The sequence below is a fragment of the Phyllobates terribilis genome, unplaced genomic scaffold (assembly GCF_046119375.1).
Source record: "Phyllobates terribilis strain yellow unplaced genomic scaffold, ASM4611937v1 Scaffold_26__1_contigs__length_17865784, whole genome shotgun sequence".
In the NCBI taxonomy this organism is placed as follows: domain Eukaryota; kingdom Metazoa; phylum Chordata; class Amphibia; order Anura; family Dendrobatidae; genus Phyllobates; species Phyllobates terribilis.
In genome coordinates, this window is record NW_027362786.1 from 11,697,790 (window position 1) to 11,841,968 (window position 144,179).

Consider the following 144,179-nt stretch of genomic DNA (forward strand, 5'->3'; position numbering starts at 1 on the left):
TGTCAGTCACATATATATGAAGTACAGTGACAGTGTTGATTACTGTACTTGTCATTTACTGTTAAAATAAAGGATTTATTTAAAAAAAAATTGGCGTGGGGTTCCCCTTAATTTTAGGCTCTAGCGGAGGTTAAGCAGACAGCTGGGGCAGATGTTTGAAGCCTGGGAAGGGGGTAATACCCACGGAGCTTCCCAGGCTACTAATATCAGCCCCCAGCTGAATACCTAGCCTTTACTAGCTATTAAAATGGAGGACCCCCCCCAAAAAATGACGTGGGGTCCCCCCTAATTTAATAGCTAGCAAAGGCTAGGCAGACAGCTGGGGGCTGATATTAATAGCCCAGGAAGGGAGCCATGAATATTGGCCCCCTCCCAGGCTAGAAACACCAGCCGTCAGCCGCCCCAGAAATGGCGCATCCGTAGGATGCGCCAATTCTGGCACTTAGCCTCGCTCTTCCCACTGCCCTGTAGCGGTGGCAGTGAGGTAATAGGGCTGGGGTTGATGTCAGCTTATAATGCCAGCTGACATCAAGCCCAGGTTAGTAATGGAGAGGCGTCTATAAGACACCCCCATTACTAACCCCATAGTCAAAGTTAAAAGAAAACACAAACACCCAGAAAAAAGTCCTTTAATTGAAATAAAGACACATTCCTTTATTGTTCTAAATTAAACCATACTTACCATCACGCCCATTCCAGCTGAAGCCAACGATCTCCTGCAATAAAAGAAAAATAATAAAGCAACCTCATCCTTACCTTTCCATGGTTCCCACGACAGCTTCAGCTCTGCTACATCGAGATAACAGGCTGGACCGCAGCAGAACGCTGCCATCCAGCCTGTCATCCCGCAGACACTGAGAAGCGCAGGCATGCTTGTGCTCCTCAGTGTCTCTCTGTGACGTCATCCAGATGAGCCGAGTTCATGTCCAATGAACTCAGCTCACCTCATGCACGTCACTGACAGCGTGGGAAAATTCTCACGCTGAAGCGCTGAGTGCAGGAGAATTTTCCCACGCTGTCAGTGACGTACATGAGGTGAGCTCATGTCCAATGAACTCGGCGCACCTCATGCACGTCACTGACAGCGTGGGAAAATTCTCACGCTGAAGTGCTGAGTGCAGGAGAATTTTCCCACGCTGTCAGTGACGTGCATGAGGTGAGCTGAGTTCATTGGACATGACCTCGGCTCATCTTTATGCCGTCACAGCCAGACACTGAGGAGTGCAAGCATGCCTGCGCTTCTCAGTGTCTGCGGGATGACAGGCTGGATGGCAGCGTTCTGCTGCGGTCCAGCCTGTCATCTCGATGTAGCAGAGCTGAAGCTGTCGTGGGAGCCATGGAAAGGTAAGGATGAGGTTGCTTTATTATTTTACTTTTATTGCAGGAGATCGTTGGCTTCAGCTGGAATGGGCGTGATGGTAAGTATGGTTTAATTTAGAACAATAAAGAATTGTGTCTTTATTTCAATTAAAGGACTTTATTCTGGGTGTTGTGTTTTTTTAAATACTTTACTAGAAATTCATGGCGGTCATGTCTAATATTGGCGTGACCCCATGAATTTTGGGCTTAGGGCCAGCTGATAATGCCAAGCTGGCCTTAACCCCTTTATTACCCAGTGAGCCACCGCACCAGGGCCCTGGATGAGTTGGGTACAGCGCCAGAAGATGGCGCTTCTATGAACGCGCCATTTTCCGGGGCGGCTGCGGACTGCAATTTGCAGCGGGTGGGGCCCAGAAAGCTTGGGCCTCCCTGCGCTGCAGATTCCAGCCCCCAGCTGCCTAGTTGTACCTGGCTGGGCACAAAAATAGGGCGAAGCCCCACGCATTTTTTTTTTAAATTATTTCATGAAATTCATGGAATAATTAAGAAAAAAAGGGCTTCCCTATATTGTTGTGTCCAACCAGGTACAAATAGGCAGCTGGTGGTTGGGGGCAGCCCGTTCCTGCCTGCTGTACCTGGCTGGACACAAAAATAGTGCGAAGCCCCACGTCAATTTTTTTTTAATTATTTCATGAAATAATTTTTTTAAAAAAGGGCTTCCCTATATTGTTGTGTCCGGCCAGGTACAAATAGGCAGCTGGTGGTTGGGGGCAGCCTGTTCCTGCCTGCTGTACCTGGCTGGACACAAATATAGGGCGAAGCCCCACATCAATTTTTTTTAAAATAAATCCTTTATTTTAACACTAAATGACATTTGAGGAGTTAATAAAGATGCAGTCCCTAAATTATTATTTATTTTTTAATTAATTTTTCCCAAAACTTTTGACGTGGGCTTCGCCATATTTTTGTATGCCAGCCAGGTACAGCATCCAGCTTCTATGAACGCGTCATTTTCCGGGGTGGCTGCGGACTGCAATTTTCAGCGGGGGGGGGGGGGGGGGGGGGGGGCAGAAAGCTTGGGTCTCCCTGCGCTGCAGATTCCATCCCCCAGCTGCCTAGTTGTACCTGGCTGGACACAAAAATAGGGAGAAGCTTCACGTATTTTTTTTTTTTAATTATTTCATGAAATTCATGAAATAATTAAGAAAAAAAGGGCTTCCCAATATTGTTGTGTCCAACCAGGTACAAATAGGCAGCTGGTGGTTGGGGGCAGCCTGTTCCTGCCTGCTGTACCTGGCTGGACACAAATATAGAGCGAAGCCCCACGTCAATTTTTTTTAAATCATTTCAGGAAATTCATGAAATAATTAAAAAAAATTGACGTGGGGCTTTGCACTATATTTGTGTCCAGCCAGGTACAGCAGGCAGGAACGGGCTGCCCCCAACCACCAGCTGCCTATTTGTACCTAGCCGGACACAACAATATAGGGAAGCCCTTTTTTTCTTAATTATTCCATGAATTTCTTGAATTAAAAAAAAAAATACGTGGAGCTTCGCCCTATTTTTGTGTCCAGCCAGGTACAACTAGGCAGCTGGGGGCTGGAATCTGCAGCGCAGGGAGGCCCAAGCTTTCTGGGCCCCACCCGCTGCAAATTGCAGTCCGCAGCCGCCCCGGAAAATGGCGCGTTCATAGAAGCTGGATGCTGTACCTGGCTGGCATACAAAAATATGGCGAAGCCCACGTCAAAAGTTTTGGGAAAAATTAATTAAAAAATAAATAATAATTTAGGGACTGCATCTTTATTAACTCCTTAAATGTCATTTAGTGTTAAAATAAAGGATTTATTTAAAAAAAAAATGGCGTGGGATCCCCCATAATTTTAGTCTCTAGCGGAGGTTAAGCAGACGGCTGGGGCAGATGTTTGAAGCCTGGGAAGGGGGTAAAACCCACGGAGCTTCCCAGGCTACTAATATCAGCCCCCAGCTGAATACCTAGCCTTTACTAGCTATTAAAATGGAGGACCCCCCCAAAAAAATGACGTGGGGTCCCCCCTAATTTAATAGCTAGCAAAGGCTAGGCAGACAGCTGGGGGCTGATATTAATAGCCCAGGAAGGGAGCCATGAATATTGGCCCCCTCCCAGGCTAGAAACACCAGCCGTCAGCCGCCCCAGAAATGGCGCATCCATAGGATGCGCCAATTCTGGCACTTAGCCTCGCTCTTCCACGCTGCCCTGGTGCGGTGGCAGGGGGTAATAGTGGTGGGGTTCATGTCAGCGCCAGCTGCCATGAAGCCCAGGTTAGTAATGATGGGCGTCTATAAGACACCCCCATTACTAACCTACAAAGTGTTAAAAAGAAAAAACACACTACACCCAGAAAAAAATAATTTATTTGAAATAAAACACACCATTTTATTTAATTCTTAGTTTACTAAAAATAATAGTTACCTGTCCACGTTCCTGCGCTGATCTCCCATGCACAGCTGTCACATCTGGAGATGGTGACAGCTGTGCATGGCTGCTGTAAGCTCACGCTGCCGGGAACACGTCCGCTCCCGGCAGCGGGAGCCACTGACTGAGGTCACCGGAGTGCATTCAGGCAGCGCAGCTCCGGAGACCTCCTTTACGGCAGTGCTGTACCGTGGGAATTTCTCACGATACAGCAGGGCCGTAAAGCAGCTAACCGGAGCAGCGCTGCCTGAACTCCGGTGAACCATTACGGCCCCGTCATTCTAGCGGCGGCAGCGGTTCAGAGCGGTCACATTCTATGTGGCTGCTCTGAACTGGAGATCTTCGTGGGACACTCGTGGACTACTACGGAGGGGTAAGGATAAGGTTGTGGTTTATTATTTTATATTTTATTACAGGAGATCGATGGCTTCGGGGAATTAGGTGTCTAGGTGAGTATAGGTGTAGTTTTTTATTTTTTACTTTATTTTAGGTGGCGATCGGCGGGGACAGGTAATGTATGAACTAATTTATTTTAGGTAACCACTGGCCACCAATGACATGTATTTAAAATTTATTGGGGACACAGTAGGGCAATTTAAATAGCAGGATCAGGCTGATGGGAACTACTGCTCCCATCGAGCTGATCCTGCTGGCACGAGTGGACGGGGGACAGACATAGGCCGATGGGAGTAGTAGTGTCACATCGGCCTATGTCTGCCTGCACGCACAGACACCCGCACAAACATCGCACAGACACCGCACACAGACACCCCGCACACAGACACCCCGCACACAGACACCCCGCACACAGACACCCCGCACACAGACACCCCGCACACAGACACCCCGCACACAGACACACCGCACACAGACACACCGCACACAGACACCCCGCACACAGACACCCCGCACACAGACACCCCGCACACAGACACCCCGCACACAGACACCCCGCACACACACCCCGCACACACACACCCCGCACACACACACACCCGCACACACACACCCGCACACACACTAATCATGACGGGCTGATCGTCTAGGAGGTGAGGCTGACCTGTGCGGCCGTGGGAAAGTTCATGTGAGTTCATGCAGTCAAGCATGAACTCACATGAACCCTCTGAGGGCACCGCTGCGACTTCAGATGAACAGCTGATCGGCATCACCTGATACCTCAGCTGTTCATTTGAAATAACCGGCGGGAAAGCGCAGCACAGAACGGGAAAGCCGGCGGTGAAGTCTTTTCACTGCCGGCTTCCCCGCCCGGGTCCTTCGCTCCTTGGAGCTGCGCTCCCCGCCCGGTCCTAATTTACGATCGGGATGGGAGGTGGCGAGGGGAGCGGAGGATCGGGGTGGGAGGCTGCGGGGAAGCAGTATGGGGCTGTGTGATTGTTTAAAAGCCGGCGGCTTTTTACCGCCCGCCGGCTTTTAAACAATCAGGAGAATTCTCCCCCGCTGGGATGGCATTCTGATGACAGGCTGGATCGCGCTGCCATCCAACTTGTCATCCTTCACAGACACTGCAGAGCGCAGGCATTATGGGAACTTCCGATTCCGGTATTCGATATTGTAAAAGTATCGGAATTAAGTATCGGAATTCCGATACCGCGAATATCGGCCGATACCCGATATTACAGTATCGGAATGCTCAACACTAGTTCTGACCATAATGTAGACCCTCATTCCCAAACTCTAACTCTTGTTGGTGGAGACAATGAGGAAGACGATGATGAGACTCAAATACCTGATTGGAGCGACAACTTTAGTTTTTTGTCAGGGCAGGAACAGGTTGGCTCTGAGGACGACGGGTGTGATAACGCACAGGGTGATGATGATGAGGTTGGAGATCCCACTTACTGTCAACCCACAGTCAGCCAAGAGATGAGGTCAGCAGAGGAGGTGGAGGAAGATGCTAGTGACGACGAGGTCAGGTTGCGCCTTCCTGGACAGAGACGTAGTACTGGAAGCACGTCAACAACTGCATCCTCAAACACAACTCTGCCTCTCACCACAAGTCGTGGTGGCTCTTCAGGTCGCATGGGTGCTAAGCCTTGCATAGCCTGGGCATTTTTTCAGATCGATAATGATGACCCAACTCGTGTTATCTGTAACATTTGTCAGCAAAAGCTAAGTAGAGGCCAAAAAATACATAGTTTGAGTACTTCATGCATGAACCGGCACATGGACATGAAGCATAAGTTGCAGTGGGAAGCTCAGTGTGCTACAATGCGGCCTAGCCGGCCGGGCCAACCACCGTCTGCCATATCTTGTGCATCCGCGGCCTCTTCATCCTCTGTGACTGGGGGGACAGCAGTCACACCTGCTTTGGGGCGGAGACCTGCCACCTCTTTACCCGCAACAGCCAGCGTGATTGGCAGGTCATCAATTTCTTTGGAGGTGGTAACACCAGCTGGTGTTGAGCGCTGTCTGACATCGATAGCACCACCTTTGGATCAAGGCAACCTAACATGTCCGCCTGCATCTTCCTCACAGACCGGCAGTTTGCCGGGGACACCCTTATCAACCCCGTCTAAGCACAATAGCCAGCCCTCGGTCCCTCAGATGTGGACAAGTAAAAGACCATTTCCTCCTAGCCTTGAGAAAGCTAAGAGGTTGAATTTCACCATCTGCAAGCTCTTGGCTACAGAAATGCTGCCTTTCCGCCTGGTGGACACAGAGGATTTTCGAGACCTTATGTCTGTCGCAGTGCCCCAGTACCAGATGCCCAGTCGTCACTACTTCTCAAAGAAAGGTGTGCCTGCGCTCCACCAGCATGTCGCACACAACATCACCGCTTCTTTGAGAAACTCTGTGTGTGACAGGGTGCATTTCACCACAGACACTTGGACGAGTAGGCATGGATAGGGGCATTACATGTCGCTGACTGGGCACTGGGTAACTATGGTGACAGCAGGACAAGGGGCTGCTGTCCAAGTCTTGCCGTCCCCACGAGTTGTGCGTCAGTCCTCTTTATGTCAAAGTTCCTCCACTGCTTCTGCCTCCTCAACCTCCTCTCGGTCTTCCACCTGCACGCAAAGCCTGTCTGGTCATGCCACAAGCTTTCTAACTGGGCAGAAGGGATCCTGCACACCTCCTTACTATGCTGGCAGTAGGGCTCAACGTCATCAGGCGGTTTTTACTTTGAAATGTCTGGGAAATGTGAGTCACACAGCTGAGGTGTTGTGGTCAGCTCTGGAGAACCAATTTCATGAATGGTTGTCTCCACTGGACCTGAAACCAGGGAAGGCCGTGTGCGACAATGCTGCAAACCTGGGTGCGGCCCTTCGCCGGGGCAATGTCACACACGTGCCTTGTATGGCTCACGTGTTGAACCTGGTTGTCCAGCAATTTTTAGCCCACTATCCCAGACTAGATGGCCTTCTGCAGAGGGCACGGTCGCTGTGTGCTCACTTCCGCCGTTCGCATCCCGCAGCTCAGCGACTTACATCTCTACAGAAGTCGTTGGGCCTGCCACTTCACCGGCTAAAATGCGATGTGCCTACCCAGTGGAATTCAACTCTGCACATGTTGCAGCGACTGTGGCAGCACCGACAAGCCCTGGTGCAATACGTTCTGACGTATAGCCTGGGCCAACGAGATCCAGAGGTGGGGCAAATCACGCTGGAGGAGTGGTCTCAGATCAGGGACCTATGCACCCTTCTGCACAGTTTTGAAATGGCGACGAAGATGTTTAGTGCTGACGATGCCATTATCAGCATGACTATTCCGGTGATTTACATGCTGGAGCACATGTTAAACAGAATTCGGAGTCAGGTGGTGGCACAAGAGGAGGTGGAGGAAGTAGAGGAGGAGGAGTTGTATGCGGAAGGGCTAACATCTGCAAGGTCCAGACGGTCGGCAGCACCAAGGCGGCAGGCATGTGAGGGTGGGGGAGATGGTTTTACCAGGGCGCATGGTAGCAGCCAAACTAGTGAGGAAGGTGCAGGAGCCCAGGAAGAAGTGGAGGACGAACTGATGGAAGACTCATCAGATGAGGGAGACCTTGATCACATTTCTGTTGTGCGAGGTTGGGGGGAGAGGACAGAGGAAGGAAGCATGATTGTTACCTCGCCACCAACACAACAGGGACTTGGTGCTCCTGGATGCGCAACACACATGAGTGCCTTCTTGCTGCACTACCTGCAACATGACCCTCGAATTGGGAGAATTAGAAATAATCCTGACTACTGGGTTGCCACACTGTTAGATCCCCGGTACAAAAGTTAATTTGCAGAAATTATTCCTGCCATAGAAAGGGATGCACGCATGCAGGAGTATCAGCAGAGACTGTTGCAGAATCTTACATGTGCTTTTCCACAAAACACCAGTGGTGCACGTAGTGAATCTCACAGTTCCAACTTGCCAACCGTGGGATCGTCAAGTGATCAGCACTCAAACCGTAACAGAACCACAGTATCTGCTGGTAACATCAATTTTGCGGAATCATTTCACCACTTTTTTAGCCCATCCTTTGCAAGGCCACAGGAGACAAGAAGTCTGACACATAGTCAACGCCTAGAGACGATGGTACAGGAGTATCTCCAAGTAAACATTGAAGCCATGACTGTGTCACTGGACCCTTGCTCTTTTTGGGCTTCCAATCTGTATAAATGGCCGGAGCTAGCCACTTACGCCTTGGAGATCTTGTCATGCCCCGCAGCCAGCGTTCTGTCTGAACGTGTGTTCAGCGCTGCTGGTGGTGTGCTGACAGATAAGCGCACGCGGCGCTCCACTGATAATGTAGACAGACTCACGTTCATAAAGATGAACAAATCATGGATCCGAAACGACTTTTCTACCCCTGTGTCATCCTGGGGAGAGTAAAAGCTTGATGATTGGTTAAAATCACCCTACCAACCGTTTTAAGCTTTCAAATTACTAATCATGTTTATCTGTATCTTGGCTGGAAAATAATTTGGGTTTGTAGCAGTGTGCAGTACTGATTCTATTAGGCCATCTATAATAAGCTCCACCAGATTTAAAATTACTAATCAAGTTTATCTGTATCTTGACTGGAAAATAATTTGGGCTTTGTAGCAGTGTGCAGCACTGATCCTATTAGGCCATCTATACTAAGCTCCACCAGATTTAAAATTAATAATAATTTTTAGCTGCATCTAGCCCGGAAAATAATTTTGGGGCTCCGAGATGCGCAAGACACATAAGTGCCTTCTTGCTGCACTACCTGCAACATGACCCTCATATTGTCAGAATTCGAAGTAATCATGACTACTGGGTTGCCACACTCTTAGATCCCCCAAACTTTTCGATCAACCTTTTCATTTTAATAAAGACCAAAAAAATGGTCATTTTTGAAATTATAAGCATTAGCAGGTTATTAGAAACTGAAATCAAACAGTTTTCAACTCAAAACTTTATTCTAGGTGATGTTACATTTTCACATAGGACCCCTTGTTCGAAAGGAGCTTCTGAACTCTCTCGTCCATTGAATTTGTCAGGTTTTGGATGGTTTCTGCTTCAATTGTTTTGCATGAGGACAGAATACCCTCCCAGAGCTGTTGCTTAGATGTGAACTGCCTCCCGCCATCATAGACACTCCTTTTGATGATGCTCCAGAGGTTCTGAATGGGGTAGAGGTCAGGGGAGCATGGGGATCACACCATATGTTTGTCCCCTTTTATGCCCATATCAGCCAGAGATGCAGATGTTTTATGTGCAGCATGAGATGGTGCATTATCATGCAAAAAAATGATCTTGCTGTGAAATACATGGTTCTTCTTCTTGAACCATGGCAGGAAGTGCTGTTTGAGAAAATCCACATACATTATGGAGTTCATCTTTAGCGCCTTCAGGGATCCTAAAGGGGCCGACAATCTCTCTCCCCATGATTCCAGCCCAAAACATTACTCCACCTCCTCCTTGTTGGCGCTGTAGCCGTGTTTGCGTGGGGTGTCCATCAACCAGCCATCCTCCACTCCATCCATCTGGACCATCGAGCACATCACGGCACTCATCCGTGAACAAAACAGTTTTGAAATCAGTCTTCATGTAATGTTTGGCCCACTGGAGCCGTTTCTGCTTGTGTGAAGTGGATAGAGGAGGTCGACAGGATGGCGTATGCACAGCTGCAAACCTCTGAAGGACCCTGCATCTTGTTGTTCGGGGGACGTTGGAGGCACCAGCAGCTTCAAAAACTTGTCTGCTGCTATGACAAGGCTTTTTTGCCACTGCTCTTTTAACCTGACGTAATTGCCTGTAGGAAAGAGTCCTCAATTTGCCCTTATCAGCACGCACACGTGTGTACTGTGAATCAGCTACATACTTCTTGATTGCCAAGACACTTCATCCTGATCATCGCACAATGTTGATTGTAGTCATGCCTTGACTAGAGATGAGCGTTGTTCTACTCGAACTGTTCGCCAATCTCAAATTCGAGCTGTTTTGGGCGGTGTTCGAGCCGTTCGGCGAACACGAACAATTTGAGAAAAATTCGGCTGTTCGAGGTTATGTTCGATAACTGTTCGTGCACCAAAATCATAACTGGATTTTTTCTCAGTAATGATGAAAATTAATGTTAATACACAGTTTGAGTGTACAGCGGGGTGGGGGGAGGGGCAGGGGATGGATCTCTGCAGGAACAATGAAGATTTCCATTTTTTTTTTCTCTTTCCCGCATTTACAGTGGGGAGGTGCAATCTGTCAGCCTATCAGCAGCGCACACACGGAGCGAAGTGCTTTTTTTCACACAAGCAAGGGCATGTGTCATTGGCAGTGTATGTCACATGTCCTTGCCCTATAAGACCAAGCCATTTTCCCCATCGCCACCATTTTCTCACTGCTGCAGCTGCGTGTTAGACGGCACCGCTGTTGCTGTGTGCGCTATACCTTGTTCATTTCAAGCCAATTTTCGCACAAATCTACAGATAGCTTGGGAGTAGGGAATAGTTGTGATTGCAGTCCTTTTAAGGACTAGGTTACAGCATTTCCTACGACTTTTATCAGGCAGGTCTGTGCTCTTAAATAGATAGATTGTGGGAGTAAAGACTAATTGTAATTGGAGTCCTTTTCAGGACTAGGTTACATCAGTTTCTATCAGTTTTTGCCAGGCAGGTCTGTGCCAGTGCTGTGCAAGTTTTTTTCACAGTATTTGGCTGAATCTAGCAAAGCTAATCCTTTTTGGCCTATTGCAGAGTGTGTTAGTCAGTGGAGTAGCCTATCTGTGTTGCAAGATATACCACCTGTGTATAGAATACCAATTTTTTTACTGCACCTAGTGAAGTAAAATCTTTTGGGCATAGCATCATTCTATTAGTCCATCTATACTGACCTCCATCAGGTTGCAAATTGAATATAATTTTTTTCTGCATCTAGCTCTGAAAAAATATTGGGCTTCTAGCTGTGTGTGGGACTTGTTGTATTAGTCCATCTATACTGACCTCCATCAGGTTGCAAACTGAATATATTTTTTTCTGCATCTACCTCTGAAAAAATATTGGGCTTCTAGCTGTGTGTGGGACTTGTTGTATTAGTCCATCTATACTGACCTCCATCAGGTTGCAAACTGAATATATTTTTTTCTGCATCTACCTCTGAAAAAATATTGGGCTTCTAGCTGTGTGTGGGACTTGTTCTATTAATCCATCTATACAGACCTCCATCAGGTTGCAAACTGAATATATTTTTTTCTGCATCTACCTCTGAAAAAATATGTGGCCTTCTAGCAGTGTGTGGGACTTTCTCTAGTAGTCCATCTATACTGACCTCCATCAGGTTGCAAACTGAATATAATTTTTTTCTGCATCTAGCTCTGAAAAAATATTTGGCCTTCTAGCAGTGTGTGGGACTTTCTCTATTAGTCCATCTATACTGACCTCCATCAGGTTGCAAATTAAAAATAATTTTTATCTGCATCTAGCTCTGAAAAAATATTTGGCCTTCTAGCAGTGTGTGGGACTTTCTCTATTAGTCCATCTATACTGACCTCCATCAGGTTGCAAACTGAATATATTTTTTTTCTGCATCTACCTCTGAAAAAATATTGGGCTTCTAGCTGTGTGTGGGACTTGTTCTATTAATCCATCTATACAGACCTCCATCAGGTTGCAAACTGAATATAATTTTTTTCTGCATCTACCTCTGAAAAAATATTTGGGCTTCTACCACAGTTTGGCCACTCAGCTCTGCTCGGTTCCCATCCATTGTTTTTTTGTGCAAACAACTCCAGAGTTGTGAATTAGTTAACCACCAAAATGAGTGGAAAAAGGCCTGCTGCTGGTGGAAAGGTGGAAAGGGGAATAGGCGTGTTGGGAAGGGGAAAAAAGGTTGTGTCCGTGGGGTAGGTGTTAAAGCAACAGTAACATCTGCAGAAGAAAGACCATCTTCCAGCCAAACTAAAATATCTACTTCTTTTAGCGGACAATGTGATAAGATCCCTTTCTTACGGCTACGCCAATCGCTACAAATTCCAGATGAGGCACAAAAACAGCAGGTGCTTCAACGGATATCAAGTGCTCCTTTAAGTGGGCTCTCCTCCACATCAACTTCAACATCACAAATACTCCAGTCCTCAAAGGTGTCACCCCAATCGCACTTGCTTCCTCACAGCTCCCAAATCTCCAGCTGCCCTTCTGAGTATGAGGTAGAACAGATGGTTGAGTCTGCAGAGCTGTTTACTCATACTATAACCTGGGAATCAGAGGTCGACTCCAGCGCTTCTGTGAATCCAGACGAGGAAATGATCTGCACTGATGCCAAGAATCTTTATGAGTCGGATCCAGGACCAGACGCAGAAGGTTCTGACCATAATGTAGACCCTCATTCCTAAACTGTAACTCCTGTTGGTGGAGACAATGAGGAAGACGATGATGAGACTCAAATACCTGATTGGAGCGACAACTTTAGTTTTTTGTCAGGGCAGGAACAGGTTGGCTCTGAGGACGACGGGTGTGATAACGCACAGGGTGATGATGATGAGGTTGGAGATCCCACTTACTGTCAACCCACAGTCAGCCAAGAGATGAGGTCAGCAGAGGAGGTGGAGGAAGATGCTAGTGACGACGAGGTCAGGTTGCGCCTTCCTGGACAGAGACGTAGTACTGGAAGCACGTCAACAACTGCATCCTCAAACACAACTCTGCCTCTCACCACAAGTCGTGGTGGCTCTTCAGGTCGCATGGGTGCTAAGCCTTGCATAGCCTGGGCATTTTTTCAGATCGATAAAGATGACCCAACTCGTGTTATCTGTAACATTTGTCAGCAAAAGCTAAGTAGAGGCCAAAAAATACATAGTTTGAGTACTTCATGCATGAACCGGCACATGGACATGAAGCATAAGTTGCAGTGGGAAGCTCAGTGTGCTACAATGCGGCCTAGCCAGCCGGGCCAACCACCGTCTGCCATATCTTGTGCATCCGCGGCCTCTTCATCCTCTGTGACTGGGGGGACAGCAGTCACACCTGTTTTGGGGCGCAGACCTGCCACCTCTTTACCCGCAACAGCCAGCATGATTGGCAGGTCATCACTTTCTTTGGAGGTGGTAACACCAGCTGGTGTTGAGCGCTGTCCGACATCGATAGCACCACCTTTGGATCAAGGCAACCTAACATGTCCGCCTGCATCTTCCTCACAGACCGGCAGATTGCCGGGGACACCCTTATCAACCCCGTCTAAGCACAATAGCCAGCCCTCGGTCCCTCAGATGTGGACAAGTAAAAGACCATTTCCTCCTAGCCATGAGAAAGCTAAGAGGTTGAATTTCACCATCTGCAAGCTCTTGGCTACAGAAATACTGCCTTTCCGCCTGGTGGACACAGAGGATTTTCGAGACCTTATGTCCGTCGCAGTGCCCCAGTACCAGATGCCCAGTCGGCACTACTTCTCAAAGAAAGGTGTGCCTGCGCTCCACCAGCATGTCGCACACAACATCACCGCTTCTTTGAGAAACTCTGTGTGTGACAGGGTGCATTTCACCACAGACACTTGGATGAATAGGCATGGACAGGGGCGTTAGATGTCGCTGACTGGGCACTGGGTAACTATGGTGACAGCAGGACAAGGGGCTGCTGTCCAAGTCTTGCCGTCCCCACGAGTTGTGCGTCAATCCTCTTTATGTCAAAGTTCCTCCACTGCTTCTGCCTCCTCAACCTCCTCTCGGTCTTCCACCTGCACCCAAAGCCTGTCTGGTCATGCCACAAGCTTTCTAACTGCGCAGAAGGGATCCTGCACACCTCCTTACTATGCTGGCAGTAGGGCTCAACGTCATCAGGCGGTTTTTACATTGAAATGTCTGGGAAATGTGAGTCACACAGCTGAGGAGTTGTGGTCAGCTCTGGAGAACCAATTTCATGAATGGTTGTCTCCACTGGACCTGAAACCAGGGAAGGCCGTGTGCGACAATGCTGCAAACCTGGGTGCGGCCCTTCGCCGGGGCAATGTCACACACGTGCCTTGTATGGCTCACGTGTTGAACCTGGTTGTCCAGCAATTTTTAGCCCACTATCCCAGACTAGATGGCCTTCTGCAGAGGGCACGGTCGCTGTGTGCTCACTTCCGCCGTTCGCATCCCGCAGCTCAGCGACTTACATCTCTACAGAAGTCGTTGGGCCTGCCACTTCACCGGCTAAAATGCGATGTGCCTACCCGGTGGAATTCAACTCTGCACATGTTGCAGCAACTGTGGCAGCACCGACAAGCCCTGGTGCAATACGTTCTGACGTATAGCCTGGGCCAACGAGATCCAGAGGTGGGGCAAATCTCGCTGGAGGAGTGGTCTCAGATAAGGGACCTATGCACCCTTCTGCACAGTTTTGAAATGGCGACGAAGATGTTTAGTGCTGACGATGCCATTATCAGCATGACTATTCCGGTGATTTACATGCTGGAGCACATGTTAAACAGAATTCGGAGTCAGGTGGTGGCACAAGAGGAGGTGGAGGAAGTAGAGGAGGAGGAGTTGTATGCGGAAGGGCTAACATCTGCAAGGTCCAGACGGTCGGCAGCACCAAGGCGGCAGGCATGTGAGGGTGGGGGAGATGGTTTTACCAGGGCGCATGGTAGCAGCCAAACTAGTGAGGAAGGTGCAGGAGCCCAGGAAGAAGTGGAGGACGAACTGATGGAAGACTCATCAGATGAGGGAGACCTTGATCACATTTCTGTTGTGCGAGGTTGGGGGGAGAGGACAGAGGAAGGAAGCATGATTGTTACCTCGCCACCAACACAACAGGGACTTGGTGCTCCTGGATGCGCAACACACATGAGTGCCTTCTTGCTGCACTACCTGCAACATGACCCTCGAATTGTGAGAATTAGAAATAATCCTGACTACTGGGTTGCCACACTGTTAGATCCCTGGTACAAAAGTAAATTTGCAGAAATTATTCCTGCCATAGAAAGGGATGCACGCATGCAGGAGTATCAGCAGAGACTGTTGCAGAATCTTACATGTGCTTTTCCACAAAATACCAGTGGTGCTCGTAGTGAATCTCACAGTTCCAACTTGCCAACCGTGGGACCGTCAAGTGTTCAGCACTCAAACCGTAACAGAACCACAGTATCTGCTGGTAACATCAATTTTGCGGAAACATTTCACCACTTTTTTAGCCCATCCTTTGCAAGGTCACAGGAGACAAGAAGTCTGACACATAGTCAACGCCTAGAGACGATGGTACAGGAGTATCTCCAAGTAAACATTGAAGCCATGACTGTGTCACTGGACCCTTGCTTTTTTTGGGCTTCCAATCTGGATAAATGGCCGGAGCTAGCCACTTATGCCTTGGAGATCTTGTCATGCCCCGCAGCCAGCGTTCCGTCTGAACGTGTGTTCAGCGCTGCTGGTGGTGTGCTGACAGATAAGCGCACGCGGCGCTCCACTGATAATGTAGACAGACTCACGTTCATAAAGATGAACAAATCATGGATCCGAAACGACTTTTCTACCCCTGTGTCATCCTGGGGAGAGTAAAAGTTTAATGATTGGTTAAAATCACCCTACCAACCGTTTTAAGCTTTCAAATTACTAATCATGTTTATCTGTATATTGGCTGGAAAATAATTTGGGCTTTGTAGCAGTGTGCAGCACTGATTCTATTAGGCCATCTATAATAAGCTCCACCAGATTTAAAATTACTAATCATGTTTATCTGTATCTTGACTGGAAAATAATTTGGGCTTTGTATCAGTGTGCAGCACTGATCCTATTAGGCCATCTATACTAAAGCTTCACCAGATTTAAAATTAATAATAATTTTTAGCTGCATCTAGCCCGGAAAATAATTTTGGGGCTCCGAGATGCGCAAGACACATAAGTGCCTTCTTGCTGCACTACCTGCAGCATGACCCTCATATTGTCAGAATTCGAAGTAATCATGACTACTGGGTTGCCACACTCTTAGATCCCCCAAACTTTTCGATCAACCTTTTCATTTTAATAAAGACCAAAAAAATGGTCATTTTTGAAATTATAAGCATTAGCAGGTTGTTAGAAACTGAAATCAAACAGTTTTCAACTCAAAACTTTATTCTAGGTGATGTTACATTTTCACATAGGACCCCTTGTTCGAAAGGAGCTTCTGAACTCTCTCGTCCATTGAATTTGGCAGGTTTTGGATGGTTTCTGCTTCAATTGTTTTGCATGAGGACAGAATACCCTCCCAGAGCTGTTGCTTAGATGTGAACTGCCTCCCGCCATCATAGACACTCCTTTTAATGATGCTCCAAAGGTTCTGAATGGGGTAGAGGTCAGGGGAGCATGGGGGTAACACCATAAGTTTGTCCCCTTTTATGCCCATATCAGCCAGAGATGCAGATGTTTTATGTCCAGCATGAGATGGTGCATTATCATGCAAAAAAATGATCTTGCTGTGAAATACACGGCTCTTCTTCTTGAACCATGGCAGGAAGTGCTGTTTGAGAAAATCCACATACATTATGGAGTTCATCTTTAGCGCCTTCAGGGATCCTAAAGGGGCCGACAATCTCTCTCCCCATGATTCCAGCCCAAAACATTACTCCACCTCCTCCTTGTTGGCGCTGTAGCCGTGTTTGCGTGGGGTGTCCATCAACCAGCCATCCTCCACTCCATCCATCTGGACCATCGAGCGCTGCACGGCACTCATCCGTGAACAAAACAGTTTTGAAATCAGTCTTCATGTAATGTTTGGCCCACTGGAGCCGTTTCTGCTTGTGTGAAGTGGATAGAGGAGGTCGACAGGATGGCGTATGCACAGCTGCAAACCTCTGAAGGACCCTGCATCTTGTTGTTCGGGGGACGTTGGAGGCACCAGCAGCTTCAAAATCTTGTCTGCTGCTATGACAAGGCTTTTTTGCCGCTGCTCTTTCAACCTGACGTAATTGCCTGTAGGAAAGAGTCCTCAATTTGCCCTTATCAGCACGCACACGTGTGTACTGTGAATCAGCTACATACTTCTTGATTGCCAAGACACTTCATCCTGATCATCGCACAATGTTGATTGTAGTCATGCCTTGACCTAAACACTCCACAATTTGTTGCTTCTCAGCAGCCGACACATCCTTTTTCTTTCCCATTTTGGCAGAAAATGAAGGCTGCTTAATAATGTGAGACAGCCTTCTTAAGTAGTCTTGCCTTTCATTGGACACACCTGCCAAACTAATTAGCACAGGTGTCTGCAATTGCTTACAGTGATATAAAGAGCCCTGACACACATCACCATCAATGAGTTTAACTGACAAACAAACAAATTCTTCCCTTATCACTCCTAAACACTTTTTGCATAATAATTTGGAACACAGTGTACATGTGCTTTTCCACAAAACACCAGTGGTTCACGTAGTGAATCTTACAGTTCTAACTTGCCAACCGTGGTCTGTATGGAGTTGTTCAATAAAGGGCCCAAAATTAAGATAACATAGATGGGAGAGGTCTCTATGAATAGGAATTCCTAAGTATTTGATACCCTGTGAGGGCCAGGCAAAGGGAAAGTTGGACTGGATGGAATCCTATATGGATTTGGGGAGGGAGACATCGAGGGCCTCAGACTTCGCTGCATTGATTTTAAAATTTGACCATGTAACAAAGTGATCTATTTCAGCCATAACAGCATGGATGGATATATGTGATTGAGTGATATATACTAGGACATCATCAGCAAATAGAGAGCACTTGTACTCGGTGCCTCCCACCTCAATCCACCTAATATTGCGGTTATGGCGAATTGATGAGAGCAGGTGCTCCGTCACTAGGATGTATAAGAGAGGGGACAGAGAACATCCCTGCCTTGTCCCATTGGTGATTGTGAAAGGTGATGAAAATGTTCTGACGCGCCCCCTGGGCCTTGGGACACCCGGAGCCGGACCCTTTTTGGTGGATGCTGGTGGTTGTAGTCTCCGTGGCGGCGACCCAGTTCCGTGGCTCAGGGCGGTCAAACCAGTGGCGGAACTATTTATGTGGTTTTGATGTTTAAATGTCCGACTACGCCACCCGTGGATTGCGGTCAGAGTGAACCGCCGCTCCAGGGCAGACCGCTGAGGCTGGTGTTGTGGGTGCAGCAGAGCGTAGCATAACTCCCCACGGGAGGAGTATAGCCTCAGGGCAGTGTATGCGGAGGATGGGGGTGATGGTGCAGGGCAGCAGCAGTAACGACACGGAGTCAGTGATGCAGTCCAGGGCCTTTACTCACAGTTCTTATTATCCAGACCACGTCTGCAGGTAACGGCTGCCCACGTCGTACTGTGCTCACCAGGTGAGGGGCTCAGACAACTCCCAGATAACTTTGTTGCGCTTCACAGGACCCCCTTTGTGTGTCCTTTGTCTGGCCTTTCTTACCAACCCTTCTGTCCGGCTGCCTCGGGCCTCCTCTTGGTAAACTTGGCGCCAGTTTCCCTGACCCTATGTGGTGCCTTCCTAGCGGGTGTAGCGAGGGGCTGCGCCACATAAAATGTCACAGCCTTCTGTTTCCAGCTGAGGGTCGTTTCCTGCCTCCACTAGTTTCGGGGACCGGTCTCCCCCTTTGGCCTGACCCCTCCACGCAGGTGGATTCGGGCGTGCGGTGGCGACTCGCCCGTCCGCACCCCTGGGATCCCTTCGTTCCTCGTTCCTGGAGCCTTCTCCGCTCCTCTTCCTTCCTTCTCCCTCTTCCAGGCCTGGGCCTCTGTTAGTAGGCCCGCCTCCGGAGCAGAGCTCATGCAGAGCCCCTGCTCCCTGCCACTTCTGCTCAGACTTCTCTGCACTGAACTAAGATGGTGCCCACCTTTTATACTCCCTTCTCCCATCTCAGGGGCATATTGGTCGCCCTGCCCCACGGCAATATGGTGTAATGCATGCAGGTGTCGGGTCCTGATCCACACTCCATCCTTACCTAAGAGTGAGATATCACACCTCTGGGTGAGGTGCAATACCTCTGTAGCAACCGAGCCCTCAGGGTGCTACAGTTCCATTTATCTTCAGCCTAGGTGACGTATTGTGATACAGGGCCGTGATTTTGGCTATAAAAGGGTCCCCTAGACCCCTACCCCAAGCTTTTTAAGAGAATCATATATGGCGTGCCAGGAGACTCTATGGAATTCTTTCTCAGCATCCAACGAGAGTATCTAATTACAAATTTTTAACTGCATCTAGCCCAGGAAATACTTTGTGCCTAGTAGCAGTGTCTGCTAGTCAGCGGATTATCCCGGCTGTTAAGCAAGCTACACCACCTGTAGTTTGGACACTTAATTTTTTCAAAGGAAATGCTTCGGGACCACGGGATACTCAGTGAAGAGCATCAGGAGGCACCCCAAGGCATAGGGGCTGGGACTGGCAGTAGGATGCCTTGCGGTGGACAGCCGAGCTCGATCCTTATAAAAGCTTTTTAACTGCAGCAGCTTTAGTGGACGCTACTGGAGCTGGAATTACGCGACTGCTGGCATGAGACTTGCCCTCCAATAGATCCTTGTAAATGGATTTAAAGTGTATTCATTCAAATTAGAGAGACAATTGAAATTAAAAAGCGTAGAGCTACCTCCACCACAGGGGGGCTCGCTCGACCCACCAGCGGACAGGCACCAGTATTGGGAGAGGGGGGCTGGCCGTCAGGGTTCACCGCGGCTCTGGCACAAACCCGGCGACACGGAGGTGGCACGGGCAGGAGCGGACTGAACGTGTCGGCTTCTCACTTTTTGGATTTTAGAAGGGCATGACATGCCTATATCTGTGTCTCTCCCTCCTTTTACTCCTCCACCTCTTTTCTTTTCGCATGACTATATGTACTTGTCACTTTTCCATGTGTTAGTTGTGTCTTCTGAGCAGTTTGTCAGCTTTTGGACACCTTTGAAGGTGTTTTCTATGTGTTTCTATGTGTTTTTGTTTGCCTGCCATTGGTTTTAACGGTGTTCGAAGGTGTTCGACGAACAGTTCGACGAACAGTTCGGCGAACACACGGGTGTTCGACGAACCGAACCGAACTCGAACACTACGGGGGTGGCTCAACACTACTATTTAATCCACTGCGACCTCCACCACTCTTCCAAGGGGCTTTAAAATAGTCTTGTTAAGCTACTGTGACCTCCACTTCTCTTACAAGGGGTATTAAAACTGTCTGGTTAAACCACTCTGAACTCCACAGCTCTTCCAAGGGGCATTGACATTGTCTTTTTATTCCACTACGACCTTCACCACTCTGCCAAGGGGCATTAAAACCGTCTTGTTAAGCTACTGTGATGTCCACGTCTCTTACACGGGGCATTGATATTGTCTTTATAATCCAATGTAACCTCCACCACTCTTCCAAGAGGCATTGATATTGTCTTTTAATTCCACTGTAACCTCCAACACTCTTCCAAGGGGCATTGATATTGTCTTTTTATTCCACTGCGACCTCCACCACTCTTCCAAGGTTCATTTATATTGTCTTTTTATTCAACTGTAACCTCCACCACTCTTCCAAGAAGCATTTATTCCGTCTTGTTAAGCTACTGTGACCTCCACGTGTATTCCACGATGCATTAAAACTTTCTGGTTAAACCACTGTGAACTCCTCAGCTCTTCCAAGGGGTATTGATATTGTCTTTTTATTCCACTCCAATCTCCACCACTCTTCCAAGGGGCATTGATATTGTCCTTTTATTTTACTGCGACCTCCACCACTCTTCCAAGGGGCATTAAAACCATCTTGTTAAGCTACTGTGACCTCCAAGTCTCTTCCAAGGGGCATTAAAACCGTCTGGTTAAACCGCTCTGAGCACCATAGCTCTTCCAAGGGGCATTGACAATGTCTATTTATTCCATTGTAACCTTCTGCACTCTTCCAAGTGCATTGATATTGTCTTTTTATTCGTCTGCGACGTCCACGACTTTTCCAAGGGGCATTAAAACCGTCCTGTTAAACTACTGTGACCTCTAAGTTTCTTACACAGGGCATTGATCTTGTCTTTTTATTCCACTGTAACCTCCACCACTCTTCCAAGGGGCATTGATATTGTCTTTTTAATCCACTGCAACCTCCACCACTCTTCCAAGGGGCATTAAAGCCGTCTTGTTAAGCTACTGTCACGTCCAAGTCTACTCCACGGGGCATTGATATTGTCTTTTTATTCCACTGCGACTTCCACCTCTCTTTTAAGGGGCATTGATATTGTCTTTTTAATCCACTGCGACCTCCACCACTCTTCCAAGGGGCATTAAAACCGTCTCTTTAAACCACTCTGAACTCCACAGCTCTTTAAGGGGCATTGATATTTTCTTTTTATTCCACTGTAACCTCCACCACTCTTCCAAGGGGCATTGATGTTGTCTTTTTATTCCACTGCGACCTCCACCACTCTTCCAATGGGCATTGTTATTGTCTTTTTAATCCCCTGCAAGTTCCACCACTCTTCCAAGGGGCATTAAAACCGTCTTGTTTAGCTACTGTGACCTCCACGTCCCTTCCTCGGGGCATTGATATTGTCTTTTTATTCCACTGCGACCTCCACCACTCTTCCAAGGGGCATTGATATTGTCTTTTTAGTCCCATACGAACTCCACCATTCTCCAAGGGGCATTAAAACCGTCTTGTTATGCTACTGTGACGTCGACTTCTCTTCCAATGGGCATTAAAACCATCTGGTTAAACCACTCTGAACTCCACAGCTCTTCCAAGGGGCATTTGCATTGTCTTTTTATTCCACTCTAACCTCCACAACTCTTCCAAGTGGCATGGACATTGTCTTTTTATTCCACTGCGACCTCCACCACTCTTCCAAGGGGCATTAAAACCATATTGTTAAGCAAGAGTGACGTCCACATCCCTTCCACGGGGCATTGATAGTGTCTTTTTATTCCACTGCGACCTCCACCACTCTTCCAAGGGGCATTAAAACCGTCTTGTTAAGTTACTGTGACCTCCACGTCTCTTCCAAGGAGTGTTAAAACTGTTTGGTTATACCACAATGAACTCCACAGCTCTTCCAAGGGGCATTATTATTGTCTTTTTATTCCACTGCGACCTCCACCAGTTCTCCAAGAGGCATTAAAAGCGTCTTGTTAAGCTACTGTGACCTCCATGTCTCTTCCACGGGGCATTGAAATTGTCTTTTTATTCCAATGTAAACTCCACCACTCGTCCAAGGGGCATTGATAATGTCTTTTTATTCCACTGCTACCTCAACCAATCTTCCAAGGAGCATTGAAAATGTCTTTTTAGTCCACTGCGACCTCCACCACTCTTCCAAGGCTCATTGATATTGTCTTTTTAATCCACTGCGACCTCCACCACTCTTCCAAGGGGCATTAAAACCGTCTTGTTAAGCTATTGTGACCTCCACAACTCTTCCACGGGGCATTGATATTGTCTTTTCATTTAACTGTAACCTCCACCACTGTTCCAAGGGGCATTGATATTGTCTTTTTATTCCACTGTAACCTCCATCACTCTTCCAAGGGGCATTGATATTGTCTTTTTATTCAACTGTAATCTCCACCACTCTTCCAAGGGGCATTGATATTGTCTTTTTATTCCACTGCGACCTCAAACACTCTTCCAAGGGGAATTCATATTGTCTTTTTAATCCACAGCGACCTCCACCACTCTTCCAAGGGGCATTAAAACCGTCCTGTTAAGCTACTGTCACCTCCACGTCCCTTCCAATGGGCATTAAAACAGTCAATTTAAACTACTCTGAACTCCACAGCTCTTGCAAGGGGCATTGATATTGTCTTTTTATTCCAATGTAACCTCCAACACTCTTCCAAGGGGCAGTAAAATCATCTTGTTAAGCTACTGTGACCTCCACGTCTCTTTCACGCGGCATTGATATTGTCTTTTTTTTCCACTCTAACCTCCACCACTCTTCCAAGGGGCATTGATATTGTCTTTTTATTCCACTGGGACCTTCACCACTCTTCCAAGTGGCATTGATATTGTCTTTTTAAACCACTTCGACCTCCACCAATCTTCCAAGGGGCATTAAAAACGTATTGTTAAGCTACTGTGACTTCCACGTCTCTTCCAAGGTGCATTAAAACAGTCAATTTAAACCACTCTGAACTCCACAGCTCTTGCAATAGGCATTGATATTGTCTTTTTACTCCACTGTAACCTACAGCACTCTTTCAAGGCTCATTGATATTGTCTTTTTATTGCACTATGACTTCCACCACTCTTCCAAGGGGTATTGATATTGTCTTTTTATTCCACTGTGACTTCCACCTCTCTTCGAAGGGTCATTGATATTGTCTTTTTAATCCACTGCGACTTCCACCACTCTTCCAAGATGCATTAAAACAGTCTTGTTAAGCTACTGTTACCTCCACATCTCTTCCAAGGGGCATTAAAACCGTCTGGTTAAACCAATCTGAACTCCACAGCTCTTCCAAGGGGCATTGATATGATCTTTTTATTCCAGTGTAACCTCCACCATTCTTCCAAGGGGTATTGATATTGTCTTTTTAATGCACTGCGACCTCCACCACTCTTACAAGGGGCATTGATATTGTCTTTTTAATCAACTGCGACCTCCACCTCTCTTCCAACGGGCATTAAAACAGTCTTGTTAAGCTACTGTGACCTCCTCGTCTCTTCTAAGAGGCATGAAAACCGTCTGGTTAAACACTCTGAATTCCACAGCTCTTCCAAGGGGCATTGATATTGTCTTTTTATTCGACTGTAACTTCCACCACTCTTCCAAGCGGCATTGATATTGTCATTTTATTCCACTGCGACCTCCACCACTCTTCCAAGGGGCATTGATATTGTCTTTTTAATCAACTGCGACCTCCACCTCTCTTCCAAGGCGCATTAAAACCGTCTTGTGAAGCTACTGTGAACTCCACGTCCCTTCCACGGGGCATTGATGTTGTCTTTTTATTCCACTACGACCTCCACCACCCTTCCAAGGTGCATTGATATTGTCTTTTTAATCCAATGCGACCTCCACCACTCTTCCAAGGGGCATTGATATTGTCTTTTTAATCCACTGTGACCTCCACGTCTCATCCAAGGGGCATTAAAACCGTCAATTTAAACCACTCTGAACTCCACAGCTCTCCCAAGGAGCACTGGTATTGTCTTTTTATTCCACTGTAACCTCCACCACTCTTCCAAGGGGCATCGATTTTGTCTTTTTATTCCACTGCGACCTCTACCACCCTTCCAATGGGCATTGATATTGTCTTTTTAATCCACTGCAACCTCCACCACTCTTCCAAGGGGCATTAAAGCAGTCTTGTTAAGCTACTGTCACGACCATGTCTATTCCACGGGGCATTGATATTGTCTTTTTATTCCACTGTAACCTCCACCACTCTTCCAAGTGGCACTGACATTGTCTTTTAATTCCACTGCGACTTCCACCTCTCTTCTAAGTGGCATTGATATTGTATTTTTAATCCACTTCGACCTCCACCACTCTTCCAAGCGCATTAAAACAGTCTTGTTAAGCTACTGTGACCTCCACGTCTCTTCCAAGGGGCATTAAAACTGTCTGGTAATACCACTCTGAACTCCACAGCTCTTCCAAGGGATATTGATATTGTCTTTTTATTCCACTGTAACCTCCACCACTCTTCCAAGTGGCATTGATTTTGTCTTTTTATTCCACTGCGACCTCCACCACTCTTCCAATGGGCACTGTTATTGTCTTTTTAATCCCCTGCAACCTCCACCACTCTTCCAAGGGGCATTAAAACCATCTTGTTAATCTACGGTGACCTCCACGTCCCTTCCACGGGTCATTGATATTATCTTTTTATTCCACTGCGACCTCCTCCACTCTTCCAAGGGGCATTGATATTGTCTTTTTAATCCACTGCGAACTGAACCACTCTTCCAAGGGGCATTAAAACCGTCTTGTTATGCTACTGTGACGTCGACTTCTCTTCCAGTGGGCATTAAAACCATCTGGTTAAACCACTCTGAACTCCACAGCTCTTCCAAGGGGCATTTGTTTTGTGTTTTTATTCCACTCTAACCTCCACCACTCTTCCAAGGGTCATTGACATTGTCTTTTTATTCCACTGCGACCTCCAGCACTCTTCCAAGGGGCATTAAAACCATATTTTGTAAGCTACAGTGACCTCCACATCTCTTCCACGGGGCATTGATATTGTCTTTTTATTCCACTGTAATCTCCACCACTCTTCCAAGGGGCATTGATATTGTCTTTTTATTCTACTACGAACTCCACCACTCTTCCAAGGGGCATTATTATTGTCTTTTTATTCCAATGTAACCTCCACCACTCTACCAAGGGGCATTGATATTTTCTTTTTATTCCACTGCGACCTCCACCAGTCCTCCAAGAGGCATTAAAACTGCCTTGATAAGCTACTGTGACCTCCATGTCTCTTCCACGGGGCATTGAAATTGCCTTTTTATTCCACTGTAACCTCCACCACTCGTCCAAGGGGCATTGATATTGTCTTTTTATTCCACTGCGACGTCCACCACTCTTTCAAGGGGCATTAATAATGTCTTTTTATTCCACTGCGACGTCCACCACTCTTCCAAGGGGCATTGATAATATATTTTTAATCCACTGCGACCTCCACCACTCTTCCAAGGGGCATTAAAACCGTCTTGTTAAGCTATTGTGACCTCCACATCTCTTCCACGGGGTATTGATATTGTCTTTTTATTTAACTGTAACCTCCACCACTGTTCCAAGAGGCATTGATATTGTCTTTTTATTCCACTGTGACCTCCACCACTCTTCCAAGGGGCATTGATATTGTCTTTTTATTCCACAGCGACCTCCACCACTTTTACAAGGGGCATTCATATTGTCTTTTTAATCCACTGCTACCTCCACCACTCTTCCAAGGGGCATTGATATTGTCTTTTTATTCCACTGGGACCTTCACCACTCTTCCAAGGGGCATTGATATTGTCTTTTTAATCCACTGCGACCTCCACCACTCTTTCAAGGGGCATTAAAAATGTCTTTTTAAGCTACTGTGACCTCCACGTCACTTGCAATTGGCATTAAAACCATCTGTTTAAACCACTCTGAACTCCACAGCTCTTCCAAGGGGCATTGGTATTGTCTTTTTATTCCACTCTCACCTCCACCACTCTTCCAAGGGGCATTGACATTGTCTTTTTATTCCATTGCGAACTCCACCATTCTTCCAGGGGGCATTAAAACTGTCTTGTTAAGCTACAGTGACCTCCAAATCTCTTCCACGGGGCATTGATATTGTCTTTAAATTCCACTGTAACCTCCACCATTCTACCAAGGGGCATTGACATTGTATTTTTATTCCACTGCGACCTCCACCACTCTTCCAAAGGGCATTGATATTGTCTTTTTAATCCACTGCGACCTCCACCACTCTTCCAAAGGGCATTAAAACCATCTTGTTAAGCTACTGTGACCTCCACGTCTCTTCCACGGGGCATTGATATTGTCTTTTTATTCCACTGCAACCTCCACCACTCTTCCTCGGGGCATTGATATTGTCTTTTTAATCCACTGTAACATGCATCACTCTTGCATGTGGCATTAAAACCGTCTTGTTAAGCTATTGTGACCTCCACGCCTCTTCCAAGGGGCATTAAAACCGTATGGTTAAACCAATCTGAACTCCACAGATCCTCCAAGGGGCATTGATATTGTCTTTTTATTCCACTGCGACCTCCACCACTCTTCCAAGGGGCATTAAAACCGTCTTGTTAAGCTACTGTGACCTCCATGTCTCTTCCACATGGCATTGATATTGTCTTTTTATTCCACTGGAACCTCCAACACTCTTCCAAGGTGCATTGATATTGTCTTTTTAATCCACTGCGAACTCCACCACTCTTCCAAGTGGCATTGATATTGTCCTTTTAATCCACTGCGAACTCCACCACTTTTCTAAGGGGCATTAAAAACGTCTTTTTAAGCTACTGTGACCTCCACGTCACTTCCAATGGGCATTAAAACCATCTGGTTTAACTACTCTGAACTCCATTGCTCTTCCAAGGGGCATTGATATTGTCTTTTTAATCCACTGTTACCTACACCACTCTTCCAAGGGGCATTGATATTGTTTTTTTTATTCCACTGCGACCTCCACTACTCTTTCAAGGGGCATTGATATTGTCTTTTTATTCCACTGCGACCTCCACCACTCTTCTAAGGGGCATTTATATTGTCTTTTTAATCAACTGCGACCTCCACCACTCTTCCAAGGGCCATTGAAACCGTGTTGTTAAGCTACTTTGACCTCCACGTCAATTCCACGGGGCATTAAAACCGTCAATTTAAACTACTCTGAACTCCACAGCTCTTGTAAGGGGCATTGATATTGTCTTTTTATTCCAATTTAACCACCAGCACTCTTCCAAGGGGCATTGATATTGTCTTTTTATTCCACTGCAACTTCCTCCTCTCTTCCAAGGGGCATTAAAAACGTCTTGTTAAGCTACTGTGACCTCCAAGTCTCTTTCACGGGGCATTGATATTGTCTTTTTATTCCACTGTAACCTCCACCACTCTTCCAAGGGGCATTGATATTGTCTTTTTATACCACTGGGACCTTCACCACTGTTCCAAGTGGCATTGATATTGTCTTTTTAATCCACTGCGACCTCCACCACTCTTCCAAGGGGCATTAAAACTGTATTGTTAAGCTACTGTGACCTCCACGTCTCTTCCAAAGTGCATTAAAACGGTCAATTTAAGCCACTCTGAACTCCACAGCTCTTGCAAGAGGCATTGATATTGTCTTTTTATTCCACTGTAACCTACAGCACTCTTTCAATGGGCATTGATATTGTCTTTTTATTTCACTATGACTTCCACCACTCTCCCAAGGTGCATTAAAAACATCTTGTTTAGCCACTGTAATGTCCATGTCTATTCCACTGGGCATTGATATTGTCATTTTATTCCACTGTATCCTCCACCACTCTTCCAAGGGGTATTGATATTGTCTTTTTATTCCACTGCTACTTCCACCTCTCTTCTAACGGGCATTGATATTGTCTTTTTATTCCACTATAACCTCCACCATTCTTCCAAGGGGTATTGATATTGTCTTTTTAATGCACTTCGACCTCCACCACTCTTCCAATGGGCATTAAAACCATCTGGTTAAACCACACTTAACTCCATAGCTCTTTCAAGAGGCATTGATATTGTCTTTTTATTTCACCATAAACTCCACCACTCTTTCAAGGGGCATTGATATTGTCTTTTTATTCCACTTCGACCTCCACCACTCTTCTAAGGGGCATTAAAACTGTCTTGTTAAGCTACTGTGACCTCCACGTGTCTTCCTCGGGGCATTGATATTGTCTTTTTAATCCACTGTGACCTCCACCACTTTTCCAAGGGGCATTAAAACCGTCTTGTTAATCTACTGTGATCTCCACGTCTCTTCCAAGGGGCAATAAAACCATCTGGTTAAACCACTCTGAACTCCACAGCTCTTCCAAGGGGCATTGGTATTGTCTTTTTATTCCACTCTAACCTCCACCACTCTTCCAAGGGGCATTGACATTGTCTTTTTATTCCACTGCGACCTCCATCATTTTTCCAAGGGGCATTGATATTGTCTTTTTATTCCACTGCCACCTCCACCACTCTTCCAAGTGGCATTGACATTGTCTTTTTATTCCACTGCGACTACCACCTCTCTTCTAAGGGGCATTGATATTGTCTTTTTAATCCACTGTAACCTCCACCACTTTTCCTATGGGAATTGATATTGTCTTTTTATTATTATTATTATTTATTATTATAGCGCCATTTATTCTATGGCGCTTTACATGTGATAGGGATATACCTAATAAAAGCATTTACATAATCGTAACAAAACGAGTCAGCGACTGGTACAGGAGGAGCAAGGACCCTGCCAGCGAGGGCTCACATTCTAGAAGGGATGGGTGAGGATACATTAGGTGAGGGTAGAGTGGTTCATGCAGCGGTGGTTACTGCAGGTTGTAGGCTTGTCGGAAGAGGTGGGTCTTCAGGTTTGTTTTGAAGGTTTCCACGGTCGGCGAGAGTCTGATGTGTTGGGGTAGAGAGTTCCAGAGTAGGGGGGATGCACGGGAGAAATCTTGTATACGATTGTGGGAGGAGGAGATAAGAGGGGAGTAGAGAAGGAGATCTTGTGAGGATCGGAGGTTGCATGCAGGTAAGTACCAGGAGACTAGGTCACAGATGTATGGGGGAGACAAGTTGTGGATGGCTTTGTATGCCATGGTTAGAGTTTTGAACTGGATTCTCTGGGCAATGGGGAGCCAGTGAAGAGATTGACAGAGATTAGAGGAATAGCGGGGGAACAGGTGAATTAGTCGAGTAGCAGAGTTTAGGATAGATTGGAGAGGCGCTAGAGTGTTCTAAGGGAGGCCACGGTGCAGGAGGTTGCAGTAGTCGAGGCGGGATATGATGAGGGCATGCACTAGTGTTTTGGCAGAGTCTTTGCTGAGGAATGCACGGATCCGGGAGATGTTTTTGAGTTGGAGTTGGCAGGAAGTGGAAAGGGCTTGGATATGTGGCTTGAAGGAGAGATCAGAGTCCAGGGTTACTCCAAGGCAGCGAGCTTGTGGGACTGGGGAGAGTGAACAGCCATTGACGTTGAAGGCTAGGTCAGATGGGGGATGTGAATGAGAGGGTGGAAAGATGATGAACTCTGTTTTATTCATGTTGAGTTTTAGAAATCTGTCAGAGAAGAAGAATGACATGGCGGACAGACATTGTGGGATTTTGGTTAGTAGGGAGGAGATATCGGGTCCAGAGAGGTAGATCTGTGTGTCGTCAGCATAGTGGTGATACTGAAAACCGTGAGACTCTATGAGCTGTCCCAGGCCAAAGGTGTAGATGGAGAAGAGCAGAGGTCCTAGATTTGAAAGTTTGGGGACACCGACAGTTAGGGGGCGAGATGAGGAGGTGGTGCGTGAGTGGGAGACGCTGAATGTCCTGTCTGTTAAGTATGAGGAGATCCAAGATAGAGCCAAGTCCGTGATGCCAAGAGATGAGAGAATCTGGAGTAAGAGGGAATGGTCCACTGTGTCAAAGGCAGATGACAGGTCCAGAAGGAGGAGGATGGAGTAGTGTCGCTTGGATTTGGCATTTAGTAGGTCGTTGGTGACTTTGGTCAGGGCAGTTTCAGTCGAGTGATGCTGTCGGAAGCCAGATTGCAGGCGGTCGAAGAGGGAGCAGGAGGAGAGGTGGGAGGACAGTTCAAGGTGGACATGTTGTTCTAGTAGTTTTGAGGCAAAGGGGAGGAGTGATATGGGGCGGTAGCAAGTCAGAGAGGAAGGGTCAAGGGAGGGCTTTTTTAGGATGGGTGTGATTGCGGCATGTTTGAAATATGAGGGGAAGACACCGGTTGTTAGTGACAGATTGAAGAGGTGGGTTAGGGTTGGGATGAAGACTGTGGTAAGGTTAGTGATGAGGTGGGATGGGATTGGGTCAAGTTCGCAGGTGGTGAGGTGTGATTTGGAGAGTAAAGAGGAGACTTGACCTTCTGTAATGGTGGAGAAGTGGGGTTTGGAGGAGGAGGGTTGAATAGATATGAGGAGGGGTTGTGTGGACTTTAGGCAAAAGTTTTGTCTGATGGTGTCAATCTTCTGTTTGAAGAATGAGGCACAGTCGTCGGCTGAGATGAGAGAAGGGGGAGGAGGTGCTGGGGGACGAAGGAGAAAGTTGAAAGTGTTAAATAGCTGTTTAGGGTTGTAAGATAGGGAGGATATGAGACATGAGAAGTAGGTTTGTTTTGCTGTAGTGAGTGCGAACTTGAAATTAGTGAGGGATTGCTTGAATGCGATGGAGTGCTCGATGGAGTGAGACCTTTTCCATCTCTGCTCCGCAACCCTGGAGGCCTGGCGCAGTTCTTTAGTAAGTTTAGTGTGCCAGGGTTGCCTGTTGAATGTGCGAGATGTGGTGTGTGTGAGAGGCGCGATCGAGTCTAGAGCTGCAGCTATTGTGGTGTTATATGAAGCAGCAGCAACGTCTGCATCGTGTAAGGAATTTATGTCTGTAAGAGGGAGGAGGGATTCAGAGAGTGAGTGTAAGTCAAGGTGTTTGAGATTTCTGCGAGGGTATGCAAATTTGTGGAGTGGGGATTGTTGCCCCAGGGAGGAGAGAGAAGAGAATGTAAGTAGGCTGTGATCAGAGAGAGGGAGAGGTGAGTTAGAGAGGTTAGATAGGGAACAGAGGCGGGTGAAGATGAGGTCCAGTGTGTGGCCATCTTTGTGGGTGGGTGTGGAAGACCATTGAGTGAGTCCGAAGGAGGAAGAGAGAGATATGAACTTAGAGACAGATGAGTGGGAAGTGTTAATGGGGATGTTGAAGTCACCCATTATGATAGTGGGGATGTCAGTGGAGAGGAAGTGAAGCAGCCAGGTGGTGAAGTGGTTTAAGAAGGTGGTGGCTTGCCCTGGGGGTCGGTAAACGACGGCGAGTTGGAGGTTGGAGGGGGAATAGATGCGCACACAGTGCACCTCAAAAGAGGGGAGTGTAACGGAGGGTGGCAGTGGGATTTGGGTGAAAGCGCAGTGTTCTGATAGGAGAAAACCTACGCCTCCGCCATGTTTGCCGTTGCGGCGGGGGGTGTGGGAAAGGTGGAATCCGCCATATGAAAGTGCAGCTGGGGAGGCTGTGTCAGAGGGGGTGAGCCAGGTTTCAGTGATGGCGAGGAAGGAAAGTTTGTTTGTAATGAAAAGATCGTGGATGAAGTAAAGTTTGTTGCAGACAGAGCGAGCGTTCCATAGAGCTCCTGTTAGAGCAACTACGGGAGTGGGGATTGGTTGGCTGAGTATGAGGTTAGAAGGGTTGCGACAGTGTGTGGATGGACGTGGATAGGAGGAAGAAGTAACTGTGGGGATATGGCGAGGAGGACCAGGATTTGGAGAGATATCTCCAGCAGTGAGGAGGAGCAGAGAAAGTGTTAGCAGGTGGGAGCAAGAGAGAGCATGAGGTGGCTGTCTGTGTTTGGAGATCCAGGATTGAATGTTTAGGAATAATTTGGAGGAGGAGGTGAGATGAATGGGGAGGATGGAGGGAGAGATGAAGAGTTTCTTACTAGGTGTAAGGATTTGAGGGGTTACAAGAAAGTGGAGGACTATAGAGGAAAAAGTGAGAGCTAACAGAAACATAGTTGAAAGAAAGTAAGTGGTCAAAGTGTTGGTTACCTGACTTCTGCCCTGACTAACTGCCTCTGAAATAACTGCCACTTATCTCCGAAGCCACTTTGCACAAGAAGACACGTCCACCACTTACAGAGCTTCTAAATATATAGGGCACATTAAACTATCAGGTGAAGGGCATTGTGTGAGCTGCATATGGCTAAATTAGCAGCTGGTCGTCTCACCAGGAGATGGCAGGGTGATCAAACACAGAGCTAGGACTCTAGTCTCTGCAGTTTAGCACCTCTAAAAATCAGATAAGATCTATAGTGGGGAAGGGACAGACATATGTGGGTATTGAATGGAGTGGGACAGATAAAGCAGAGAAGTTATGCAGAGCATGTACCAGTGAGGTGAATCAGCAAAGCAGAGCATTAGATTACAGCAGACACAGCAAGCAGAGAAGTTATGCAGAGCATGTACCAGTGAGGTGAACCAGCAAAGCAGAGCATTAGATTACAGCAGACACAGCAAGAAGAGAAGTTATGCAGAGCATGTACCAGTGAGGTTATTCCACTGCGACCTCCACCACTCTTCCAAGGGGCATTGATATTGTCTTTGTATTCCTCTGCGACCTCCGCCACTCTTCCTAAGGGCATTGATATAGTCTTTTATTCCACTAAGGGGCATTAAAACCGTCTTGTTAAGCTACTGTGACCTCCACGTCTCTTCCACAGGGCATTGTTATTGTCTTTTTATTCCACTGCGACCTCCACCACTCTGCCAAGGGGCATTAAAACCGTCTTGTTAAGCTACTGTGATGTCCACGTCTCTTCCACGGGGCATTGATATTGCCTTTTTATTCCACTGTAACCTCCACCACTCTTCCATGAGGCATTGATATTGTATTTTTTTCCACTGTAACCTCCACCACTCTTCCAAGGGGCATTGATATTGTCTTTTTATTCCACTGCGACCTCCACCACTCTTCCAAGGTTCATTGATATTGTCTTTTTAATCCACTGCGACCTCCACCTCTCCTCCAAGGGGCATTAAAACAGTCTTGTTAAACTACTGTGACCTCTTCGTCTCTTCCAAGGGGCTCTAAAACCGTTTGGTTAAACCACTCTGTACTCCACAGCTCTTCCAAGGGGCATTTATATTGTCTTTTTATTTCACTGTAACTTCCACCACTCTTTCAAGGGGCATTGATATTGTATTTTTATTCCACTGTGACCTCCACCACTCTTCCAAGAGGCATTAAAACTGTCTTGTTACGCTACTGTAACCTCCAAGTCTCTTCCAAGGGGCATTAAAACCGTCTGGTTAAATCGCTCTGAGCTCCACAGCTCTTCCAAGGGGCATTGATATTGTCTTTTTATTCGACTGTAACCTCCACCACTCTTCAAAGGGTCATTAAAACCGTCTTGTTAAGCTACTGTGATCTCCACGACTCTTCCAAGGGGCATTAAAACCGTCAATTTAAACCACTCTGAACTCCACAGCTCTTGCAAGAGGCATTGATTTTGTCTTTTTAATCCACTGCAACCTCCATCACTCTTCCAAGAAGCATTAAAACCATCTTGTTTAGCTACTGTGAAATACACGTCTATTCCACTGTGCCTTAAAGCCTTCTGGTTAAACCACTGTGAACTCCACAGCTCTTCCAAGAGGCAATTATATTGTCTTTTTATTCCACCGTAACCTCCACCACTCTTCCAAGGGGCATTGATATTGTCTTTTTATTTTACTGCGACCTCCACCACTCTTCCAAGGGGACAACAACATTGTCTTTTTATTCCACTGCGACCTCCACCACTCTTCCAAGGGGCATTGATATTGTCTTTTTATTCCACTGCGACCTCCACCTCTCTTCCAAGGGGCATTAAAACCATCTTGTTAAGCTACTGTGACCTCCAAGTCTCTTCCACGAGGCATTGTTATTGTCTTTTTATTCCACTGCGACCTCCACATCTCTTCCAAGGGGAATTGATATTGTCTTTTTATTCCACTGCGACCTCCACCACTCTTCTAAGGGACATTGATATAGTCTTTTTAGTCCACTGCGACCTCCACCACTCTTCCAAGGGGAATTAAAACAGTCTTGATAAGCTACTGAGACCTCCAGGTCTCTTCCAAGGTGCATTAAACCGTCTGGTTAAACCACTCTGTACTCCACAGCTCTTCCAAGAGGCATTGATATTGTCTTTTTATTCGACTGTAACCTCCACCACTCTTCCAAGGGGAATTGATATTGTCTCTGTTTTCCACTGCGACCTCCACCACTCTTCCAAGGGGCATTGATATTGTCTTTTTATTCCACTGCAACCTCCGCCACTCTTCCAAAGGGCATTAATATTGTCTTTTATTCCACTGTAACCTCCACCACTGTTCTAAGGGCATTAAAACTGTCTTGTTAAGCTACTGTGACCTCCACGTCTCTTCCACAGGGCATTGTTATTGTCTTTTTATTCCACTCTGACCTCCACCACTCTGCCAAGGGGCATTAAAACCGTCTTGATAAGCTACTGTGATGTCCACGTCTCTTCCACAGGGCATTGATATTGTCTTTTTATTCCACTGTAACCTCCACAACTCTTCCAAGGGGCATTGATATTTTCTTTTTATTCCACTGCGACCTCCACCACTCTTCCAAGGTTCATTGATATCGTCTTTTTAATCCACTGCGACCTCCATCTCTCTTCCAAGAAGCATTGAAACCGGCTTGTTAAGCTACTGTGACCTACAAGTCTATTCCACGGTGCATTAAAACTTTCTGGTTAAACCACTGTGAACTCCACAGCTCTTCCAAGGGGCATTGATATTGTCTTTTTATACCACTCTAACCTCCACCACTTTTCCAAGGGGCATTAAACCGTCTTGTTAAGCTATTGTGACATCGACGTCTCTAGCAAGGGGCATTAAAACGGTCAATTTAAACCACTCTGAACTCCACAGCTCTTGCAAGAGGCATTGATATTGTCTTTTTATTCCACTGTAACCTCCACCACTCTTCCAAGGGGCATTGATTTTGTCTTTTTAATCCACTGGAACCTCCATCACTCTTCCAAGAAGCATTAAAACCATCTAGTTTAGCTACTGTGACCTCCACGTCTATTCCACGGTACCTTAAAACCTTCTGGTTAAACCACTGTGAACTCCACAGCTCTTCCAAGGGGCATTGATGTTGTCTTTTTATTCCACTGTAACCTCCACCACTCTTCCAAGGGGCATTGATATTGTCTTTTTATTTTACTGCGACCTCCACAACTCTTCCAAGTGGCATTAATATTGTCTTTTTATTCCACAGCGACCTCCACCACTCTTCCAAGGGTCATTGATATTGTCTTTTTATTCCACTGTAACCTCCAGCACTCTTCCAAGGGGCATTGATATTGTCTATTTATTCAACTGCGACCTCCACCACTCTTCCAAGGGGCATTTAGACCATCTTGTTAAGCTACAGTGACCTCCACAACTCTTCCATGGGGCATTGATATAGTCTTTTTATTCCACTGTAACCTCCACCACTCTTCCAAGGGGCATTGATTTTGTCTTTTTATTTCACTGCGACCTCTACCACTCTTCCAATGGGCATTGATATTGTCTTTTTAATCCACCTCAACCTCCACCACTCTTCCAAGGGGCATTAAAGCTGTCTTGTTAAGCTACTGTCACGTACATGTCTATTCCATGGGGCATTGATATTGTCTTTTTGTTCCACTGTAACCTCCACCACTCTTCCAAGTGGCATTGACATTGTCTTTTTATTCCACTGCGACTTCCACCTCTCTTCTAAGGGGCATAGATATTGTCTTTTTAATCCACTGCCACCTCCACCACTCTTCCAAGGGGCATTAAAACAGTCTTGTTAAGCTACTGTGACCTCCACGTCTCTTTCAAGGGGCATTAAAACCGTCATGTTAAACCACTCTGAACTCCACAGCTCTTCCAAGGGCCATTGATATTGTCTTTTTATTCCACTGTAATCTGCGCCACTCTTCCATGGGGCATTGATTTTGTCTTTTTATTCCACTGCGACCTCCACGACTCTTCCATTGGGCATTGTTATTGTCTTTTTAGTCCCCTGCAACCTCCACCACTCTTCCAAGGGGCATTAAAACCGTCTTGTTAAGCTACTGTGACCTCCACGTCCCTTCCACGGGGCATTGATAGTGTCTTTTTATTCCACTGCGAACTTCACCACTCTTCCAAGGGGAATTAAAACCGTCTTGTTATGCTACTGTGACGTCGACTTCTCTTCCAAGGGGCATTAAAACGATCTGGTTAAACCACTCTGAACTCCACAGCTCTTCCAAGGGGCATTTGTATTGTCTTTTTATTCCACTCTAACCTGCACCACTCTTCCATGGGACATTGACATTGTCTTTTTATTCCACTGCGACCTGCAACACTCTTCCAAGGGGCATTAAAACCATATTGTTAAGCTACAGTGAAGTCCACATCTCTTCCACGGGGCATTGATATTGTCTTTTTATTCCACTCTAACCTCCACCAATCTTCCAAGGGGCATTGATATTGTTTTTTTATTCCAGTGCGACCTCCACCTCTCTTCCAAGTGGCATTAAAACCGTCTTGTTAAGTTACTTTGACCTCCACGTCAATTCCAAGGAGCGTTAAAACCGTCTGGTTATACCACTCTGAACTCCACAGCTCTTCCAAGGGGCATTATTATTGTCTTTTTATTCCACTGTAACCTCCACCACTCGTCCAAGGGGCATTGATATTGTCTTTTTATTCCACTGCGACCTCCACCACTCTTCCAAGGGGCATTGAAACCATCTTGTTAAGCTATTGTGACCTCCACATCTCTTCCACGGGGCATTAATATTGTCTTTTTATTTAATTGTAATCTCCACCACTGTTCCAAGGGGCATTGATATTGTCTTTTTGTTCACTGTAAACTCCATCACTCGTCCAAGGGGCATTGATATCGTCTTTTTATTCAACTGTAACCTCCACCACTCTTCCAAGGGGCATTGATATTGTCTTTTTATTCCACTTCGACCTCCACCACTCTTACAAGGGGCATTCATATTGTCTTTTTAATCCACTGCGACTTCCACAACTCTTCCAAGGGACATTAAAACCGTCTTGTTAAGCTACTGTCACCTTCACGTCCCTTCCAAGGGGCATTAACACCCTCAAATTAAACCACTCTGTACTCCAAAGCTCTTGCAAGGGGCATTGATATTGTCTTTTTTTTCCAATGTAACCTCCAGCACTCTTCCAAGGGGCATTGATATTGTCTTTTTATTCCACTGCAACTTCCACCACTCTTCCAATGGGATTTTATAGTCTTTTTAATCCACTGCGACCTCCACCACTCTTCCAAGGGGCATTAAAACCGTCTTGTTAAGCTACTGTGACCTCTACGTCCCTTCCACGGTCCATTGATATTGTCTTTTTATTCCACTGCGACCTCTACCACTCTTCCAAGGGCCATTGATATTGTCTTTTTATTCCACTGCGACCTCCACGACTCTTCCAAGAGACATTGATATAGTCTTTTTATTCCACTACGACCTCCACCACTCTTCCAAGGTGCATCGATAATGTCTTTTTAATCCACTGCGACCTCCACCACTCTTCCAAGGTGCATTAAAACCATCTTGTTAAGCTACTGTGACCTCCACATCTCTTCCAAGGGGCATTAAAACCGTCAATTAAAACCACTCTGAACTTCACAGCTCTTGCAAGTGGCATTGATATTGTCTTTTTATTCTTCTGTAACCTCCACCACTCTTCCAAGGGGCATTGATTTTGTCTTTTTATTCCACTGCGACCTCCATCTCTCTTCCAAGAAGCATTAAAGCTGTGTTGTTTAACTACTGTGACCTCCACGTCTATTCCACGGTGCCTTAAAACCTTCTGGTTAAAACACTGTGAACTCCACAGCTCTTCCAAGGGGCTTTGATATTGTCTTTTTAATCCACTGCGACCTCCATCACTCTTCCAAGAAGCATTGAAACCGTCTTGTTAAGCTACTGTGACCTACACGTCTATTCCACGGTGCATTAAAACTTTCTGGTTAAACCACTGTGAACTCCACAGCTCTTCCAAGGGGCATTGATATTGTCTTTTTATTCCACTCTAACCTCCACCACTCTTCCAAGGGGCATTGATATTGTCTTTTTATTTTACTGCGACCTCCACCACTCTTCCAAGGGGTATTAATATTGTCTTTTTATTCCACTGTGACCTCCACGTATCTTTCAAGGGACATTGATATTGTCTTTATATTCCACTGTAACCTCCACCACTCTTCCAAGGGGCATTGATATTGTCTTTTTATTCCTCCGTAACCTCCACCACTCTTCCAAGGGTCATTGATATTGTCTTTTTAATCCACTGCGACCTCTACCACTCCTCCAAGGGGCTTTAAAACTGTCTTGATAAGCTTCTGTGACCTCCACGTCTCTTCCAAGGGTCATTAAAACAGCATGGTTAAACCACTGTAAACTCCACAGCTTTTCCAAGAGGCATTGATATTGTCTTTTTATTCAACTGTAACCTCCACCACTCTTCCAAGGGGCATTGATATTGTCTTTTTTTTCCACTGCGACCTCCACCACTCTTCTAAGGGGATTTGATTGTCTTTTTAATCCACTGCGACCTCCACCACTCTTCCAAGGGGCATTAAAACCGTCTTGTTATACTACTGTGACCTCCACGTCCCTACCACGGGGCAATGATATTGTCTTTTTATTACACTGAGACCTCCACCACTCTTCAAAGGGGCATTGATATTGTCTTTTAATCCACTGAGACCTCCACCACTCTTCCATGGGACATTGATATTGTCTTTTTTTTCCACTGCGACATTCACCCCTCTTCCAAGGAACATTGATATTGTCTTTTTTTTCCACTGTAACCACCACCACTCTTCTAAGGGGCATTGATATTTTCTTCTTATTCCACTGCGACCTCCACCATTCTTCCAAGGGGCATCGATAATGTCTTTTTAATCCACTGCGACCTCCACCACTCTTCCAAGGGGCATTAAAACCGTCTTGTTAAGCAACTGTGACCTCCACGTCTCTTCCAAGGGGCATTAAAACCGTCAATTTAAACCACTCTGAACTCCACAGCTCTTCCATGGGGCATTGATTTTGTCTTTTTAATCCACTGCGACCTCCATCTCTCTTCCAAGAAGCATTAAAACTGTGTTGTTTAGCTACTGTGACCTCCACGTCTATTCCAGGGTGCCTTAAAACCTTCTGGTTAAACCAATGTGAACTCCACAGCTCTTCCATGGGGCATTGATATTGTTTTTTTATTCCACTGTAACCTCCACCACTCTTCCAAGGGGCATTGATATTTTTTTTTATTTTACTTCGACCTCCACCACTCTTTCAAGGGGCATTAATATTGTCTTTTAATTCCACTCCGACCTCCACCACTCTTCCAAGGGTCATTGATATTGTCTTTTTATTCCTCTGTAACCTCCACCACTCTTCCAAGGGGCATTGATATTGTCTTTTTATTCCACTGCGACCTCCAACTCTCTTCCAAGGGGCATTAAAACCATCTTGTTAAGCTACTGTGACCTATAAGTCTCTTCCACGAGGCATTGATATTGTCTTTTTATTCCACTGCGACCTCCACATCTCTTCCAAGTGGAATTGATACTGTCTTTTTATTCCACTACGACCTCCACCACTCTTCTAAGGGGCATTGATATTGTCTTTTTAATCCACTGCTACCTCCACCACTCTACCAAGGGGCATTAAAACAGTTTTGATAAGCTACTGTGACCTCCACATCTCTTCCAAGGGGCATTAAAACCGTCTGGTTAAACCACTCTGAACTCCACAGCTCTTCCAAGAGGCATTGATATTGTATTTTTACTCGACTGTAACCTCCACCTCTCTTCCAAGGGGCATTAAATCAGTCTTGTTAAGCTACTGTGACCTTCACGTCTCTTCCATGGGGCATTAAAACCGTCAATTTAAACCATTCTGAACTCCACAGCTCTTGCAAGAGGCATTGATATTGTCTTTTTATTCCACTGTAATCTCCACCACTCTTCCAAGGGGCATTGATTTTGTCTTTTTAATCCACTGCGACCTCCATCACTCTTTCAATAATCATTGATATTGTCTTTTTATTTTTCTGCGACCTCCACCACTCTTCCAAGGGGCAATAATATTGTCTTTTTATTCCACGGTGCCTTAAAACCTTCTGGTTAAACCACTGTGAACTCCACAGCTCTTCCAAGGGGCATTAATAATGTCTTTTTATTCCACTCTAACCTCCACCACTCTTCCAAGGGGCATTGATATTGTCTTTTTATTTTACTGCGACCTCCACCACTCTTCCAAGGGGCATTGATATTGTCTCTCTTTTCCACTGCGATCTCCACCAGTCTTCCAAGGGGCATTAAAACCGTATTGTTAAGCTACTGAGACCTCCTAGTCTCTTCCAAGGCGCATTAAAACCGTCTGGTTAAACCGCTCTGCGCTCCACAGCTCTTCCAAGGGGCATTGACAATGTCTTTTTATTCCATTGTAACCTTCTGCACTCTTCCAAGTGCATTGATATTGTCTTTTTATTCCTCTGCGATGTTCACGACTCTTCCAAGGGGCATTAAAGCCGTCTTGTTAAGCTACTGTGACCTCCAAGTTTCTTACACAGAGCATTGATATTGTCTTTTTATTCCACTGTAACCTCCATCACTCTTCCAACGGGCATTGATATTGTCTTTTTATTCCACTGTAACCTCCACCAATCTTCCAAGGGCCATTGATATTGTCTTTTTATTCCACTGCGACCTCCACCACTCTTCTAAGGGGCATTGATATTATCTTTTAAATCCACAACGATCTCCACCACTCTTCCAAGGGGCATTAAAACAGTCTTGTTAAGCTACTGTGACCTCCTCGTCTCTTCCAAGGGGCATTAAAACCGTCTGGTTAAACACTCTGAACTCCACAGCTCTTACAAGAGTCATTGATATTGTCTTTTTATTCGAATGAAACATCCACCACTCTTCCAAGCGGCATTGATATTGTCTATTTATTCCACTGCGACCTCCAACACTCTTCCAAGGGGCTTTGATATTGTCTTTTTTATCCACTGCGACCTCCACCACTCTTCCAATGGGCATTAAAACAGTCTTGTTATGCTACTGTGACCTCCACGTCCCTTCCACGGTGCATTAATATTGTCTTTTTATTCCATTGCGACCTCCACCACTCTTCCAAGGGGAATTAAAACCGTCTTGTTAAGTTACTTTGACCTCCACTTCAATTCCAAGGAGCGTTAAAACCGTCTGGTTATACCACTCTGAACTCCACAGCTCTTCCAAGGGGCATTATTATTGTCTTTTTATTCCACTGTAACCTCCACCACTCATCCAAGGGGCATTGATATTGTCTTTTTATTCCACTGCGACCTCCACCACTCTTTCAAGGGGCATTAAAACCGTCTTGTTAAGCTATTGTGACCTCCACATCTCTTCCACGGAGCATTAATATTGTCTTTTTATTTAATTGTAACCTCCACCGCTGTTCCAAGGGGCATTGATATTGTCCTTTTGTTCCACTGTAAACTCCATCACTCTTCCAAGGTGCATTGATATTGTCTTTTTATTCAACTGTAACCTCCACCACTCTTCCAAGGGGCATTGATATTGTCTTTTTATTCCAATTTGACCTCCACCACTATTACAAGGGGCATTCATATTTTCTTTTTAATCCACTGCGACCTCCACAACTCTTCCAAGGGGCATTAAAACCGTCTTGTTAAGCTACTGTCACCTTCACGTCCCTTCCAAGAGGCATTAAAACCCTCAATTTAAACCACTCTGTACTCCACAGCTCTTGCAAGGGGTATTGATATTGTTTTTTTTTTCCAATGTAACCTCCAGCACTCTTCCAAGGGGCATTGATATTGTCTTTTTATTCCACTGCAACTTCCACCACTATTCCAATGGGATTTTATAGTCTTTTAAATCCACTGCGACCTCCACCACTCTTCCAAGGGGCATTAAAACCGTCTTGTTAAGCTACTGTGACCTCTAGGTCCCTTCCACGGTCCATTGATATTGTCTTTTTATTCCACTGTGACCTCCACCACTCTTTCAAGGGGCATTGATATTGTCTTTTTATTCCACTGCGACCTCCACGACTCTTCCAAGGGACATTGATAAAGTCTTTTTATTCCACTGCGACCTTCACCCCTCTTCCAAGGAACATTGATATTGTCTTTTTTATTCCACTGTAACCTCCACCACTCTTCTAAGGGGCATTGATATTTTCTTTTTATTCCACTACGAACTCCACCACTCTTCCAAGGTGCATCGATAATGTCTTTTTAATCCACTGCGACCTCCACCACTCTTCCAAGGTGCATTAAAACCATCTTGTTAAGCTACTGTGACCTCCACATCTCTTTCAAGGGGCATTAAAACCGTCAATTTAAACCACTCTGAACTTCATAGCTCTTGCAAGTGGCATTGATATTGTCTTTTTATTCTACTGTAACCTCCACCACTCTTCCAAGGGGCATTGATTTTGACTTTTTAATCCACTGCGACGTCCATCTCTCTTCCAAGAAGCATTAAAGCTGTGTTGTTTAGCTACTGTGACCTCCACGTCTATTCCACGGTGCCTTAAAACCTTCTCGTTAAACCACTGTGAACTCCACAGCTCTTCCAAGGGGCTTTGATATTGTCTTTTTAATCCACTGCGACCTCCATCACTCTTCCAAGAAGCATTGAAACCGTTTTGTTAAGCTACTGTGACCTCCACGTCTATTCCACGGTGCATTAAAACTTTCTGGTTAAACCACTGTGAACTCCACAGCTCTTCCAAGGGGCATTGATATTGTCTTTTTATTCCACTCTAACCTCCACCACTCTTCCAAGGGGCATTGATATTGTCTTTTTATTTTACTGCGACCTCCACCACTCTTCCAAGGGGTATTAATATTGTCTTTTTATTCCACTGTGACCTCCACGTCTCTTCCAAGGGGCATTGATATTGTCTTTTTATTTAATTGGAACCTCCACCACTCTTCCAAGGGGCTTTGATATTGTCTTTTTGTTCCACTGTAACCTCCACCATTCTTCCAAGGGACATTGATATTGTCTTTTTATTCCACTGTAACCTCCAACACTCTTCCAAGGGGCATTGATATTGTCTTTTTATTCCTCCGTAACCTCCACCACTCTTCCAAGGGGCATTGATATTGTCTTTTTAATCCACTGCGACCTCTACCACTCCTCCAAGGGGCTTTAAAACTGTCTTGATAAGCTTCTGTGACCTCCACGTCTCTTCCAAGGGGCATTAAAACAGCATGGTTAAACCACTGTAAACTCCACAGATTTTCCAAGAGTTATTGATATTGTCTTTTTATTCAACTGTAACCTCCACCACTCTTCCAAGGGGCATTGATATTGTCTTTTTTTTCCACTGCGACCTCCACCCCTCTTCCAAGGGGCATTAAAACCGTCTTGTTAAACTACTGTGACCTCCACGTCCCTACCACGGGGCATTGATATTGTCTTTTTATTACACTGCGACCTCCACCACACTTCCAAGGGGCATTGATATTGTCTTTTAATCCACTGCGACCTCCACCACTCTTCCAAGGGACATTGATATTGTCTTTTTTTTCCACTGCGACATTCACCCCTCTTCCAAGGAACATTGATATTGTCTTTTTTTTCCACTGTAACCACCACCACTCTTCTAAGGGTCATTGATATTTTCTTCTTATTCCACTGCGACCTCCAACATTCTTCCAAGGGGCATCAATAATGTCTTTTTAATCCACTGCAACCTCCACCACTATTCCAAGGGGCATTAAAACCGTCTTGTTAAGCAACTGTAACCTCCACGTCTCTTCCAAGTGGCATTGAAACCGTCAATATAAACCACTCTGAACTCCACAGCTCTTCCATGGGGCATTGATTTTGTCTTTTTAATCCACTGCAACCTCCATCTCTCTTCCAAGAAGCATTAAAACTGTGTTGTTTAGCTACTGTGACCTCCACGTCTATTCCACGGTGCTTTAAAACCTTCTGGTTAAACCACTGTGAACTCCACAGCTCTTCCATGGGGCATTGATATTGTCTTTTTATTCCACTGTAACCTCCACCACTCTTCCAAGGGGCATTGATATTTTTTTTTATTTTACTTCGACCTCCACCACTCTTTCAAGGGGCATTAATATTGTCTTTTTATTCCACTCCGACCTCCACCACTCTTCCAAGGGTCATTTATATTGTCTTTTTATTCCATAGTAACCTCCACCACTCTTCCAAGGGGCATTGATATTGTCTTTTTATTCCACTGCGACCTCCAACTCTCTTCCAAGGGGCATTAAAACCATCTTGTTAAGCTACTGTGACCTCCAAGTCTCTTCCACGAGGCATTGATATTGTCTTTTTATTCCACTGCGTCCTCCACATCTGTTCCAAGTGGAATTGATACGGTCTTTTTATTCCACTACGACCTCCACCACTCTTCTAAGGGGCATTGATATTGTCTTTTTAATCCACTGCTACCTCCACCACTCTACCAAGGGGCATTAAAACAGTTTTGATAAGCTACTGTGACCTCCACATCTCTTCCAAGGGGCATTAAAACCGTCTGGTTATACCACTCTGAACTCCACAGCTCTTCCAAGAGGCATTGATATTGTATTTTTACTCGACTGTAACCTCCACCTCTCTTCCAAGGGGCATTAAATCCGTCTTGTTAAGCTACTGTGACCTCAACGTCTCTTCCAGGGGGCATTAAAACCGTCAATTTAAACCACTCTGAACTTCACAGCTCTTGCAAGAGGCATTGATATTGTCTTTTCATTCCACTGTAACCTCCACCACTCTTCCAAGGGGCATTGATTTTGTCTTTTTAATCCACTGCGACCTCCATCACTCTTCCAATAATCATTGATATTGTCTTTTTATTTTTCTGCGACCTCCACCACTCTTCCAAGGGGCATTAATATTGTCTTTTTATTCCACTCCGACCTCCACCACTCTTTCAAGGGTCATTGATATTTTCTTTTTATTCCACTGTAACCTCCACCACTCTTCCAAGGGGCATTGATATTGTCTTTTTATTCCACTGCGACCTCCAACTCTCTTCCAAGGGCCATTAAAACCATCTTGTTAAGCTACTGTGACCTCCAAGTCTCTTCCACGAGGCATTGATATTGTCTTTTTATTCCACTGCGACCTCCACATCTCTTCCAAGTGGAATTGATACGGTCTTTTTATTCCACTACGACCTCCACCACTCTTCTAAGGGGCATTGATATTGTCTTTTTAATCCACTGCTACCTCCACCACTCTACCAAGGGGCATTAAAACAGTTTTGATAAGCTACTGTGACCTCCACATCTCTTCCAAGGGGCATTAAAACCGTCTGGTTAAACCACTCTGAACTCCACAGCTCTTCCAAGAGGCATTGATATTGTATTTTTACTCGACTGTAACCTCCACCTCTCTTCCAAGGGGCATTAAATCCGTCTTGTTAAGCTACTGTGACCTCCACATCTCTTCCATGGGGCATTAAAACCGTCAATTTAAACCACTCTGAACTTCACAGCTCTTGCAAGTGGCATTGATATTGTCTTTTTATTCTACTGTAACCTCCACCACTCTTCCAAGGGGCATTGATTTTGTCTTTTTAATCCACTGCGACCTCCATCTCTCTTCCAAGAAGCATTAAAGCTGTGTTGTTTAGCTACTGTGACCTAAACGTCTATTCCACGGTGCCTTAAAACCTTCTGGTTAAACCACTGTGAACTCCACAGCTCTTCCAAGGGGCTTTGATCTTGTCTTTTTAATCCACTGCGACCTCCATCACTCTTCCAAGAAGCATTGAAACCGTCTTGTTAAGCTACTGTGACCTCCACGTCTATTCCACGGTGCATTAAAACTTTCTGGTTAAACCACTGTGAACTCCACAGCTCTTCCAAGGGGCATTGATATTGTCTTTTTATTCCACTCTAACCTCCACCACTCTTCCAAGGGGCATTGATATTGTCTTTTTATTTTACTGCGACCTCCACCACTCTTCCAAGGGGTATTAATATTGTATTTTTATTCCACTGTGACCTCCACGTCTCTTCCAAGGGGCATTGATATTGTCTTTTTATTTAATTGGAACCTCCACCACTCTTCCAAGGGGCTTTGATATTGTCTTTTTGTTCCACTGTAACCTCCACCATTCTTCCAAGGGACATTGATATTGTCTTTTTATTCCACTGTAACCTCCAACACTCTTCCAAGGGGCATTGATATTGTCTTTTTATTCCTCCGTAACCTCCACCACTCTTCCAAGGGGCATTGATATTGTCTTTTTAATCCACTGCGACCTCTACCACTCCTCCAAGGGGCTTTAAAACTGTCTTGATAAGCTTCTGTGACCTTCACGTCTCTTCCAAGGGGGCATTAAAACAGCATGGTTAAACGACTGTAAACTCCACAGCTTTTCCAAGAGGCATTGATATTGTCTTTTTATTCAACTGTAACCTCCACCACTCTTCCAAGGGGCATTGATATTGTCTTTTTTTTCCACTGCGACCTCCACCACTCTTCCAAGGGGATTTGATAGTCTTTTTAATCCACTGCGACCTACACCACTCTTCCAAGGGGCATTAAAACCGTCTTGTTAAACTACTGTGACCTCCACGTCCCTACCACGGGGCATTGATATTGTCTTTTTAATACACTGCGACCTCCACCACACTTCCAAGGGGCATTGATATTGTCTTTTAATCCACTGCGACCTCCACCACTCTTCCAGGGGACATTGATATTGTCTTTTTTTTCCACTGCGACATTCACCCCTCTTCCAAGGAACATTGATATTGTCTTTTTTTTCCAATGTAAACACCACCACTCTTCTGAGGGTCATTGATATTTTCTTCTTATTCCACTGCGAGCTCCACCATTATTCCAAGGGGCATCGATAATGTCTTTTTAATCCACTGCGACCTCCACCACTATTCCAAGGGGCATTAAAACCGTCTTGTTAAGCAACTGTGACCTCCACGTCTCTTCCAAGGGGCATTAAAACCGTCAATTTAAACCACTCTGAACTCCACAGCTCTTCCATGGGGCATTGATTTTGTCTTTTTAATCCACTGCGACCTCCATCTCTCTTCCAAGAAGCATTAAAACTGTGTTGTTTAGCTACTGTGACCTCCACGTCTATTCCACGGTGCTTTAAAACCTTCTGGTTAAACCACTGTGAACTCCACAGCTCTTCCATTGGGCATTGATATTGTCTTTTTATTCCACTGTAACCTCCACCACTATTCCAAGGGGCATTGATATTTTTTTTTATTTTACTTCGACCTCCACCACTCTTTCAAGGGGCATTAATATTGTCTTTTTATTCCACTCCGACCTCCACCACTCTTCCAAGGGTCATTGATATTGTCTTTTTATTCCACTGTAACCTCCACCACTCTTCCAAGGGGCATTGATATTGTCTTTTTATTCCACTGCGACCTCCAACTCTCTTCCAAGGGGCATTAAAACCATCTTGTTAAGCTACTGTGACCTCCAATTCTCTTCCACGAGGCATTGATATTGTCTTTTTATTCCACTGCGACCTCCACATCTCTTCCAAGTGGAATTGATACGGTCTTTTTATTCCACTAGGACCTCCACCACTCTTCTAAGGGGCATTGATATTGTGTTTTTAATCCACTGCTACTTCCACCACTCCACCAAGGGGCATTAAAACAGTTTTGATAAGCTACTGTGACCTCCACATCTCTTCCAAGGGGCATTAAAACCGTCTGGTTAAACCACTCTGAACTCCACAGCTCTTCCAAGAGGCATTGATATTGTATTTTTACTCGACTGTAACCTCCACCTCTCTTCCAAGGGGCATTAATTCCGTCTTGTTAAGCTACTGTGACCTTCCCGTCTCTTCCATGGGGCATTAAAACCGTCAATTTAAACCACTCTGAACTCCACAGCTCTTGCAAGAGGCATTGATATTGTCTTTTTATTCCACTGTAACCTCCACCACTCTTCCAAGGGGCATTCATTTTGTCTTTTTAATCCACTGCGACCTCCATCACTCTTCCAATAATCATTGATATTGTCTTTTTATTTTTCTGCGACCTCCACCACTCTTCCAAGGGGCATTAATATTGTCTTTTTATTCCACGGTGCCTTTAAACCTTCTGGTTAAACCACTGTGAACTCCACAGCTCTTCCAAGGGTCATTGATAATGTCTTTTTATTCCACTCTAACCTCCACCACTATTCCAAGGGGCGTTGATATTGTTTTTTTATTTTACTGCGACCTCCACCACTCTTCCAAGGGGCATTGATATTGTCTCTCTTTTCCACTGCGATCTCCAACAGTCTTCCAAGGGGCATTAAAACCGTATTGTTAAGCTACTGAGACCTCCTAGTCTCTTCCAAGGGGCATTAAAACTGTCTGGTTAAACCGCTCTGCGCTCCACAGCTCTTCCAAGGGGCATTGACAATGTCTTTTTATTCCATTGTAACCTTCTGCACTCTTCCAAGTGCATTGATATTGTCTTTTTATTCCTCTGCGACGTTCACGACTCTTCCAAGGGGCATTAAAGCCGTCTTGTTAAGCTACTTTGACCTCCAAGTTTCTTACACAGGGCATTGATATTGTCTTTTTATTCCACTGTAACCTCCATCACTCTTCCAAGGGGCATTGATATTGTCTTTTTATTCCACTGTAACCTCCACCAATCTTCCAAGGGGCATTGATATTGTCTTTTTTTTGCACTGCGACCTCCACCACTCTTCTAAGGGGCATTGATATTGTCTTTTAAATCCACAACGATCTCCACCACTCTTCCAAGGGGCATTAAAACAGTCTTGTTAAGCTACTGTGTCCTCCTCGTCTCTTCCAAGGGGCATTAAAACCATCTGGTTAAACATTCTGAACTCCACAGCTCTTACAAGAGGCATTGATATTGTCTTTTTATTCGACTGTAACATCCACCACTCTTCCAAGCGGCATTGATATTGTCTATTTATTCCACTGCGACCTCCACCACTCTTCCAAGGGGCATTGATATTGTCTTTTTAATCAACTGCGACCTCCACCTATCTTCCAAGGGGCATTAAAACCGTCTTGTGAAGCTACTGTGACCTCCAAATCCCTTCAACGGGGCATTGATATTGTCTTTTTATTCCACTGCGACCTCCAACACTCTTCCAAGGGGCTTTGATATTGCGTTTTTTATCCACTGCGACCTCCACTACTCTTCCAATGGGCATTAAAACAGTCTTGTTATGCTACTGTGACCTCCACATCCCTTCCACGGTGCATTAATATTGTCTTTTTATTCCATTGCGACCTCCAACACTCTTACAAGGGGCATTAAAACCGTATTGTTAAGCTACTGTGACCTTCAAGTCTCTTCCAAGGGGCATTAAAACCGTCTGGTTAAACCACTTTTAGCTCCACAGCTCTTTCAAGGGGCATTGACAATGTCTTTTTATTCCATTGTAACCTTCTGCACTCTTCCAAGTGCATTGATATTGTCTTTTTATTCCTCTGCGATGTTCACGACTCTTCCAAGGGGCATTAAAGCCGTCTTGTTAAGCTACTGTGACCCCCAAGTTTCTTACACAGGGCATTGATATTTTCTTTTTATTCCACTGTAACCTCCACCACTCTTCCAAGGGGCATTGAAATTGTCTTTTTATTCCACTGTAACCTCCACCAATCTTCCAAGGGGCATTGATATTGTCTTTATATTCCACTGCGACCTCCACCACTCTTCTAAGGGGCATTGATATTGTCTTTTAAATCCACAGCGATCTCCACCACTCTTCCAAGAGGCATTAAAATAGTCTTGTTAAGCTACTATGACCTCCTCGTCTGTTCCAAGGGGCATTAAAACCGTCTGGTTAAACACTCTGAACTCCACAGCTCTTACAAGAGGTTTTGATATTGTCTTTTTATTCGACTGTAACATCCACCACTCTTCAAAGCGGCATTGATATTGTCTATTTATTCCACTGCGACCTCCACCACTCTTCCAAGGGGCATTGATATTGTCTTTTTAATCAACTGCGACCTCCACCTCTCTTCCAGGAGGCATTAAAACCTTCTTGTGAAGCTACTGTGACCTCCACGTCCCTTCCACGGGGCATTGATATTGTCTTTTTATTCCATTGCGACCTCCACCACTCTTCCAAGGGGCATTGATATTGTCTTTTTAATCCACTGCGACCTCCACCACTGTTCCAAGGGGCATTGATATTGTCTTTTTAATCCACTGTGACCTCCACGTCTCTTCCAAGGGGCATTAGAAACGTCAATTTAAACCACTCTGAACTCCATAGCTCTTCCAAGGAGCACTGGTATTGTCTTTTTATTCCACTCTAACCTCCACCACTCTTCCAAGGGGCATTGACATTGTCTATTTATGCCACTGCGACCTCCATCACTCTTCCAAGGGGCATTAAGACCATCTTGTTAAGCTACAGTGACCTCCATAACTCTTCCATGGAGCATTGATATTGTCTTTTTATTCCACTGTAACCTCCACCACTCTTCCAAGGGGCATTGATTTTGTCTTTTTATTCCACTGCGACCTCTACCACTCTTCCAATGGGCATTGATATTGTCTTTTTAATCCACTGCAACCTCCATCACTCTTCCAAGGGGCATTAAAGCCGTCTTGTTAAGCTACTGTCACGTCCATGTTTATTCCACGGGGCATTGATATTGTCTTTTTATTCCACTGTATCCTCCACTACTCTTCCAAGTGGCATTGACATTGACTTTTTATTCCACTGCGACTTCCATCTCCCTTCCAAGGGGCATTAAAACAGTCATGTTAAGCTACTGTGACCTCCACTTCTCTTCCAAGGGGCATTGATATTGTCTTTTTATTCCACTCTAACCTCCACCACTCTTCCAAGGGGCATTGATATTGTCTTTTTATTTTACTGCGACCTCCACCACTCTTCCAAGGGGTATTAATATTGTCTTTTTATTCCACTGTGACCTCCACGTCTCTTCCAAGGGGCATTGATATTGTCTTTTTATTTAATTGGAACCTCCACCACTCTTCCAAGGGGCTTTGATATTGTCTTTTTGTTCCACTGTAACCTCCACCATTCTTCCAAGGGACATTGATATTGTCTTTTTATTCCACTGTAACCTCCAACACTCTTCCAAGGGGCATTGATATTGTCTTTTTATTCCTCCGTAACCTCCACCACTCTTCCAAGGGGCATTGATATTGTCTTTTTAATCCACTGCGACCTCTACCACTCCTCCAAGGGGCTTTAAAACTGTCTTGATAAGCTTCTGTGACCTCCACGTCTCTTCCAAGGGGCATTAAAACAGCATGGTTAAACCACTGTAAACTCCACAGATTTTCCAAGAGTTATTGATATTGTCTTTTTATTCAACTGTAACCTCCACCACTCTTCCAAGGGGCATTGATATTGTCTTTTTTTTCCACTGCGACCTCCACCCCTCTTCCAAGGGAATTTGATAGTCTTTTTAATCCACTGCGACCTCCACCACTCTTCCAAGGGGCATTAAAACCGTCTTGTTAAACTACTGTGACCTCCACGTCCCTACCACGGGGCATTGATATTGTCTTTTTATTACACTGCGACCTCCACCACACTTCCAAGGGGCATTGATATTGTCTTTTAATCCACTGCGACCTCCACCACTCTTCCAAGGGACATTGATATTGTCTTTTTTTTCCACTGCGACATTCACCCCTCTTCCAAGGAACATTGATATTGTCTTTTTTTTCCACTGTAACCACCACCACTCTTCTAAGGGTCATTGATATTTTCTTCTTATTCCACTGCGACCTCCAACATTCTTCCAAGGGGCATCAATAATGTCTTTTTAATCCACTGCAACCTCCACCACTATTCCAAGGGGCATTAAAACCGTCTTGTTAAGCAACTGTAACCTCCACGTCTCTTCCAAGGGGCATTGAAACCGTCAATATAAACCACTCTGAACTCCACAGCTCTTCCATGGGGCATTGATTTTGTCTTTTTAATCCACTGCAACCTCCATCTCTCTTCCAAGAAGCATTAAAACTGTGTTGTTTAGCTACTGTGACCTCCACGTCTATTCCACGGTGCTTTAAAACCTTCTGGTTAAACCACTGTGAACTCCACAGCTCTTCCATGGGGCATTGATATTGTCTTTTTATTCCACTGTAACCTCCACCACTCTTCCAAGGGGCATTGATATTTTTTTTTATTTTACTTCGACCTCCACCACTCTTTCAAGGGGCATTAATATTGTCTTTTTATTCCACTCCGACCTCCACCACTCTTCCAAGGGTCATTGATATTGTCTTTTTATTCCATAGTAACCTCCACCACTCTTCCAAGGGGCATTGATATTGTCTTTTTATTCCACTGCGACCTCCAACTCTCTTCCAAGGGGCATTAAAACCATCTTGTTAAGCTACTGTGACCTCCAAGTCTCTTCCACGAGGCATTGATATTGTCTTTTTATTCCACTGCGTCCTCCACATCTCTTCCAAGTGGAATTGATACGGTCTTTTTATTCCACTACGACCTCCACCACTCTTCTAAGGGGCATTGATATTGTCTTTTTAATCCTCTGCTACCTCCACCACTCTACCAAGGGGCATTAAAACAGTTTTGATAAGCTACTGTGACCTCCACATCTCTTCCAAGGGGCATTAAAACCGTCTGGTTATACCACTCTGAACTCCACAGCTCTTCCAAGAGGCATTGATATTGTATTTTTACTCGACTGTAACCTCCACCTCTCTTCCAAGGGGCATTAAATCCGTCTTGTTAAGCTACTGTGACCTCAACGTCTCTTCCAGGGGGCATTAAAACCGTCAATTTAAACCACTCTGAACTTCACAGCTCTTGCAAGAGGCATTGATATTGTCTTTTCATTCCACTGTAACCTCCACCACTCTTCCAAGGGGCATTGATTTTGTCTTTTTAATCCACTGCGACCTCCATCACTCTTCCAATAATCATTGATATTGTCTTTTTATTTTTCTGCGACCTCCACCACTCTTCCAAGGGGCATTAATATTGTCTTTTTATTCCACTCCGACCTCCACCACTCTTTCAAGGGTCATTGATATTTTCTTTTTATTCCACTGTAACCTCCACCACTCTTCCAAGGGGCATTGATATTGTCTTTTTATTCCACTGCGACCTCCAACTCTCTTCCAAGGGCCATTAAAACCATCTTGTTAAGCTACTGTGACCTCCAAGTCTCTTCCACGAGGCATTGATATTGTCTTTTTATTCCACTGCGACCTCCACATCTCTTCCAAGTGGAATTGATACGGTCTTTTTATTCCACTACGACCTCCACCACTCTTCTAAGGGGCATTGATATTGTCTTTTTAATCCACTGCTACCTCCACCACTCTACCAAGGGGCATTAAAACAGTTTTGATAAGCTACTGTGACCTCCACATCTCTTCCAAGGGGCATTAAAACCGTCTGGTTAAACCACTCTGAACTCCACAGCTCTTCCAAGAGGCATTGATATTGTATTTTTACTCGACTGTAACCTCCACCTCTCTTCCAAGGGGCATTAAATCCATCTTGTTAAGCTACTGTGACCTCCACATCTCTTCCATGGGGCATTAAAACCGTCAATTTAAACCACTCTGAACTTCACAGCTCTTGCAAGTGGCATTGATATTGTCTTTTTATTCTACTGTAACCTCCACCACTCTTCCAAGGGGCATTGATTTTGTCTTTTTAATCCACTGCGACCTCCATCTCTCTTCCAAGAAGCATTAAAGCTGTGTTGTTTAGCTACTGTGACCTAAACGTCTATTCCACGGTGCCTTAAAACCTTCTGGTTAAACCACTGTGAACTCCACAGCTCTTCCAAGGGGCTTTGATCTTGTCTTTTTAATCCACTGCGACCTCCATCACTCTTCCAAGAAGCATTGAAACCGTCTTGTTAAGCTACTGTGACCTCCACGTCTATTCCACGGTGCATTAAAACTTTCTGGTTAAACCACTGTGAACTCCACAGCTCTTCCAAGGGGCATTGATATTGTCTTTTTATTCCACTCTAACCTCCACCACTCTTCCAAGGGGCATTGATATTGTCTTTTTATTTTACTGCGACCTCCACCACTCTTCCAAGGGGTATTAATATTGTATTTTTATTCCACTGTGACCTCCACGTCTCTTCCAAGGGGCATTGATATTGTCTTTTTATTTAATTGGAACCTCCACCACTCTTCCAAGGGGCTTTGATATTGTCTTTTTGTTCCACTGTAACCTCCACCATTCTTCCAAGGGACATTGATATTGTCTTTTTATTCCACTGTAACCTCTCACACTCTTCCAAGGGGCATTGATATTGTCTTTTTATTCCTCCGTAACCTCCACCACTCTTCCAAGGGGCATTGATATTGTCTTTTTAATCCACTGCGACCTCTACCACTCCTCCAAGGGGCTTTAAAACTGTCTTGATAAGCTTCTGTGACCTTCACGTCTCTTCCAAGGGGGCATTAAAACAGCATGGTTAAACGACTGTAAACTCCACAGCTTTTCCAAGAGGCATTGATATTGTCTTTTTATTCAACTGTAACCTCCACCACTCTTCCAAGGGGCATTGATATTGTCTTTTTTTTCCAATGCGACCTCCACCACTCTTCCAAGGGGATTTGATAGTCTTTTTAATCCACTGCGACCTACACCACTCTTCCAAGGGGCATTAAAACCGTCTTGTTAAACTACTGTGACCTCCACGTCCCTACCACGGGGCATTGATATTGTCTTTTTAATACACTGCGACCTCCACCACGCTTCCAAGGGGCATTGATATTGTCTTTTAATCCACTGCGACCTCCACCACTCTTCCAGGGGACATTGATATTGTCTTTTTTTTCCACTGCGACATTCACCCCTCTTCCAAGGAACATTGATATTGTCTTTTTTTTCCAATGTAAACACCACCACTCTTCTGAGGGTCATTGATATTTTCTTCTTATTCCACTGCGAGCTCCACCATTATTCCAAGGGGCATCGATAATGTCTTTTTAATCCACTGCGACCTCCACCACAATTCCAAGGGGCATTAAAACCGTCTTGTTAAGCAACTGTGACCTCCACGTCTCTTCCAAGGGGCATTAAAACCGTCAATTTAAACCACTCTGAACTCCACAGCTCTTCCATGGGGCATTGATTTTGTCTTTTTAATCCACTGCGACCTCCATCTCTCTTCCAAGAAGCATTAAAACTGTGTTGTTTAGCTACTGTGACCTCCACGTCTATTCCACGGTGCTTTAAAACCTTCTGGTTAAACCACTGTGAACTCCACAGCTCTTCCATTGGGCATTGATATTGTCTTTTTATTCCACTGTAACCTCCACCACTATTCCAAGGGGCATTGATATTTTTTTTTATTTTACTTCGACCTCCACCACTCTTTCAAGGGGCATTAATATTGTCTTTTTATTCCACTCCGACCTCCACCACTCTTCCAAGGGTCATTGATATTGTCTTTTTATTCCACTGTAACCTCCACCACTCTTCCAAGGGGCATTGATATTGTCTTTTTATTCCACTGCGACCTCCAACTCTCTTCCAAGGGGCATTAAAACCATCTTGTTAAGCTACTGTGACCTCCAATTCTCTTCCACGAGGCATTGATATTGTCTTTTTATTCCACTGCGACCTCCACATCTCTTCCAAGTGGAATTGATACGGTCTTTTTATTCCACTAGGACCTCCACCACTCTTCTAAGGGGCATTGATATTGTGTTTTTAATCCACTGCTACTTCCACCACTCCACCAAGGGGCATTAAAACAGTTTTGATAAGCTACTGTGACCTCCACATCTCTTCCAAGGGGCATTAAAACCGTCTGGTTAAACCACTCTGAACTCCACAGCTCTTCCAAGAGGCATTGATATTGTATTTTTACTCGACTGTAACCTCCACCTCTCTTCCAAGGGGCATTAATTCCGTCTTGTTAAGCTACTGTGACCTTCCCGTCTCTTCCATGGGGCATTAAAACCGTCAATTTAAACCACTCTGAACTCCACAGCTCTTGCAAGAGGCATTGATATTGTCTTTTTATTCCACTGTAACCTCCACCACTCTTCCAAGGGGCATTCATTTTGTCTTTTTAATCCACTGCGACCTCCATCACTCTTCCAATAATCATTGATATTGTCTTTTTATTTTTCTGCGACCTCCACCACTCTTCCAAGGGGCATTAATATTGTCTTTTTATTCCACGGTGCCTTTAAACCTTCTGGTTAAACCACTGTGAACTCCACAGCTCTTCCAAGGGTCATTGATAATGTCTTTTTATTCCACTCTAACCTCCACCACTATTCCAAGGGGCGTTGATATTGTTTTTTTATTTTACTGCGACCTCCACCACTCTTCCAAGGGGCATTGATATTGTCTCTCTTTTCCACTGCGATCTCCAACAGTCTTCCAAGGGGCATTAAAACCGTATTGTTAAGCTACTGAGACCTCCTAGTCTCTTCCAAGGGGCATTAAAACTGTCTGGTTAAACCGCTCTGCGCTCCACAGCTCTTCCAAGGGGCATTGACAATGTCTTTTTATTCCATTGTAACCTTCTGCACTCTTCCAAGTGCATTGATATTGTCTTTTTATTCCTCTGCGACGTTCACGACTCTTCCAAGGGGCATTAAAGCCGTCTTGTTAAGCTACTTTGACCTCCAAGTTTCTTACACAGGGCATTGATATTGTCTTTTTATTCCACTGTAACCTCCATCACTCTTCCAAGGGGCATTGATATTGTCTTTTTATTCCACTGTAACCTCCACCAATCTTCCAAGGGGCATTGATATTGTCTTTTTTTTGCACTGCGACCTCCACCACTCTTCTAAGGGGCATTGATATTGTCTTTTAAATCCACAACGATCTCCACCACTCTTCCAAGGGGCATTAAAACAGTCTTGTTAAGCTACTGTGTCCTCCTCGTCTCTTCCAAGGGGCATTAAAACCATCTGGTTAAACATTCTGAACTCCACAGCTCTTACAAGAGGCATTGATATTGTCTTTTTATTCGACTGTAACATCCACCACTCTTCCAAGCGGCATTGATATTGTCTATTTATTCCACTGCGACCTCCACCACTCTTCCAAGGGGCATTGATATTGTCTTTTTAATCAACTGCGACCTCCACCTATCTTCCAAGGGGCATTAAAACCGTCTTGTGAAGCTACTGTGACCTCTAAATCCCTTCAACGGGGCATTGATATTGTCTTTTTATTCCACTGCGACCTCCAACACTCTTCCAAGGGGCTTTGATATTGCGTTTTTTATCCACTGCGACCTCCACCACTCTTCCAATGGGCATTAAAACAGTCTTGTTATGCTACTGTGACCTCCACATCCCTTCCACGGTGCATTAATATTGTCTTTTTATTCCATTGCGACCTCCAACACTCTTACAAGGGGCATTAAAACCGTATTGTTAAGCTACTGTGACCTTCAAGTCTCTTCCAAGGGGCATTAAAACCGTCTGGTTAAACCACTTTTAGCTCCACAGCTCTTTCAAGGGGCATTGACAATGTCTTTTTATTCCATTGTAACCTTCTGCACTCTTCCAAGTGCATTGATATTGTCTTTTTATTCCTCTGCGATGTTCACGACTCTTCCAAGGGGCATTAAAGCCGTCTTGTTAAGCTACTGTGACCCCCAAGTTTCTTACACAGGGCATTGATATTGTCTTTTTATTCCACTGTAACCTCCACCACTCTTCCAAGGGGCATTGAAATTGTCTTTTTATTCCACTGTAACCTCCACCAATCTTCCAAGGGGCATTGATATTGTCTTTATATTCCACTGCGACCTCCACCACTCTTCTAAGGGGCATTGATATTGTCTTTTAAATCCACAGCGATCTCCACCACTCTTCCAAGAGGCATTAAAATAGTCTTGTTAAGCTACTATGACCTCCTCGTCTGTTCCAAGGGGCATTAAAACCGTCTGGTTAAACACTCTGAACTCCACAGCTCTTACAAGAGGTTTTGATATTGTCTTTTTATTCGACTGTAACATCCACCACTCTTCAAAGCGGCATTGATATTGTCTATTTATTCCACTGCGACCTCCACCACTCTTCCAAGGGGCATTGATATTGTCTTTTTAATCAACTGCGACCTCCACCTCTCTTCCAGGAGGCATTAAAACCTTCTTGTGAAGCTACTGTGACCTCCACGTCCCTTCCACGGGGCATTGATATTGTCTTTTTATTCCATTGCGACCTCCACCACTCTTCCAAGGGGCATTGATATTGTCTTTTTAATCCACTGCGACCTCCACCACTGTTCCAAGGGGCATTGATATTGTCTTTTTAATCCACTGTGACCTCCACGTCTCTTCCAAGGGGCATTAGAAACGTCAATTTAAACCACTCTGAACTCCATAGCTCTTCCAAGGAGCACTGGTATTGTCTTTTTATTCCACTCTAACCTCCACCACTCTTCCAAGGGGCATTGACATTGTCTATTTATGCCACTGCGACCTCCATCACTCTTCCAAGGGGCATTAAGACCATCTTGTTAAGCTACAGTGACCTCCATAACTCTTCCATGGAGCATTGATATTGTCTTTTTATTCCACTGTAACCTCCACCACTCTTCCAAGGGGCATTGATTTTGTCTTTTTATTCCACTGCGACCTCTACCACTCTTCCAATGGGCATTGATATTGTCTTTTTAATCCACTGCAACCTCCATCACTCTTCCAAGGGGCATTAAAGCCGTCTTGTTAAGCTACTGTCACGTCCATGTTTATTCCACGGGGCATTGATATTGTCTTTTTATTCCACTGTATCCTCCACTACTCTTCCAAGTGGCATTGACATTGACTTTTTATTCCACTGCGACTTCCATCTCCCTTCCAAGGGGCATTAAAACAGTCATGTTAAGCTACTGTGACCTCCACTTCTCTTCCAAGGGGCATTGATATTGTCTTTTTATTCCACTCTAACCTCCACCACTCTTCCAAGGGGCATTGATATTGTCTTTTTATTTTACTGCGACCTCCACCACTCTTCCAAGGGGTATTAATATTGTCTTTTTATTCCACTGTGACCTCCACGTCTCTTCCAAGGGGCATTGATATTGTCTTTTTATTTAATTGGAACCTCCACCACTCTTCCAAGGGGCTTTGATATTGTCTTTTTGTTCCACTGTAACCTCCACCATTCTTCCAAGGGACATTGATATTGTCTTTTTATTCCACTGTAACCTCCAACACTCTTCCAAGGGGCATTGATATTGTCTTTTTATTCCTCCGTAACCTCCACCACTCTTCCAAGGGGCATTGATATTGTCTTTTTAATCCACTGCGACCTCTACCACTCCTCCAAGGGGCTTTAAAACTGTCTTGATAAGCTTCTGTGACCTCCACGTCTCTTCCAAGGGGCATTAAAACAGCATGGTTAAACCACTGTAAACTCCACAGATTTTCCAAGAGTTATTGATATTGTCTTTTTATTCAACTGTAACCTCCACCACTCTTCCAAGGGGCATTGATATTGTCTTTTTTTTCCACTGCGACCTCCACCCCTCTTCCAAGGGAATTTGATAGTCTTTTTAATCCACTGCGACCTCCACCACTCTTCCAAGGGGCATTAAAACCATCTTGTTAAACTACTGTGACCTCCACGTCCCTACCACGGGGCATTGATATTGTCTTTTTATTACACTGCGACCTCCACCACACTTCCAAGGGGCATTGATATTGTCTTTTAATCCACTGCGACCTCCACCACTCTTCCAAGGGACATTGATATTGTCTTTTTTTTCCACTGCGACATTCACCCCTCTTCCAAGGAACATTGATATTGTCTTTTTTTTCCACTGTAACCACCACCACTCTTCTAAGGGTCATTGATATTTTCTTCTTATTCCACTGCGACCTCCAACATTCTTCCAAGGGGCATCAATAATGTCTTTTTAATCCACTGCAACCTCCACCACTATTCCAAGGGGCATTAAAACCGTCTTGTTAAGCAACTGTAACCTCCACGTCTCTTCCAAGGGGCATTGAAACCGTCAATATAAACCACTCTGAACTCCACAGCTCTTCCATGGGGCATTGATTTTGTCTTTTTAATCCACTGCAACCTCCATCTCTCTTCCAAGAAGCATTAAAACTGTGTTGTTTAGCTACTGTGACCTCCACGTCTATTCCACGGTGCTTTAAAACCTTCTGGTTAAACCACTGTGAACTCCACAGCTCTTCCATGGGGCATTGATATTGTCTTTTTATTCCACTGTAACCTCCACCACTCTTCCAAGGGGCATTGATATTTTTTTTTATTTTACTTCGACCTCCACCACTCTTTCAAGGGGCATTAATATTGTCTTTTTATTCCACTCCGACCTCCACCACTCTTCCAAGGGTCATTGATATTGTCTTTTTATTCCATAGTAACCTCCACCACTCTTCCAAGGGGCATTGATATTGTCTTTTTATTCCACTGCGACCTCCAACTCTCTTCCAAGGGGCATTAAAACCATCTTGTTAAGCTACTGTGACCTCCAAGTCTCTTCCACGAGGCATTGATATTGTCTTTTTATTCCACTGCGTCCTCCACATCTCTTCCAAGTGGAATTGATACGGTCTTTTTATTCCACTACGACCTCCACCACTCTTCTAAGGGGCATTGATATTGTCTTTTTAATCCTCTGCTACCTCCACCACTCTACCAAGGGGCATTAAAACAGTTTTGATAAGCTACTGTGACCTCCACATCTCTTCCAAGGGGAATTAAAACCGTCTGGTTATACCACTCTGAACTCCACAGCTCTTCCAAGAGGCATTGATATTGTATTTTTACTCGACTGTAACCTCCACCTCTCTTCCAAGGGGCATTAAATCCGTCTTGTTAAGCTACTGTGACCTCAACGTCTCTTCCAGGGGGCATTAAAACCGTCAATTTAAACCACTCTGAACTTCACAGCTCTTGCAAGAGGCATTGATATTGTCTTTTCATTCCACTGTAACCTCCACCACTCTTCCAAGGGGCATTGATTTTGTCTTTTTAATCCACTGCGACCTCCATCACTCTTCCAATAATCATTGATATTGTCTTTTTATTTTTCTGCGACCTCCACCACTCTTCCAAGGGGCATTAATATTGTCTTTTTATTCCACTCCGACCTCCACCACTCTTTCAAGGGTCATTGATATTTTCTTTTTATTCCACTGTAACCTCCACCACTCTTCCAAGGGGCATTGATATTGTCTTTTTATTCCACTGCGACCTCCAACTCTCTTCCAAGGGCCATTAAAACCATCTTGTTAAGCTACTGTGACCTCCAAGTCTCTTCCACGAGGCATTGATATTGTCTTTTTATTCCACTGCGACCTCCACATCTCTTCCAAGTGGAATTGATACGGTCTTTTTATTCCACTACGACCTCCACCACTCTTCTAAGGGGCATTGATATTGTCTTTTTAATCCACTGCTACCTCCACCACTCTACCAAGGGGCATTAAAACAGTTTTGATAAGCTACTGTGACCTCCACATCTCTTCCAAGGGGCATTAAAACCGTCTGGTTAAACCACTCTGAACTCCACAGCTCTTCCAAGAGGCATTGATATTGTATTTTTACTCGACTGTAACCTCCACCTCTCTTCCAAGGGGCATTAAATCCGTCTTGTTAAGCTACTGTGACCTCCACATCTCTTCCATGGGGCATTAAAACCGTCAATTTAAACCACTCTGAACTTCACAGCTCTTGCAAGTGGCATTGATATTGTCTTTTTATTCTACTGTAACCTCCACCACTCTTCCAAGGGGCATTGATTTTGTCTTTTTAATCCACTGCGACCTCCATCTCTCTTCCAAGAAGCATTAAAGCTGTGTTGTTTAGCTACTGTGACCTAAACGTCTATTCCACGGTGCCTTAAAACCTTCTGGTTAAACCACTGTGAACTCCACAGCTCTTCCAAGGGGCTTTGATCTTGTCTTTTTAATCCACTGCGACCTCCATCACTCTTCCAAGAAGCATTGAAACCGTCTTGTTAAGCTACTGTGACCTCCACGTCTATTCCACGGTTCATTAAAACTTTCTGGTTAAACCACTGTGAACTCCACAGCTCTTCCAAGGGGCATTGATATTGTCTTTTTATTCCACTCTAACCTCCACCACTCTTCCAAGGGGCATTGATATTGTCTTTTTATTTTACTGCGACCTCCACCACTCTTCCAAGGGGTATTAATATTGTATTTTTATTCCACTGTGACCTCCACGTCTCTTCCAAGGGGCATTGATATTGTCTTTTTATTTAATTGGAACCTCCACCACTCTTCCAAGGGGCTTTGATATTGTCTTTTTGTTCCACTGTAACCTCCACCATTCTTCCAAGGGACATTGATATTGTCTTTTTATTCCACTGTAACCTCCAACACTCTTCCAAGGGGCATTGATATTGTCTTTTTATTCCTCCGTAACCTCCACCACTCTTCCAAGGGGCATTGATATTGTCTTTTTAATCCACTGCGACCTCTACCACTCCTCCAAGGGGCTTTAAAACTGTCTTGATAAGCTTCTGTGACCTTCACGTCTCTTCCAAGGGGGCATTAAAACAGCATGGTTAAACGACTGTAAACTCCACAGCTTTTCCAAGAGGCATTGATATTGTCTTTTTATTCAACTGTAACCTCCACCACTCTTCCAAGGGGCATTGATATTGTCTTTTTTTTCCACTGCGACCTCCACCACTCTTCCAAGGGGATTTGATAGTCTTTTTAATCCACTGCGACCTACACCACTCTTCCAAGGGGCATTAAAACCGTCTTGTTAAACTACTGTGACCTCCACGTCCCTACCACGGGGCATTGATATTGTCTTTTTAATACACTGCGACCTCCACCACGCTTCCAAGGGGCATTGATATTGTCTTTTAATCCACTGCGACCTCCACCACTCTTCCAGGGGACATTGATATTGTCTTTTTTTTCCACTGCGACATTCACCCCTCTTCCAAGGAACATTGATATTGTCTTTTTTTTCCAATGTAAACACCACCACTCTTCTGAGGGTCATTGATATTTTCTTCTTATTCCACTGCGAGCTCCACCATTATTCCAAGGGGCATCGATAATGTCTTTTTAATCCACTGCGACCTCCACCACTATTCCAAGGGGCATTAAAACCGTCTTGTTAAGCAACTGTGACCTCCACGTCTCTTCCAAGGGGCATTAAAACCGTCAATTTAAACCACTCTGAACTCCACAGCTCTTCCATGGGGCATTGATTTTGTCTTTTTAATCCACTGCGACCTCCATCTCTCTTCCAAGAAGCATTAAAACTGTGTTGTTTAGCTACTGTGACCTCCACGTCTATTCCACGGTGCTTTAAAACCTTCTGGTTAAACCACTGTGAACTCCACAGCTCTTCCATTGGGCATTGATATTGTCTTTTTATTCCACTGTAACCTCCACCACTATTCCAAGGGGCATTGATATTTTTTTTTATTTTACTTCGACCTCCACCACTCTTTCAAGGGGCATTAATATTGTCTTTTTATTCCACTCCGACCTCCACCACTCTTCCAAGGGTCATTGATATTGTCTTTTTATTCCACTGTAACCTCCACCACTCTTCCAAGGGGCATTGATATTGTCTTTTTATTCCACTGCGACCTCCAACTCTCTTCCAAGGGGCATTAAAACCATCTTGTTAAGCTACTGTGACCTCCAATTCTCTTCCACGAGGCATTGATATTGTCTTTTTATTCCACTGCGACCTCCACATCTCTTCCAAGTGGAATTGATACGGTCTTTTTATTCCACTAGGACCTCCACCACTCTTCTAAGGGGCATTGATATTGTGTTTTTAATCCACTGCTACTTCCACCACTCCACCAAGGGGCATTAAAACAGTTTTGATAAGCTACTGTGACCTCCACATCTCTTCCAAGGGGCATTAAAACCGTCTGGTTAAACCACTCTGAACTCCACAGCTCTTCCAAGAGGCATTGATATTGTATTTTTACTCGACTGTAACCTCCACCTCTCTTCCAAGGGGCATTAATTCCGTCTTGTTAAGCTACTGTGACCTTCCCGTCTCTTCCATGGGGCATTAAAACCGTCAATTTAAACCACTCTGAACTCCACAGCTCTTGCAAGAGGCATTGATATTGTCTTTTTATTCCACTGTAACCTCCACCACTCTTCCAAGGGGCATTCATTTTGTCTTTTTAATCCACTGCGACCTCCATCACTCTTCCAATAATCATTGATATTGTCTTTTTATTTTTCTGCGACCTCCACCACTCTTCCAAGGGGCATTAATATTGTCTTTTTATTCCACGGTGCCTTTAAACCTTCTGGTTAAACCACTGTGAACTCCACAGCTCTTCCAAGGGTCATTGATAATGTCTTTTTATTCCACTCTAACCTCCACCACTATTCCAAGGGGCGTTGATATTGTTTTTTTATTTTACTGCGACCTCCACCACTCTTCCAAGGGGCATTGATATTGTCTCTCTTTTCCACTGCGATCTCCAACAGTCTTCCAAGGGGCATTAAAACCGTATTGTTAAGCTACTGAGACCTCCTAGTCTCTTCCAAGGGGCATTAAAACTGTCTGGTTAAACCGCTCTGCGCTCCACAGCTCTTCCAAGGGGCATTGACAATGTCTTTTTATTCCATTGTAACCTTCTGCACTCTTCCAAGTGCATTGATATTGTCTTTTTATTCCTCTGCGACGTTCACGACTATTCCAAGGGGCATTAAAGCCGTCTTGTTAAGCTACTTTGACCTCCAAGTTTCTTACACAGGGCATTGATATTGTCTTTTTATTCCACTGTAACCTCCATCACTCTTCCAAGGGGCATTGATATTGTCTTTTTATTCCACTGTAACCTCCACCAATCTTCCAAGGGGCATTGATATTGTCTTTTTTTTGCACTGCGACCTCCACCACTCTTCTAAGGGGCATTGATATTGTCTTTTAAATCCACAACGATCTCCACCACTCTTCCAAGGGGCATTAAAACAGTCTTGTTAAGCTACTGTGTCCTCCTCGTCTCTTCCAAGGGGCATTAAAACCATCTGGTTAAACATTCTGAACTCCACAGCTCTTACAAGAGGCATTGATATTGTCTTTTTATTCGACTGTAACATCCACCACTCTTCCAAGCGGCATTGATATTGTCTATTTATTCCACTGCGACCTCCACCACTCTTCCAAGGGGCATTGATATTGTCTTTTTAATCAACTGCGACCTCCACCTATCTTCCAAGGGGCATTAAAACCGTCTTGTGAAGCTACTGTGACCTCTAAATCCCTTCAACGGGGCATTGATATTGTCTTTTTATTCCACTGCGACCTCCAACACTCTTCCAAGGGGCTTTGATATTGCGTTTTTTATCCACTGCGACCTCCACCACTCTTCCAATGGGCATTAAAACAGTCTTGTTATGCTACTGTGACCTCCACATCCCTTCCACGGTGCATTAATATTGTCTTTTTATTCCATTGCGACCTCCAACACTCTTACAAGGGGCATTAAAACCGTATTGTTAAGCTACTGTGACCTTCAAGTCTCTTCCAAGGGGCATTAAAACCGTCTGGTTAAACAACTTTTAGCTCCACAGCTCTTTCAAGGGGCATTGACAATGTCTTTTTATTCCATTGTAACCTTCTGCACTCTTCCAAGTGCATTGATATTGTCTTTTTATTCCTCTGCGATGTTCACGACTCTTCCAAGGGGCATTAAAGCCGTCTTGTTAAGCTACTGTGACCCCCAAGTTTCTTACACAGGGCATTGATATTGTCTTTTTATTCCACTGTAACCTCCACCACTCTTCCAAGGGGCATTGAAATTGTCTTTTTATTCCACTGTAACCTCCACCAATCTTCCAAGGGGCATTGATATTGTCTTTATATTCCACTGCGACCTCCACCACTCTTCTAAGGGGCATTGATATTGTCTTTTAAATCCACAGCGATCTCCACCACTCTTCCAAGAGGCATTAAAATAGTCTTGTTAAGCTACTATGACCTCCTCGTCTGTTTCAAGGGGCATTAAAACCGTCTGGTTAAACACTCTGAACTCCACAGCTCTTACAAGAGGTTTTGATATTGTCTTTTTATTCGACTGTAACATCCACCACTCTTCAAAGCGGCATTGATATTGTCTATTTATTCCACTGCGACCTCCACCACTCTTCCAAGGGGCATTGATATTGTCTTTTTAATCAACTGCGACCTCCACCTCTCTTCCAGGAGGCATTAAAACCTTCTTGTGAAGCTACTGTGACCTCCACGTCCCTTCCACGGGGCATTGATATTGTCTTTTTATTCCATTGCGACCTCCACCACTCTTCCAAGGGGCATTGATATTGTCTTTTTAATCCACTGCGACCTCCACCACTGTTCCAAGGGGCATTGATATTGTCTTTTTAATCCACTGTGACCTCCACGTCTCTTCCAAGGGGCATTAGAAACGTCAATTTAAACCACTCTGAACTCCATAGCTCTTCCAAGGAGCACTGGTATTGTCTTTTTATTCCACTCTAACCTCCACCACTCTTCCAAGGGGCATTGACATTGTCTATTTATGCCACTGCGACCTCCATCACTCTTCCAAGGGGCATTAAGACCATCTTGTTAAGCTACAGTGACCTCCATAACTCTTCCATGGAGCATTGATATTGTCTTTTTATTCCACTGTAACCTCCACCACTCTTCCAAGGGGCATTGATTTTGTCTTTTTATTCCACTGCGACCTCTACCACTCTTCCAATGGGCATTGATATTGTCTTTTTAATCCACTGCAACCTCCATCACTCTTCCAAGGGGCATTAAAGCCGTCTTGTTAAGCTACTGTCACGTCCATGTTTATTCCACGGGGCATTGATATTGTCTTTTTATTCCACTGTATCCTCCACTACTCTTCCAAGTGGCATTGACATTGACTTTTTATTCCACTGCGACTTCCATCTCCCTTCCAAGGGGCATTAAAACAGTCATGTTAAGCTACTGTGACCTCCACTTCTCTTCCAAGGGGCATTAAAACCATCTGGTTAAACCACTCTGAACTCAACAGCTTTTCAAGGGGCATTGATATTGTCTTTTTATTCCACTCTAACCTCCACCACTCTTCCAAGGGGCCTTGATTTTGTCTTTTTATTCCACTGCGACCTCTACCACTCTTCCAATGGGCATTGTTATTGTCTTTTTAATCCCCTGCAACCTCCACCACTCTACCAAGGTGCATTAAAGCCGTCTTCTTAAGCTACTGTGACCTCCACGTCCCATCCACGGGGCATTGATATTGTCTTTTTATTCCACTGCGACCTCCACCACTCTTCCAAGGGGCATTAAAACCGTCTTGTTTAGCTACTGTGACCTCCATGTCTATTCCACGGTGCCTTAAAACCTTCTGGTTAAACCACTGTGAACTCCACAGCTCTTCAAAGGGGCATTGATATTGTCTTTTTATTCCACTGTAACCTCTACCACTCTTCCAAGGGGCATTGATATTGTCTTTTTATTTTGCTGCCACCTCCACCACTCTTCCAAGGGGCATTAATATTGTCTTTTTATTCCACTGTTACCTCCACAACTCGTCCAAGGGGCATTGATATTGTCTTTTTATTCCACTGCGTCCTCCACCACTCTTCGAAGGGTCATTGATATTGTCTTTTTATTCCACTGTTACCTCCACAACTCTTCCAAGGGGCATTGATATTGTCTTTTTATTCCACTGCGACCTCCACCTCTCTTCCAAGGGGAATTAAAACCATCTTGTTAAGCTACTGTGACCTCCAAGTCTCTTCCACGAGGCATTGATATTGTCTTTTTATTCTGCTGCAACCTCCACATCTCTTCCAAGTGGAATTGATATTGTTTTTTTAATCCACTGCGACCTCCACCACACTTCCAAGGGGCATTAAAACAGTTTTGATAAGCTACTGTGACCTCCACGTCTCTTCCAAGGGGCATTAAAACCGTCTGGTTAAACCTCTCTGAACGCCACAGCTCTTCCAAGATGCATTGATATTGTCTTTTTATTCAACTGTAACCTCCACCACTCTTCCAAGGGGCATTAAAACCGTCTTGTTAAGCTACGGTGACCTCCACGTCTCTTTCAAGGGGCATTAAAACCGTCAATTTAAACCACTCTGAACTCCACAGCTCTTGTAAGATGCATTGATATTGTCTTTTTATTCCACTGTAACCTCCACCACTCTTCCAAGGGGCATTGATTTTGTCTTTTTAATCCACTGCGACCTCCATCACTCTTCCAAGAAGCATTAAAACCGTCTTGTTTAGCTACTGTGACCTCCACGTCTATTCCACGGTGCCTTAAAACCTTCTACTTAAACCACTGTGAACTCCACAGCTCTTCCAAGAGGCATTGATATTGTCTTTTATTCCACTGTAACCTCCACCACTCTTTCAAGTGGCATTGACATTGACTTTTTATTCCACTGCGACTTCCACCTCTCTTCCAAGGGGCATTAAAACAGTCTTGTTAAGCTACTGTGACCTTTTCCAAGGGGCATTAAAACCATCTGGTTAAACCACTCTGAACTCCACAGCTCTTCGAAGGGGCATTGATATTGTCTTTTTATTCCACTGTAACCTCCACCACTCTTCCAAGGGGCATTGATTTTGTCTTTTTATTCCACTGCGACCTCCACCACTCTTCCAATGAGCATTGTTATTGCCTTTTTAATCCCCATGCAACCTCCACCACTCTACCAAGGCTCAATAAAACCATCTTGTTAAGCTACTGTGACCTCCACGTCCCATCCACGGGGCATTGATATTGTCTTTTTATTCCACTGCGACCTCCACCACTCTTCCAAGGGACATTCATATTGTCTTTTTAATCCACTGCAAACTCCACCACTCTTCCAAGGGACATTAAAACCGTCTTGTTTAGCTACTGTGACCTCCATGTCTATTCCACGGTGCCTTAAAACCTTCTGGTTAAACAACTGTGAACTCCACAGCTCTTCCAAGGGGCATTGATATTTTCTTTTTATTCCACTGTAACCTCCACCACTCTTCCAAGGGGCATTGATATTGTCTTTTTATTTTACTGCCACCTCCACCACTGTTCCAAGGGGCATTAAAACCGTCTGGTTAAACCACTCTGAACGCCACAGCTCTTCCAAGATGCATTGATATTGTCTTTTTATTCGACTGTAACCTCCACCACTCTTCCAAGGGGCATTAAAAACGTCAATTTAAACCACTCTTAACTCCACAGCTCTAGTAAGATGCATTGATATTGTCTTCTTATTCCACTTTAACCTCCACCACTCTTCCAAGGGGCATTGATTTTGTCTTTTTAATCCACTGCGACCTCCATCACTCTTCCAAGAAGCATTGAAACCGTCTTGTTTAGCTACTGTGACCTCCACGTCTCTTCCAAGGGGCATTAAAACCGTCAATTTAAACCACTCTGAACTCCACAGCTCTTGTAAGATGCATTGATATTGTCTTTTTATTCCACTGTAACCTCCAGCACTCTTCCAAGGGGCATTGATTTTGTCTTTTTAATCCACTGCGACCTCCATCACTCTTCCAAGAAGCATTAAAACCGTCTTGTTTAGCTACTGTGACCTCCACGTCTATTCCACGGTGCCTTAAAACCTTCTGGTTAAACCACTGTGAACTCCACAGCTCTTCCAAGAGGCATTGATAATGTCTTTTATTCCACTGTAACCTCCATCACTCTTCCAAGTGGCATTGACATTGACTTTTTATTCCACTGCGACTTCCACCTCTCTTCCAAGGGGCATTAAAACAGTCTTGTTAAGCTACTGTTACCTCTTCCAAGGGGCATTAAAACCATCTGGTTAAACCACTCTGAACTCCACAGCTCTTCGAAGGGGCATTGATATTGTCTTTTTATTCCACTGTAACCTCCACCACTCTTCCAAGGGGCATTGATTTTGTCTTTTTATTCCACTGCGACCTCCACCACTCTTCCAATGGGCATTGTTATTGCCTTTTTAATCCCCTGCAACCTCCACCACTCTACCAAGGCTCATTAAAACCATCTTGTTAAGCTACTGTGACCTCCACGTCCCATCCACGGGGCATTGATATTGTCTTTTTATTCCACTGCGACCTCCACCACTCTTCCAAGGGACATTCATATTGTCTTTTTAATCCACTGCAAACTCCACCACTCTTCCAAGGGACATTAAAACCGTCTTGTTTAGCTACTGTGACCTCCATGTCTATTCCACGGTGCCTTAAAACCTTCTGGTTAAACCACTGTGAACTCCACAGCTCTTCCAAGGGGCATTGATATTGTCTTTTTATTCCACTGTAACCTCCACCACTCTTCCAAGGGGCATTGATATTGTCTTTTTATTTTACTGCCACCTCCACCACTCTTCCAAGGGGCATTAAAACCGTCTGGTTAAACCACTCTGAACGCCACAGCTCTTCCAAGATGCATTGATATTGTCTTTTTATTCGACTGTAACCTCCACCACTCTTCCAAGGGGCATTAAAACCGTCAATTTAAACCACTCTGAACTCCACAGCTCTAGTAAGATGCATTGATATTGTCTTCTTATTCCACTTTAACCTCCACCACTCTTCCAAGGGGCATTGATTTTGTCTTTTTAACCCACTGCGACCTCCATCACTCTTCCAAGAAGCATTGAAACCGTCTTGTTTAGCTACTGTGACCTCCACGTCTATTCCACGGTGCCTTAAAACCTTCTGGTTAAACCACTGTGAACTCCACAGCTCTTCCAAGAGGCATTGATATTGTCTTTTATTCCACTGTAACCTCCACCACTCTTCCAAGGGGCATTGATATTGTCTTTTTATTTTACTGCTACCTCCACCTCTCTTACAAGGGGTATTAATATTGTCTTTTATTCCACTGCGACCTCCACCACTCTTCCAAGGGTCATTGATATTGTCTTTTCATTCCACTGTAACCTCCACCACTCTTCCAAGGGGCATTGATATTGTCTTTTTATTCCACTGCGTCCTCCACCTCTCTTCCAAGGGGCATTAAAACCATCTTGTTGAGCTACTGTGACCTCCAAGTCTCTAACATGAGGCATTGATATTGTCTTTGTATTCCACTGCTACCTCCACATCTCTTCCAAGGGGAATTGATATTGTCTTTTTATTCCACTGCGACCTCCACCACTCTTCTAAGGGGTATTGAAATTGTCTTTTTAATCCACTGCGACCTCCACAACTCTTCCAAGGGGCATTTAAACAGTCTTGATAAGCTACTGTGACCTCCACGTCTCTTCCAAGGGGCATTAAACCGTCTGGTTAAACCACTCTGTACACCACAGCTCATCAAAGGGGCATTGATATTGTCTTTTTATTCCACTATAACCTCCACTACTTTTCCTATGGGAATTGATATTGTCTTTTTATTATTATTATTATTATTATTATTATTATTATAATTATTTATTATTATAGCGCCATTTATTCCATGGCGCTTTACATGTGATAGGGATATACATAACAAAAGCATTTACATAATCTTAACAAAACGAGTCAGCGACTGGTACAGGAGGAGCGAGGACCCTGCCCGCGAGGGCACACATTCTAGAAGGGATGGGTGAGGATACATTAGGTGAGGGTAGAGCTGGCCGTGCAGCGGTGGTTACTGCAGGTTGTAGGCTTGTCGGAAGAGGTGGGTCTTCAGGTTTCTTTTGAAGGTTTCCGCGGTCGGTGAGAGTCTGATGTGTTGGGGTAGAGAGTTCCAGTGTATGGGGGATGCATGGGAGAAATCTTGTATGCGATTGTAGGAGGAGGAGATAAGAGGGAAGTAGAGAAGGAGGTCTTGTGAGGATCGGAGGTTGGGTGCAGGTAAGTACCGGGAGACTAGGTCACAGATGTATGGGGGAGACAGGTTGTGGATGGCTTTGTATGCCATTGTTAGAGTTTTGAACTGGATTCTCTGGGCAATGGGGGGCCAGTGAAGAGATTGACAGAGAGGAGAGGCCGGGAACAGCGGGGGGACAGGTGAATTAGTCGAGCAGCAGAGTTTAGGATAGATTGGAGAGGCGCAAGAGTGTTGTAAGGGAAGCCACGGAGAAGGAGGTTGCAGTAGTCGAGGCGGGATATGATGAGGGCATGCACTAGTGTTTTTGCAGAGTCTTTGCTGAGGAATGCACGGATCTGGGAGATGTTTTTGAGTTGGAGTCGGCAGGAAGTGGAAAGGGCTTGGATATGTGGCTTGAAGGAGAGATCAGAGTCCAAGGTTACTCCAAGCCAGCGAGCTTTTGGGACTGGGGAGAGTGAACAGCCATTGATGTTGATGGCTAGGTCAGATGAGGGGTATGAATGAGAGGGTGGAAAGATGATGAACTCTGTTTTATCCATGTTGAGTCTTAGAAATCTGTCAGAGAAGAAGGATGACATGGCGGACAGACATTGTGGGATTTTGGTTAGTATGGAGGAGATTTTGGGTCCAGAGAGGTAGATCTGTGTGTCGTCAGCATAGAGGTGATACTGAAAACCGTGAGACTCTATGAGCTGTCCCAGGCCAAAGGTGTAGATGGAGAAGAGCAGAGGTCCTAGAACTGAACCTTGGGGGACACCGACAGATAGGGGGCGAGATGAGGAGGTGGTGCGTGAGTGGGAGACGCTGAATGTCCTGTCTGTTAAGTATGAGGAGAACCAAGATAGAGAAAAGTCCGTGATGCCAAGAGATGAAATAATCTGGAGTAAGAGGGAATGGTCCACTGTGTCAAAGGCAGATGACAGGTCCAGAAGGACGAGGATGGAGTAGTGTCGCTTGGATTTGGCATTTAGTAGGTCGTTGGTGACTTTGGTCAGGGCAGTTTCAGTCGAGTGATGCGGTCGGAAGCCAGATTGTAGGCGGTCGAAGAGGGAGGAGGAGAGGTGGGAGGACAGTTCAAGGTGGACATGTTGTTCTAGTAGTTTTGTGGCAAAGGGGAGGAGTGATATGGGGTGGTAGCTAGTCAGAGAGGAAGGGTCAAGGGAGGGCTTTTTGAGGATGGGTGTGTTTGCGGCATGTTTGAAACATGAGGGGAAAACACCGGTTGTTAGTGACAGATTGAATAGGTGGGTTAGGGTTGGGATGAAGACTGTGGTAAGGTTAGTGATGAAGTGGGATGGGATTGGGTCAAGTTCGCAGGTGGTGAGGTGTGATTTGGAGAGTAAAGAGGAGACTTGACCTTCTGTAATGGTGGAGAAGTGGGGTTTGGAGGAGGAGGGTTGAATAGATATGAGGACTTTATGTGTGGACTTTAGGCAAAAGTTTTGCCTGATGGTGTCAATCTTCTGTTTGAAGAATGAGGCAAAGTCGTCGGCTGAGATGAGAGAAGAGGGAGGAGGTGCTGGGGGACGAAGGAGAGAGTTGAAAGTGTTAAATACCTGTTTAGGGTTGTGAGATAGGGAGGATATGAGAGATGAGAAGTAGGTTTGTTTTGCTGTAGTGAGTGCGGACTTGAAATTAGTGAGGGATTGCTTGAATGCGATGACGTGCTCGATGGAGTGAGACCTTTTACATCTCCTCTCCGCAACCATGGAGGCCCGGCGCAGTTCTTTAGTAAGTTTAGTGTGCCAGGGTTGCCTGTTGAATGTGCGAGATGTGGTGTGTGTGAGAGGGGCAATCGAGTCTAGAGCTGCAGCTATTGTGGTGTTATATGAAGCAGCAGCAACGTCTGCATCGTGTAAGGAATTTATGTCTGTAAGAGGGAGGAGGGATTCAGAGAGTGAGTGTAAGTCAAGGTGTTTGAGATTTCTCGGAGGGTATGCAAATTTGTGGAGTGGGGATTGTTGCCCCAGGGAGGAGAGAGAAGAGAATGTAAGTAGGCTGTGATCAGAGAGAGGGAGAGGTGAGTTAGAGAGGTTAGATAGGGAACAGAGGCGGGTGAAGATGAGGTCCAGTGTGTGACCATCTTTGTGGGTGGGTGTGGAAGACCATTGAGTGAGTCCGAAGGAGGAAGAGAGAGATATGAACTTAGAGACAGACGAGTGGGAAGTGTTAATGGGGATGTTGAAGTCACCCATTATGATAGTGGGGATGTCAGTGGAGAGGAAGTGAAGCAGCCAGGTGGTGAAGTGGTCTAAGAAGGTGGTGGCTTGCCCTGGGGGTCGGTAAACGACGGCCAGTTGGAGGTTGGAGGGGGAATAGATGCGCACACAGTGCACCTCAAAAGAGGGGAGTGTAACGGAGGGTGGCAGTGGGATTTGGGTGAAAGCACAGTGTTCTGATAGGAGAAAACCTATGCCTCCGCCATGTTTGCCGTTGGGGCGGGGGGTGTGGGAAAGGTGGAATCCGCCATATGAAAGTGCAGCTGGGGAGGCTGTGTCAGAGGGGGTGAGCCAGGTTTCAGTGATGGCGAGGAAGGAAAGTTTGTTTGTAATGAAAAGATCGTGGATGAAGGAAAGTTTGTTGCAGACAGAGCGAGCGTTACATAGAGTTCCTGTTAGAGCAACTAAGGGAGTGGGGATTGGTGAATGGGTATGAGGTTAGAAGGGTTACGATAGTTTGTGGAAGGTCGTGGATAGGAGGAAGAAGCAACTGTGCGGATATGGCGAGGAGGACCAGGATTTGGAGAGATATCTCCAGCAGTGAGGAGGAGCAGAGAAAGTGTTAGCAGGTGGGAGCAAGAGAGAGCATGAGGTGGCTGTCTGTGTTTGGAGATCCAGGATTGAATGTTTAGGAATAATTTGGAGGAGGAGGTGAGATGAATGGGGAGGATGGAGGGAGAGATGAAGAGTTTCTTACTAGGTGGAGGGATTTGAGGGGTTACTAGAAAGTGGAGAACTTTAGAGGAAAAAGTGAGAGCTAACAGAAGCATAGTTAAAAGAGAGTAAGTGGTCAAAGTGTTGGTTACCTGACTCCAGCCCTGACTAACTGCCTCTGAAATAATTGCCACTTATCTCCGAAGCCACTTTGCACAAGAAGATGCGTGCACACCCCTTCACGCATGCACCCCTTGCAGAACTTCTAAATATATAGGGCACATTAAACTATCAGGTGAAGGGCATTGTGGGAGCTGCATATGGCTAAATTAGCAGCGGGTCGTCTCACCAGGAGATGGCTGGGTGATCAAACACAGAGCTAGGACTCTAGTCTCTGCAGTTTAGCACCTCTAAAAATCAGATAAGATCTATAGTGGGGAAGGGACAGACATATGTGGGTATTGAATGGAGTGGGACAGATAAAGCAGAGAAGTTATGCAGAGCATGTACCAGTGAGGTGAATCAGCAAAGCAGAGCATTAGATTACAGCAGACACAGCAAGCAGAGAAGTTATGTAGAGCATGTACCAGTGAGGTGAATCAGCAAAGCATAGCATTAGATTACAGCAGACACAGCAAGCAGAGAAGTTATGCAGAGCATGTACCAGTGAGGTTATTCCACTGCCACCTCCACCACTCTTCCAAGGGGCATTGATATTGTCTTTTTATTCCACTGCGACCTCCGTCACTCTTCCAAAGGGCATTGATATTGTCTTTTATTCCACTGTAACCTCCACCACTGTTCTAAGGGGCATTAAAAGCGCCTTGTTAAGCTACTGTGACCTTCACGTCTCTTCCACAGGGCATTGTTATTGTCTTTTTATTCCACTGCGTCCTCCACCACTCTGCCAAGGGGCATTAAAACCGTCTTGTTAACCTACTGTGATGTCCACGTCTCTTCCACGGGGCATTGATATTGTCTTTTTATTCCACTGTAACCTCCACCACTCTTCCAAGAGGCATTGATATTGTCTTTTTATTCCACTGCAACCTCCACCACTCTTCCAAGGGGCATTGATATTGTCTTTTTATTCCACTGCGACCTCCACGTCTCTTCCAAGGGGCACTAAAACCGTTTGGTTAAACCACTCTGTACTCCACAACTCTTCCAAGGGGCATTGATATTGTCTTTTTATTTCACTGTAACTTCCACCACTCTTTCAATGGGCATTGATATTGTCTCTGTTTTCCACTGCGACCTCCACCACTCTTCCAAGGGGCTTTGATATTGTTATTTTTATCCACTGCGACCTCCACCACTCTTCCAATGGGCATTTAAACCATCTTGTTATGCTACTGTGACCCCCACGTCCCTTCCACGGGGCATTGATATTGTCTTTTTATTCCATTGCGACCTCCACCACTCTTCCAAGGGGCATTAAAACCGTCTTGTTAAGCTACTGTGACCTACAAGTCTCTTCCAAGGGGCATTAAAAACGTCTGGTTAAACCGCTCTGAGCTCCACAGCTCTTCCAAGGGGCATTGACGATGTCTTTTTATTCCATTGTAACCTTCTGCACTCTACCAAGTGCATTGATATTGTCTTTTTATTTCTCTGCGAAGTCCACAACTCTTCCAAGGGGCATTAAAACCGTCTTGTTAAACTACTGTGACCTCCACAACTCTGCCATGGGGCATTGATTTTGTCTTTTTATTCCACTGTAACCTCCACCACTCTTCCAAGGGGCATTGATTTTGTATTTTTATTCCACTGCGACCTCTACCACTCTTCCAATGGGCATTGATATTGTATTTTTAATCCACTGCATCCTCCACCACTCTTCCAAGGGGCATTAAAGCCGTCTTGTTAAGCTACTGTCACGTCCATGTCTATTCCACGGAGCATTGATATTGTCTTTTTATTCCACTGTAACCTCCACCACTCTTGCAAGTGCCATTGACATTGTCTTTTTATTCCACTGCGACCTCCACCACTCTTCCAAGGGGCATTAAAACAGTCTTGTTAAGCTATTGTGACCACCACGTCTCTTCCAAGGGGCGTTAAAACCGTCTGGTTAAACCACTCTGAACTCCACAGCTCTTCCAAGGGGCATTGATATTGTCTTTTTATTCCACTGTAACCTCCACCACTCTTCCAAGGGGCATTGATTTTGTCTTTTTATTCCACTGCGACCTCCACCACTCTTTCAATGGGCATTGTCATTGTCTTTTGAATCCCCTGCAACCTCCACCACTCATCCAAGGGGCATTAAAACCGTGTTGTTAAGCTACTGTGACCTCCACGTCCCTTCCACGGGGCATTGATATTGTCTTTTTATTCCACTGCGTCCTCCACCACTATTCCAAGGTGCACTGATATTGTCTTTTTAATCCACTGCGACGTCGACTTCTCTTCCAAGGTGCATTAAAACAATCTGGTTAAACCACTCTGAACTCCACAGCTTTTCCGAGTGGCATTTGCATTGTCTTTTTATTCCACTCTAACCTCCACCACTTTTCCAAGGGGCATTGACATTGTCTTTTTATTCCACTGCGACCTCCACCACTCTTCCAAGGGGTATTAAAACCATATTGTTAAGCTACAGTGACCTCCACATCTCTTCCAAGGGTCATTATTATTGTCTTTTTATTCCTCTGTCACCTCCACCACTCTTCCAAGGGGCATTCATATTGTCTTTTTATTCCACTGCGACCTCCACCAGTCCTCCAAGAGGCATTAAGACCGTCTTGTTAAGCTACTGTGACCTCCACGTCTCTTCCACGGGTCATTGAAATTGTCTTTTTATTCCACTGTATCCTCCTCCACTCGTCCAAGGGGCATTGATATTGTCTTTTTATTCCACTGCGACCTCCACCACTCTTCCAAGGGGCATTGATAATGTCTTTTTTAGTGTTGAGCCATCCCCGTAGTGTTCGTTCGAGTTCGGTTCAGTTCGTTGAACACCCGTGTGTTCGCCAAACTGTTCGTCGAACTGTTCGTCGAACACCTTCGAACACCGTTAAAACCAATGGCAGGCAAACAAAAACACATAGAAACACATAGAAAACACCTTCAAAGGTGTCCAAAAGCTGACAAACTGCTCAGAAGACATAACTAACACATGGAAAAGTGACAAGTACATATAGTCATGCGAAAAGAAAAGAGGTGGAGGAGTAAAAGGAGGGGGAGACACAGATATAGGCATGTCATGCCCTTCTAAAATCCAAAAAGTGAGTAGCCGACACGGCCTGTCCGTTCCTGCCCGTGCCACCTCCGTGTCGCCGGGATTTTGCCAGAGCCGCGGTGGACCCTGACGGCCAGCCTCCCTCTCCCAATACTGGTGCCTGTCCGCTGGTGGGTCGAGCCCCCCCGCGGTGGGGGGAGTAACATCTGAAGAAGAAAGACCATCTTCCAGCCAAACTAACATGTCGACTACTTTTCGTGGACAATGTGATACGATCCCTTTGTTATGGACACGCCCATCGCTACAAATTCCAGATGAGGCACAAAAAACAGCAGGTGCATCAGCGGATATCAAGTGCTCCTTCAAGTGGGCTCTCCTCCACCTCAATTTCAACATCACAAATACTCCAGTCCTCAGAGGTGTCACGCCAATCGCACTTGCTTCCTCACAGCTCCGAAGTCTCCAGCTGCCCGCTTGAGTATGGGGTAACACAGATGGTTGAGTCTGCAGAGCTGTTTATTCATACTATAGCCTGGGAAACGGAGGTCTGCTCCAGAGCTTCTGTTAATCCAGATGAGGAAATGATCTGCACTGATGCCCAGAATCTTTATAAGTCGGATCCAGGACCAGATGAAGAAGGTTCTGACCATAATGTAGACCCTCGTTCCCAAACTGTAGCTCCTGTTGGTCGAGACAATGATGAAGACGATGATGAGACTCAAATACCTGATTGGAGCGACAACTTGACTTTTCGGTCAGGGCAGGAAGAGGCTGGCTTTGAGGACGACGGGTGTGATAACACACAGGGTGATGATGACAAGGTTGGAGATCCCACTTACTGTCAACCCACAGTCATCCAGTCGATGAGGTCACCCGGGCCTTTGCCTGGCCTTGGGGATGTCGCGGTGGTCGGCTCCCTGGCCCGTACCCTGGGGTCACTCTTTAAAAGGGTGGATAATTGTTAATTTTATAAGAGTTCGTGACGCCACCTGTGGTATCTGGTGAGAAGCACCAGCGCTGCAGCAGTCCACTGAGGCCCATGATAAGGCAGCTCGATGGTATAGCTCCCCACAGGTGGAGCTAGGTCTCAGGGCAGCGTATGCAGGGGGAATGCAGGACAGGCGAGACCCAGCAGGGTCAGAGCAAGAACGGGAACGGACACAGTAGTCACTTCAGTACCTTTTACTGGAGGAAATTCAGACACATTCCGGAGCACTGTAGGGTGAAGGGTGCATATCAGGATCCTCCCCAATGAGCAGGTGTAGGGCCTCCTGTTCCTTGCCTCTGCGTAGTACGTTTCTGACCTGCCTCGAGCTAGGCCTAACTTTGTCTCTGTCCTGCGCTGGCTGTCCTTGTGGTAGGGCCTTCTCTTAGAGTTCACGCTCCCAGTATGTGGGGCCTAAGCGTCTCCTGGCTCTGTTACGTATCAGCACCTTAGCGATCCTGGGACTTGTAGTTCTCCAGGGATTCCGGTTATTCCTTACTGGGTCATAGAGATCCCGGTAAGCTCGGATCCGGTGTCCGGTAAATGCTTCGGGGTGAGCTGGTTAAGCTCCTCTGCCCCTTATGTACTAACTCGCCACTCGCCTTCAGCCTACTCGGGCCCTCACTAACGGCAACTTGCCGTGCTTCACCGATCTTATGGCGCCGGCACACCTTAAGCTCTATCTGGGCTCCCTGAATCTAGCTAGCAGGAGCCTTGTGCTCCACTGCTGAACTATTAACTGAGTTCTCTAGACTAGACTGAGCTCCACTGCAGACTGAGCTCTCTTAGGCTTCTCTACTGCAGGAACTCTTCAGAGGAACTGAACTGCCTAGCTCCACCTTCCCTATTTATATCCCTAACGGGCTCCCTCTGCTGGTCTGAGGTGGAAGGTGGAGATGTGTGAATGTTTATGGGGGCCTCTTGTGGAGGATTCCATCAATACACTCTTCTAGGATCTGTGATACCAAGCGCAGCGGGGCATCACAGATGCTATTGACGACGAGGTTAGGTTGCGCCTTCCTGGACAGAGACGGAGTATTGGAAGCACATCAACAACTGCATCCTCAACCACAACTCTGCCTCTGACCACAAGTCGTAGTGGCTCTTCAGCCTTGCATAGCCTGGGCATTTATTCAGATCGATAAGGATGACCCAACTCGTGTTATCTGTAATATTTGTCACCAAAAGCTAAGTAGAGGCCAAAAGATCCATAGTTTGAGTACTTCATGCATGTACCGTCACATGGATATGAAGCATAAGTTGCAGTGGGAAGCTCACTGTGCTACAATGCGGCCTAGCAGGCTGGGCCAACCACCGTCTGCCCCGTCTTGTGCATCCACGGCCTCTTCATCCTCTGTGACTGGGGGGACAGCAGTCACACATCTTTTTGGACGCAGACCTGCCACCTCTTTACCTGCAACAGCCAGTGTGATTGGCAGGTCGTCAGTTCATTGGGAAGTGGAAACACCTGCTGGTGTTGAGCGCTCTCTGACATCGAGAGCCCCACCTTTGGATCAAGGCAACCTAACATGTCCGCCTGCATCTTCCTCACAGACTGGCAGTTTGCCGGGGACACCCTACTCAACCCCGTCAAAGCACAACAGCCAGCCCTCGGTCCCTCAAATGTGGAAAAGTAAAAGACCATTTCCTCCTAGCCATGAGAAAGCTAAGAGGTTGAATTTCACCATCTGCAAGCTGTTGGCTACAGAAATGCTGTCTTTCCGCCTGGAGGACACAGTGGATTTTCGAGACCTTATGTCCGTCGCAGTGCCCCAGTACCAGATGCCCAGTCGGCACTACTTCTCCAAGAAAGGTGTGCCTGCGCTCCACCAGCATGTCGCACACAACATCACCGCTTCTTTGAGAAACTCTTTGTGTGACAGGGTGCATTTCACCACAGACACTTGGACGAGTAGGCATGGACAGGGGCATTACATGTTGCTGACTGGGCACTGGGTAACTATGGTGACAGCAGGACAAGGGGCTGCTGTCCAAGTCTTATCGTCCCCACGAGTTTTGCGTCAATCCTCTTTATCTCGAAGTTACTCCACTGCTTCTGCCTCCTCAACCTCCTCTCGGTCCTCCACCTGCACCCAAAGCCTGTCTGGTAATGCCACCTTCTTTCTAACTGCGCAGAAGGAATCCTGCACACCTCCTTACTATGCTGGCAGCAGGGCTCAACGGCATCAGTGTTTACTTTGAAATGTCTGGGAAATGTGAGTCACACAGCTGAGGACTTGTGGTCAGCTCTGGAGAACCAGTTTCATGAATGGTTGTCTCCACTGGACCTGCAACCAGGGAAGGCCGTGTGCGACAATGCTGCAAACCTTGATGCGGCCCTTCACCGGGGCAATGTCACACACGTGCCTTGTATGGCTCACGTGTTGAACCTGGTTGTCCATAAATTTTTAGCCCACTATCCCGGACTAGATGGCCTTCTGCAGAGGGCACGGTCGCTGTGTGCTCACTTCCGCCGTTCGCATCCCGCAGCTCAACGACTTACATCTCTACAGAAGTCCTTGGGCCTGCCAGTTCACTGGCTGAAATGCGATGTGCCGACACAGTGGAATTCAACTCTGCACATGTTGCAGCGACTGTGGCAGCACCGACAAGCCCTGGTGCAATACGTTCTGACGTATAGCCTGGGCCAACGAGATCCAGAGGTGGGGCAAATCACGCTGCAGGAGTGGTCTCAGATCAGGGATCTATGAAGTTGACGCGCCCCCTGGGCCGTGGGGTACTCTGAGCCGGGCTGGTAGACGCTGGGGGTTGTAGTCACTGTGGCGGTGACCCGGTCCGTGACCCAGGGCGGTCAATCCAACGGTAATTTGTATATATAGATTTTATAATGTCCGACTACGCCACCTGTGGAGTGCGGCCAAAGGGGCCGCCGCTGCGGAACAGTCCTCTGAAGCTGGTGGTTTTGCAGCAATGGTATTATTACTCACCACAGGAAGAGTGTAGCTTCAGGGCAGTGTGGGTGGATGATTGTGGTTGTAGTGCAGGGAGTCAGTAATGAACACAGAGTCCGTGTGATGCAGTCCCAAGATCTTTACTCACAGTTGTTGCAGTCCAGATTACAGGTACCAGAGCAATCTTACCCGTCGTGCTGTGCGTACTCAGTGAGGGGCTCAGTCCACCCCCAGATAGCTCCGGAGTACTTAGCAGGACCCCCTTCTGTGTGTCCTTTCTCTGGCCTTCTCCCTGCACCTCACACCCAGTGACACTTCTATCGGGTATCCTCGGGCCTTGGCGGGCGACTTGTGTTCCGTCCCCTGGGTCCTATGTGGCTACCTTCTTAGTGAGACTGGTGTGGACTTTTGCCTGCAGTACATGAAATGCTGCAGCCTCCGGTTTCTAGTTGAGCCTTGCTGTTTCTCCTCTAGTTGAGGGACCGGTTCCCCTTATCTGGCCTGACCCCTCTACCTCCTGGTAGCAGCGGGAGTACGGGTGGCCTTCTGCACGGCCCGTAGCCCTAGGGTCCCTTCGGTTCCTGGAGCCTTCCTGCTCCCACTCCTCTCTTCTATCCTTCAGTCCTGGGCCTCCCAGGCTAAGCCCGCCTCCGGAGCAGAGCTCATGCCGAGCCTCTGCTCCTGTCACTTTTCCTCCTCTGACTGGCTTGCTCTTTCTAAGATGGCTTCCTATTTATTCTCTCCCTGTCATGTGCTCCCCTAAGCTGCTCCCCTAAGCACCCACTACATAGGACCCTCCCACCAGCTAAGGACCTGGGACTGTGCTCTCCCTTAGGAGCAATCTCGCCCTACCCCCACTGCGGGTATGTGTTGGATGCAGGTGAGATACCACACCTCTGGGTGAGATGCAGTAACTCTGTGGCGACTGAACCCTCAGGGGCGCCACACACCCTTCTGCACAGTTTTGAAATGGCGACGAAGATGTTTAGTGCTGACGACGACGCCATTATCAGCATGACTATTCCGGTGATTTACATGCTGGAGCACACATTAAACAGAATTCAGAGTCAGGTGGTGGGACAAGTGGAGGTGGAGGAAGTAGAGGAGGAGTCGTATGCGGAAAGGATAACATCTCCAAGGTCCAGACGGTTGGCAGCACCAAGGCAGCAGGCATGGGAGGGTGGGGAAGAGGGATTAACCAGGGCGCATGGTAGCAGCCAAACTGTTGAGGAAGGTGCAGGAGCCGAGGAAGAAGTGGAGGATGAACTGGCGATGGGCATGGAAGACTCATTAGATGAGGGAGACCTTGATCACATTTCTGTTGTGCGAGGTTGGGGGGAGAGGGCAGAGGAAGGAAGCATGATTCTTACCTTGCTACCAACACAACAAGGACTTGGTCCTCCTGGATGCGCAAGACACATGAGTGCCTTCTTGCTGCACTACCTGCAACATGACCCTCAGATTGCAGAATTCGAAGTAATCCAGACTACTGGGTTGCCACACTCTTAGATCCCCGGTACAAAATTAAATTTGCCGAAATAATTCCTGCCGTAAAAAGGGATTGACGCATGCAGGAGTATCTGCAGACGCTGTTGCAGAATCTTACATGTGCTTTTCCACAAAACACCAGTGGTGCACGAAGTGAATCTCACAGTTCTAACTTGCCAACCGTGGGACTGTCGAGTCTTCATCACTCAAACCGTAACAGTAACACAGTATCTGCTGGTAACAGCAATTTTGTGGAATCGTTTCACCATCCTTTGCAAGGCCACAAGAGACAAGAAGTCTGACACATAGTCAATGCCTTGAGAGGATGGTGCAGGAGTATCTCCAAGTGAACATCGAAGCCATGACTGTGTCACTGGACCCTTGCTCATTTTGGTATTCCAATCTGGAAAAATGGCCGGAGCTCGCCACTCACGCCTTGGAGATCTTGTCATGCCCTGCAGCCAGTGTTCTCTCTGAACGTGTGTTCAGCGCTGCAGATGGTGTGCTGACAGATAAGCGCATGCGGCTGTCCACTGAGAATGTAGACAGACTCACGTTCATAAAGATGAACAAATCATGGATTCGCAAGGACTTTTCTAACCCTGTGTTATCCTTGGGAGACTAAAAGCTTGAGGATTTGGTAATATTACCTCACCAACCGTTTTAAGCAACTGTGGGGCAATTGATGCCACTTAACCCTAGAACGCATGACCATAAAAATCTACACTTTCATATACCTGGGGCCTTTTAGGCCCGTGTGCAAATAACATGGAATAACTCAAACTCAAATGACAAACAACTATATACATGAAGAATACCTAGAGTTTCAAAATTCTAACTAAAGTAATCTTGCAGAAAATAGAAAACAATTAACAGGGTGGGACTGCGAGGCCCCAGGTATGCGTTCTAGGGTTAAGTGGTGTCTGTGCCACAATTTTGGGAAAAATGGAGACTCTTTTTGGAGTCCCCTTGCTGTGTCTTACGTGACGTTGGCATCGTCAATTCCAGGTGGGTTGGGTCGCTCCCCCCCCTTTTAACTGTAAGAAACTACATACACTATGGCTTGGGGTAGCACAGATGGTTGAGTCTGAAGAGCTGTTTACTCAGAGGTCTGCTCCAAATCTTCAGTGTCTGCTAGTCAGCGTAGAATTTTTAACTGCATCTAGCCTAGGCAATACTTTGGGCGTAGTAGCCCAGCTGCGAAGCAAGCTGCACCGCCTGTGTATCTAATAAGAATTTTTAAACGCATCTAGCCTAGGCAGACTGTGGGGACCCCCAACCAAACCAAGACGCTCAGCCCCCCTACCGCCCCCCTTTCCTTGACAATACAATAATGTAACTCTTACAACTGGATGGGTGAGGATCAGTCACTGCTTTATTAACTCTTTATACTCATTCCATTAGAAAGGCATTTTATTTCTAAAATAATTCAGCTTGTTGCAGCATGCCCTGGGTCTCCACTCCGGCAACTTGGCCAACAAGTGTAACTCTCCAACATGTCCTTTCTATTTCCAGGCCACGGAGGATCCTGCGTACTCGTATGCAGGACTCTGACCCCCACCCATCACTCTTAACGCTTGTTCCACTCCGTCCTGGAGTCCTGACAGGAATATGTCCAGTCCAATATCCATTAAGTGAACACCGTCGGGCCGTATGAGGCCTGCTATATCTCCTTCCAGTTGTCGGTGTCGTACCACTACACCGCCTCTGTCTCTTCTAAATTTTGCCATCCGAATATTTATAACCCGCCTTGTCCGTTCGATGGCCGTGATGTCTCGCGCACCTTGCCATACCGCTATCGGCACAATCTCTGATCATACTATAGCTAGTTTTGTGAAAAATTCTCTGAAGCGCACAGTGTCTAGTTTTATTATTGCCATTAGTTATGCGCTCTTGTGATGACCTAGGTTGTTTCCCCTGGCCTGTATAACTAAGGTGACAGGACATCTTGCCTCTCTGCCTACCTTGATTACCTCCATTAGTACCTGTGGCCATAGCAGGCCTCTAATACCTCTCCAGTTGAAATATGTGTTATGAAACTCTAATTTCCTCCCGCCTGGGGGGACTTTCGCCCTTTTTTCTGCCCAATATATATACGAGTGGCCTATCACCCACACTGTTGGCTTAGCGTCACCTGTAAAAGAAACAAACCACGTTAGGATAACAAGTCCGGTCTTATGTATCTTGCCAAACACGTGGATCGCCATCTCCCTATCCTCTGAACTTCCGTTTCTGACAGTCCTGCTCTTGCTGCTTCCGTGGCCGCGCCTATGCGGAATGAGTGTGTCCCGTAATCTTTGGGGTGGTTCCCTGCCGATGTTATGCATTTATTACATATAGCTTGGAACTGGTATCTTGATAATGGCGTTCCATCAATGTGTGATAGGAAGAAATTACTGTGTGATCTGATGGTTAGATACGGTTTTACTATTGTTACCCGACTCAGTGTACCGTTTGTGGGTTGTAGAAGTACCCAAGTGCCCCTGCCCGCTGGAACCGTTTTCGATTTGTGTATGCGTAGAAGTATTGCATTATTGGCTATGACTACGTCCTGGTGTAATAAGCCTCCACTGGTGGTAATTTTGGATTGAGGGACTAATTCGCTTATGCATAGAGCCCCGAAGAAGGCGATCACAAATGCAGTAGACAGTAGTGTTGCTTCAAATTGTGAGTGTCATGTTAATGGTGTTAGGGATATGATGTGAGAAATCAGTTTTAGTGACACGGGACGGGACGTCTACACTCCTGACTTGGCTGACCCCTTTTCCACCCTTTTAGGGATTGTCTGATGATGAATCTTTGTCACATCTCCCCAATTCAGTAGTTGGAAGTGAAATGCTACTCCGGTCAGACACCGCTGCGCTGATACCCCTGATAGGCCACTCATCATTAGCTGGTGGAGAAATTCTATGGTGACTTGTGATCTGGCTTGTTCACATTGGTCAACCCGTCTGCCTGCTACTAGTCGTGTCCACTCTTCCCATGCCTTACCGTATGCTTGCCACGTCGACGGGGCAACTGACGCTCTGATTAATGGCATCAACTATTCGCCACTAGATCCCATAGGGAAGGTGGGCAACTGTTACCTGATGGGTGGGCGTTGTGGAAGAGCTCTGTGAAAATCTGCCAATTGAATTCTTATAAAGCGTTAGCAGCAGCTTTAGACCCCTCAGCATAGTGGCTAGCGCGGACCCATACATTGTGTTTTAGGCACAGGAATGCTAGCCGGCGTAGTAGGCCTAGCACTGGGAGAGACGATGATGCCATCTTATTAATGCAGTGCGCTAGGCTGGTGTTTTTTGGTATGAAGCGTATATTTTTGTAAGCCAGGAGCGTGCCCCATATTTCTATTGCTACCACTATTGGGAAGAAAAATTATTTTCAGGGCTAGATGCAGCTAAAAATTATTATTAATTTAAAAGCTGGTGGAGCTTGGTATAGATGGCCTAATACAATGAGTCCCACACACTGCTAGAAGGCCAAATATTTTTTCAGAGCTAGATGCAGAAAAAAATTATATTCAGTTTGCAACCTGATGGAGGTCAGTATAGATGGACTAATAGAACAAGTCCCACACACTGCTAGAAGGCCAAAGATTTTTTTCAGAGCTAGATGCAGATAAAAATAATTTTTAATTTGCAACCTGATGGAGGTCAGTATAGATGGACTAATAGAACAAGTCCCACACACTGCTAGAAGGCCAAATATTTTTTCAGAGCTAGATGCCGAAAAAAATTATATTCAATTTGCAACCTGATGGAGGTCAGTATAGATGGACTAATAGAACAAGTCCCACACACAGCTAGAAGCCCAAATATTTTTTCAGAGGTAGATGCAGAAAAAAATTATATTCAGTTTGCAACCTGATGGAGGTCAGTATAGATGGACTAATAGAACAAGTCCCACACACTGCTAGAAGGCCAAATATTTTTTCAGAGCTAGATGCAGATAAAAATTATTTTTAATTTGCAACCTGATGGAGGTCAGTAAAGATGGACTAATAGAACAAGTCCCACACACAGCTAGAAGCCCAAATATTTTTTCAGAGGTAGATGCAGAAAAAAATTATATTCAGTTTGCAACCTGATGGAGGTCAGTATAGATGGACTAATAGAATATGTCCCACACACTGCTAGAAGGCCAAATATTTTTTCAGAGCTAGATGCAGATAAAAATTATTTTTAATTTGCAACCTGATGGAGGTCAGTATAGATGGACTAATAGAACAAGTCCCACACACTGCTAGAAGGCCAAATATTTTTTCAGAGCTAGATGCAGAAAAAATTATATTCAGTTTGCAACCTGATGGAGGTCAGTATAGATGGACTAATAGAACAAGTCCCACACACAGCTAGAAGGCCAAATATTTTTTCAGAGCTAGATGCAGAAAAAAATTATATTCAATTTGCAACCTGATGGAGGTCAGTATAGATGGACTAATAGAGAAAGTGCCACACACTGCTAGAAGGCCAAATATTTTTTCAGAGCTAGATGCAGATAAAAATTATATTGAATTTGCAACCTGATGGAGGTCAGTATAGATGGACAAATAGAACAAGCCCCACACACTGCTAGAAGGCCAAATATTTTTTCAGAGCTAGATGCAGAAAAAAAATATATTCAATTTGCAACCTTATTGAGGTCAATATAGATGGACTAATAGAATGATGCTATGCCCAAAAGGTTTTACTTCACTAGGTGCAGTAAAAAATTTTTTATTCTATACACAGGTGGTGTATCTTGCAACACAGATAGGCTACTCCACTGACTAACACAGTCTGCAATAGGCCAAAAAGGATTAGCTTTGCTAGATTCAGCCAAATGCTGTGAAAAAAACTTGCACAGCACTGGCACAGACCTGCCTGGCAAAAACTGATAGGAACTGATGTAACTTAGTCCTGAAAATGACTGCAATTACAATTAGTCTTTACTCCCACAAACTAGCTATTTAAGAGCACAGACCTGCCTGATAAAAGTCGTAGGAAATGCTGTAACCTAGTCCTTAAAAGGACTGCAATCACAACTATTCCCTACTCCCAAGCTATCTGTAGATTTGTGCGAAAATTGGCTTGAAATTAACAAGGTATAGCGCACACAGCAACAGCGGTGCCGTCTAACACGCAGCTGCAGCAGTGAGAAAATGGTGGCGACGGGGAAAATGGCTGGGTCTTATAGGGCAAGGACATGTGACATACACTGCCAATGACACATGCCCTTGCTTGTGTGAAAAAAAGCAGTTCGCTCCGTGTGTGCGCTGCTGATAGGCTGACAGATTGCACCTCCCCACTGTAAATGCGGGAAAGAGAAAAAAAAAATAGAGATCTTCATTATTCCTGCAGAGATCCATCCCCTGCCCCTCCCCCCGCCCCGCTGTACACTCAAACTGCGTATTAACATTAATTTTCATCATTACTGAGAAAAAATCCAGTTATGATTTTGGTGCACGAACAGTTATCGAACATAACCTCGAACAGCCGAATTTTTTTCAAATCGTTCGTGTTCGCCGAACGGCTCGAACACCGCCCAAAACAGCTCGAATTTGAGATTGGCAAACAGTTCGAGTCGAACAACGCTCATCTCTAGTCTTTTTATGACACTGCAACCTCAACCACTCTTTCAAGGCTCATTGATATTGTCTTTTTAATCCACTGAGACTTCCACCACTCTTCGAAGGGGCATTTAAACCATCTTGTTAAGCTATTGTGACCTCCACATCTCTTCCACGGGGCATTGATATTGTCTTTTTATTTAACTGTAACCTCCACCACTGTTCAAAGGGGCATTGATATTGTCTTTTTATTCCACTGTAACCTCCATCACTCTTCCAAGGGGCATTGATATTGTCTTTTTATTCCACTGTAACCTCCATCACTCTTCCAAGGGGCAATGATATTGTCTTTTTATTCCACTGCGACCTCCACCACTCTTCCAAGGGGCATTCATATTGTCTTTTTATTCCACTGCGACCTCCACCACTCTTCCAAGGGGCATTCATATTGTCTTTTTAATCCACTGCGACCTCCACCACTCTTCCAAGGGGCATTAAAACCGTCTTGCTAAGCTACTGTCAACTCCACGTCCCATCCAAAGGGCATTAAAACAGTCAATTTAAACCACTGTGAACTCCACAGCTCTTGCAAGGGGCATTGATATTGTCTTTTTATTCCAATGTAACCTCCAGCACTCTTCCAAGGGGCATTGATATTTTCTTTTTATTCCACTGCAACTTGCATCTATCTTCCAATGGGCATTAAAACCGTCTTGTTAAGCTACTGTGACCTCAACGTCTCTTTCACGGGGCATTGATATTGTCTTTTTATTCCACTGTAAACTCCACCACTCTTCCAAGGGGCATTGATATTGTCTTTTTATTCCACAGCCACCTCCACCACTCTTCCAAGGGGCATTGATATTGTATTTTTCATCCACTGCGACCTCCACCACTTGTCCAAGGGGCATTAAAAACGTCTTTTAAGCTACTGTGTCCTCCACGTCACTTCCAATAGGCATTAAAACCGTCTGGTTTAGCTACTCTTAACTCGACTGCTCTTCCAAGGGGCATTGATATTGACTTTTTAATCCACTGTTACCTCCACCACTCTTCCAAGGGGCATTGATATTGCTTTTTTATTGCACTGCGACCTCCACTACTCTTCCAAGGGGCATTGATATTGTCTTTTTATTCCACTGCGACCTCCACCACTCTTCTAAGGGGCATTTATATTTTCTTTTTTATCAACTGCGACCTCCACCACTCTTCCAAGGGCCATTAAAACCGTGTTGTTAAGCTACTTTGACCTCCACGTCAATTCCACGGGGCATTAAAACAGTCAATTTAAACCACTCTGAACTCCACAGCTCTTCCAAGGGGCATTGGTATTGTCTTTTTATTCCACTTTAACCTCCACCACTCTTCCAAGGGGCATTAAAACTGTCTTGTTATGCTGCTGTAACCTCCATGTCTATTCCACGGGGCATTGATATTGTATTTTTATTCCACTGTAACCTCCACCACTCTTCCAAGGGGCATTAATTTTGTCTTTTTAATCCACTGCGACCTCCATCACTCTTCCAAGAAGCATTAAAACCGTTTTGTTTACTACTGTGACCTCCACGTCTATTCCACGGTGCGTTAAAACCTACTGGTTAAACCACTGTGAACTCTACAGCTCTTCCAATGCGCATTGATATTGTCTTTTTATTCCTCTGTAAACTCCACCACTCTTCCAAGGGGCATTGATATTGTCTTTTTATTTTACTGCGACCTCCACCACTCTTCCAAGGGGTATTAATATTGTCTTTTTATACCACTGCGACCTCCATCACTCTTCCAAGCGTCATTGATATTGTCTTTTTATTCCACTGTAACCTCCACCACTCTTCCAAGGGGCATTGATATTGTCTTTTTTATCCACTGCAACCTCCGCATCTCTTCCAAGGGGAATTGATATTGTCTTTTTATTCCACTGCGACCTCCACCACTCTTGTAAGGGGCATTGATATTGTCTTTTTAATCCACTGCGACCTCCACCACTCTTCCAAGGGGCATTAAAACAGTCTTGATAAGCTACTGTGACCTCTACGTCTCTTCCAAGGGGCATTAAACCGTCTGGTTAAATCATTCTGTACTCCACAGCTCTTCCAAGAGGCATTGATATTGTCTTTTTATTCGACTGTAACCTCCACCACTCTTCCAAGGGGCATTGATATTCTCTCTGTTTTTCACTGCGACCTCCAACACTCTTCCAAGGGGCATTGATATTGTCTTTTTATTCCACTGCGACCTCCACGTCTCTTCCACAGGGCATTGTTATTGTCTTCTTATTCCACTGCGACCTCCACCACTCTGCCAAGGGGCATTAAAATTGTCTTGTTTAGCTGCTGTGACCTCCACGTCTTTTCCACAGGGCATTGTTATTGTCTTTTTATTCCACTGTGACCTCCACCACTCTTCCAAGGGGCATTAATATTGTCTTTTTATTCCACTGCGACCTCCACCACCCTTCCAAGGTTCATTGATATTGTCTTTTTAATCCACTGCGACTTCCACAACTCTTCCAAGGGGCATTAAAACCGTCTTGTTAAGCTACTGTGACCTCCACGTCTCTTCCAAGGGGCATTAAAACCATCTAGTTAAACCGCTCTGAGCTCCACAGCTCTTCCAAGGGGCATTGACAATGTCTTTTTATTCCATTGTAACCTTCTGCACTCTTCCAAGTGCATTGATATTGTCTTTTTATTCCTCTGCGACGTCCACGACTCTTCCAAGTGGCACTAGAACCGTCTTGTTAAGCTACTGTGACCTCCAAGTTTCTTGCACAGGGCATTGATATTGTCTTTTTATTCCACTGTAACCTCCACCACTCTTCCAAGGGGCATTGATATTGTCTTTTATTCCACTGTAACCTCCACCACTGTTCTAAGGGGCATTAAAACCGACTTGTTAAGCTACTGTGACCACCACGTCTCTTCCACAGGGCATTGTTATTATCTTTTTATTCCACTGCGACCTCCACCACTATGCCGAGGGGCACTAAAACCGTCTTGTTAAGCTACTGTGATGTCCACATCTCTTCCACGGGGCATTGATATTGTCTTTTTATTCCACTGTAACCTCCACCACTCTTCGAAGGGGCATTGATATTGTCTTTTTATTCCACTGTAACCTCCACCACTCTTCCAAGGGGCATTGATATTGTCTTTTTATTTCACTGCGACCTCCACCACTCTTCCAATGGTTCATTGATATTGTCTTTTTAATCCACTGCGACCTCCACCACTCTTCCAAGGGGCATTAAAACCGTCTTGTTAAGCTACTGTGACCTCCACGTCTTTTCCAAGGTGCACTAAAACCGTTTGGTTAAACCACTCTGTACTCCACAGCTCTTCCAAGGGGCATTAATATTGTCTTTTTACTTCACTGTAACTTTCACCACTCTTTCAAGGGGCATTGATATTGTATTTTTATTCCACTGTGACCTCCACCACTCTTCCAAGAGGCATTAAAACCGTCTTGTTAAGCTACTGTGACCTCCAAGTCTCTTCCAAGGGACATTAAAACCGTTTGGTTAAACCGCTCTGAGATCCACAGCACTTCCAAGGGGCATTGACAATGTCTTTTTATTCCATTGTAACCTTCTGCACTCTTCCAAGTGCATTGATATTGTCCTTTTATTCCTCTGCAACGTCCACGACTCTTCCAAGGGGCATTAAAACCATCTTGTTAAGCTACTGTGACCTCCAAGTTTCTTACACAGGGCATTGATATTGTCTTTTTATTCCACTGTAACCTCCACCACTCTTCCAAGGGGCATTGATATTGTCTTTTTAATCCACTGCGACCTCCCTCACTCTTCCAAGAAGCATTGAAACCATCTTGTTAAGCTACTGTGACCTCCACGTCTCTTCCACAGGGCATTGTTATTCTCTTTTTATTCCACTGCGACCTCCACCACTCTGCCAAGCGGCATTAAAACCGTCTTGTTAAGCTACTGTGATGTCCACGTCTCTTCCACGGGGCATTGATATTGTCTTTTTATTCCACTGTAACCTCCACCACTCTTCCAAGAGGCATTGATATTGTCTTTTTATTCCACTGCGACCTCCACCACTCTTCCAAGGTTCATTGATATTGTCTTTTTAATCCACTGCGACCTCCACCACTCTTCCAAGGGGCATTAAAACCGACTTGTTAAGCTACTGTGACCTCCAGGTCTCTTCCAAGGGGCACTAAAACCGTTTGGTTAAACCACTCTGTACTCCACAGCTCTTCCAAGGGGCATTGATATTGTCTTTTTATTTCACTGTAACTTCCACCACTCCTTCAAGGGGCATTGATATTGTATTTTTATTCCACTGTGACCTCCACCACTCTTCCAAGGGGCATTAAAACCGTCTTGTTAAGCTACTGTGACCTCCAAGTCTCTTCCAAGGGGCATTAAAACCGTCTGGTTAAACCGCTCTGAGCTCCACAGCTCTTCCAAGGGGCATTAACAATGTCTTTTTATTCCATTGTAACCTTCTGCACTCTTCCAAGTGCATTGATATTGTCTTTTTACTCCTCTGCGACTTCCACGACTCTTCCAAGGGGCATTAAAACCGTCTTGTTAAGCTTCTGTGACCTCCAAGTTTCTTACACAAGGCATTGATATTGTGTTTTTATTCCACTGTAACCTCCACCACTCTTCCAAGGGGCATTGATATTGTCTTTTTAATCCACTGCGACCTCCATCACTCTTCCAAGAAGCATTGAAACCGTCTTGTTAAGCTACTGTGACCTCCACGTCTATTCCACGGTGCATTAAAACTTTCTGGTTAAACCACTGTGAACTCTTCAGCTCTTCCAAGGGGCATTGATATTGTATTTTTATTCCACTCTAACCTCCACTACTCTTCCAAGGGGCATTGATATTGTCTCTTTAGTTTACTGCGTCCTCCACCACTCTTCCAAGGGGCATTAATATTGTCTTTTTGTTCCACTGTGACCTCCACGTCTCTTCCAAGGGGCATTGATATTGTCTTTTTATTCCACTGTAACCTCCACCACTCTTCCAAGGGGCATTGATATTGTCCTTTATTCCACTGTAACCTCCACCACTGTTCTAAGGGGCATTGTTATTGTCTTTTTATTCCACTGCGACCTCCACCACTCTGCCGAGGGCATTAAAACGGTCTTCTTAAGCTACTGTGATGTCCACATCTCTTCCACGGGGCATTGATATTGTCTTTTTATTCCACTGCGACCTTCACCCCTCTTCCAAGGAACATTGATATTGTCTTTTTTTTCCACTGTAACCTCCACCACTCTTCTAAGAGGCATTGATATTTTCTTTTTATTCCACTGCGACCTCCACCACTCTTCCAATGGGCATTGATAATGTCTTTTTAATCCACTGCGACCTCCACCACTCTTCCAAGGGGCATTAAAACCGTCTTGTTAAGCTATTGTGACCTCCACGTCTCTTCCAAGGGGCATTAAAACCGTCAATTTAAAGCACTCTGAACTCCACAGCTCCTGCAAAAGGCATTGATATTGTCTTTTTATTCTATTTTAACCTCCACCACTCTTCCAAGGGGCATTGATTTTGTCTTTTTAATCCACGGCGACCTCCATCTCTCTTCCAAGAAACATTAAAACCGTCTTGTTTAGCTACTGTGCCTCCACGTCTATTCCACGGTGCCTTAAAACCTTGTGGTTAAACCACTGTGAACTCCACAGCTCTTCCAAGGGGCATTGATATTGTCTTTTTATTCCACTGTAACCTCCACCACTCTTCCAGGGGGCATTTATATTGTCTTTTTATTTTACTGCGACCTCCGCCACTCTTCCAAGGGGCATTAATATTGTCTTTTTATTCCACTGCGACCTCCACCACTCTTCCAAGGGTCATTGATATTGTCTTTTTATTCCACTGTAACCTCCACCACTCTTCCAAGGGGCATTGATATTGTCTTTTTATTCCGCTGCGACCTCCACCTCTCTTCCAAGGGGCATTAAAACCATCTTGTTAAGCTACTGTGACCTCCAAGTCTCTTTCACGAGGCATTGATATTGTCTTTTTATTCCACTGCGACCTCCACAACTCTTCCAAGTGGAATTGATATTGTCTTATTATTCCACTGCGACCTCCACCACTCTTCTAAGGGGCATTGATATTGTCTTTTTAATGCACTGCGACCTCCATCACTCTTCCAAGGGGCATTAAAACAGTTTTGATAAGCTACTGTGACCTCCACATCTCTTCCAAGGGGCATTAAAACAGTCTGGTTAAAACACTCTGAACTCCACAGCTCTTCCAAAAGGCATTGATATTGTCTTTTTATTCCACTGTAACCTCCACCACTCTTCCAAGGGGCATTGATTTTGTCTTTTTAATCCAACGCGACCTCCATCACTCTTCCAATAATCATTAAAACCGTCTTGTTTAGCTATTGTGACCTCCACGTCTATTCCATGGTGCCTTAAAACCTTCTGGTTAAACCACTGTGAACTCCTCAGCTCTTCTAAGGGGCATGGATATTGTTTTTTTATTCCACTGTAACCTCCACCACTCATCCTAGGGGCATTGATATTGTATTTTATTTTACTGCGACCTCCACCACTCTTCCAAGGGGTATTAATATTGTCTTTTTATTCCACTGCGACCTCCACCACTCTTCCAAGGGTCATTGATATTGTCTTTTTATTCCATTGTAACCTCCACTAGTCTTCCAAGGTACATTGATATTGTCTTTTTATTCCACTGTAACCTCCACCACTCTTCCAAGGGGCATTGATTTTGTCTTTTTAATCCACTGCGACCTCCCTCACTCTTCCAAGAAGCATTGAAACCGTCTTGTTAAGCTACTGTGACCTCCACATCTCTTCCACAGGGCATTGTTATTGTCTTTATATTCCACTGTAACCTCCACCACTCTTCCAAGAGGCATTGATATTGTCTTTTTATTCCACTGCGACCTCCACCACTCTTCCAAGGTTCATTGATATTGTCTTTTTAATCCACTGCGACCTCCACCACTCTTCCAAAGGGCATTAAAACCATCTTGTTAAGCTACTGTGACCTCCACGTCTATTCCACGGTGCATTAAAACTTTCTGGTTAAACCACTGTGAACTCCACAGCTCTTCCAAGGGGCATTGATATTGTCTTTTTATTCCACTCTAACCTCCACCACACTTCCAAGGGGCATTGATATTGTCTTTATTTTGCTGTGACCTCCACCACTTTTCCAAGGGGCATTAATGTTGTCTTTTTGTTCGACTGTGACCTCCACGACTCTTCCAAGGGGCATAAAAACCGTCTTGTTAAGCTACTGTTACCTCCAAGTTTCTTACACAGGGCATTGATATTGTCTTTTTATTCCACTGTAACCTCCACCACTCTTCCAAGGGGCATTAATATTGTCCTTTATTCCACTGTAACCTCCACCACTGTTCTAAGGGGCATTAAAACCATCTTGTTAAGCTACTGTGACCTCCAAGTCTGTTCCACAGGGCATTGTTATTGTCTTTATATTCCACTGCGACCTCCACCACTCTGCCGAGGGCATTAAAACGGTCTTCTTAACCTACTGTGATGTCCACATCTCTTCCACGGGGCATTGATATTGTCTTTTTATTCCGCTGTTACCTCCACCACTCTTCCAAGGGGCATTGATATTGTCTTTTTATTCCACTGTAACCTCCACCACTAATCCAAGGGGCATTGATATTGTCTTTTTATTCCACTGCGACCTCCACCACTCTTCCAAGGTTCATTGATCTTGTCTTTTTAATCCACTGCGACCTCCACCACTCTTCCAAGGGGCATTAAAACCGTCTTGTTAAGCTACTGTGACCTCCACGTCTCTTCCAAGGGGCACTAAAACCGATGGTTAAACCACTCTGTACTACACAGCTCTTCCAAGGGGCATTGATATTGTCTTTTTATTTCACTGTAACTACCACCACTCTTTCAAGGGCATTGATATTGTATTTTTATTCCACTGTGACCTCCACCACTCTTCCAAGGGGCATTAAAACCGTCTTGTTAAGCTACTGTGACCTCCAAGTCTCTTCCAAGGGGCATTAAAACCATCTGGTTAAACCGCTCTGAGCTCCACAGCACTTCCAAGGGGCATTGAAAATGTCTTTTTATTCCATTGTAACCTTCTGCACTCTTCCAAGTGCATTGATATTGTCTTTTTATTCCTCTGCGACGTCCACGACTCTTCCAAGGGGCATTAAAACCGTCTTGTTAAGCTACTGTGACCTCCACATCTCTTCCACAGGGCATTGATAATGTATTTTTATTCCACTGTAACCTCCACCACTCTTGCAAGGGGCATTGATATTGTCTTTTTAATCCACTGCGACCTCCCTCACTCTTCCAAGAAGCATTGAAACCGTCTTGTTAAGCTACTGTGACCTCCACATCTCTTCCACAGGGCATTGTTATTGTCTTTTTATTCCACTGTAACCTCCACCACTCTTCCAAGAGACATTGATATTGTCTTTTTATTCCACTGCGACCTCCACCACTCTTCCGAGGTTCATTGATATTGTCTTTTTAATCCACTGCGACCTCCACCACTCTTCCAAAGGGCATTAAAACCGTCTTGTTTAGCTACTGTGACCTCCACGTCTATTCCACGGTGCATTAAAACTTTCTGGTTAAACCACTGTAAACTCCACAGCTCTTCCAAGGGGCATTGATATTGTCTTTTTATTCCACTCTAACCTCCACCACACTTCCAAGGGGCATTGATATTGTCTCTTTAATTTGCTGCGACCTCCACCACTTTTCCAAGGGGCATTAATGTTGTCTTTTTGTTCGACTGTGACCTCCACGTCTCTTCCAAGGGGCATTGATATTGTCTTTTTATTTAATTGGAACCTCCACCACTCTTCCAAGGGGCATTGATATTGTCTTTTTATTCCACTGTAACCTCCACCATTCTTCCAAGGGACATTGATATTGTCTTTTTATTCCACTGTAACCTCCACCACTCTTCTAAGGGGCAATGATATTGTCTTTTTATTCCACTGTAACCTCCACCACTCTTCCAAGGGGCATTGATATTGTCTTTTTAATCCACTGCAACCTCTACCACTCCTCCAAGGGGCTTTTAAACAGTCTTGATAAGCTTCTGTGACCTTCACGTCTCTTCCAAGGGGCATTAAAAACGCATGGTTAAACCACTCTGAACTCCACAGCTCTTCCATGAGGCATTGATATTGTCTTTTTTTTCAACTGTAACCTCCACCACTCTTCCACGGGACATTGATATTGTCTTTTTTTTCCACTGCGACCTCCACCACTCTTCCAAGGGGATTTGATAGTCTTTTTAATCCACTGCGACCTCCACCATTCTTCCAAGGGGCATTAAAACCGTCTTGTTAAGCTACTGTGTCCTCCACGTCCCTTCCACAGGGCTTTGATATTGTCTTTTTAATCCACTGCGACCTCCACCACCGTTCCAAGGGACATTGATAATGTCTTTTTATTCCTCTGCGACCTTCACCCCTCTTCCAAGGAACATTGATATTGTCTTATTTTTCCACTGTAACCTCCACCACTCTTCTAAGGGGCATTGATATTTTCTTTTTATTCCACTGCGACCTCCACCACTCTTCCAAGGGGCATCGATAATGTCTTTTTAATCCACTGCAACCTCCACCACTCTTCCAAGGGGCATTAAAACCATCTAGTTAAGCTACTGTGACCTCCACGTCTCTTCCAAGGGGCATTAAAACCGTCAATTTAAACCACTCTGAACTCCACAGCTCTTGCAAAAGGCATTGATATTGTCTTTTTATTCCACTGTAACCTCCACCAGTCTGCCAAGGGGCATTTATATTGTCTTTTTATTTTACTGCGACCTCCACCACTCTTCCAAGGGGCATTAATATTGTCTTTTTATTCCACTGCGACCTCCACCACTCTTCGAAGGGTCATTGATATTGTCTTTTTATTCCACTGTAACCTCCACCACTCTTCCAAGGGGCATTGATTTTGTCTTTTTATTCCACTGCGACCTCCACCTCTCTTCCAAGGGGCATTAAAACCATCTTGTTAAGCTACTGTGACCTCCACGTCCCTTCCACGGGGCATTGATATAGTCTTTTTAATCCACTGCCACCTCCACCACTCTTCCAAGGGGCACTAAAACAGTATTGATAAGCTACTGTGACCTCCACTTCTCTTCCAAGGGGCATTAAAACCGTCTGGTTAAACCACTCTGATCTCCACAGCTCTTCCAAGAGGCATTGATATTGTCTTTTTATTCGACTGTAACCTCCACCACTCTTCCAAGGGGCATTAAAACCGTCTTGTTAAGCTACTGTGACCTCAACATCTCTTCCAAGGGGCATAAAAACCGTCAATTTAAACCACTCTGAACTCCACAGCTCTTGCAAGAGGCATTGATATTGTCTTTTTATTCCACTGTAACCTCCACCACTCTTCCAAGGGGCTTTGATTTTGTCTTTTTAATCCACTGCGACCTCCATCACTCTTCCAAGAAGCATTAAAACCGTCTTGTTTAGTTAATGTGACCTCCTTGTCTATTCCAAGGTGCCTTAATACCTTCTGGTTAAACCACTGTGAACTCCACAGCTCTTCCAAGGGGCATTAAAACCGCATCGATAAACCACTCTGAACTCCACACCTCTTCCAAGAAGCATTGATATTGTCTTTTTTTTCAACCTTAACCTCCACCACTCTTCCAAGGGGCATTGATATTGTCTTTTTTTTCCACTGCGTCCTCCACCACTCTTCCAAGGGGATTAGATAGTCTTTTTATTCCACTGCGACCTCCACCACTCTTCCAAGGGGCATTAAAACCGTCTTGTTAAGCTACTGTTACCTCCACGTCCCTCCCACAGTGCATTGATATTGTATTTTTAATCCACTGCGACCTCCACCACTGTTCCAAGGGACATTGATAATGTCTTTTTATTGCTCTGCGACCTTCACCCCTCTTCCAAGGAACATTGATATTGTCTTATTTTTCCATTGTAACCTCCACCACTCTTCTAAGGGGCATTGATATTTTCTTTTTATTCCACTGCGACCTCCACCACTCTTCCAAGGGGCATCGATAATGTCTTTTTAATCCACTGCGACCGCCACCACTCTTCCAAGGGGCATTAAAACCGTCTTGTTAAGCTACTGTGAGCTCCACGTCTTTTCCAAGGGGCATTAACACCGTCAATTTAAACCACTCTGAACTCCACAGCTCTTGCAAAAGGCATTGATATTGTCTTTTTATTCTACTGTAACCTCCACCACACTTCCAAGGGGCATTTATATTGTCTTTTTATTTTACTGCGACCTCCACCACTCTTCCAAGGGGCATTAATATTGTCTTTTTATTCCACTGCGACCTCCACCACTCTTCCAAGTGTCATTGATATTGTCTTTTTATTCCACTGTAACCTCCACCACTCTTCCAAGGGGCATTGATATTGTCTTTTTATTCCACTGTAACCTCCACCTCTCTTCCAAGGGGCATTAAAACCATCTTGTTAAGCTACTGTGACCTCCACGTCCCTTCCACGGGGCATTGATATAGTCTTTTTAATCCACTGACATCTCCACCACTCTTCCAAGGGGCATTGATTTTGTCTTTTTAATCCACTGCAACCTCCATAACTCTTCCAAGAAGCATTAAAACCGTCTTGTTTAGCTCCTGTGACCTCCTCGTCTATTCCACGGTGCCTTAAAACCTTCTGGTTAAACCACTGTGAACTCCACAGCTCTTACAAGGGGCATTGATATTGTTTTTTTATTCCACTGTAACCTCCACCACTCTTCCAAGGGGCATTGATGTTGTCTTTTTATTTTACTGCGACCTCCACCACTCTTCCAAGGGGCATTAATATTGTCTTTCTATTCCACTGCGACCTCCACCACTTTTCCAAGGGTCATTGATATTGTCTTTTTATTCCACTGTAACCTCCACCACTCTTCCAATGGGCATTAATATTGTCTTTTTATTAAACTGCGACCTCCACCTCTCTTCCAAGGGGCATTAAAACCATCTTGTTAAGCTACTGTGACCTCCAAGTCTCTTCCACGAGGCATTGATATTGTCTTTTTATTGCACTGCGACCTCCACATGTCTTCCAATGGGAATTGATATTGTCTTTTTATTCCACTGCGACCTCTACCACTCTTCCAAGTGGCATTAAAACAGTCTTGATAAGCTACTGTGACATCCACGTCTCTTCCAAGGGGCATTAAACCATCTGGTTAAACCACTCTGTACTCCACAGCTCTTCCAAGAGGCATTGATATTGTCTTTTTGTTCGACTGTAACCTCCACCACTCTTCCAATGGGCATTGATATTGTCTCTGTTTTCCACTGCGACCTCCACCACTCTTCCAAGGGGCTTTGATCTTGTCTTTTTTATCCACTGCGACCTCCACCACACTTCCAATGGGCATTAAAACCGTCTTGTTATGCTACTGTGACCTCCACGTCCCTTACATGGGGCATTGATATTTTCTTTTTATTCCATTGCGACGTCCACCACTCTTCCAAGGGGCATTAAAACCGACTTGTTAAGCTACTGTGACCTCCAAGTCTCTTCCAAGGGGCATTAAAACCGTCTGGTTAAACCGCTCTGAGCTCCACATCTCTTCCAAGGGGCATTGACAATGTTTTTTTACTCCATTGTTACCTTCTGCATTCTTCCAAGTGCATTGATATTGTCTTTTTATTCCTCTGCGACGTCCACGACTCTTCCAAGGGGCATTGAAACTGTCTTGTTAAGCTACTGTGACCTCCAAGTTTCTTACACAGGGCATTGATATTGTCTTTTTATTCCACTGTAACCTCCACCACTCTTCCAAGGGGCATTGATATTGTTTTTTTATTCCACTGTAACCTCCACCAATCTTCCAAGGGGCATTGATATTGTCTTTTTATTCCACTGCGACATCCACCACTCTTCTAAGTGGCATTGATATTGTCTTTTAAATCCACAACGATCTCTACCACTCTTCCAAGGGGCATTGAAACAGTCTTGTTAAGCTACTGTGACCTCCTCGTCTCTTCCAAGGGGCATTAAAACCATCTGGTTAAAGACTCTGAACCTCACAGCTCTTACAAGAGGCATTGATATTGTCTTTTTATTCGACTGTAACATCCACCACTCTTCCAAGCGGCATTGATATTGTCTTTTTATTCCATTGCGACCTCCACCACTCTTCCAAGGGACATTGATATTGTCTTTTTAATCAACTGCCACCTCCACCTCTCTTCCAAGGGGCATGAAAACCGTCTTGTGAAGCTACTGTGACCTCCACGTCCCTTCCACGGGGCATTGATATTGTCGTTTTATTCCACTGCGACCTCCACCACTCTTCCAAGGGGCATTGATATTGTCTTTTTAATCCACTTCGACCTCCATCCCTCTTCCAAGGGGCATTGATATTGTCTTTTTAATCCACTGCGACCTCCACCACTCTTCCAAGTGGCATTGATATTGTCTTTGTAATCCACTGTGACCTCCTCGTCTCTTCCAAGGGGCATTAAAACCGTCAATTTAAACCCCTCTGAACTCCACAGCTCTTCCAAGGAGCACTGGTATTGTCTTTTTATTCCACTCTAACCTCCACCACTCTTCCAATGGGCATTGACATTGTCTATTTATTCCACTGCGACCTCCACCACTCTTCCAAGGGGCATTAAGACAATCTTGTTAAGCTACAGTGACCTCCACAACTCTTCCATGGGGCATTGATATTGTCTTTTTATTCCACTGTAACCTCCACCACTCTTCCAAGGGTCATTGATTTTGTCTTTTTATTCCACTGCGACCTCTACCACTCTTCCAATGGGCATTGATATTGTCTTTTGTAATCCACTGCAACCTGCACCACTCTTCCAAGGGGCATTAAAGTCGTCTTGTTAAGCTACTGTCACGTCCATGTCTATTCCACGGGGCATTGATATTGTCTTTTTATTCCTCTGTAACCTCCACCACTCTTCCAAGTGGCAATGACATTGTCTTTTTATTCCACTGCAACTTCCACCTCTCTTCTAAGGGGCATTGATATTGTCTTTTTAATCCACTGCGACCTCCACCACTCTTCCAAGGGGCATTAAAACAGTCTTGTTAAGCTACTGTGACCTCCACGTCTCTTCCAAGTGGCATTAAAACCGTCTGGTTAAACCACTCTGCACTCCACAGCTCTTCCAAGGGGCATTGATATTGTCTTTTTATTCCACTGTAACCTCCACCACTCTCCCAAGGGGCATTGATTTTGTCTTTTTATTCCACTGCGACCTCCACCACTCTTCCAATGGGCATTGTTATTGTCTTTTTAATCCCCTGCAACCTCCACCACTCTTCCAAGGGGCATTAAAACCGTCTTGTTAAGCTGCTGTGACTTCCACGTCCCTTCCAAGGAACATTGATATTGTCTTATTTTTCCACTGTAACCTCCACCACTCTTCTAAGGGGCATTGATATTTTCTTTTTATTCCACTGCGACCTCCACCACTCTTCCAAGGGGCATCGATAATGTCTTTTTAATCCACCGCGACCTCCACCACTCTTCCATGGGGCATTAAAACCGTCTTCTTAAGCTACTGTGACCTCCACGTCTCTTCCAAGGGGCATTAAAACCGTCAATTTAAACCACTCTGAACTCCACAGCTCTTGCAAAAGGCATTGATATTGTGTTTTTATTCCACTGTAACCTCCACCAGTCTTCCAAGGGGCATTTATATTGTCTTTTTATTTTACTGCGACCTCCACCACTCTTCTAAGGGGCATTAATATTGTCTTTTTATTCCACTGCGACCTCCACCACTCTTCGAAGGGTCATTGATATTGTCTTTTTATTCCACTGTAACCTCCACCACTCTTCCAAGGGGCATTGATATTGTCTTTTTATTCCACTGCGAACACCACCTCTCTTCCAAGGGTCATTAAAACCATCTTGTTAAGCTACTGTGACCTCCACGTCCCTTCCACGGGGCATTGATATTGTCATTTTAATCCACTGCCACCTCCACCACTCTTCAAAGGGGCACTAAAACAGTATTGATAAGCTACTGTGACCTCCACGTCTCTTCCAACGGGCCTTAAAACCGTCTGGTTGAACCACTCTGATCTCCACAGCTCTTCCAAGAGGCATTGATATTGTCTTTTTATTCGATTGTAGCCTCCAACACTCTTCCAAGGGGCATTGAAACCGTCTTGTTAAGCTACTGTGACCTCCACGTCTCTTCCAAGGGGCATTAAAACTGTCAATTTAAACCACTCTGAACTCCACAGCTCTTGCAAGAGGCATTGATATTGTCTTTTTATTCAACTGTCACCTCCACCACTCTTCCAAGGGGCATTGATTTTGTCTTTTTAATCCACTGCGACCTCCATCACTCTTCCAATCAGCATTAAAACCGTCTTGTTTAGCTTCTGTGACCTCCACGTCTATTCCACGGTGCCTTAAAACCTTCTGGTTAAACCACTGTGAACTCCACAGCTCTACCAAGGGGCATTGATATTGTCTTTTTATTCCACTGTAACCTCCACCACTCTTCCAAGGGTCATTGATATGGTCTTTTTATTTTACTGCGACCTCCACCACTCTTCCAAGGGGCATTAATATTGTCTTTCTATTCCACTGCGACCTCCACCACTCTTCCAAGGGTCATTGATATTGTCTTTTTATTCCACTGTTACCTCCACCACTCTTCCAAGGGGCATTAATATTGTCTTTTTATTAAACTGCGACCTCCACCTCTCTTCCAAGTGGCATTAAAACCATCTTGTTAAGCTACTGTGACCTGCAAGTCTCTTCCACGAGGCATTGATATTGTCTTTTTATTCCACTGCGACCTCCACATCTCTTCCAGTGGGAATTGATATTGTCTTTTTATTCCACTGCGACCTCTACCACTCTTCCAAGGGGCATTAAAACAGTCTTGATAAGCTACTGTGACCTCCACGTCTCTTCCAAGGGGCATTAAACCATCTAGTTAAACCACTCTGTACTCCACAGCTCTTCCAAGAGACATTGATATTGTCTTTTTATTCGACTGTAACCTCCACCACTCTTCCAAGGGGCATTGATATTGTCTCTGTTTTCCGCTGTGATCTCCACCACTCTGAACTCCACAGCTCTTCCTAGGGGATTTTTGTATTGTCTTTTTATTCCACTCTAACCTCCACCACTCTTCCAAGGGGCATTAAAACAGTCTTGTTAATCTACTGTAACCTCCACCACTCTTCCAAGGGGCATTGATTTTGTCTTTTTATTCCAATGCGACCACTACCACTCTTCCAATGGGCATTGATATTGTCTTTTGTAATCCACTGCAACCTGCACCACTCTTCCAAGGGGCATTAAAGCAGTCTTGTTAAGCTACTGTCACGTCCTTGTCTATTCCACGGGCATTGATATTGTCTTTTTATTCCACTGTAACCTCCACCACTCTTCCAAGTGGCAATGACATTGTCTTTTTATTCCACTGCGACTTCCACCTCTCTTCTAAGGGGCATTGATATTGTCTTTTTAATCCACTGCGACCTCCACCACTCTTCCAAGTGGCATTAAAACCGTCTGGTTAAACCACTCTGAACTCCACAGCTCTTCCAAGGGGCATTGATATTGTCTTTTTATTCCACTGTAACCTCCACCACTCTTCCAAGGGGCATTGATTTTGTCTTTTTATTCCACTGCGACCTCCACCACTCTTCCAATGGGCATTGTTATTGTCTTTTTAATCCCCTGCAACCTCCACCACTCTTCCAAGGGGCATTAAAACCGTCTTGTTAAGCTGCTGTGACTTCCACGTCCCTTCTACGGGGCATTGATATTGTCTTTTTATTCCACTGCGACCTTCACCACTCTTCCAAGGGGCATTGATATTGTCTTTTTAATCCACTGCGACCTCCACCACTGTTCCAAGGGACATTGATATTGTCTTTTTATTCCTCTGCGACCTTCACCCCTCTTCCAAGGAACATTGATATTGTCTTATTTTTCCACTGTAACCTCCACCACTCTTCTAAGGGGCATTGATATTTTCTTTTTATTCCACTGCGACCTCCACCACTCTTCCAAGGGGCATCGATAATGTCTTTTTAATCCACTGCGACCTCCACCACTCTTCCATGGGGCATTAAAACCGTCTTGTTAAGCTACTGTGACCTCCACGTCTCTTCCAAGGGGCATTAAAACCGTCAATTTAAACCACTCTGAGCTCCACAGCTCTTGCAAAAGGCATTGATATTGCGTTTTTATTCCACTGTAACCTCCACCAGTCTTCCAAGGGGCATTTATATTGTCTTTTTATTTTACTGCGACCTCCACCACTCTTCTAAGGGGCATTAATATTGTCTTTTTATTCCACTGCGACCTCCACCACTCTTCGAAGGGTCATTGATATTGTCTTTTTATTCCACTGTAACCTCCACCACTCTTCCAAGGGGCATTGATATTGTCTTTTTATTCCACTGCGACCACCACCTCTCTTCCAAGGGGTATTAAAACCATCTTGTTAAGCTACTGTGACCTCCACGTCCCTTCCACGGGGCATTGATATTGTCTTTTTAATCCACTGCCACCTCTACCACTCTTCAAAGGGGCACTAAAACAGTATTGATAAGCTACTGTGACCTCCACGTCTCTTCCAAAGGGCCTTAAAACCGTCTGGTTGAACCACTCTGATCTCCACAGCTCTTCCAAGAGGCATTGATATTGTCTTTTTATTCGATTGTAGCCTCCAACACTCTTCCAAGGGGCATTAAAACCGTCTTGATAAGCTACTGTGACCTCCACGTCTCTTCCAAGGGGCATTAAAACCGTCAATTTAAACCACTCTGAACTCCAAAGCTCTTGCAAGATTCATTGATATTGTCTTTTTATTCAACTGTAACCTCCACCACTCTTCCAAGGGGCATTGATTTTGTCTTTTTAATCCACTGCGACCTCCATCACTCTTCCAAGAAGCATTAAAACCGTCTTGTTTAGCTACTGTGACCTCCACGTCTATTCCACTGTGCCTTAAAACCTTCTGGTTAAACCACTGTGAACTCCACAGCTCTTCCAAGGGGCATTGATATTGTCTTTTTATTCCACTGTAACCTCCACCACTCTTCCAAGGGGCATTGATATGGTCTTTTTATTTTACTGCGACCTCCACCACTCTTCCAAGGGGCATTAATATTGTCTTTCTATTCCACTGCGACCTCCACCACTCTTTCAAGGGTCATTGATATTGTCTTTTTATTCCACTGTTAGCTCCACCACTCTTCCAAGGGGCATTAGTATTGTCTTTTTATTAAACTGCGACCTCCACCTCTCTTCCAAGTGGCATTAAAACCATCTTGTTAAGCTACTGTAACCTGCAAGTCTCTTCCACGAGGCATTGATATTGTCTTTTTATTCCACTGCGACCTCCACATCTCTTCCAAGGGGATTTGATATTGTCTTTTTATTCCACTGCGACCTCTACCACTCTTCCAAGGGGCATTAAAACAGTCTTGATAAGCTACTGTGACCTCCACGTCTCTTCCAAGGGGCATTAAACCATCTGGTTAAACCACTCTGTACTCCACAGCTCTTCCAAGAGACATTGATATTGTCTTTTTATTCGACTGTAACCTCCAACACTCTTCCAAGGGGCTTTGATATTGTCTCTGTTTTCCACTGCGATCTCCACGACTCTGAACTCCACAGCTCTTCCTAGGGGATTTTTGTATTGTCTTTTTATTCCACTCTAACCTCCACCACTCTTCCAAGGGGCATTAAAACAGTCTTGTTAATCTACTGTGACCTCCACGTCTCTTCCAAGGGGCATTAAAACCGTCAATTTAAACCACTCTCAACTCCACAGCTCTTGCAAGGGGCTTTGATATTGTTGTTTATTCCACTGTAACCTCCAGCACTCTTCCAAGGGGCATTGATATTGTCTTTTTATTCTACTGCGTCTTCCACGACTCTCCCAAGGGGCATTAAAACTGTCTTGTTAAGCTGCTGTAACCTCCATGTCTATTCCACGGGGCATTGATATTGTCTTTTTATTCCAATGTAACCTCCACCCCTCTTCTAAGGGGCAGTGATATTGTCTTTTTAAACCACCTCCACCAGTCTTCCAAGAGGCATTAAAAGCATCTTTTAAGCTACTATGACCTCCCCGTCTCTTGCAAGGGGCATTAAAACCATCTGGTTAAACCACTCTGAATTCCAAAGCTCATCAAAGGGGCATTGATATTGTCTTTTTATTCCACTGTAACCTCCACCACTTTTCCTATGGAAATTGATATTGTCTTTTTATTATTATTATTATTATTATTATCTATTATTATGGCGCCATTTATTCCATGGTGCTTTAGATGTGATAGGGATATACATAACAAAAGCATTTACATAATCTTAACAAAACGAGTCAGCGACTGGTACAGGACGAGAGAGGACCCTGCCCGCTAGGGCTCACATTCTAGAAGGGATGGGTGAGGATACATTAGGTGAGGGTAGAGCTGGTCGTGCTGCGGTGGTTACTGCAGGTTGTAGGCTTGTTGGAAGAGGTGGGTTTTCAGGTTTCTTTTGAAGGTTTCCACGGTCGGCGAGAATCTGATGTGTTGGGGTAGAGAGTTCCAGAGTAGGGCGGATGCACGGAAGAAATCTTGTATACGATTGTGGGAGGAGGAGATAAAAGGGGAGTAGAGAAGGAGATCTTGTGAGGATCGGAGGTTGCGTGCTGGTAAGTACCGGGAGACTAGGTCACAGATGTATGGGGGAGACAGGTTGTGGATGGCTTTGTATGCCATGGTTAGAGTTTTGAACTGGATTCTCTGGGCAATGGGGAGCCAGTGAAGAGATTGACAGAGAGGAGAGGCCGGGGAATAATTGGGGGACAGGTGAATTAGTCGAGCAGCAGAGTATTGGATAAAACCGTCTTGTTAAGCTACTGTGACCTCCAAGTCTCTTCCAAGGTGCATTAAAACCGTCTGGTTAAACCTCTCTAAGCTCCACAGCTATTTCAAGGGGCATTGACAATGTCTTTTTATTCCATAGTAACCTTCTGCACTCTTCCAAGTGCATTGATATTGTCTTTTTATTCCTCTGCGACGTCCACGACTCTTCCAAGGGGCATTAAAACCGTCTTGTTAAGCTACTGTCACCTCCAAGTTTCTTACACAGGGCATTGATATTGTCTTTTCATTCCACTGTAACCTCCACCACTCTTCCAAGGGGCATTGATATTGTCTTTTTATTCCACTGTAACCTCCACCAATCTTCCAAGGGGCATTGATATTGTCTTTTTTTTTCCACTGCGACCTCCACCACTCTTCTAAGGGGCATTGATATTGTCTTTTAAATCCACAACTATCTCCACCACTCTTCCAAGGGGCATTAAAACAGTCTTGTTAAGCTACTGTGACCTTCTCGTCTCTTCCAAGGGGCATTAAAATAGTCTGGTTAAACACTCTGAACTCCACAGCTCAGACAAGAGGAATTGATATTGTCTTTTTATTCGACTGTAACATCCTCCACTCTTCCAAGCGGCATTGATATTGTCTTTTTATTCCACTGCGACCTCCACCACTCTTCCAAGAGGCATTGATATTGTCTTTTTAATCAACTGCGACCTCCACCTCTCTTCCAAGTGCCTCTAAAACCGTATTGTGAAGCTAATGTGACCTCAACGTCCCTTCCAAGGGGCATTGATATTGTCTTTTTAATCCACTGCAACCTCCACCACTCTTCCAAGGGGCATTGATATTGTCTTTTTATTCCACTGTGACCTCCACGTCTCTTCCAAAGGGCATTAAAACAGTCAATTTAACCGGTTCAGGACCGCCCACTGTACATAAACGTCAGCGCTGCCCGGGCTCTGTGCAGCGCCGACGTTTAAAAACGGTGGGTGGTCCCGCAGCGCTCAGGACCCCCAGGGTCCTGCTCGCGCTGCGGTACCGGTTCAGAGCGATAGCTCTGACATGTGGCATCATGGGGACCTGAATAGATCAGGTCCCCATGATGTTAACCTGTTCCTATCTTCTAGATGCCGCGATCCATATCGATCGCGGCATTTAAAAGATAGTAACAGCTAGTGGTCGGCGATCGGGACCCCCCACATACCTCAGGAGCGGCGGGGATCCCGGTGCTGTGACCTCTGACATCATTGAGACCTGATTGGCTCAGGTCTCGATGATGTCAGCGTCACACCAGCCAATCAGAGAGATCACCAGGGAAGTTTGTTTTAGCAACAAACTTTCCCGGGCGATCTGCCTGATAAATACACTGTTTCTCCTCCGATCTCAGTGAGAGAGCAGAGGAGAAACAGTGTGACAAGAGCTGTGTCAGCCTTGCCACTGTGAAAGTAAAAAAAAAAAAATAAAATAAAAAAGAAAGTAAGAGTTAGGGTTAGTGAGTCTGTCAGATCAGTCAGTCTTGTCAGATCAGTCCTGTCAGATCTGTCAGTCAGTCAGTCCTGTCAGATCTATCAGTCAGTCAGTCCTGTCAGATCAGTCAGTCAGTCCTGTCAGATCTATCAGTCAGTCAGTCCTGTCAGATCTATCAGTCAGTCAGTCCTGTCAGATCAGTCAGTCAGTCCTGTCAGATCAGTCAGTCCTGTCAGATCTGTCAGTCAGTCAGTCCTGTCAGATCTGTCAGTCAGTCAGTCCTGTCAGATCTGTCAGTCAGTCAGTCCTGTCAGATCTGTCAGTCAGTCAGTCCTGTCAGATCTGTCAGTCCTGTCAGATCAGTCCAGTCAGTCAGTCCTGTCAGATCAGTCCAGTCAGTCAGTCCTGTCAGATCAGTCCAGTCAGTCAGTCCTGTCAGATCTGTCAGTCAGTCAGTCCTGTCAGTCAGTCAGTCCTGTCAGATCAGTCAGTCAGTCCTGTCAGATCAGTCAGTCCTGTCAGGTCAGTCAGTCCTGTCAGATCAGTCCCGTCCGTTCAGTCCGGTCCGTTCAGTCCAGTCAAAAAATCTAAAAATAAAATGGCCCGTCAGACTTATACTGCAGAGGAGGTGTATGCCCTGCTGTGTTCTGACACTGATGACAGCGCAATCTCAGATGGAGATGTGGATTTTGAGGGCTTTAGTAGTGGCGACACTGAGAGCTCAGAAATGAGCAGTGATTCTGGTCCATCCTCAAGCCCAAGGACCAGTACAACAATAGGGGCAAATAGCGCTACTGGAGAAACGTCTCCAAATCAGGGAACACTGCCCAGTACAAGCGCTGTCCCTGCTACTAGTGAATTGGCGCACGCCAGTGTACAAGGGGCTTTGCCACATGATCTAGCATTTCCCAGATGGGAGGCTTCGGATTCGGCTGCTCCATTCAGCCCTGATTTCAACGCCACTCCTGGTATAAATGTGGAGGTGGAAGATTTTGGACCAATTCATTTTTTTAATTTGTTTTTTACAGACAGCTTGCTAGAGCATATTGTCGTGCAAACAAATTTATATGCATCCCAATTCATAAGCCAGAATCCCCGATCTTACTATGCTAGGGCAAATTTATGGACACCAACTAATGTCCCGGAAATAAAAAATTTTTTAGGACTTACATTTGCCATGGGGCTTGTTAAAAAACCGAGCATTCGATCCTACTGGTCCAACCACCCTGTTCAAGCCACCCCTATGTTTTCAGTCATTCTGCCTAGGACCCGTTATGAAATGCTCATGCGGTTTTGGCATTTTAATGACAATAGTCAATGCCTGCCCAGAAATGCCCCAGAACATGACAGGTTATATAAAATTAGACCCATCATTGAAAATTTGTCAGAAAAATTCTTAAGCCTCTACACCCCAACACAAAATATTTCTATAGATGAGTCCCTTGTAAAATTCAAAGGAAGACTGCACCTCAAGCAATTTATCCCATCTAAAAGGGCAAGGTTTGGAATAAAGATCTATAAAATGTGCGAAAGTTCAACCGGATACACATCCGCTTTCCGCATATATGAGGGGAAAGATAGCCAGCTAAACCCACCAGGATGCCCTACTTATCTGGGGACATCTGGAAAAATTGTTTGGGAGCTGATAAGTCCATTTTTTCAAAAAGGCTACAATCTATATGTGGACAATTATTACACCAGCATACCCCTATTTAAAAGTCTGGTTGAACACAACATCGGGGCTTGTGGGACCATCCGTAAAAACCGTCAGGGGTTTCCACAACCATTGGTCAACCAAAAGTTCCAAAAGGGGCAGTCAGGGGCTGTACGCAACGGAGAGCTGCTTGCCCTGAAATATAGGGATAAGAGGGATATTTTTGTCCTCAGCTCGATCCACACAGATGCCACAAGGGCCACTGTAGAACTAGGATCCACCACTCCGAAGCAAAAACCTGTGTCAGTCATTGACTACAACAAACACATGGAGGGTGTGGACCTTGCAGACCAGGTTCTACAGCCATACCAGGTATCAAGAAAGTCCTATACCTGGTATAAAAAGTTGGTTATCTATTTGTTTCAGGTGGCCACATACAATTCTTTTGTGTTGTACAAAAAAGCAGGAAATTCAGATCCTTTTCTTGATTATCAAGAAAAGGTAATTGAAAATCTTGTCTTTCAAAGTGTTAGCCCCGCTCATCCATTAGAATCTGAGGATGTGAAAAGACTCACTGAGCGACATTTTATTGCACTTATTCCAGCAACGGAAACAAGAAGGAACCCCCAGAAAAGATGTCGTGTATGTACTAAGAGAGGAATGAGGCGTGATACCCGCTACTATTGCCCACAATGCCCATCATTGCCAGCCTTATGCGTCACTGACTGCTTTAAAATCTACCACACAGAACCACGTTTTTTAAACTGTAAAAATGTATCCCAATTTGTCATTCAAACATTTGGTTCATTTAGTGAATGACATATTCGAGTAGAGCTCACTTAATTTCCAGGGGTGGGGGGGGGGTTCTCCAGAATCTAAACCTTCCATTGAGTGCTTGTTTCTGGAAATCATCCATCGAGTTAAAATGGTCACTAAACCCATAGATGAATTCCCAGAGGGGTGTCATTTCCAAAATGGGGTCACTTCAGGGGGGATTCTTTAGCTCTGGTACTCTGAAAAGTGCCAGAACAGCATAATCCCCCCTGAAGTGACCCCATTATGGAAATGACACCTCTGTGGGAATTCATCTATGGGTTTAGTGACCATTTACCTACTTATTTTCCCACCACTAGATTAATTTATACAGAGGAGTAGATTGTAAAATTCGGTCACTTGTTGTGGGTTTCCTCTGTTTAGGCACCTCAGGGGCTCTCCAAATGCAACATGGCGTCCGCTATCCATTCCAGTCAAATTTCCATTCCAAAAGTCAAATGGCGCTCCTTACCTTCCGAGCCATGCCGTGCGCCCAAACAGTGGCTTTGCACCACATATGGGGTATCAGCGTGCTCAGGAGAAATTGCACAACACATTTTGGGGTCCATTTTTTCTGGCTGCCCTTGTGAAAATTAAAAATTTGAGGCTAAAGTAGCAGTTTTGTGATAAAAATGTGTTTTTTTATTTTCACCCTTCAACATTATAAAATTGTGTGAAGCCCCTGGGGGTTCAAGGTGCTCACCACACATCTAGATAAGTTCCTTGAGGGGTCTAGTTTCCAAAATGGGGTGACTTGTTGGGGGTTTCCTCTGTTTAGGCACCTCAGGGGCTCTCCAAATGCAACATGGCGTCCGCTATCGATTCCAGTCAAATTTCCATTCCAAAAGTCAAATGGCGCTCCTTACCTTCCGAGCCATGCCGTGCGCCCAAACAGTGGCTTTGCACCACATATGGGGTATCAGCGTGCTCAGGAGAAATTGCACAACACATTTTGGGGTCCATTTTTTCTGGCTGCCCTTGTGAAAATTAAAAATTTGAGGCTAAAGTAGCAGTTTTGTGAAAAAAAGTTAAATGTTCATTGTTTTCTTCCACATTCCAAAAATTCCTGTGAAGCACCTGAAGGGTTAATAAACTTCTTGAATGTGGTTTTGAGCACCTTGAGGGGTGCAGTTTTTAGAATGGTATCACTTTTGGGTATTTTCTGTCATAAAGGCTCCTCAAAGTCACTTCAAATAAGATGTGGTCCCTAAAAAAATGTTTTTGTAAATTTTGTTGTAAAAATGAGAAATCGCTGGTCAACTTTTAACCCTTATAGCTTCCTAACAGAAAAAAATTTTGGTTCCAAAATTGTGCTGATGTGAAGTAGACATGTGGGAAATGTTATTCATTAACTATTTTGTGTGATATATCTCTCTGATTAAAGGGCATGAAAATTCAAAGTTTGAAAATTGCAAAATTTTCAAAATTTTCGCCAAATTTCCGATTTTTTCACAAATAAACGCAAGTGATATCGAAGAAATTTTACCACTATCATGAAGTACAATATGTCACAAAAAAACATTCTCAGAATCAGGGGGATCCGTTGAAGCGTTCCAGAGTAATTACCTAATAAAGTGACAGTGGTCAGAATTGAAAAAATTGGCCCGGTCACGAAGGCAAAAACAGGCTCTGGCGCGAAGTGGTTAAACCACTCTGAACTCCACAGATCTTCCAAGGAGCACTGGTATTGTCTTTTTATTTCACTCTAACCTCCACCACTCTTCCAAGGGGCATTGATATTGTCTATTTATTCCACTGAGACCTCCACCACTCTTCCAAGGGGCATTAAGACCATATTGTTAAGCTACAGTGACCTCCACAACTCTTCCATGGGGCATTGATATTGTCTTTTTATTCCACTGTAACCTCCACCACTCTTCCAAGGGGCATTGATTTTATCTTTTTATTCCACTGCGTCCTCTACCACTCTTCCAATGGGCTTTGATATTGTCTTTTTAATCCACTGCAACCTCCACCACTCTTCCAAGGGGCATTGATTTTGTCTTTTTATTCCACTGCGACCACTACCACTCTTCCAATGGGCATTGTTATTGTCTTTTTAATCCACTGCAACCTCCACCACTCTTCCAAGGGGCATTAAAGCCGTCTTGCTAAGCTACTGTCACGTCCATGTCTATTCCACGGGGCATTGATATTGTCTTTTTATTCCACTGTAACCTCCACCACTCTTCCCAGTGGCATTGACATTGTCTTTTTATTCCACTGCGACTTCCACCTCTCTTCTAAGGGGCATTGATATTGTCTTTTTAATCCACTGCGACATCCACGACTCTTCCAAGGGGCATTAAAACAGTCTTGTTAAGCTACTGTGACCTCCACGTCTCTTCCAAGGGGCATTAAAACCGTCTGGTTAAACCACTCTGAACTCCACAGCTCTACCAAGGGGCATTGATATTATCTTTTTATTCCACTGTAACCTCCAACACTCGTCCAATGGGCATTGATTTTGTCTTTTTATTCCACTGAGACCTCCACCACTCTTCCAATGGGCATTGTTATTGTCTTTTTAATCCCCTGCAACCTCCACCACTCTTCCAAGGGGCATTAAAACCGTCTTGTTAAGCTACTGTGACCTCCACGTCCCTTCCACGGGTCATTGATATTGTCTTTTTATTCCACTGCGACCTCCACCACTCTTCCAAGGGGCATTGATATTGTCTTTTTAATCCACTGCGAACTCCACCACTCTTCCAAGGGGCATTAAAACCGTCTTGTTATGGTACTGTGACGTCGACTTCTCTTCCAAGGGGCATTAAAACCATCTGGTTAAACCACTCTGAACTCCACAGCTCTTCCTAGGGGAATTTGTATTGTCTTTTTATTCTACTCTAACCTCCACCACTCTTCCTAGGGGCATTGACATTGTCTTTTTATTCCACTGCGACCTCCACCACTCTTCCAAGGGGCATTAAGACCAAATTGTTAAGCTACAGTGACCTCCACATCTCTTCCACGGGCATTCATATTGTCTTTTTATTCCACTGTACCCTCCACCAATCTTCCAAGGGGCATTGATATTGCTTTTTTATTCCACTGCGACCTCCACCACTCTTCCAAGGGGCATTAAAACAGTCTTGTTAATCTACTGTGACCTCCACGTCTCTTCCAAGGGGCATTAAAAGAGTCAATTTAAACCACTCTCAACTTCACAGCTCTTGCAAGGGGCTTTGATATTGTTTTTTATTCCACTGTAACCTCCAGCGCTCTTCCAATGGGCATTGATATTGTCTTTTTATTCCACTGCGTCTTCCACCACTCTCCCAAGGGGCATTAAAACTCTCTTGTTAAGCTGCGGTAACCTCCATGTCTATTCCACTGGACATTGATATTGTCTTTATATTCCAATGTAACCTCCACCACTCTTCTAAGGGGCAGTGATATTGTCTTTTTAAACCACTGCGACCTCCACCACTCTTCCAAGAGGCATTAAAAACATCTTATTAAGCTACTATGAACTCCACGTCTCTTCCAAGGGGCATTAAAACCATCTGGTTAAACCACTCTGAATTCCAAAGCTCATCAAAGGGGCATTGATATTGTCTTTTTATTCTACTGTAACCTCCACCACTTTTCCTATGGGAATTGGTATTGTCTTTTTGTTATTATTATTATTATTATCTATTATTATAGCGCCATTTATTCCATGGCGCTTTACATGTGATAGGGATATACATAACAAAAGCATTTACATAATCTTAACAAAACGAGTCAGCGTCTGGTACAGGACGAGTGAGGACCCTGCCCGCGAGGGCTCACATTCTAGAAGGGATGGGTGAGGATACATTAGGTGAGGGTAGAGCTGGTCATGCTGCGGTGGTTACTGCAGGTTGTAGGCTTGACGGAAGAGGTGGGTCTTCAGGTTTCTTTTGAAGGTTGCCACGGTCGGCGAGAATCTGATGTGTTGGGGTAGAGAGTTCCAGAGTAGGGGGGATGCACGGGAGAAATCTTGTATACGATTGCGAGAGGAGGAGATAAAAGGGGAGTAGAGAAGGAGATCCTGTGAGGATCGGAGGTTGCGTGCAGGTAAGTACCGGGAGACTAGGTCACAGATGTATGGGGGAGACAGGTTGTGGATGGCTTTGTATGCCATGGTTAGAGTTTTGAACTGGATTCTCTGGCAATGGGGAGCCAGTGAAGAGATTGACAGAGAGGAGAGGCCGGGGAATAGCGGGGGAACAGGTGAATTAGTCGAGCAGCAGAGTTTAGGATAGATTGGAGAGGCGCAAGAGTGTTGTAAGGGAGGCCACGGAGCAGGAGGTTGCAGTAGTCGAGGCGGGATATGATGAGGGCATGCACTCGTGTTTTTGCAGAGTCTTTGCTGAGGAATGCATGGATCCGGGAGATGTTTTTGAGTTGGAGTCGGCAGGAAGTGGAAAGGGCTTGGATATGTGGCTTGAAGGAGAGATCAGAGTCCAGGGTTACTCCAAGGCAGCGAGCTTGTGGGACTGGGGAGAGTGAACAGCCATTGACGTTGATGGCTAGGTCAGGTGGGGGATGTGATTGAGAGGGTGGAAACATGATGAACTCTGTTTTATCCAGATTGAGTTTTAGAAATCTGTCAGAGAAGAAGGATGACATGGCGGACAGACATTGTGGGATTTTGGTTACTAGGGAGGAGATATAGGGTCCAGAGAGGTAGATCTGTGTGTCGTCAGCATAGAGGTGATACTGAAAACCGTGAGACTCTATGAGCTGGCCCAGGCCAAAGGTGTAGATGGAGAAGAGCAGAGGTCCTAGAACTGAACCTTGGGAGACAGCGACAGATAGGGGGCGAGATGAGGAGGTGGTGCGTGAGTGGGAGACGCTGAATGTCCTGTCTGTTAAGTATGAGGAGATCCAAGATAGAGCCAAGTCCGTGATGCCAAGAGATGAGAGAATCTGGAGTAAGAGGGAATGGTCCACTGTGTCAAAGGTAGATGACAGGTCCAGAAGGAGGAGGATGGAGCAGTGTCGCTTGGATTTGGCATTTAGTAGGTCGTTGGTGACTTTGGTCAGGGCAGTTTCAGTCAAGTGATGCGGTCGGAAGCCAGATTGCAGGCGGTCGAAGAGGGAGCAGGAGAAGAGGTGGGAGGACAGTTCAAGGTGGACATGTTGTTCTAGTAGTTTTGAGGCAAAGGGAAGGAGTGATATGGGTCGGTAGCTAGTCAGAGAGGAAGGGTCAAGGGAGGGCTTTTTGAGGATGGGTGTGATTGCGGCATGTTTGAAACATGAGGGGAAGACACCGGTTGTTAGTGACAGATTTAAGAGGTGGGTTAGGGTTGGAATGAAGACTGTGGTAAGGTTAGTGATGAGGTGGGATGGGATTGGGTCAAGTTCGCACGTGGTGAGGTGTGATTTGGAGAGTAAAGAGGAGACTTGACCTTCTATAATGGTGGAGAAGTGCGGTTTGGAGGAGGAGGGTTGAATAGATATGAGGAGGGGTTGTGTGGACTTTAGGCAAAAGTTTTGTCTGATGGTGTCAATCTTCTGTTTGAAGAATGAGGCAAAGTCGTCGGCTGAGATGAGAGAAGAGGGAGGAGGTGCTGGGGGACGAAGGAGAGAGTTGAAAGTGTTAAATAGCTGTTTAGGATTGTGAGATAGGGAGGATATGAGAGATGAGAAGTAGGTTTGTTTTGCTGCAGTGAGCGCGGACTTGAAATTAGTGACAGATTGCTTCAATGCGATGAAGTGCTCGATGGAGTGAGACCTTTTCCATCTCCGCTCCGCAACCCTGGAGGCCCGGCGCAGTTCTTTAGTAAGTTTAGTGTGCCAGGGTGGCCTGTTGAATGTGCGAGATGTGATGTGTGTGAGAGGGGCGATCGAGTCTAGAGCTACAGCTATTGTGGTGTTATATGAAGCAGCAGCAACGTCTGCATCGTTTAAGGAATTTATGTCTGTAAGAGGGAGGAGGGATTCAGAGAGTGAGTGTAAGTCAAGGTGTTTGAGATTTCTCCGAGGGTATGCAAGTTTGTGGAGTGGGGATTGTTGACCCGGGGAGGAGAGAGAAGAGAATGTAAGTAGGCTGTGATCAGAGAGAGGGAGAGGTGAGTTAGAGAGGTTAGATAGGGAACAAAGGCAGGTGAAGATGAGGTCCAGTGTGTGGCCATCTTTGTGGGTGGGTGTGGAAGACCATTGAGTGAGTCCGAAGGAGGAAGTGAGAGTTAGGAACTTAGAGACAGACGAGTGGGAAGTGTTAATGGGGATGTTGAAGTCACCCATTATGATAGTGGGGATGTCAGTGGAGAGGAAGTGAAGCAGCCAGGTGGTGAAGTGGTCTAAGATGGTGGTGGCTTGCCCTGGGGGTCGGTAAACGATGGCCAGTTGGAGGTTGGAGGGGGAATGGATGCGCACACAGTGCACCTCAAAAGAGGGGAGTGTAACGGAGGGTGGCAGTGGGATTTGGGTGAAAGCGCAGTGTTCTGATAGGAGAAAACCTAAGCCTCCGCGATGTTTGCCGTTGCGGCGGGGGGTGTGGAGAAGATGGAATCCGCCATATGAAAGTGCAGCTGGGGAGGCTGTGTCAGAGGGGGTGAGCCAGGTTTCAGTGATGGCGAGGAAGGAAAGTTTGTTTGTAATGAAAAGATCGTGGATGAAGGAAAGTTTGTTGCAGACAGAGCGAGCGTTCCATAGAGCTCCTGTTAGTCCAACTAAGGGAGTGGGGATTGGTTGGATGGGTATGAGGTTAGAAGGGTTGCAACAGTTTGTGGAAGGTCGTGGATAGGAGGAAGAAGTAACTGTGGGGATATGACGAGGAGGACCAGGATTTGGAGATATCTCCAGCAGTGTGGAGGAGCAGAGAAAGTGTTAGCAGGTGGGAGCAAGAGAGAGCATGAGGTGGCTGTCTGTGTTTGGAGATCCAGAATTGAATGTTTAGGAATAATTTGGAGGAGGAGGTGAGATGAATGGGGAGGATGGAGGGAGAGATGAAGAGTTTCTTACTAGGTGTAGGGATTTGAGGGGTTACTAGAAAGTGGAGGACTATAGAGGAAAAAGTGAGAGCTAACAGAAACATAGATAAAAGAGAGTAAGTGGTCAAAGTGTTGGTTACCTGACTCCTGCCCTGACTAACTGCCTCTGAAATAACTGCCACTTATCTCCGAAGCCACATTGCACAAGAAGACGCATGCACACCCCAGCACAAGTGCACCCCTTACAGAGCTTCTAAATATATAGGGCACATTAAACTATCAGGTGAAGGGCATTGTGGGAGCTGCATATGGCTAGATTAGCAGCTGGTCTTCTCACCAGGAGATGGCTGTGTGATCAAACACAGAGCTTGGACTCTAGTCTCTGCAGTTTAGCACCTCTAAAAATCAGATAAGATCTATAGTGGGGAAGGGACAGACATATGTGGGTATTGAATGGAGTGGGACAGATAAAGCAGAGAAGTTATGCAGAGCATGTACCAGTGAGGTGAATCAGCAAAGCAGAGCATTTGATTACAGCAGACACAGCAAGCAGAGAAGTTATGCAGAGCATGTACCAGTGAGGTGAATCAGCAAAGCAGAGCATCAGATTACAGCAGACACAGCAAGCAGAGAATTTATGCAGAGCATGTACCAGTGAGGTGAATCAGCAAAGCAGAGCATTAGATTACAGCAGACACAGCAAGCAGAGAAGTTATGCAGAGCATGTGCCAGTGAGGTGAATCAGCAAAGCAGAGCATTAGATTACAGCAGACACAGCAAGCAGAGAAGTTTTGCAGAGCATGTACCAGTGAGGTTATTCTACTGCGACCTCCACCACTCTTCCAAGGGGCATTAAAACCGTCTTGTTAAGCTTCTGTGACCTCCACGTCCCTTCCACAGGGCATTGATATTGTCTTTTTATTCCACTGCAACCTCCACAACTCTTCCAAGGGACTTTGATATTGTCTTTTTATTCCACTGCGACCTTCACCCCTCTTCCAAGGAACATTGATATTGTCTTTTTTTTCCACTCTAACCTCCACCACTCTTCTAAGGGGCATTGATATTTTCTTTTTATTCCGTTGCGACCTCCACCACTCTTCCAAGGTGCATCGATTTTTAATCCACTGCGACCTCCACCACTCTTCCAAGTGGCATTAACACCGTCTTGTTAAGCTACTGTGACTTCCACGTCTCTTCCACGGGGCATTGATATTGTCTTTTTATTCCACTGTAACCTCCACCACTCTTCCAAGGGACATTGATATTGTCTTTTTATTCCACTGCGACCTCCACCACTCTTCCAAGGTTCATTGATATTGTCTTTTTAATCCACTGCGACCTCCACTACTCTTCCAAGGGGCATTAATACCGTCTTGTTAAGCTACTGTTATGTCCACGTCTCTTCCACGGAGCATTGATATTATCTTTTTATTCCACTGTAACCTTCACCACTCTTCCAAGAGGCATTGATATTGTCTTTTTATTCCACTGTAACCTCCACCACTCTTCAAAGGTTCATTGATATTGTCTTTTTAATCCACTGGGACCTCCACTACTCTTCCAAGGGGCATTAATACCGTCTTGTTAAGCTACTGTGACCTCCACGTCTCTTCCAAGGGGCTCTAAAACCATTTGGCTAAACCACTCTGTACTCCACAGCTCTTCCAAGGGGCATTGATATTGTCTTTTTATTTCACTGTAACTTCCACCACTCTTTCAAGGGGCATTTATATTGTATTTTTATTCCACTGTGACCTCCACCACTCTTCCAAGGGGCATTAAAACTGTCTTGTTAAGCTACTATGACCTCCAAGTCTCTTCCAAGGGGCATTTTAAACCATCTGGTTAAATAGCTCTGAGCTCCACAGCTCTTCCAAGGGGCATTGACAATGTCTTTTTATTCCATTGTTACCTTCTGCACTCATTCAAGTGCATTGATATTGTCTTTTTATTCCTCTGCGACGTCCACGACTCTTCCAAGGGGCATTAAAACCATCTTGTTAAGCTACTGTGACCTCCAAGTTTCTTACACAGGGCATTGATATTATCTTTTTATTCCACTGTAACTTCCACCACTCTTCCAAGGGGCATTGATAGTCTTTTTAGTCCAATGCGACCTCCATCACTCTTCCAAGAAGCATTGAAACCGTCTTGTTAATCTACTGTGACCTCCACGTCTATTCCACGGTGCATTAAAACTTTCTGGTTAAACCACTGTGAACTCCTCAGCTCTTCCATGGGGCATTGATATTGTCTTTTTATTCCACTCTAACCTTAACCACTCTTCCAACGGGCATTGATATTATCTTTTTATTTAACTGCGACCTCCACCACTCTTCCAAGGGGCATTAATATTGTCTTTTTATTCCACTGTGACCTTCACATCTCTTCTAAGGGGCATTGATATTGTCTTTTTATTTAATTGGAGCCTCCACCACTCTTCCAAAGGGCATTGATATTGTCTTTTTATTCCACTGTAACCTCCACCACTCTTCCAAGGTTCATTGATAGTGTCTTTTTAATCCACTGCGACCTCCACTACTCTTCCAAGGGGCATTAATACCGTCTTGTTAAGCTACTGTGATTTCCACGTCTCTTCCACGGGGCATTGATATTGTCTTTTTATTCCACTGTAACCTCCACCACTCTTCCAAGAGGCATTGATATTGTCTTTTTATTCCACTGTAACCTCCAGCACTCTTCAAAGGTTCATTGATATTGTCTTTTTAATCCACTGCGACCTCCACTACTCTTCCAAGGGGCATTAATACCATCTTGTTAAGCTACTGTGACCTCCACGTCTCTTCCAAGGTGCACTAAAACTGTTTGGTTAAACCACTCTGTACTCCACAGCTCTTCCAAGGGGCATTGATATTGTCTTTTTATTTCACTGTAACTTCCACCACTCTTTCAAGGGGCATTTATATTGTATTTTTATTCCACTGTGACCTCCACCACTCTTCCAAGGGGCATTAAAACTGTCTTGTTAAGCTACTATGACCTCCAAGTCTCTTCCAAGGGGCATTAAAACCATCTGGTTAAATAGCTCTGAGCTTCACAGCTCTTCCAAGGGTCATTGACAATGTCTTTTTATTCCATTGTTACCTTCTGCACTCATCCAAGTGCATGGATATTGCCTTTTTATTCCTCTGCGACGTCCACGACCCTTCCAAGGGGCATTAAAACCATCTTGTTAAGCTACTGTGACCTCCAAGTTTCTTACACAGGGCATTGGTATTATCTTTTTATTCCACTGTAACCTCCACCACTCTTCCAAGGGGCATTGATATTGTCTTTTTAATCCACTGCGACCTCCATCACTCTTCCAAGAAGCTTTGAAACCGTCTTGTTAAGCTACTGTGACATTCACGTCTATTCCACGGTGCAATAAAACTTTCTGGTTAAACCACTGTGAACTCCTCAGCTCTTCAATGGGGCATTGATATTGTCTTTTTATTCCACTCTAACATCCACCACTCTTCCAACGGGCATTGATATTGTCTTTTAATTTAACTGCGACCTCCACCACTCTTCCAAGGGGCATTAATAATGTCTTTTTATTCCACTGTGACCGCCACGTCTCTTCCAAGGGGCATTGATATTGTCTTTTTATTGAATTGGAACCTCCACCACTCTTCCAAGGGGCAGTGATATTGTCTTTTTATTCCACTGTAACCTCCACCATTCTTCCAAGGGACATTGATATTGTCTTTTTATTCCACTGTAACCTCCACCACTCTTCCAAGGGGCATTGATATTGTCTTTTTATTCCACTGTAACCTCCACCACTCTTCCAAGGGGCATTGATATTGTCTTTTTAATCCACTGCGACCTCTGCCACTCCTCCAAGGGGCTTTAAAACAGTCTTGTTAAGCTACTGTGACCTCCATGTCTCTTCTAAGGGGCATTAAAACCGCATGGTTAAACCACTCTCAATTCCACAGCTCTTCCAAGGGGCATTGATATTGTCTTTTTTATACTGTAGCCTCCAAAACTCTTCCAAGGGGCATTGATTTTGTCTTTTTATTCCATTGCGACCTTAACCACTCTTCCAATGGGCATTGATATTGTCTTTTTAATCCACTGCGACCTCCACCACTCTTCCAAGGGGCATTAAAACCGTCTTGTTAAGCTACTGTCATGTCCATGTCTATTCCATGGGGCATTTATATTGTCTTTAAATTCCACAGAAACCTCCACCACTCTTCCATTTGGCTTTAAAACCGTCTTGTTAAGCTACTGTGACCTCCAAGTCTCTTCCAAGGGGCATTAAAACCGTATGGTTAAACCAATCTGAACTCCTCAGATCTTCCAAGGGTCATTGATATTGTCTTTTTATTTCACTGTATCCTCCACCACTCTTCCAAGGGGCATTGATATTGTCTTCTTATTCCACTGCGACCTCCACCACTCTTCCAAGGCGCATTAAAATAGTCTTGTTAATCTACTGTGACCTACACGTCTCTTCTAAGGGGCATTAAAACTGTCAATTTAAACTACTCTCAACTCCGCAGCTCTTGCAAGGTTCTTTGATATTGTTTTTTATTCCACTGTGACTTTTACCTCTCTACCAAGGGACATTAAAACCGTCTTGTTAAGCTACTGTGACATCCACGTCTCTTTCACGGGGCATTGATATTGTCTTTTTATTCCACTGTAAACTCCACCACTTTTCCAACGGGCATTGATATTGTCTTTTTATTCCACTGCCACCTCCACCACTCTTCCAAGGGACATTGATATTGTCTTTTTAATCCACTGCGACCTCCACCACTCTTCCAAGGGGCATTGATATTGTCTTTTTAATCCACTGCGACCTCCATCACTCTTCCAAGAAGCATTGAAACCGTCTTGTTAAGCTACTGTGACATTCACGTCTATTCCACGGTGCATTAAAACTTTCTGGTTAAACCACTGTGAACTCCTCAGCTCTTCAATGGGGCATTGATATTGTCTTTTTATTCCACTCTAACATCCACCACTCTTCCAACGGGCATTGATATTGTCTTTTTATTTAACTGCGACCTCCGCCACTCTTCCATGGGGCATTAATATTGTCTTTTTATTCCACTGTGACCGCCACGTCTCTTCCAAGGGGCATTGATATTGTCTTTTTATTTAATTGGAACCTCCACCACTCTTCCAAGGGGCAGTGATATTGTCTTTTTATTCCACTGTAACCTCCACCATTCTTCCAAGGGGCATTGATATTGTCTTTTTATTCCACTGTAACCTCCACCACTCTTACAAGGGGCATTGATATTGTCTTTTTATTCCACTGTAACCTCCACCACTCTTCCAAGGGGTATTGATATTGTCTTTTTAATCCACTGCGACCTCTGCCACTCCTCCAAGGGGCTTTAAAACAGTCTTGTTAAGCTACTGTGACCTCCATGTCTCTTCTAAGGGGCATTAAAACCGCATGGTTAAACCACTCTCAATTCCACAGCTCTTCCAAGGGGCATTGATATTGTCTTTTTTATACTGTAGCCTCCAAAACTCTTCCAAGGGGCATTGATTTTGTCTTTTTATTCCATTGCGACCTTAACCACTCTTCCAATGGGCATTGATATTGTCTTTTTAATCCACTGCGACCTCCACCACTCTTCCAAGGGGCATTAAAACCGTCTTGTTAAGCTACTGTCATGTCCATGTCTATTCCATGGGGCATTTATATTTTCTTTAAATTCCACAGAAACCTCCACCACTCTTCCATTTGGCTTTAAAACCGTCTTGTTAAGCTACTGTGACCTCCACGTCTCTTCCAAGGGGCAATAAAACCGTATGGTTAAACCAATCTGAACTCCTCAGATCTTCCAAGGGGCATTGATATTGTCTTTTTATTTCACTGTATCCTCCACCACTCTTCCAAGGGGCATTGATATTGTCTTCTTATTCCACTGCGACCTCCACCACTCTTCCAAGGCGCATTAAAATAGTCTTGTTAATCTACTGTGACCTACACGTCTCTTCTAAGGGGCATTAAAACTGTCAATTTAAACTACTCTCAACTCCGCAGCTCTTGCAAGGTTCTTTGATATTGTTTTTTATTCCACTGTGACTTTTACCTCTCTACCAAGGGACATTAAAACCGTCTTGTTAAGCTACTGTGACATCCACGTCTCTTTCACGGGGCATTGATATTGTCTTTTTATTCCACTGTAAACTCCACCACTTTTCCAACGGGCATTGATATTGTCTTTTTATTCCACTGCCACCTCCACCACTCTTCCAAGGGACAATGATATTGTCTTTTTAATCCACTGCGACCTCCACCACTTTTCCAAGGGGCATTAAAAACGTCTTTTTAAGCTACTGTGACCTCCACGTCACTTCCAATGGGCATTAAAACCTTCTGGTTTAACTACTCTAAACTCCACTGCTCTTCCAAAGGGCATTGATATTGTCTTTTTAATCCACTGTTAACTCCACCACTCTTCCAAGGGGCATTGATATTGTTTTTTATTCCACTGCGACCTCCACTACTCTTCCAAGGGGCATTGATATTGTCTTTTTATTCCACTGCGACCTCCAACACTCTTCTAAGGGGCATTTATATTGTCTTTTTAATCAAATGCAACCTCCAACACTCTTCCAAGAGCCATTAAAACAGTGTTGTTAAACTACCTTGACCTCCACGTCAATTCCACGGGACATTGATATTTCCTTTTTATTCCACTGCAACCTCCACCACTCTTCCAAGGGGCATTGATATTGTGTTTTTAATCAACTGTGACCTTCACCACTCTTCCAAAGGGCATTGATATTGTCTTTTTAATCCACTGCGACCTCCACCACTCTTCCACGGCTCATTAAAACAGTCTTGATAAGCTACTGTGCCCTCCACGTCTCTTCCAAGGGGCATTAAACCGTCTGGTTAAACCACTATGTACACCACAGCTAATCAAAGGGGCATTGATATTGTCTTTTTATTCCACTGTAACCTCCACCACATTTCCTATGGGAATTGATATTGTCTTTTTTTTATTATTATTATTATTATTATTATTTATTATTAGAGCGCCATTTATTCCATGGCGCTTTACATGTGATAGGGATATACATAACAAAAGCATTTACATAATCTTAGCAAAATGAGTCAGCGACTGGTACAGGAGGAGCGAGCACCCTACCCGCGAGGGCTCACATTCTAGAAGGGATGGGTGAGGATACATTAGGTGAGGGTAGAGCTGGCCGTGCAGCGGTGGTTACTGCAGGTTGTAGGCTTGTCGGAAGAGGTGGGTCTTCAGGTTTCTTTTGAAGGTTTCCAAGGTCGGTTAGAGTCTGATGTGTTGGGGTAGAGAGTTCCAGAGTAGGGGGGATGCACGGAAGAAATCTTGTATACGATTGTGGGAGGAGGAGATAAAAGGGGAGTAGAGAAGGAGATCTTGTGAGGATCGGAGGTTGCGTGCTGGTAAGTACCGGGAGACTAGGTCACAGATGTATGGGGGAGACAGGTTGTGGATGGCTTTGTATGCCATGGTTAGAGTTTTGAACTGGATTCTCTGGGCAATGGGGAGCCAGTGAAGAGATTGACAGAGAGGAGAGGCCGGGGAATAGCGGGGGGACAGTTGAATTAGTCGAGCAGCAGAGTTTAGGATAGATTGGAGAGGTGCAAGAGTGTTGTAAGGGAGGCCACGGAGCAGGAGGCTGCAGTAGTCGAGGCGGGATATGATGAGGGCATGCACTAGTGTTTTTGTAGAGTCTTTGCTGAGGAATGCATGGATCCGGGAGTTGTTTTTGAGTTGGAGTCGGCAGGAAGGGGAAAGGGCTTGGATATATGGCTTGAAGGAGAGATCAGAGTCCAGGGTTACTCCAAGGCAGCGAGCTTGTGGGACTGGGGAGAGTGAACAGCCATTGACGTTGATGGCTAGGTCAGATGTGGGATGTGAATGAGAGGGTGGAAAGATGATGAACTCTATTTTATCCATGTTGAGTTTTCGAAATCTGTCAGAGAAGAAGGATGACATGGCGGACAGACATTGTGGCATTTTGGTTAGTAGGGAGGAGATATCGGGTCCAGAGAGGTAGATCTGTGTGTCGTCAGCATAGAGGTGATACTGAAGACCGTGAGACTCTATGAGCTGTCCCAGGCCAAAGGTGTAGATGGAGAAGAGCAGAGGTCCTAGAACTGAACCTTGGAGGACACCGACAGATAGGGGGCGAGATGAGGAGGTGATGCGTGAGTGGGAGACGCTGAATGTCCTGTCTGTTAAGTATGAGGAGATCCAAGATAGAGCCAAGTCCGTGATGCCAAGAGATGAGAGAATCTGGAGTAAGAGGGAATGGTCCACTGTGTCAAAGGCAGATGACAGGTCCAGAAGGAGGAGGATGGAGTAGTGTCGCTTGGTTTTGGCATTTAGTAGGTCATTGGTGACTTTGGTCAAGGCAGTTTCAGTCGAGTGATGCGGTCGGAAGCCAGATTGCAGGCGGTCGAAGAGGGAGCAGGAGGAGAGTTGGGAGGACAGTTCAAGGTGGACATGTTGTTCTAGTAGTTTTGAGGCAAAGGGGAGGAGTGATATGGGGCGGTAGCTAGTCAGAGAGGAAGGGTCAAGGGAGGGCTTTTTGAGGATGGGTGTGATTGCGGCATGTTTGAAACATGAGGGTAAGACACCGGTTGTTAGTGACAGATTGAAGAGTTGGGCTAGGGTTGGAATGAAGACTGTGGTAAGGTTAGTGATGAGGTGGGATGGGATTGGGTCAAGTTCGCAGGTGGCGAGGTGCGATTTGGAGAGTAAAGAGGAGACTTGACCTTCTGTAATGGTGGAGAAGTGGGGTTTGGAGGAGGAGGGTTGAATAGATATGTGTGGACTTTAGGCAAAAGTTTTGTCTGATGGTGTCAATCTTCTGTTTGAAGAATGAGGCAAAGTCGTCGGCTGAGATGAGAGAAGAGGAAGGATTTGCTGGGGGATGAAGGAGAGAGTTGAAAGTGTTAAATACCTGTTTAGGGTTGTGAGATAGGGAGGATATGAGAGATGAGAAGTAGGTTTGTTTTGCTGTAGTGAGTGCGGACTTGAAATTAGCGAGGGATTGCTTGAATGCGATGAAGTGCTCGATGGAGTGAGACCTTTTCCATCTCCGCTCCGCAACCCTGGAGGCCCGGCGCAGTTCTTTAGTAAGTTTAGTGTGCCAGGGTTGCCTGTTGAATGTGCGAGATGTGGTGTGTGTGAGAGGGGCGATCGAGTCTAGAGCTGCAGCTATTGTGGTGTTATATGAAGCAGTAGCAACGTCTGCATCGTGTAAGGAATTTATGTCTGTAAGAGGGAGGAGGGATTCAGAGAGTGAGTGTAAGTCAAGGTGTTTGAGTTTTCTGCGAGGGTATGCAAGTTTGTGGAGTGGGGATTGTTGCCCCAGGGAGGAGAGAGAAGAGAATGTAAGTAGGCTGTGATCAGAGAGAGGGAAAGGTGAGTTAGAGAGGTTAGATAGGGAACAGAGGCGGGTGAAGATGAGGTCCAGTGTGTGGCCATCTTTGTGGGTGGATGTGGAAGACCATTGAGTGAGTCCGAAGGAGGAAGTGAGAGATAGGAACTTAGAGACAGACGAGTGGGAAGTGTTAATGGGGATGTTGAAGTCACCCATTATGATAGTGGGGATGTCAGTGGAGAGGAAGTGAAGCAGCCAGGTGGTGAAGTGGTCTAAGAAGGTGGTGGCTTGCCCTGGGGGTCGGTAAATGATGGCCAGTTGGAGGTTGGAGGGGGAATAGATGCGCACACAGTGCACCTCAAAAGAGGGGAGTGTAACGGAGGGTGGCAGTGGGATTTGGGTGAAAGCGCAGTGTTCTGATAGGAGAAATCCTACCCCTCCGCCATGTTTGCCGTTGGGGCGGCGGGTGTGGGAAAGGTGGAATCCTCCATATGAAAGTGCAGCTGGGGAGGCTGTGTCAGAGGGGGTGAGCCAGGTTTCAGTGATGGCGAGGAAGGAAAGTTTGTTTGTAATGAAAAGATCGTGGATGAAGGAAAGTTTGTTGCAGACAGAGCGAGCGTTCCATAGAGCTCCTGTTAGAGCAACTAAGGGAGTGGGGATTGGTTGGATGGGTATGAGGTTAGAAGGGTTGCGACAGTTTGTGGAATGTCGTGGATAGGAGGAAGAAGTAACTGTGGGGATATGGCGAGGAGGACCAGGATTTGGAGAGAGATCTCCAGCAGTGAGGAGGAGCAGAGAAAGTGTTAGCAGGTGGGAGCAAGAGAGAGCATGAGGTGGATGTCTGTGTTTGGAGATCCAGGATTGAATGTTTAGGAATAATTTGGAGGAGGAGGTAAGATGAAGAGTTTCTTACTAGGTGTAGCGATTTGAGGGGTTACTAGAAAGTGGAGGACTATAGAGGAAAAAGTGAGAGCTAACAGAAACATAGTTAAAAGAGAGTAAGTCGTCAAAGTGTTGGTTACCTGACTCCTGCCTTGACTAACTGCCTCTGAAATAACTGGCACTTATCTCCGAAGCCACTTTACACAAGAACACGCGTGCACACCTTACAGAGCTTCTAAATATATAAGGCACATTAAACTATCAGGTGAAGGGCATTGTGAGAGCTGCATATGGCTAAATTAGCGGCTGGTTGTCTCACCAGGAGATGGCTGTGTGATCAAACACAGAGCTAGGACTCTAGTCTCTGCAGTTTAGCACCTCTAAAAATCAGATAAGATCTATAGTGGGGAAGGGACAGACATATGTGGGTATTGAATGGAGTGGGACAGATAAAGCAGAGAAGTTATGCAGAGCATGTACCAGTGAGGTAAATCAGCAAAGCAGAGCATTAGATTACAGCAGACACAACAAGCAGAGAAGTTATGCAGAGCATGTACCAGTGAGGTGAATGAGCAAAGCAGAGCATTATATTACAGCAAACACAGCAAGCAGAGAAGTTATGCACAGCATGTACCATTGACGTTATTCCACTGCGACCTCCACCACTCTTCCAAGGGGCATTAAAACAGTCTTGTTAAGCTACTGTGACCTCCACGTCCCTTCCAAGGGGCATTGATATTGTCTTTTTATTCCACTGCGACCTCCACCACTCTTCCAAGGTGCATTGATATTGTCTTTTTAATCCACTGCGACCTCCACCACTCTTCCAATGGACATTGATATTGTGTTTTTATTCCACTGCGATCTCCGCCATTCTTCCAAAGGGCATTGATATTGTCTTTTATTCCACTGTAACCTCCAACACAGTTCTAAGGGGCATTAAAACCATCTTGTTAAGCTACTGTGATCTCCACTTCTCTTCCACAGGGCATTGATATTGTCTTTTTATTCCACTGTAACCTCTACCACTCTTCCAAAGGGCATTGATATTGTCTTTTTATTCCACTGCGACCTCCACCACTCTTCCAAGGGGCATTAAAACCGTCTTGTTAAGCTACTGTGACCTCCACGTCTCTTCCAAGGGGCACTAAAACCGTTTGGTTAAACCACTCTGTACTCCACAGCTCTTCCAAGGGGCATTGATATTGTCTTTTTATTTCACTGTAACTTCCACCACTCTTTCAAGGGGCAATGATATTGTATTTTTATTCCACTGTGACCTCCACCACTCTTCCAAGGGGCATTAAAACCGTCTTGTTAACCTACTGTGACCTCCAAGTCTCTTCCAAGGGGCATTAAAACCGTCTGGTTAAACCGCTCTGAGCTCCACAGCTCTTCCAAGGGGCATTGACAATGTCTTTTTATTCCATTGTGACCTTCTGCACTCTTCCAAGTGCATTGATATTTTCTTTTTATTCCTCTGCGACATCCACGACTCTTTCAAAGGGCATTAAAACAGTCTTGTGACTTTCAAGTTTCTTGCACAGGGCATTGATATTGTTTTTTTATTCCACTGTAACCTCCACCACTCTTCCAAGGGGCATTGATATTGTCTTTTTAATCCACTGTGACCTCCATCACTCTTCCATGAAGCATTGAAACCGTCTTGATAAGCTACTGTGACCTCCACGTCTATTCCATGGTGCTTTAAAACTTTCTTGTTAAACCTCTGTGAACTCCACATCTCTTCCAATGGGCATAGATATTGTCTTTGTATTCCACTCTAACCTCCAACACTCTTCCAAGGGGCATTGATAATGTCTTTTTATTTTACTGCGACCTCCACCACTCTTCCTAGGGGCATTAATATTGTCTTTTTATTCCACTGTGACCTCTACGTCTTTTCCAAGGGGCATTAATATTGTCTTTTTATTCCACTGTAACCTCCACCATTCTTCCAAGGGACATTGATATTGTCTATTTATTCCACTGTAACCTCCACCACTCTTCCAAGGGGCATTGATATTGTCTTTTTATTCCACTGTAACCTCCACCATTCTTCCAAGGGACATTGATATTGTCTATTTATTCCACTGTAACCTCCACCACTCTTCCAAGGGGCATTGATATTGTCTTTTTATTCCACTCTAACCTCCATCACTCTTCCAAGGGGCATTGATATTGTCTTTTTAATCCACTGCGACCTCTACAACTCCTCCAAGGGGCTTTAAAACAGTCTTGATAAGCTTCTGTGACCTCCACGTCTCTTCCAAGGGGCATTAAAACCGCATTGTTAAACCACTCTGAACTCCACAGCTCTTCCAAGAGGCATTGATATTGTCTTTTTATTCAACTGTAACCTCCACCACTCTTCCAAGGGGCATTGATATTGTATTTTTTATCGACTGCGACCTCCACAACTCTTTCAAGGGGATTTGATAGTCTTTTTAATCCACTGCGACTTCCACCACTCTTCCAAGGGGCATTAAAACCGTCTTGTTAAGCTACTGTGACCTCAACGTCCCTTTCATGGGGCATTGATATTGTCTTTTTATTCGACTGCGACCTCCACCACTCTTCCAAGGGGCATTGATATTGTCTTTTTAATCCACTGCGACCTCCACCACTCTTCCAAGCGACATTGATGTTGTCTTTTTATTCCACTGCGACCTTCACCCCTCTTCCAAGGAACAATGATATTGTCTTTTTTTTCCACTGTAACCTCCACCACTCTTCTAAGGGGCATTGATATTTTCTTTTTATTCCACTGCGATCTCCACCACTCTTCCAAGGGGCATCAATAATGTATTTTTAATCCCCTGCGACCTCCAACACTCTTCCAAGGGGCATTAAAACCGTCTTGTTAAGCTACTGTGACCTCCACGTCTATTCCAAGGGGCATTAAAACCGTCAATTTAAACCACTCTGCACTCCACAGCTCTTGCAAGAGTCATTGAGTTTGTCTTTTTATTCCACTGTAACCTCCACCACTCTTCCAAGGGGCATTGATTTTGTCTTTTTAATCCACTGCGAGCTCCATCACTCTTCCAAGTAGCATTAAAACAATCTTGTTTAGCTACTGTGACCTCCACGTCTATTCCTCGGTGCCTTAAAACCTTCTGGTTAAACCACTGTGAACTCCACAGCTCTTCCAAGGGGCATTAATATTGTCTTTTTATTCCACTGCGACCTCCACCACTCTTCCAAGGGTCATTGATATTGTCTTTTTATTCCACTGTAACCTCCAACACTCTTCCAAGGGGCATTGATATTGTCTTTTTATTCCACTGCGACCTCCACCTCTCTTCAAAGTGGCATTAAAACCATCTTGTTAAGCTACTGTGACCTCCAAGTCTTTTCCACGAGGCATTGATATTGACTTTTTATTCCACTACGACCTCCACATCTCTTCCAAGGGGCATTGATGGTGTCTTTTTATTCCACTGGAACCTTCACCACTCTTCTAAGGGGCATTGATATTGTCTTTCTAATCCACTGCGACCTCCACCACTCTTGCAAGGGGCACTAAACCGTCTGGTTAAACCACTCTGTACTCCACAGCTCTTCCAAGAGGCATTGATATTGTCTTTTTATTCGACTGTAACCTCCAACACTCTTCCAAGGGGCATTGATATTGTCTCTGTTTTCCACTGCGACCTCCACCACTCTTCCAGGGGGCTTTGATATTGTCTTTTCTTTCCACTGCGACCTCCACCACTTTTCCAATGGGCATTAAAATCGTCTTGTGAACCTACTGTGACCTCCAAGTCTATTCCAAGGGGCATTAAAACCGTCTGGTTAATCCGATCTGAGCTCCACAGCTTTTCCAAGGGGCATTGACAATGTCTTTTTATTCCATTGTAACATTCTCCACTCTTCCAAGTGCATTGATATTGTCTTTTTATTCCTCTGCGACGTCCACGACTCTACCAAGGGGCATTATAACCGTCTTGTTAAGCTACTGTGACTTCCAAATTTGTTAGACAGGGCATTGATATTGTCTTTTTATTCCACTGTAACCTCCACCACTCTTCCAAGGGGCATTGATATTGTCTTTTTATTCCATTGTAACCTCCACCAATCTTCAAAGGGGCATTGATATTGTCTTTTTATTCCACTGCGACCTCCACCACTCTTCTAAGGGGTATTGATATTGTCTTTTAAATCCACAACGATTTCCACCACTCTTCCAAGCGGCATTAAAACAGTCTTGTTAAGCTACTGTGACCTCCTCGTCTCTTCCAAGGGGCATTAAAACCGTCTGGTTAAACACTCTGAACTCCACAGCTCTTACAAGAGGCATTGATATTGTCTTTTTATTCGACTGTAACATCCACCACTCTTCCAAGCGGCATTGATATTGTCTTTTTATTAGACTGCGACCTTCACCACTCTTCCAAGGGGCATTAAGGCCATTTTGTTAAGCTACAGTGACCTCCACAACTCTTCCATGGGGCATTGATATTGTTTTTTATTCCACTGTAACCTCCACCACTCTTCCAAGGGGCATTGATTTTGTCTTTTTATTCCACTGCGACCTCTACCACTCTTCCAATGGGCATTGATATTGTCTTTTAATCCACTTCAACCTCCACCACTCTTCCAAGGGGCATTAAAGTCGTCTTGTTAAGCTATTGTCACATCCATGTCTATTCCACGGGGCATTGATATTGTCTTTTTATTCCACTGTAACCTCCACCACTCTTCCAAGTGGCATTGACATTGTCTTTTTATTCCACTGCGACTTCCACCTCTCTTCTAAGGGGCATTGATATTGTCTTTTTAATACACTGCGACCTCCACCACTCTTCCAAGGGGCATTAAAACAGTCTTGTTAAGCTACTGTGACCTCCACGTCTCTTCCAAAGGGCATTAAAACCGTCTGGTTAAACCCCTCTGAACTCCACAGCTCTTCCAAGGGGCATTGATATTGTCTTTTTATTCCACTGTAACCTCCACCACTCTTCCAAGGGGCATTGATTTTGTCTTTTTATTCCACTACGACTTCCACCACTCTTCCAATGGGAATTGTTATTGTCTTTTTAATCCCCTGCAACCTCCACCACTCTTCCAAGGGGCATTAAAACTGTCTTGATAAGCTATTGTGACCTCCACGTCCCTTCCACGGGGCATTGATATTGTCTTTTTATTCCACTGCGACCTCCACCACTCTTACAAGGGGCATTGATATTGTCTTTTTAATCCACTGCGAACTCCACCACTCTTAAAACTGTCTTGTTATGCTACTGTGACGTCGACTTCTCTTCCAAGGGGCATTAAAACCATCTGGTTAAACCACTCTGAACTCAACAGCTCTTCCAAGGGGCATTATTATTGTCTTTTTATTCCACTGCGCCCTCCACCACTCTTCCAATGGGCATTAAAACCGTCTGGTTATGCTACTGTGACGTCGACTTCTCTTCCAAGGGGCATTAAATCCATCTGGTTAAACCACTCTGAACTCCACAGCTCTTGCAAGGGACATTAAAACCATATTGTAAAGCTACAGTGAACTCCACATCTCTTCCACGGGGCATTGATATTGTCTTTTTATTCCACTGTAACCTCCACCAATCTTCCAAGGGGCATTGATATTGTCTTTTTATTCCACTGTAACCTCCACCAATCTTCCAAGGGGCATTGATATTGTTTTATTATTCCACTGGGACCTCCACCACTCTTCCAAGGGGCATTAAAACCGTCTTGTTAAGTTACTGTGACCTCTAAGTCTCTTCCAAGGAGCGTTAAAACCATCTGGTTATACCACTCTGAACTCCACAGCTCTTCCAAGGGGCATTATTATTGTCTTCTCATTCCCCTGAGACTTCAACCACTCCTTCAAGGAGCATTGACATTGTCTTTTTAATCCACTGCGACCTCCACCACTCTTCCAAGGGGCATTAAAACAGTCTTGTTAATCTACTGTGACCTCCATGTCTCTTCCAAGGGGCATTAAAACCGTCAATTTAAACCACTCTCAACTCCACAGCTCTTGCAAGGGGCTTTGATATTGTTTTTTATTGCACTGTAACCTCCAGCACTCTTCCAAGGTGCATTGATATTGTCTTTTTATTCCACTGCGACTTTCACCTCTCTTCAAAGGGACATTAAAACCATCTTGTTAAGCTACTGTGACATCCACGTCTCTTTCACGGGGCATTGATATTGTCTTTTTATTCCACTGTAAACTCCACCACTCTTCCAATGGGCATTGATATTGTCTTTTTATTCCACTGCCACCTCCACAACTCTCCCAAGGGGCATTGATATTGTCTTTTTAATCCACTGTTACCTCCACCACTCTTCCAAGGGGCATTGATATTGTTTTTTTATTCCACTGTGACCTCCATTACTCTTTCAAGGGGCATTGATACTGTCTTTTTTTCCACTTCAACCTCCACCACTCTTCCAAGGGCCATTAAAACTGTGTTGTTAAGCTACTTTGACCTCCACGTCAATTACACGGGGCATTAAAACCGTCAATTTAAACAACTCTGAACTCCACAGCTCTTGCATTATTCCAATGTAACCTCCAGCACTCTTCCAAGGGGCATTGATATTGTCTTTTTATTCCACTGCAACTTACACCTCTCTTCCAAGGGGCATTAAAACCGTCTTGTTAAGCTACTGTGACCTCCACGTCTCTTTCACGGGGCATTGATATTGTCTTTTTATTCCACTGTAACCTCCACCACTCTTCCAAGGGGCATTGATATTGTCCTTTTATTCCACTGGGACCTTCACCTCTCTTCCAAGTGGCATTGATATTGTCTTTATAATCCACTGCGACCTACACCACTCTTCCAAGGGGCATTAAAACCGTATTGTTAAGCTACTGTGACCTCCACATCTCTTCCAAGTTGCATTAAAACTGTCAATTTAAACCACTCTGGACTCCACAGCTCTTGCAAGAGGCATTGATATTGTCTTTTTATTCCACTGTAGCCTACAGCACTCTTTCAAGGGGCAATGATATTGTCTTTTTATTCCACTACGACTTCCACCACTCTCCCAAGGTGCATTAAAAGCATCTTGTTTAGCTACTGTAACGTCCATGTCTATTCCACGGGGCATTGATATTGTCTTTTTATTCCACTGTATCCTCCACCACTCTTCCAAGGGGTATTGATATTGTCTTTTTATTTCACTGCGACTTCCATCTCTGATCTAAGGGGCATTGATATTGTCTTTTTTCTCCACTGCGACCTCCATCACTCTTCCAAGAGGCATTAAAACAGTCTTGTTAAGCTACTGTGACCTCCAAGTCTCTTCCACGAGGCACTGATATTGTCTTTTTAATCCACTGCGACCACCACCACTCTTCCATGGGGCATTAAAACAGTTTTGATAAGCTATTGTGACCTCCACGTCTCTTCCAAGGGGCATTAAAACCGTGTGGTTAAACCACTCTGAACTCCACAGCTATTCCAAGAAACATTGATATTGAATTTTTATTCGACTGTAACCTCCACCACTCTTCCAAGGGGCATTAAAACCGTCTTGTTAAGTTACTGTGACCTCCACGTCTCTTCCAAGGGGCTTTAAAACCGTCAATTTAATCCACTCTGAACTCCACAGCTCTTGCAAGAGGCATTGATATTGTCTTTTTATTCCACTGTAACCTCCACCACTCTTCCAAGGGGCATTGATTTTGTCTTTTTAATCCACTGCGACCTCCATCACTCTTCCAAGAAGCATTAAAACCATCTTGTTTAGCTACTGTGACCTCCACGTCTATTCCACGGTGCCTTAAAACCTTCTGGTTAAACCACTGTGAACTCCACAGCTCTTCCAAGGGGCATTGATATTGTCTTTTTATTCCACTGTAACCTCCACCTCACTTCCAAGGGGCATTGATATTGTCTTTTTATTCTACTGCGACCTCCACCACTCTTCCAAGGGGCATTAATATTGTCTTTTTATTCCACTGTGACCTCCACCACTCTTCCAAAGGTCATTGATATTGTATTTTTATTCCACTGTAACCTCCACCACTCTTCCAAGGGGCATTGATATTGTCTTTTTATTCCACTGCGACCTCCACCTCTCTTCCAAGGGGCATTAAAACCATCTTGTTAAGCTACTGTGACCTCCACATCTCTTCCAAGGGGAATTGATATTGTCTTTTTATTCCACTGCGATCTCCACCATTCTTCCAAGAGGCATTAAAACTGTCTTGTTAAGCTACAGTGACCTCCACATCTCTTCCACGGGGCATTGATATTGTCTTTAAATTCCACTGTAACCTCCACCACTCAACCAAGGGGCATTGATATTGTATTTTTAATCCACTGCGACCTCCACCACTCTTCCAAAGGGCATTAAAACCATCTTGTTAAGCTACTGTGACCTCCACGTCTCTTCCACGGAGCATGGATATTGTCTTTTTAATCCACTGTGACCTCCGCTACTCTTCCAAGGGGCATTGATATTGTCTTTTTTTCCACTGCGACTTCCACCACTCTTACAAGGGGCATTTATATTGTCTTCTTAATCAACTGCGACCTCCACCACTCTTCAAAGGGGCATGAAACCGTCTTGTTAACCTACTTTGACATCCACGTCAATTCCACGGGGCATTGATATTGTCTTTCTATTCCACTGCGACCTACACCACTCTTCCAAGGGTCATTGATATTGTCTTTTTAATTAACTGTGACCTCCACCACTCTTCCAAGGGTCATTAAAACTGTCTGGTTAAACCACTCTGAACTCCACAGCTCTTCCAAGGGACATTGATATTGTCTCTCTTTTCCACTGTAACCTCCACCACTCTTCCAAGGGGCATTGATTTTGGCTTTTTATTCCACTGCGACCTTAACCACTCTTCCAATGGGCATTGATATTGTCTTTTTAATCCACTGCGACCTCCACCACTATTCCAAGGGGCATTAAAACCGTATTGTTAAGCTACTGAGACCTCCACTTCTCTTCCAAGGTGCATTAAAACCGTCTATTTAAACGACTCTGAACTCCACAGGTCTTGCAAGAGGCATTGATATTGTCTTTTTATTCCACTACGACTTCCACCACTCTCCCAAGGTGCATTAAAAACATCTTGTTTAGCTACTGTAACGTCCATGTCTATTCCACCGGGCATTGATATTGTCTTTTATTCCACTGTAACCTCCACCACTCTTCCAAGGGGCATTGACATTGTCTTTTTATTCCACTGGGTCCTTCACCACTCTTCCAAGTGGCATTGATATTGTCTTTTTAATCCACTGCGACCTCCACCACTCTTCCAAGGGCCATTAAAACTGTCTTGTTAAGCTACTGTGACCTCCACGTCTCTTTCACGGGGCATTAAAACCGTCAATTTAAACCACTCTGAACTCCACAGCTCTTGCAAGAGGCATTGATATTGTCTTTTTAGTCCACTGTAACCTACAGCACTCTTTCAAGGGGCATTGATATTGTCTTTTTATTCCACTACGACTTCCACCACTCACCCAAGGTGCATTAAAAACATCTTGTTTAGCTACTGTAACGTCCATGTCTATTCCACGGGGCATTGATATTGTCTTTTTATTCCACTGCGACTTCCACCTCTCTTCTAAGGGGCATTGATATTGTCTTTTTAATCCACTGCGACCTCCACCACTCTTCCAAGAGGCATTAAAACAGTCTTGTTAAGCTACTGTGACCTCCACATCTTTTCCAAGGGGCATTAAAACCGTCTGGTTAAACCACTCTGAACTCCACAGCTCTTCCAAGGAGCATTGATATCGTCTTTTTATTCCACTGTAACCTCCACCATTCTTCCAAGAGGCATTGATATTGTCTTTTTTAAGCACTGCGACCTCCACCACTCTTCCAAGAGGCATTAAAACAGTCTTGTTAAGCTACTGTGACCTCCACATCTTTTCCAAGGGGCATTAAAACCATCTGGTTAAACCACTCTGAACTCCACAGCTCTTCCAAGGAGCATTGATATTGTCTTTTTATTCCACTGTAACCTCCACCATTCTTCCAAGGGGCATTGATATTGTCTTTTTAATGCACTGCGACCTCCACCACTCTTCCAAGGGGCATTAAAACCATCTGGTTTATCCACTCTGAACTCCATAGCTCTTTCAAGAGGCATTAATATTGTCTTTTTATTTCACTGTAACCTCCACCACTCTTTCATGGGGCATTGATATTGTCTTTTTACTCCACTGCAACCTCCACCACTCTTCCAAGGGGCATCAAAACTGTCTTGTTAAGCTACTGTGCCCTCCACGTGTCTACCACCGGGCATTGATATTGTCTTTTTAATCCACTGTGACCTCCACCACTTTTCCAAGGGGCATTAAAACCGTCTTGTTTATCTACTGTGACCTCCACGTCTCATCCAAGGGGCAATAAAACCATCTGGTTAAACCTCTCTAAAGTCCACAGCTCTTCCAAGGGGCATTTGTATTGTCTATTTATTCCACTCTAACCTCACCACTCTTCCAAGGGGCATTGACATTGTCTTTTTATTCCACTGCGACCTCCATCATTCTTCCAAGGGGCATTGATATTGTCTTTTTATTCCACTGCCACCTCCACCACTCTTACAAGGGGCATTGATATTGTCTTTTAAATCCACTGCGACCTCCACCACTTTTCCAAGGGGCATAAAAAACGTCTTTTTAAGCTACTGAGACCTCCACATCACTTCCAATGGGCATTAAAACCGTCTGGTTAAACTACTCTGAACTCCACAGCTCTTCCAAGGGGCATTGGTATTGTCGTTTTATTCCACTCAAACCTCCACCACTCTTCCAAGGGGCATTGACATAGTCTTTTTATTCCACTGCGACCTCCACCATTCTTCCAAGGTGCATTAAAACTGTTTAGTTAAGCTACAGTGACCTCCACATCTCTTCCCCTGGGCATTAATATTGTCTTTAAATTCCACTGTAACCTCCACCACTCTACCAAGGGGCATTGATATTGTATTTTTATTCCACTGTGACCTCCAACACTCTTCCAAAAGGCATTGATTTTGTCTTTTTAATCCACTGTGACCTCCACCACTCTTCCAAAGCGCATTAAAACCATCTTGTTAAGCTACTGTGACCTCCACGTTTCTTCCACGGGGCATTGATCTTGTCTTTTTATTCCACTGCGACCTCCACCACTCTTCCTCGGGGCATTGATATTGTCTTTTTATTCCACTGCAACCACCACCACTCTTCTAAGGGGCATTGATATTGTCTCTGTTTTCCACTGCGACCTCGACCACTCTTACAAAGGGCTTTGATATTGTCTTTTTTATCCACTGCGACCTCCACCACTCTTCCAATGGGCATTAAAACCGTCTTGTTATGCTACTGTGACCTCCACGTCCCTTCCACGGGGCATTGATATTGTCTTTTTATTCCATTGCGACCTTCACAACTCTTCCAAGGGGCATTAAGACTGTCTTGTTAAGCTACTGTGACCTCCAAGTCTCTTCCAAGGGGCATTAAAACCGTCTGGTTAAAACGCTCTGAGCTCCACAGCTTTTCCAAGGGGCATTGACAATGTCTTTTTATTCCAATGCGACCTCCACCACTCTTCTAAGGGGCATTGATATTGTCTTTTAAATCCACAACGATCTCCACCACTCTTCCAAGGGGCATTAAAACAGTCTTGTTAAGCAACTGTGACCTCCTCGTCACTTCCAAGGGGCATTAAAACCGTCTGGTTAAACACTCTGAACTCCACAGCTCTTACAAGAGGCATTGATATTGTCTTTTTATTCGACTGTAACATCCACCACTCTTCCAAGCGGCATTGATATTGTCTTTTTATTCCACTGCGACCTCCACCACTCTTCCAAGGGGCATTGATATTGTCTTTTTAATCAACTGCGACCTCCACCTCTCTTCCAAGGGGCATTATAACAGTCTTGTGAAGCTACTGTGACCTCCACGTCCCTTCCACGTGGCATTGATATTGTCTTTTTATTCCAATGTGACCTCCACCACTCTTCCAAGGGGCATTGATATTGTCTTTTTAATCCACTGTGACCTCCACGTGTCTTCCCAGGGGCATTAAAACCGTCAATTTAATCAACTCTGAACTCCACAGCTCTTCCAAGGAGCACTGGTATTGTCTTTTTATTCCACTCCAACCTCCACCACTCTTCCAAGGGGCATTGACATTGTCTATTTATTCTACTGCGACCTCCACCACTCTTCCAAGGGGCATTAAGACCATCTTTTTAAGCTACAGTGACCTGCACAACTCTTCCATGGGGCATTGATATAGTCTTTTTATTCCACTGTAACCTCCACCACTCTTCCAAGGGGCATTGATTTTGTCTTTTTATTCCACTGCGACCTCTACCACTCTTCCAATGGACATTGATATTGTCTTTTTAATCCACTGCAACCTCCACCACTCTTCCAAGGGGCAATAAAGCCTCTTTCACGTCCATGTCTATTCGACGGGGCATTAATATTGTCTTTTTTTTAAACTGTAACCTCCACCACTTTTCCAAGTGGCATTGACATTGTCTTTTTATTCCACTGCGACTTCCACCTCTCTTCTAGGGGGCATTAAAACAGTCTTGTTAAGCTACTGTGACCTCCACCACTCTTCCAAGGGGCATTAAATCCGTCTGGTTAAACCACTCTGTAATCCACAGCACTTCCAAGGGGCATTGATATTGTCTTTTTATTCCACTGTAACCTCCACCACTCTTCCAAGGGGCATTGATTTTGTCTTTTTATTCCACTGCGAGCTCCACCACTCTTCCAATGGGCATTGTTTATGTCTTTTTAATCCCCTGCAACCTCCACCACTCTTCCAAGGGGCATTAAAACTGTCTTGTTAAGCTACTTTGACCTCCACGTCCCTTCCACGGGGCATTGATATTGTCTTTTTATTCCACTGCGAAATCCACCACTCTTCCAAGGGACATTGATATTGTCTTTTTAATCCACAGCGAACTCCACCACTCTTCCAAGGGGCATTAAAACTGTCTTGTTATGCTACTGTCACGTCGACTTCTCTTCCAAGGGGCATTAAAACCATCTGGTTAAACCACTCTGAACTCCACAGCTCTTCCAAGGGGCATTTGTGTTGTCTTTTAATCCACTCTAACCTCCACCACTCTTCCAAGGGGCATTGACATTGTCTTTTTATACCACTGCGACCTCCACCACTCTTCCAAAGGGCATTGATATTGTCTTTTTAAATCACTGCGAATTCCACCACTCTTCCAAGTGGCATTAAAACCGTCTTGTTATGCTACTATGACGTCGCCTTCTCTTTCAAGGGGCATTAATACCATCTGGTTAAACCACTCTGAACTCCACAGCTCTTCCATGGGGCATTATTATTGTCTTTTTATTGCACTGTAACCTCCACCACTATTCCAAAGGGCATTGACATTGTCTTTTTATTCCGCTGCGACCTCCACCAGTCCTCCATGAGTCATTAAAACCGTCTTCTTAAGCTTCTGTGACCTCCACGTCTCTTTCACGGGGCATTTAAATTGTCTTTTTATTCCACTGTAACCTCCACCACTCATCCAAGGGGCATTGATATTGTCTTTTTATTCCACTGCGACCTCCACCACTCTTTCAAGGGGCATTGATAATGTCTTCTTATTCAACTGCGACCTACACCACTCTTCCAAGGCTCATTGATATTGTCTTTTTAATCCACAGCGAACTCCACCACTCTTCCAAGTGGCATTAAAACCGTCTTGTTATGCTACTATGACGTCGCCTTCTCTTTCAAGGGGCATTAATACCATCTGGTTAAACCACTCTGAACTCCACAGCTCTTCCATGGGGCATTATTATTGTCTTTTTATTGCACTGTAACCTCCACCACTATTCCAAAGGGCATTGACATTGTCTTTTTATTCCGCTGCGACCTCCACCAGTCCTCCATGAGTCATTAAAACCGTCTTCTTAAGCTTCTGTGACCTCCACGTCTCTTTCACGGGGCATTTAAATTGTCTTTTTATTCCACTGTAACCTCCACCACTCATCCAAGGGGCATTGATATTGTCTTTTTATTCCACTGCGACCTCCACCACTCTTTCAAGGGGCATTGATAATGTCTTCTTATTCAACTGCGACCTACACCACTCTTCCAAGGCTCATTGATATTGTCTTTTTAATCCACTGCGACCTCCACCACTCTTCCAAGGGGCATTAAAACCGTCTTGTTAAGCTATTGTGACCTACACATCTCTACCACGGGGCATTGATATTGTCTTTTTGTTTAACTGTATCCTCCACCACTGTTCCAAGGGGCATTG